This window comes from Spermophilus citellus (genome assembly GCF_964194105.1).
Source record: "Spermophilus citellus genome assembly, chromosome: 9".
Taxonomy (NCBI): Eukaryota; Metazoa; Chordata; class Mammalia; order Rodentia; family Sciuridae; genus Spermophilus; species Spermophilus citellus.
Window position 1 is genome coordinate 106,579,442 of NC_138191.1, and position 112,320 is coordinate 106,691,761.

General features: G+C 46.7%; 6 protein-coding genes across 17 annotated transcripts; 2 read left to right on the plus strand and 4 right to left on the minus strand.

Moving 5' to 3' along the window:
- The first annotated feature begins 10,851 nt into the window (after positions 1-10,851).
- ELOVL1 (ELOVL fatty acid elongase 1) lies at positions 10,852-15,864 on the plus strand. 2 transcript variants are annotated; one of them, XM_081306899.1, is made up of 8 exons: positions 10,852-11,234; positions 13,724-13,781; positions 13,965-14,155; positions 14,321-14,401; positions 14,527-14,583; positions 14,667-14,772; positions 14,856-14,992; positions 15,119-15,864. In XM_081306899.1, exons 2-8 carry the CDS (start codon positions 13,736-13,738, stop codon positions 15,338-15,340), a joined length of 840 nt encoding a protein of 279 aa, XP_081163025.1. In that variant the 5' UTR covers positions 10,852-11,234; positions 13,724-13,735; the 3' UTR covers positions 15,341-15,864. The 2 variants fall into 2 exon arrangements, with proteins under 2 accessions (XP_081163025.1, XP_081163026.1); XM_081306900.1 differs by lacking the exon at positions 10,852-11,234 and adding an exon at positions 12,920-13,072.
- A 102-nt stretch (positions 15,865-15,966) lies between these two features.
- CDC20 (cell division cycle 20) lies at positions 15,967-20,862 on the minus strand. Its single transcript, XM_081306898.1, has 11 exons — positions 20,104-20,862; positions 19,717-19,949; positions 19,457-19,605; positions 19,274-19,370; positions 18,999-19,127; positions 18,704-18,900; positions 18,493-18,587; positions 18,124-18,352; positions 17,838-17,963; positions 16,522-16,639; positions 15,967-16,207 (listed from the first exon to the last, which is right to left on the minus strand). Exons 1-11 carry the CDS (start codon positions 20,232-20,234, stop codon positions 16,029-16,031), a joined length of 1,683 nt encoding a protein of 560 aa, XP_081163024.1. The 5' UTR covers positions 20,235-20,862; the 3' UTR covers positions 15,967-16,028.
- Positions 20,863-24,008: 3,146 nt separating this feature from the next.
- MPL (MPL proto-oncogene, thrombopoietin receptor) lies at positions 24,009-36,356 on the minus strand. 3 transcript variants are annotated; one of them, XM_081307722.1, is made up of 12 exons: positions 36,063-36,356; positions 35,772-35,904; positions 35,292-35,470; positions 34,438-34,556; positions 33,891-34,053; positions 33,502-33,628; positions 29,536-29,720; positions 29,234-29,376; positions 28,101-28,260; positions 27,765-27,861; positions 25,281-25,368; positions 24,035-25,067 (listed from the first exon to the last, which is right to left on the minus strand). In XM_081307722.1, the coding sequence occupies exons 1-12, from the start codon at positions 36,139-36,141 to the stop codon at positions 24,774-24,776; spliced, it is 1,767 nt and encodes a 588-aa protein (XP_081163848.1). In that variant the 5' UTR covers positions 36,142-36,356; the 3' UTR covers positions 24,035-24,773. The 3 variants fall into 3 exon arrangements, 2 of the variants coding, with proteins under 2 accessions (XP_081163848.1, XP_081163847.1); XM_081307721.1 differs by having other exon boundaries at positions 34,438-34,736; XR_014023742.1 differs by lacking the exons at positions 24,035-25,067; positions 28,101-28,260; positions 29,234-29,376; ... (5 more) ...; positions 35,772-35,904; positions 36,063-36,356 and adding an exon at positions 24,009-24,027 and having other exon boundaries at positions 27,765-28,071.
- On the plus strand, positions 27,192-93,685 carry LOC308656534 (type III endosome membrane protein TEMP). Of its 6 annotated transcripts, none has more exons than XM_081307724.1 (5): positions 27,192-27,348; positions 71,890-72,088; positions 72,366-72,468; positions 92,636-92,712; positions 92,833-93,685. In XM_081307724.1, exons 4-5 carry the CDS (start codon positions 92,676-92,678, stop codon positions 93,153-93,155), a joined length of 360 nt encoding a protein of 119 aa, XP_081163850.1. In that variant the 5' UTR covers positions 27,192-27,348; positions 71,890-72,088; positions 72,366-72,468; positions 92,636-92,675; the 3' UTR covers positions 93,156-93,685. The 6 variants fall into 6 exon arrangements, with proteins under 6 accessions (XP_081163850.1, XP_081163854.1, XP_081163851.1 ...); XM_081307728.1 differs by having other exon boundaries at positions 71,915-72,088; XM_081307725.1 differs by lacking the exon at positions 72,366-72,468.
- Positions 51,425-71,135, minus strand: TIE1 (tyrosine kinase with immunoglobulin like and EGF like domains 1). 4 transcript variants are annotated; one of them, XM_081307717.1, is made up of 23 exons: positions 70,959-71,134; positions 67,609-67,926; positions 67,426-67,536; positions 66,084-66,239; positions 65,793-65,924; positions 65,511-65,651; positions 65,188-65,316; positions 64,200-64,345; positions 63,805-63,949; positions 61,169-61,327; positions 60,864-61,001; positions 60,373-60,669; positions 59,618-59,908; positions 59,126-59,316; positions 56,281-56,491; positions 56,032-56,142; positions 55,654-55,844; positions 54,669-54,782; positions 54,483-54,553; positions 53,374-53,414; positions 53,198-53,294; positions 53,016-53,115; positions 51,425-51,865 (listed from the first exon to the last, which is right to left on the minus strand). In XM_081307717.1, exons 1-23 carry the CDS (start codon positions 71,014-71,016, stop codon positions 51,794-51,796), a joined length of 3,420 nt encoding a protein of 1,139 aa, XP_081163843.1. In that variant the 5' UTR covers positions 71,017-71,134; the 3' UTR covers positions 51,425-51,793. The 4 variants fall into 4 exon arrangements, with proteins under 4 accessions (XP_081163843.1, XP_081163845.1, XP_081163844.1 ...); XM_081307719.1 differs by having other exon boundaries at positions 60,373-60,414; positions 70,959-71,133; XM_081307718.1 differs by lacking the exon at positions 60,864-61,001 and having other exon boundaries at positions 70,959-71,135.
- A 9,838-nt stretch (positions 93,686-103,523) lies between the features above and the next one.
- On the minus strand, positions 103,524-104,180 carry TMEM125 (transmembrane protein 125; the record flags this gene model as incomplete). Its single annotated transcript, XM_081307994.1, has 1 exon — positions 103,524-104,180. One exon carries the CDS (start codon positions 104,178-104,180, stop codon positions 103,524-103,526), a length of 657 nt encoding a protein of 218 aa, XP_081164120.1.
- Positions 104,181-112,320: the final 8,140 nt, after the last annotated feature.

Here is a 112,320-nt window from a genome sequence, read left to right on the forward strand (position 1 = left end):
CTCTCTTTTCCAACCCACCTCCCCACCCCACCCCCTGCCTGAGGTACATGCTTTCATTTCCACCTTCCACCTCTGGGTTCACAAAGCTGTCACATCTCCCACTTGGGGGCCCATACAACCCAGAATCCAGAATGGAGAGAATGTATCTCTCCTAGCAGTCCCTAAGGAGGGATTGTATATGAAGTTTCCTTTGAAGAAGAAAACATGATCTGCTTACCTGCTCAGATTTAAGATTTGCAAAAGCTGACCGGTGGCCTACTCTGGTAGTTTCTCTGTTTCTTACTGTCCTGTTTTGCTCAGGGATTGTACTTTCTCCTACCCTTGGGGCCCAGGGAGAAAGGGATTAGGCCTTGTTTCCCAGGTTGTTTCTGGGATGGAGAAAGAAGCAACAGCTGTGAAACCTCAAGTACCACAGCAGAGTTCATCCCACAAAAGATGGAGGCTTATTGAATTAATGTCAGCCTAATGCCCATTGCTTAGAACCTCTCCAGTTCTACCTTGAGGCTGGGATTCGGTCATTGCTGAATCTCCTTTTCTTCATTGCCCAGGTTGTGGTGTTCTCTTCCCTTCCCTGTGTGTATTGCTTCTCTATTTAGCTGGCTTACCTTACTCAGCCATGAGCTTTTTTGGGAAACGGCTAAGATAGGTTGTAGCCAAGTACTCCTTCCCACTCCATAATGGGTCCCACCATTGGGCCTGAGCTGGAAGGGATGTTATAGCCCACCTCCTGTCATGCTGCTGGAGAAAAGAAGCTGAACTCTGCAGGAATGCCCCAGTGCAAAGCTGGGCCCCTTTCCTACCCCCTTTCCACCTCCCCCAAGCAGCTGGAAACAACCTCTCCCTTTGTCTGAGTTTCTTGTACAGAATAATCCTCCTTATGGACAATGTATTCTCTGTGTCCCATGGACACAGGAGCCGTGTGAGCTGATCCCAGCACCAGGCAGGACGGAGGCTGAATCCTTCCAAACGCCCACCCTGGGTCAGCTCCTAGAGGAACTACTAAAGGGTGAATATTTTCTTCTGTCTGCCTCAGATTTGGGGGGATAGCCTATTGCAGTTTAGCATTGGCCAGGACCAGAGTTTTCCTTTTTTGCTCAGCCTTGAGAGTCCACAGTGCCAATTTAAGGATGTTTGATGTGGTTTTTGCCTGAAAGTCTCAAATGCATAGGGGCACGGGGCTTGGTGGTGCGCTCTTGTAATCTCAGCGACTTGAGAGGCTGAGGCAGGAGGATCCCAAGTTCGAGGCCAGCCTCAGCAACTTAGTGAGACCCTATCTTAAAAAATTAAAAAAGGGCTGGGGATGTGTGGCTCAGTAGTTAAATACCTCTGGGTTCAATCCTGTTACCAAAAAAAAAAAAAAAAAGAATAGCTAGCACTTGGAAGGGGTTTGCAGACAGTACTTTCTGATTAGAACAGAAGGCAAACTCTACCACCGATCAGGACCATGATGCTTTATCACTTTGACATGTCCCTCAGGACAAACTTTCTCTCTTCTTGTTTTTGAGCTCCCATGTATCACTGAGGCAGATCATGGGTTCTTTATGTGGTCTCTTGATAAGTTATATACTCTCAGGATATCAGCTACCATTTGCACATGGCAACTTCCCTGGGCACAGCATGGAAAAAGCTTCTGAATTCCTGGAACTTAATTTTCTTGCCTGAGTGATCCCAGAGATCTTTCTAGCTTATCAGGCTCTGACAGTAATTCTCAAGCCTCTGGTCCCCAGGAATATTTTTGTTTTCTTCACTGTAGGACCATGATACTTAGATAGGCCACTATTTTCCTAAATTTACCCCTAAGTCTCTCAGACTGCTATAAACTGCTCTATAGTTTATAGAGCTCCAAAGTTCCCTCTCTGTTGCCTACAACTTTATATATCATCATCCTTCTAGATCATTTTCCTGGCCCTGTTTTCTAGCTTTCATATCATTCTCTGGTGAAGATCCATCAAAGAGGTGGTTAAGTTACCGAAGAGGTACAGGTATGACAGTGGTCACCTTCCCATTCTGACATCTCTCTTTTTTCTGGGAAAGAGATTTGTAAAGAGAGACTCCTTTGGTATAGGCAAGAAATTTTACTTTTTAATGACAGTAACTTTTTTTATATATATATTTTTTAGTTGTTGATGGGCCTTTATTTTATTTATACGCGGTGCTGAGATTCAAACCCAGGGCCTCACATATGCCAGGCAAGCACTCTACCACTGAGCCACGATCCCAGCCCCGACAGTAACCTTCTTTACTAGATGAAATATAAAATTTTCTGGGCCTTTTCCTCCTCTCTCTGCTACTACACGGCCTTTTCTCACTCTCACCCTAATTTCCTAGTTTGTGCTCCATTTGATTCTTCATCGTGTTAGCCCACACCCCAGATGTAGACCATCCTTTGTTCTTTTTGCTAATTTTCCTGGGCAAAGCCTATTGTCATGGACCTAGTTAATGTTGTTTTAGTTAGTATCTCTTCCATATTAAAAATCCTTCTTGACCCTGTATACTCTCTCACTAGTCTATCTTCCTATGTTTCAGCCCCTGTAGTTGGGCTTCTGCTTCCACCATTTTTCTGAAACAATATAAAAGACTGTTGTTGATCTAATGGCTAAATAATGAGTTTTCCCCAATTCTTATATTAATATCTCCATTGCATTTAACAATGCTAACTATTTCCTTTACGTCTCTCTCTCCCTATTTGGCTTGTATGGCATACGTTGTCCTTGTTCTTCCACCTCTTTATACATTCCTCCTCTGCAGTTTTTGGACTTCTATACTTCTGCTTGCTTCTTGAATGTGGCTATTCTCTGGAACTTGTTCTCAACCTTCTTTTCTTCTTATGTTACCCACTTTCTCTGTGACCACCATTTTTATGTGCATAAGTCAAACTAAGTTTTACTTTTAGTCCAAACCTCTTTGCTAAGCTGCAGATTCTAGTTGGGCATCTCTACTCACAGATCCACAGGTACCTCAGGTTATAGATGTCTAAATCCAGTCATCTTTTTCCTCTGTATCTGTTTCTCTTCTAGTTTTTCTGGGTGTTACCAAAGCCAGGAATATGGAAGCCATTCTAAACTATTCTCCTTCCATGTTCCCAGCTAGTCCCCCTTTATAGCAAATCAGATACCAAACCCTATCAAATTCTCTCTTCAATATCCATCCATCCTGTCCCTCTGAGTCTCTCCATAAAATTATTATTCAGACTCCCTATCTCCAGATCTTAACAAATCTCATCCCATACTCCCTTGATTAAAATCCTTTTGATAGTTCAGGCCCCCCATTTCTCAAACTGGAGTCCACATAACCTGGCAGATTAATAGGCATACTGAAAGTCACAGGATAAAATTATCCTAAAATTTTCATTTGAGGGTAAATAATTTAAAGTGGAATGGAAATTTAGCATGCATGCACTAGTAAGAAAAAATAGATGTCAAAGAATTCCTGCTAGTCTGAAGGGCTTCAAGCTAAGACACCACATTCCCTGGGGATTTTTTTTTTTTTTTTTTTTTTTGAGTCAGGGACATAACATTCATTCAATGGAAAAGTTTTAAAAGTAACTCACATTTCCTGGAAAGACAAGTAAGATTCTGTGATCTAACCCCCTGCCTCCTCCTGACTTATCCTCTACATTGTCTTGCTCTCCACTTAATTCCAAAAACCATACAAACTGCTTACAGTTTCCTGAATGTAATAGGCTCTTTCAAATCTCTATTCCTTTATCCACACTGTTCCTCTGCTTTGCTCTTTTGTTCTGTCTGACTAATACCCAATTATCTTTCACAATTCATCTCACAAGTCACCCCCCAGTGAAGCTTTCCACCGTCCCAGTCTGTTCATAACTCAACACCACTCTCACCAGGAAAGGTCAGTTACCTCCTGTTTTATGCTCCTTTTTTGTACCTTGTACACTGCATATTCTGGCTCCTGCTGCACTTTATTGTCCCTCAAGTTTAAGCACACTGAACTGTTAGAGTTTGAATCAGTTCTCCCACCTGAGAACTGACTGATCTTTGGCAAGATAATGTGTGTGTCTGGTATACTATAGCATCTGGCCCATCATAAACACTACCAGTGTTAGTGCCACTACAATTATTTCTGTTATGATTTGACTTCAGAGAGGTAGTCTAAAATAACATTTTGGTTGAAAGAGCAGGTTCTAGTGCCAGTATTGCCTGGGTTCATGTCTTACCCCAGCCACTACTAACTGTAACCTTGGGCAAGTTAATTTATCTATGACTCTTATTTTCTTATTTCTGTGAATAATAATAATAGTGGCTATTTCATGGGGTTGCTGCAAGGTTTAAGTGAGTTAAATGCTTAGAATGGTGCCTGGGAATAGGAGGAATTCAGTGTACATTAGCTGTCCCCAGTATAGCAGCTAGAAATTTGCTCTCAGTAATTGTTGCTTGAATAAATGATTGACCAATCCCTCTAAGAGGTTGTAACCTCTCCCTCTGCACTCCCTGTGCTGATGCTTCAGGAACTGTCCTCAGGAGACACCTTTTGTGCAGAATTCATTCCCTATGATAACTCCCTAGCAACTAGTGCAGAGGGGATATGAGGATATTTTTACATTGGATTGCCTGACATGATGAATCAATTTTTAATCTAATTTCTCCCACTTATTTGTTGTCTGTGTTTTTCTCTTAAGTCCCAGTTTGGTATTAAATTGTGTTATTTCAGTTTGAGCACAAATTACAAGCTCCCTCACCATTTTTCATCATTTCTGAATAGTATTTCCTCGCTGTTCAAACCAGTTAAAGGCTCAGTTCCAGTCCTCCTATATTCTCTCCCAGAGGGACCCTTCATCACTCACAGTTTCTCTCTCTGCAGTTGTGATGAGTCCCTGCCTCCCTTGTCTGGGCTTGCCAGTTGGGGCTCAAGTCTTCCTGATTGGCCATGTGTAATTCACTGGATCAGAACCAGAGTTCCATGCTTGCTTCTCTTCCCCTCAAACTCATTACCAGTCCTTCAGACTGAATTTTATGGCATCTTCCACCATTCTCTCTCTTTTTTTTTTTTAATATTTTTAGTTGTACATGGACACAATACCTTTATCCCTGAGCTATAACCCCAGCCCCTTCTACCATTCTTACCACTTTGCTTTTAAGTGCTCTCTGTTACAGTCATAAGAAAATAAATATCCACAGGCTATATGCTGCCTCACCCCTCCGTGACTTGACATGTTGTACCCACTTGGAATGTCTGCCTTCTCTTTCCTGCTTCTACCTGGTGGAAAATTCATCCTTCCAGTTCGAGTGTCACCTGCTCCTGTAAAATCTTCATAACCTCTTCCCTGTATACTTGATCATTCTTCAACTACCTCTCCTGTACCTCTACACACTTCTTTATAGCACTCAAAATTCTATGGTAATTTATTTTTTATAAGTTCAATTCCTGGCCTGGATACTTACCCACATATGACCTTAGGCAAGTTGCTTTACTTCCAAGAACCTTAGTTGCCACCTCTGTAAAATAGGATTATAGTACTGACCTCAAAAGTATAGAGCATATTTCAAATAAAATTCAAACCTCTAAGTACTCTTAATTTTCTATAGGATTAAATCCAAGCTTCTCAGAAGGGCATACAAGGGCCTTCCAGCAAACTGTCAATGCTATTACTCTATTCTCTCTCCTGAGAAATCATTTTTGTCTGGTGATATATTGGACTGTTCTGATTGTGACACATTACAATTAAATTAGTTTAACCAAAAAAAAAAAAAAAAAGACCCAATCATATTTGGGTTATGCAAATGATTTTAGATGGGCTCAGGGGCTCAAATGTCTGAGCTCTGTCTCTGTATTTCTCCATTCCACATCATTATATCTTGTCTCATGGAAAAACTTTGGGTTTGCCAGGGTTAAATGCCATTTAGATTGGATTAATGGGGGCATGGGGAAGGACACTAGGATTAATGAACTAGAGAAGTCTAGGAGGAAAACCTTAAATGAAAGCGGAGATGGGAGAGTGAATACAGCCTTCACAGTATGCTTTGTATGTTTTCATCTATTCAGAGAATCCTGAGATTTCTATTTTTTCTCCTGTCCCTTCCTTTCTCCTGAACTTAAAATTACTGTTTCTGTTGTCTGCTAAAATGCGCCATCTCACCTCAAACTCAGGATAACCCAGATTGCTTTCTTTTTCTCCATTTGCTCCATGTAAGTTATCCAACTTGCCAGTCTTGGTTAGTTTGGGATCCTCTCTCTGCTCTTCCCCCACTTTCCACTGTTGGTCTAGGTCAGGCCTTATTGTGTCAGGGCAGTTCCGCTGTGGGGATCCCCAGCTGGTCTCTTGATAATAAACCTACAGTCACCAGGTTTGTCTTTCAAAACCTAACCAGGGTCATATCAGCCTCCTACTCAATCTTCAGGGACATTCCCTGTACGAATTAAATTCTTCACTTTTTATCCAAAACACTTCATGATTTCAAGCTAACCTACCTTTAACCTTCTATCATAGGAAGTTCTTTCATTCACCGCATCTTTTAGACACACTGAGTCCCTTCCGTTACAGTGTGCCTGTCCTTGCTTTCCTGAGTTGGTTTCTTTGTCCCTGTATTTTCCTCAGCCAGAAATACTTGTGTTGCTTCCACCTTGCTTGCTATGTGATCTTGAGCAAACCCCTCAACCTCTCTGATTCTATTATTCTGCTAAGAGGCAATAATTGCATTGACCTTATAGGAGTCAAGAGCATATGGAAAGCAGTTGGCTGCATGATTTTCAGAGAATGTACTCTTGGCCCTTCTCACAAATATTCTGGGTCTTTCTAGCTCCTTCATCCTGATAACCTGCCCTGGTTGTTTCCTAACAAAAAGCCTCCCCTCTTCTCTCTCCAGAGCTTTTCCTGCAAGTTTTGTCTCATTCCGTCCTTCTTCCTGAGTTTCTTCAGTTCAAGGAACACGAAATGATATCTACAATGTGTGGCACTGGCTATCCACTGATGGATCAGACCTTTCCCTGACTTTTTAGGGGTCCAGGCATGCCTTCAAATACCAAATGATGAGTGTTACATATAGTCTCTCCCTTCTGGCCAGATGTCTTTCCAGACCCAATCCCTTCAGCCAAGATCTCAGGCAGAGGACGCCAGTTAGCTGACTGAGGCACAGGGATGCACAGAATGATTAACTGGTGAACCCTTTCCCCTCATCTTTGCTCCCTATCCTCATGGGCTTACCCTCCCCTCAGCTTCTCTGTGTGGGTACTATGTAGGAAATGCTCCTTGTCTTTTACAGGATGGGGATGGGAGAAGTTTGAAGGCTGCTTTCATTCCCACCTGTACTTCTATGGTCCTCACCAAAAACCCTCAGGTCCTGTTGTTCTTAGCCGACTGCCTGTGAATCCCATTTACTATTCCTTCCACTGTTCCACCCACTCACTCATGAAAATGCAGGAATGGTTTTTTCCATTTCTTCCTGTCATTTCTACTTCTCTGACCCTTTTAATTTTTGTGCTAATACAGAGCCTCAAACAATCATGGGAGCAGAGTTGATAGAGTTCGTACAGGTGATATTTTTCAGGCTGGACCCTTGGAGAAACTCCACTGGTTTACCTTCTGGGAAAAGTAAACAGAAGGGCCCCTTCAAGAGAAGTGAATGGAGAGTGAGTCACACAGGGTGGAACTTTGAAGTCATCACTTCACTTCCCATGAGTCAGGAAGACTCTAGGAAGGATGTGGAATTTTAGCTGTTGGACTGAGTATTCTTTCCCCATATCGTGGGCCTTCATCCTTATCAAACCTGTGGATTCAGTTTCCCTAGCTCATTAGCCCACTGTGGTTTGGTTTTCCTTGTATCCAGGTGGAAGAAAGCATGGCCTTGAACCTAGTTTTCCTGCAGATTCCAAAGAGTCCCATTTCTGCTGTCCTGCCTCCCATTTCCTGAGCTGGGTTGGGGAGCATCCTCTTCACAGTCTCCCATCTAGAGAGGCCAGTATCTCTGCCCAGTGCTTGCCATCAACTGCACCAGACTTTTACCATTTTTCAGAAACTCCTCATCCTATAATCCTGTTCAGTGAATGCCTCACCTTCTGACAAAAGAGAAAATAGACTCCTTCAAATAAAAACTCCCTCGGTCTCCTTCCAACCCACTGACAGATACTCTTCTCTTCCACATATTTTAATCTGCAAGGTATTCTTAGCCAAAGTCCAATCCCGCCATGTGTGTTGGAGCTCAATGCCTTGTTCTACACAGCATATAAACATGCTCCAGCCTCTTCCTATTGGAAACAACCCTTAGGATCAATCTGGGGTTGAGAACCACATGCTGATATTTTAAAAGTTCCCCAGCCGTTGCTGAAAATATAAACAATAAAATCCAAACGTCTTACCAGGGCTACAAGGCTCTTCATAAACTAACTCCTGCCTACATTTCCTACCTTTACCAATGTGCACTCTGAGCTGGAGTGCTACCAAACTACTTACAGAGTTGCCCAAACCTGCCATATTTTTTGCTTCTCTTTGTGTGTGTGTGTCCTTCTGCTTGGAAAGCATTTCCCTGCCATCTAGAAAGTGCTCTAATGTTCAACTTTAGTGTCATTTCTTTGAAGTCTTCGAAAGTAACCTTCATGCTGTGTGAAGGCGCCCCCCCCTTCCCCAATGGGTTTATCTCTTACCACATAAAACTCTATGGATATGCTCATCTTGGATATGCTCATCTTCCCCACTGGATGGTGAGTGTTTGTAGGAACTACAGAGCAATGGAAATGCCACTTGGTAGACTTGAGTCTATTAGATATTGGAAGATGCTTTCTCTCAGGAGCAGGACAAGGCTGAATAAAGTATCTTTGAGTACATTCATTCATATAGGCACTCAACATTTACTGAGGACTTGCCATGGTCATTTACCAATGTAATCCAGGTGAATAAATCTATAGATGAAGAAGTATCCTGTCACTACTTTGTCTGGCCTCTGGAACAGTCTCATCATCTATAATAGTCTGCTTTATCTATCTATAGTGGACTCTCATGACAGACACTTAAAACCCCTCAGTAGTTTTTCAGAACAGTTCTTTGCACACAGTAAGTGTTTAGGAAATATTTTAAATGATTTAGGAAATATTTTAAATGATTGCTCACAAATCCATATACAAATATGTACCTTCTTCATATATGGGCTTCTTTCCCATATATGCCAGTTAAATGTTGAGACAGAAACAATGCTACATATTTCACATGGGTTATCTCCTTTAATCTGCACAATAATTCTATGAAATAGGTATTGTTATGGTTCCCATTTTATTGAGGTTTCAAAATTTACCTAAGGTCATATAAGTACCAATTGAAACATTAAAACTTAGGACTTTGGAGTCAGGTGTGACCTCAAAGCCACTAGAATATATCTGGAAGACATTAGGACTTCAATAAATATGTATTGGCTCCATGAATACTGCTTTCAAGTGGAGGGAAGTGGAAAGGTTTTTGAATTATTTCCCTTCCTACTAGATTCTGGGTCCCATTCACTCTAACATCCACTCAGAAAACATTATAAAGGTTCAGCTGAGTGGGTCAGATGATAGATTGTATTGATACTTGAGATGACTCAAGTATTGCCCCTGTTGAGAGGAGCTTGTAGTTGGGGTTGAAAATTACATTAGAGTAAAATCATGGGAGGAAGAGAGAGTGACTTACTGGCTGGGAGACTGGACTGTGCTTTTGTGCTGAGCCAGTGGGTAAGACTCGAGGGTAAGGGAGTATGAAAGACATCTTGGGGGATGGTAAAGCACTGGTATGACTCAGGAGGGTGACAGAGGTAGAATAAGAAGACTAGGTAGGGACTAGATCAGGTTGAACCCTAGCATACAATGCTAAGGAGTATGAGTTCTTTGAATACTTGGATTCTTTTGCCATTTTCTTAAAAGTGCAGGTACTAATGGGTTGGGTTAGATCTGTACTTTAGCTTTTACTTCTTATCTAAAGTCTAGGATGAAAATCCCATGTGGCTACATCCCATCATTTATGAACATAGTATTCCTCCCAGCTACCATCTTTCCTGAGTCCTCTCAATTCTGTCCATATTTACAGCATCCAATTTTACAAGCAGTTATTGGATCACTGTATGCAAAGCACTGGCCAGGAGCTGCTGGAGGTATAGGTTTCATGAAACATGGTTCTTGGCCAGAATAGTTAAGTCTAGTTGATGAATGTGAGAGGATCAGGCCAGGTAGTATAGAGCTGACAATTAAATACGGAGAGATATAGTACCTCTTGAGAAGTTTCCACATAGACAACGTGTTTCCTCCAATTTTATCAGGTTCTTCCCAGGTCCTGCTGTTGTCTTTCACTTGGTCTCTCTTCCTTACCCTCCCTGGTCACCTAGACTATAAACCCTGAGTCCAGGGACACTGTCAACAGAACCTAACATGGTCTTACACATTGTAGGTAGTCAATGTATATTTGATGAATGATTGACACAAACCTGATAATAGTCTTGAAATCTTCAATTTCTCCTCTGCTTCTAGAATAAAAATCAGACTGCCCCTTTGGTCTTCAAGACCTTCTAGGTTATGTCACAGCCAACTTCACTTCCTTTTTCCCCTTTCACCACCTTGAAGGCCAGTTTAGCCAGTGATTCACAATTCTTGCCCGGGGCCACTTGTATTCTCCCACCTCCATTCCAGGAAATCCTCTTGGCGGCTCCTAATGCTAGGATTCATCCAAGTTTATAGGATCGGTGAGAAGGCATCGGTAGCCAGTTGCTCCCTCCCGCTAAGCCCTCCCAGCCACCCCAATAAACCCCTAGCCCGCCTGGCCAGCCGGGCCCCCTTCGAGAACAGGGCTGAATCCTAGAACTTCCTCCCAGAGTCCTAGCAGGGCCTGCCCTCAGACGGCGGGTGTTTGTTGGTGGACTGGTCAGAGGGCCGAGGATGGGACCCGTCGGGTGCTGGACGTCAGAAGAAGCAGGGTGCTCTCAAGGTGGACCAGGCCGCAGGCACCAGCCGCGGCGGGCTGGGAGATGCGATGCGAGGGAAGGGGTGGGGAGCCGGGCTGGGTGTGCTTCCTGCCCCGGGATCTGGCGGCCCGCCTCTGCCCCCGCCCCTGCGGCCCAGCCGGCGCTGGACGGCCCCTCCTGCCTGGGCTGGTCGCCCAATCAGCAGGCGCCCCCCGCCCGGTCCGCCCCCTCCCCCTCTGGTGACAGAAAGTCGGCCCAGCAGATGAGGAAGTGGCAGGCAGGATAGCCCTGGGGACTGCTCTCTGGCCCTGCTCCCCCCACCCCCCGAGTACTCCACCGCTGTCCGCCTGGCCCCCACTGGTGAGTCTGGACCTTCCACAGCTCCCCACGTGCCGGCGCCCCCTGCCTGGCAGGCCCGGCTAGCCTTGCCCTGCCCTGCCCTGCCCAGGGTATGGGCGAGGCTGTTCCTGGGGCGAGTGGGTGGGAGGTCCCAGCTCCTGGGGCCGGGCTTCACCAGCTCCCTCCCTCCCCCCCCCCCCCCGGCCCCCCCCCGGCCCCCCCCCCGTTTGCTCACACCTAGGCCTTTCTCCACCACCTTTTGGTCTTGGCCCTCTCCCTCCCCTCCTCTCTTCCCTTCCCCTTCCCCTTCCTTTGCCGTATCCTTTTCCCTTCCATCCATCTTAAGGGAAGGAAGGAAGGAACCAGCTAAGCTCCCCTGTGAGGGACACACCCAGATTTTCCTCAAGCTTGTGGAGAGATCCTTCCCAGAGGCCTGGAGTCCCTCCTGACCTCCAGGGTGCCTGTTCGAGTGCGTTGGGGTGAACTTGAGGCTGGTGGTTGAGGGAGATAAGGAGCTCGCATGTGCCAGAGAGGAGCTGTGTGAGAGCACACGCCTAAGGCTTAGGCCCTGCCACAGCATAGGCCACCAACAGAGTCACTGTGCATGAAGAAATGAGGAGTGTCGCCAGCCAAAACATCCGTGTATGAGGGAGGTGCATGTCTGCGTATGGTGAGAGTGGTCAGATGTTCTCTCACCTCCTAGTAGCTCAGCCATGTGTGAGTAACTTCAGCGCCTGAGCCTGAGCCTGAGCCAGAGCCAGTGAGCATATGCTTTTGCACACAGTGCCCTGGGGCTGCAGGGTGGTATGTGAGTGCCAGTACCAGTGCAGTCTGGAGCAGGCGTGAGAGTGCATGTCATAGTCCACGGAGGCCTGTTGGGGTGGTGTGTGAGGCAGGGCATTTGTGGCCAGTAGGAGGTGTGTAGGTCGTGTGGATGTGTGCTAGTCCTTGGAGCTGGGCGCATGTTGTAAGAGTGTGTATGTAGAAGGCAGGGCTTGGAGACTGACCATGGTGGGTGTGCAGAAGGGTGGGATGACCTGCAGGTTTGGAGAATCCCTGTGAGATTTGTGTGTGAGAGGGGCTCACGCAGCCTCTGTTGGATATCAGAATGTGTATGTCTTCACGGAGCACTGTACAAGTTGTCCTCTGGATGGAGGAAACTGGGAGCACCTGCTGCCCTGGCTTTTGAGAGATTGCCTGGTCCCTCTGGGACAGTCTTATAGAGTCCCAGACTCTCCTGGGTCTAGACAGAAGTTTTTGTGTCCCTATGAGCCCTCCCCCGACATTCCTTTGGCCTTTGAGGGGGAGGGGGCCTAGCCCATTGGGATCCCTCCCAGAGGGAGGGGAAGATTCCTGAGACCTCCTCCACTCCCCACCTCCTCACATGCCACTGGCTTCCTTGCCCCTCCCTGGAAAGGAAAGGTTCTTGTACCCATTCTGAAGTAGGACAAACTGAGAATTCATGGCTTTTTTGGGAGAGGATGCTGGGTGTGGATTTTTAGCAATCCTTGGGCCAAGGCTGGGACCAGGGCCAGGAGAAGTTTCTGGAGAACCTAGGACCTTAGCTTATTTAGCTGGTCCAGAGTGGTGGGTGGTGAGTTTGGGGCTTTACTTGACTTTCCCAATCCTGGTGGTTCCTGCTCCCCTAGGCACTGACCTGTGGCCTGGATCCACCCGAAATCCCATGCCCAATACAGCGGGGGCGGGCAGAGGGCGGGGCTGCTGCCAGATCTAGTCAGACAGGTGGAGCCACTGGGGCAGGAGTCTCACAAGAGCCAGGCTGCCAGAGAGGAAGGGCTCTGCAAGAGAAGAGAGCCCAGCAAGCCTACAAGGAGAGGGGAGGAGAAGAGAGGCTAGAGGTGAGAGCCCTGGAAGGCAGAGGGGAGACCTAGGGAGAGGAAGAACCACAGACCAGTGAGGTTCTGGAAGGGACTGGGGAGGTGAGAATCTTGGCAGGGGAGAGGAGGGACCCTGGGGAGATGAGAGATCCAGAAGGGACTGGACTGGAGGGGAGGATAGATTGAAAGGGAGAATCCCTGGAGAGAAGAATTTCCTCTTATAGCTGGGGAAGTGAGAGACTTTGACAAAGAAGGGTGAAGAGGTTCACTGGTTCACTGGTTCACTGGAGTTGAACTCTCTGTTGGTGAGAAGGGAGGGCTCCAGAAAGGGACCTGGAGGAGGGAAGGAGGGAAGGCCAGGAAGTAAAACTGTCTGAAGAGGCACCGAGAGGAGAGTAAGGTCTGGAGAGGAGAGGACTAGTGGAATAGCTCTCCCCCAGGCAGGCAGGATGTGTGGGAGCAGATGCCCTCACCAAACTGCCTCCTCTTCCCTCAGACCCCAACAATTCCTTTTACTGTGATTCTGTCCTTTTCTCAATGAGGCATCAGAATTGTTCTGTGTCTTTAGCCTGTTGTCTGGTTCTGTGTCTTATCTTCGTGGGTCAGGTGTGGGATGGGGATACAGACAGGATGTGTGCCTGTCTGACGTCCATCCTCCATCCCTCCCTACAGTCCCTAGCCAGGATGGAGGCTATTGTGAACTTGTACCACGAGATGATGAAGTGTGCAGGTGAGATGCTATCCAGCAGCCCTTCCCTCCCTTCTTTCCAGGGATCCTGGGATTTAGGGCTTTGTCTTAATGGAGAGTCCCTATGAATCCCTTGACCCTTTGTGACCTGACCTGAAAGGTATAGATCTGGTGAGGTTCCTTTGAACCCGTGACCCTTTCTGACTCCTTGACATTCATTCACAGATCCCCGGGTCCAGGGTTACCCTCTGATGGAGTCCCCCCTGCTAATGACCTCCATCCTCTTGACATACGTGTACTTTGTCCTCTCACTTGGACCTCGCATCATGGCCAACCGGAAGCCCTTTCAACTCCGAGGTTTCATGATTGCCTACAACTTCTCATTGGTGGCACTCTCCCTCTACATTGTCTATGAGGTGGGCCTGGATGTCTAGGCTTTAATTCCTGCCAGCAGGATAAGGGGTGGGCCAGAGGAGCAGAGCATCTCTCCTTTCCAGAGATTCAGATTCATTTCTTCAGCTAGAGATGGGAGGGATTGCTGGGAGAGGGAACTCTGGTGGTCTAATTCACACTCTTCATAGTTCCTGATGTCTGGCTGGCTGAGTACCTACACCTGGCGCTGTGATCCTGTGGATTATTCCAACAGCCCTGAGGCTATTAGGGTAAGTAAACAGGGGCTGGGATTAGGTCTTAATCAATGACTTGAGCCCATGGCCTAGTCTAGAGAGGCTCTTGAAACAGTAGGGGGTGGGGGGATCCTAAGGCTGCCTTGATTGACTTTTTGCAGATGGTTCGAGTGGCCTGGCTCTTCTTATTCTCCAAGTTCATTGAGCTAATAGACACGGTAAGTAGTTATGAGATCTATGAACTGGGGAGGTGGGGAAGAAAAGCCCCTGGCTCTGAACACCTCCCTGAACTCTTTTTCAGGTGATCTTTATTCTCCGGAAGAAAGATGGGCAGGTGACCTTCTTGCATGTTTTTCATCACTCAGTGCTTCCCTGGAGCTGGTGGTGGGGGGTAAAGATTGCCCCAGGTAAGTATTCAAGACCATTGGAGGAGTGAGCACTGGGAACCAGAAGCTCAACTCTCCTAACCCTGTTTTACTCTCTCCCACAGGTGGAATGGGGTCTTTCCATGCCATGGTAAACTCCTCTGTGCATGTTATCATGTACCTATACTACGGATTATCTGCCCTTGGCCCTGTGGCTCAACCTTACCTTTGGTGGAAAAAACACATGACAGCCATTCAGCTGGTAAGGGGTCTGCTGGCCTATAACCATCTCAACATTCCTAGTCTAGATCCTACCTTTTTGTGTAACCTATCTCACCTTTGACCCTATCCCTCCAGTCCTTACTTAACCCATGCCTTTCTGTCCTAGATCCAGTTTGTCCTGGTCTCGCTGCACATCTCCCAGTACTACTTCTTGCCCAGCTGCAACTACCAGTACCCAGTCATTATCCACCTCATCTGGATGTATGGCACCATCTTCTTCATTCTGTTCTCCAATTTCTGGTATCACTCTTATACCAAAGGCAAGCGCCTGCCCCGTGCACCTCAGCAAAATGGAGTTCCCAGTATTGCCAAGGTCAAGGCTAACTGAGAAGTGTGGCCTAGATAGATGCCCACCTAAGTGCCTCAGGACTGCACCTTGGGCAGCATCCTTCAGTGTCCTCCCCACCTACACCTGTGACCAGGGCTCAGGAGGTCAGGACTGAACAGGGGACTGGCCCTGCCCCCTGCCCACAGCTGGTCTACAAGGGCCACTGCTTCCATTCCTCACACTTCTGGCGGACAGCTCCAGGGATGTGGCCTCATTGCCCTCTGGCATTTCAGAGTTGGGGGCTGAAAGGGCTGGACATTTACTTCCCCCTCTCTGCTTTAAACTTGGGAGAGGAACACTCAGGGCTGGCCCCCACCAGGGTCTTGTGGCCTTTTTCCTCACACTGAAGAGGTCAGCAATAATCTGTCACTATGGACCCAGGCTCCCTCCCTCCACCCCACACTGAAGCAGGAGCTTCTGGGCCAAAGGTCAGGGTATGTGGGGTGGGGGGGATGCTGGGAATGTAGCCTGGAGGCTACTTACTCACTTGTGTCTTAATTAAAGTGACAGAGGAAACCACCAAGGCTTTGTGTGTACATGTGAGTGGAACTACAAACAGGAGGTTTCTCACAGGAGAGAGGAGCCCCTGGGAAGGCTACTGGGACCTAGGTCTTACAAGGAAAATAAAGGAAGACATGACTTTATTAGAAAAATAAAAAAAAAACTGAGGTGATGGGTTGGTCTGTCATTAACGGATGCCTTGATGGATGAGGCTGCTTTTAGCTGCACTGGCCTTCTCCCGTTCCCGTCGTCGTGCAGGGTCCAACTCAAAGCAGCGCCACAGCCGCAGGGTCTCATCTGCTGCTGCTGATGCCACTGTGGCCCCATCTGGGCTCATGGTCAGACTCAGGACCCGTGCTGTGTGACCTAGGGCAAATTAAGAGTAATTTATGTGAACACTGACATATACATAGTCCTCTAATTTTGACAGCCCCCTTGAAATGTGTAGTACACCATAAGATTAATTAAGATATACAATTCAGTGGTTTTCAGTGTATTCAAAGTTGTGCAACCATTGTAACTATTTAATCTCAAAATATTTTCATCATTCCCATTACCTTCTCCCCTAGGCCCCAATAATCTGTTTTGTCTCTGCATTTACTTGATCTGGATGTTTCATATACATGGAGTCATACAATATGTGGCTTTTTGTCTCTGCCTTATTTCATTTTGCCACCTACCTTTGAGCTCAGCCACTTTGGCCATGGTTGGGTATTTCCAAATAACCAGCTGATTCTGGGCAAAGCCATGGCCTGAGATAAGCTCCTTATAGTGGGGAGACCAGAGGATAGAGCACACCTGAGGAGAGAAGCTGGTGTAGGTATGAAATACAGCTAAGGATACTCAAATCAGAACTGAGTCCATTCTAACATAAGGCACCCTGCTAGGTACTACAAACTCACTTGAATGGTCATAGTCCTTAAAAAGCCCTTTTAGAGACAATTTTCCATTTTATAGATAATCAGAAAGAAGTTTGATAAATTGCATGCAAGTTGTTAGGTGACAGAGCCAGAATCTGAACTTAAGCCATCTGGCTCTAGAGTCCATTTCTAGAGTAAAGGCTACATGTTGGGGGAATGAAAGGAGAGGAAGCCAGAGTGGCTGCAAGGAGGCCTACCCTCAAGACCTCAAATATCCTAATGGATTTGGATTGTATGCTGTAGGTGATGGGAAGCCAGTATAGGTTTAAGGAGGATAGTAGAGACCACTCAGATCAGAGAGCAAAAGGACAGATTGGAGGAGATGAAGAATGTTTAGAGGTAGGCATGGTGGTACACAGCTGAATTTCAGCTATTCAGGAAGCTGAGGCAGGAGGATCACAAATTCAAGGTCAGCCTCCACTACTCAGTGGGACCCTGTCTCAAAATAGAAAAGAACTGGGCAGGCCTGGAGTTGTAGCTCAGTGGTAGAGGCACTTGCCTGGTATGTGTGGTGCCCTTAGCACCACATATAAATAAATAAAAGATCCACTGACAACTAAAAAATAAAATTATAAAAAAGGGTTGGGCGCCTAGTTCAGTGGTAAAGCTCTTTTGGATTCAATCCCTTGTATGGTAAAAAAAAAAAAAATGCTTGGAGATCAGTGAGGAAACCTTATTGTGCCTTTCCTGGAAAGGATGAGGCGAAGTGGAGAGGACAGATGTGAATGATATTCTAAGGTAAAACTGATAAGATTCTGGTGAGGATAAAAAATTCTAGTATACCTCTCAGACTTCTGAGCACGTTCTGTCATTCTGAAGCAATATAAGAGGAAGAGGAGGAAGAACACATTTCAGGGAGATGGGACATTAAGGAGGTGGGAGTGCCTAGAGGACATAACAGCCAGAGATAAGTCAGACTGTTATCTGACTTACGGAGCTAATGAATAAGTACTAAGTCAGAAGTTTGGAAATCTAAGGTATAGAGTTGGTGAAGACATTGGAGTAGACATGGTTGCCTAGGCGGACCACAGAGAGTAATAATACTTCAGGACAGGCTGGAATACGTAAAAGACTACCTGGGAATGGGCATCTACAGCACTCAGACAGGCTCCAGAGCAGACATTCCAGATGCGAATGTGTCGGTCACTGGTGCCCCCTCCTGTTGCTAGGATATTGGACTGCCAGGGACACCATGCTACAGCCTAGATGGGATAAAGGCAAGGTCAGTGGGTACTAGAGATAAACAAGAGGCTATCAAGGTTATAAGATGAACCCAATCCAATCTCAACCTCCCATCTCCCCTTAATAGTCCCCAGGTTATAGCTCTGGAATTGTAGAGACCTAGCCCAGCCCCTATCTCACCTTAACAGCACCTTGATGCTGGGTGAATGTTTGCAGGGGAACCCAGCCACTCTCTCCTGGAGCACTAGGCCACACGTTGACCAAGTTGTCATTGCCACCACTAGCCAAATGTCGTCCATCTGGGGCCCAACGCAGTCCACACACTTCCTGGCTGTGGCCACTCAGTGTGGCCACATGGTGGTCTGCTACCCGAACATCATGGTGGTGGATGTGGCCAGAGCGTGAGCCACTGAGGGAAGAATTAAGAAATTCAGGTTCTACAGCAGCCCCAGATGCAAGCCAGAGCTGCTTTAGTTTAGAGGTATTCAGTCAGAGGCATGGGGAGGCAGAAATCAGACTGATTTTGCCAGTCTAGCAAAAACCACTGACCTGGACAGGATATAGCTATTCCAACTTAGGGAGCTCACTCGGGCAGAGTGACTAGTCATGTTTCGAAGTCGTTTCTGCTGTTGTACATCCCATAGCTAGAGAGAGAACACCACTAAGATCAGAAATTGAGGTTTGGCAATAAATATCCTCTAGCTAGACAAGTCCCTGGGGTCTGATGTCAATAGAACTGCAGTGTAGGTACCAGTCTCACCTGCACCTCTGCATTGCTGGTGCCTACAGCCAGGTAGTTGCCCTCTTTAATCCAGGCCACAGAGGATACATAGTCTCCAGGCTGCTCCATTTGCAACAACTGCAGGATGTCACCAGAACTTGCACTCCACAAATATACACTGTTGTCCAGTGCCACAGCCAATACATTTCCAGAGCTCCAATCCACAAGGTTTAGGTCTAGCAGAGGTAGAAAGGGAAGAGCATGAAATTCCTTGTTTGCCTGGTCCCCAAGTCCTTTTTTCTCCATTGATGGGCAACAATAAAACTGCACTTACAATAGTCATTTCGGATTTCAGGAGCATCCAGGATCCGATCTGGCAGGGAAGGAATGTAACGGCAGGTCTTCCGGCTGGAGCCAGGAGTGGCCTTCTGGCTATAGAGTACTTTCAGTCTGTTCTGGTAGCCTGTGGCAACGGAGTGGGTCTAGACCATGGGAAAACTGACACCTCCCTTGCCCTCAGCCTTAGGTGAGAAGAGCAAACAGCATCTCCCTCAGTCCCTGGGAGTGGACTGACACCAACCTCCAAGAACCAAGAACTTCAGGTCTTACCTTCTGGGGCATTCTGTGGTTTTCCACTGAGCCGGAGGATCTTGGCTTCTTCCACATCAAAACCGTTCAGGTTCAAAGCCCAGGCTTTCTGATGCTCCTAGCATATAAGAGTGATGGTGAGGCAGGGTGGGATCCAGAGGCCACAGTCAGATCCCATGCCTTGCTCCTCTCTGAGAAACATACCTTTTTGGTGGGCGTCTGGCTGTTTTCAGGCTGGTTCTCCTTGCTCAGGAGGAAGCTAGCCACCTCCATCTGGGAAGCACTGCGATGGGGGATATAGCGGTCACCGCCAGGTTTGCTAGGGGTGGTCTGAACCTTGGAATTAGATTTGCCTGGGACCGGGAAAGAAAAGCCATACAGTCTGTCCAGGTTCCTGGAGGGAACACGAAGCCTTCTCTGGGCCAACCCCTCTCCTTCCTAGTGTCCCGTCGCATGCCACTAACCAGGAGTTCGGCCTGGGGTCCTGCCAGCGCTGTGGGATCGGTTGGCTGCCCGCATGGGCGAGGGGGCCGGCCCCGCTGCTTCTTTGGCTTTGCGCTGCCAGCGCGCGAGGGGTGCATTGGGGATGGGTGCGTCCAGCTGAAGCAGGGAGTGCAGGTCGCTCTCGAACACGAACTGCGCCATGGGAGCGCCCGGAAGGGAAAGGGGTCCTGAGAGTTGGTGCCCACTGTGAGCCCTGGAAGAAGAGGCGACCAGGCTCAGGGAAGGCTTGAGACTCCTTCGTTCCCGGCCGGCTTCACTATCAGGCCGCCCTCGGCTGCAGCCCCTCCCGGCCTAGCAGCTCCCCCACCCCCCGGCGAATCCCTCGGTTCGGCCCAGCAGCCCCTCACCGTGCGTTCCGGAGCAGGTTCCAATCCCGGACCAGCTTCTGCACTACTGAGCAGTACCTCTTAAACTCTCCGCTCCGAGCGCTCATTGGCTCCTTCAAAACCCAACCGTCGCAACCGTTGTTCTCGCCCATTGGCCTCTATGGTATAGAGGGCGGGTCTTCCGGTACAAGACAGGTCTCACGAGAGTGCAGTAAAGGAGCGTGATTTGAATGAAGGGTGGGAGAGAGGTCTGAAGCCGGTGTCCCTGGGAGAAGGAGTCTGAAAGTGGTAGGGGCAGGCGCGGCGCGCGTAGGGCGGGGCCTGCGTTGCTTCCGCGTTCCCGAGTCGCTTCCATTCATTCTTCAGGGTTCCCTCACCCGCAGCGGGGATCGGCCTCGTTCGCTTGAGGGTCAGAGATCCCGAGGAAGTGCTCACGTAACGCCTACCAGTGGATCATATTTATGGTACCTACTCGCAGGACTCGGTGGAATGACCCGAAGCACTTGAGCCCTTCACAGAAGGGAAAGGCGAGCCTGCGGGTGGCCGACAAGCAGGGGTGGGGACACGAAGAAGACCGGAGCTAGTTAGGGTGCTACCCGCTAGCCAGGAACCCTGCTAGGAGGAACACGTGTGTTTGTTTTATTTTGCTTCTCGTTTTACAGACAAGGAAAATGACGCTGAAAGAGAAGTGAATGGAAAATAAGTTTAGACTGCCCTATGGGAGACACTGTTGCTTACTCTCTGGGGCTTTAGAGGTGTCAGGAACAATAGAGATCCTATCTCACCTGTGCTTGTGCACCCTTCTTATGGGCAACACATTCATATTTTATAGATAAGGAAAACAAGGCCCAGGGAAGGAATTTGCCCAAGGTTATTCAAAGAAGTTGGTAGGAATCCAAGTTCAGTTCAATCTAATGCTCTAATGATGACTTTAATGAATTATGTCATTATAATTCACGCTGTCACTCAGAAGTGAAGCAGCAGTAATAGAAATAATGGGCACCATTTATTGACTGTCTGCTAACTACTATGTTAAAACAGTTACATTCATTTTTTTAGTTAAATCCTCGAACCGACAAGGCAAATATTTGCATTTCACAGAAAAAGAAACTGGGTCAGAATGAGGTTAGAAACTTGAGCAAAGGCACACAACCAGTATTAAGTAGTGGAGCCAGGATTCAAAGTATTGAAGTAACTTCTGCAATCCTAACAATATGTTATACTGTTTAGGAACGGCTGACAAGTTAGGTTTTCAATCATTAGCCAGAGATCAACCCTGATGAGAAAAAACTATGGCTGTTAGTCCAAACTTAATATTGTTATCTTCAACTTTGAAGAATTCATTTTTTCTGTTTCCAATTCACTTGGAAAACAAGAGGGTTAATGTCTTAGGGTTATAAGTGGGGAGTTCCTGAACCCCAAAAAACTTAGAAAAGGCAGTCTAGTGTCAGGGTTAAGTGTTAAGCTAAGGAGTTTGGATATTATCTATCAGGTACTGTGAAGCCATTGGGGCTTTCTGTGTAGAGAAGGACCAAACAAAACATATCTGAGGTGGAAAACTGGCCAAAAATTGCAACTTCTGGACTCAGGATAATTAGAGAAGAAGGATGAGAATACAACCTCAGAGAATCTGTACATTTCAAAGTAAAGGCATGAAAGATATTATATGGACATGGATCTCACAGTGGGAGGGCCTGGAATGTGATAGAAAGTGGTCAAACTGAATGATGACAGTAGAGGTCAACTCTGACCATGGAGAAATAAATCACTGGTGACTTTGGAGAGGACATGATCAGAAAAGTGGTGCTGGAGACCTATTTAAAAGGAGTTGTGCAGGGTTCGGTGGCCCATGCCTATAATTCCAGTGGCTTGGAAGGCTGAGGCAGGAGGATTATGAGTTCAAAGCCAGCCTCAGCAAAAGTGAGGCACTAAGGAACTTAGTGAGACCCTGTCTCTAAATAAAATACAAAATAGGGCTGGAGATGTGGCTCAGTGGTTGAGTGCCCCTGGTACCAAAAAAATAAAAATTTAAAAAAGGTTGCAGCCAGGCATGGTGGTGCACACTGCTAATCCCAGTGACTCAGAAAGTGGAGGCAAGAAGATTGCAAGTTGAAGGCCTGCTTCAGCAACTAAGTAAGACCCTGTTTCAAAGTAAATAAATAAATAAATAAACCGGGGTTGGGGTTGTGGCTCAGTGGTAGAGTGCTCACTTAAAGCAGATGAGGCACTGGGTTTGATCCTCAGCATCACATAAAAATAAAGGCATTGTGTCCACCTACAACTAAAATAATAAAATAAAATAAATTTAAAAAATAAAATAAAAACTGGAGATGAAGCTCAGTGGTAAAGCACTCCTGGGTTTAATCCCCAGTATCAAAATAAACAAAAGGGGTTGCAGAAAGAATGGGATAGGGAGAATGTGGTGTGGAGCCTGCAATCATGGGCTACTTCTATAGCCCAGCCTCTGATCTCTGTAAGTTTGCTAGGACTACTGTAACAAATTATAAACTGGGCCACTTAAATGAGAAAAATCTGTCTCACAGTTCTGGGGACTAGAAGTAACAGGTCAAAATGTCAGTAGGTTTAGTTCTTTCTGAGGCTGTGAGGAAGAATCTGTTCTATTCCTCTCCCCTAGCTTCTGGGGTTTCCTGGCAATCTTTTTCCTGGCAATACTTATAGAAGTATTCCCCTGATCTCTGCCTTCATCTCCACTTGGCTTTCTTCCTGTGTTGATTGATCTATGTCCAAATTTCCCTTTGTATAAGAGTACCATTCATATTGGATTAGGGCCTAGGACCTCATCTTAACTAATTTTTTATGCAATAACCCTATTTCCAAATAAGGTCATATTTGAGGTACTTGGGTTAAGACTTCAACATAAGAATTTGGGAAGGGGATACGATTAAACCCATAATATCCCATTAATGGAACCAAAAAAAAAACAACCAAAGGCCAAGAAAACCCACTACTTCAGGCCATATGAATCAGCCTTGCAGAGAATAGGGCAGGGTAGAAAAAGATAGAGTGGATCTGGATAGGGCAAATGGATGACATACAGCATATCCATTACCATAATTCACCCCCCACCCCAAGCCATGTTAAAAGTTCTGACTCTACTCCTAAGGACTCAAGGTGGGGGGAGCATGAGCTTGAGCTGTTTATTCCCCTGGCTTCCTCCTGGCCACATCCCCAGAGATTGACTGCATGACCCTACCAAAGGCCACAACACCTGTCAGGAAGCCCTCTCTCCAGGTCTGGTAACCACTCCCTCTCCTTACTCCTGATGTTTAGGGTTGATGCCAGCTTCCTGATTTTTGTTAGCCTTGGGGATACTGCATTGTTCTTTGATGGTTTTCCCAAATCTTGCCCTCATCTTTTGCCCTTTATTAAACTCTCAACAAATTACCCAGTTTGTACCATTGGTTCCTTCCAAGACCCTTATTTAAAACAGGGGGTATATTTGGAGCTGGCAAACAAACAAAAATCATTTGTTTGAGAATTAGAATGGGTTAGGGGAATCCATAACCTGAGTTGTTTAAGCATATTTATTGCTGCTCATGAATGGCTTAGAACACGAAGGAAGTTAGTATGAGGTTAAGGTAACATTGTCCAGAAAGATTTTATTCATTTATAAAACATTTATTGAAGGCCTAGCATCATGCACCACGTAATATTCTAGGTGCTAGAGGAAAAGGACAAATAAATCATGGTCCTTGCCCTCTGCAAAGAACTCACAATATAGTAGCAGGAGGCAGACATGTAAACAGTTACTTGCATAAAGTATAACAATACTAAAGAAGTCTGGGTTGGATCTAAGAACTTTGAAATTGTCAACATATAGTAAAGTCCATGAGAACACACAGGCTGGAGATTAAGAATGGAGCTGGGGATGTAGATCAGTGGCCAAAAGCACACCTAGCAAGGTTCTGGATTCCATCCCCAGTACTGCCAGAAGAAAAACAAGTAATGGAATCTTACAATAGTTAAAGAATCAAAGAAATTCTGGAATAAGTGAAGAAGGAATAATTATAACAGTAGTTCAGATATATTAAGCGTTTACTATATCCTAGGCACTTTTGTTTTACCTAGGTTGTCTCACTAATTCTTTTCATGACACCAGTGGCGTTTTATTGATGCAAAAACTAAGGATCAAAGACATTCTGTTTTTTGCCTTAGGGTGCACAGCTAGCAAGTATGAAAGACAGAAACTGAACCTATGTCTGGCTCCACAGTTTATCTCTAACAGTATACTTAGGCAGGAGCAGAATCCAAAGAGGTGCCAGTGTGGAAGCCAAGGTAGGAAAGAATTTAAAGGAGAAATTAGTCAACTATAACAAATGCCACAGAGAGATCAAATAAATTGATGATTAACAAGATCCTATGGGCCTTTATAACTAGAAGATTTGAACTGAACTTTGCCTGAGCAGTTTCATTAGCAAAGTGGTAGAAGGGGAACTAATAGAAGTATTCTGGAGTCAATGAGAGGTGGAATTTGGTGTTCAAGGGGACAGAGGGTAAAAGTCAGAGAAATTAGTCTGGCTGTGGAGAAAGGGGCCCAGATCTGGCAGCAGCAGCATGAAAGATCAATTCTATGAGGTTGAGCTAGGTGGGCAGGCAAAGGGGGAATGAAAGTGAGATCTGAGGTGTTGGTGTTGGAGGGTAGAATAGGGTAGAGTGGTTCACAGAGAGGTCTAGATCTGTCCAGAGTACTGGGAGTGAGGAGCCAGCCTGCAAGGCTGCTGCCAACAGCTTAGTGGTAGGTAGGAATGGTTGGCAATGTGGGTAGTGCAGCAGGACCCTGACTCAGCCATGGGTGGGCATGCAGAGAGGGGCATGGTTCCCAGGCAAGAAGGCTGCAATCCTCGGTAGTCCATCTGGGCTTGGGAGGGACACAGGGGCAAGGGAATCCTCTCTGAAGACTTAGGTAAGATTTCAAGGAGGCTGGGTTCCACTTCTTCATAGGTATCTGTGACTGTGGCCTTGGGCTGGAGAGATATGAAAGGAGTGGATTAGAGCAGATGGTGTGTTGGGTGGGTGGGTGGGGGTGGGATTGGATTGTGTGGAAAGGAGCATTGGGCTGGGGTTAGTTCCTGGGGGTGGGTATGCTGCTAGGCAAGGACCTTGAACAAGTTACACTGTGGGGTCAAGGATCGTTGGTGATGGGGAAAGGTGTAGGGAAGGAAGAAGAGTGCACTCACCGGACTCAGGGCCGCACTATCCCTAAGGTACTGGCCTAGGACCCGGTGAAGGTCTGGAAGTGAGGGCCACAGGGCATGCCTCAGTCTCCTAGAGAACAAGGAAGAAAAGGAGAATGAATCTTGGGAGTGAATTGGGAGGGATAAGGAAAGCACTGAAGTGGGGCAGTGGGGGAGGCAGTGAGGCTGAGGGCTAAGCCTCAGAGAGACAGGAGCATAGCTAAGGCTATAAAGTAAGGGAGAGGAGTAGAGGTGGGAAGAAAACCTCAGGTGGGAGAGAGAAGCTGGTGTATAAAGTGTAGCACAGAGCTTTCTCAAACATTCCTATCTCAGGGCATTTGCCCTTCTTCCTGCCTGGACACAATTTATTCCCTCACTTCATTTAAGTCTCTCCTAAATCTTAACAGAGACATCATCCCTGACTACCTTAAAACTCTAACATCTCCTTTCCCCATCACTCTTATTTCCTGCTATATTTTCCTTTATAGCACTTATTGCATATTTATTACATTGTTACATTCATTTGTTTTTAGCTGTCTTACCCCACTATAGCACAAGCTCTTTGAGAGAAAAAGTTTATTTTTTCACTCCTAAATCTCCAGTGTCTGGCCGATAATAGGTGCTCAAGAAATTATTAGAACCAGTGGAGCTTATTACTAAATTCTAGGGAGAGTGGTCTATGTGGGAAGAGCATGGGTTAAGCTGTGTTGGGACCTCCAATTTTTGCTTTGTTTTGGTGCTGGGAGTCAAACCCAGGGCCTCACACAAGAGGCAAATCTGTCCATTCTCCCTTCCTTCATTCATTTATTTTTGGTTCTAGAGACTGAACTCAGGGGTTCTTTACCACTGAGCCACATCCCCGGCCCTTTTTATTTTATTTTATTTTTTTATTTTGAGATAGGGCCTTGATAAGTTGCATAGGGCCTCACTAATTTGCCAAAGCTAGTTTCAAACTTACAATCCTCCTTAAGCAAAAACTTTTAACATTTAGCTACAGCCTCAGCCCTATCCTTCAGTTTCTTTAGCCTCACATTTTCATGTGGAAAGACTTTAGCTGGGCATTTCTGGCCTCTTCCACTACTTCACTCCCATTTCCTTAGGAGTGGTTGGGGAAAAAGAACTGAGAATGCCTAGTTCAGAAGCTCCCTCTCCCGCTTCTCTGCAAATGTGTTTTTGTCATTACCTTCTACCTTCATAGAGGCTACATTCCAGTCTGTTCATACACATAGGCAGGTTGAAAGTTCAGAGAAAGGACTGGGGTGTAGCTCAGTGGGAGAACACTTGCCAAGGATGTGCAAAGCCTTGGACTCAATCCCCAGCACCAATAAAACAAACAAACAAAAAACATAAAAAAGTTCAGAGAGTGACATGTTTAAAGATGGAAGCCTCCAACACATTGCCTGGAGCACCTGACTTCTGAGCTAAGACTGTAAGAACGAGCTGATATTACCAGTTGAAGGGTTGAGGTGGAATGGATTCTATCCTTCGTGTTTATAATTTCCAGTGACATTTCTCCTCAGCCTCCACATATGTGAGTCACTCATTACTAACATTTATTTAAGGGCCTGCTACTTGGCAGGCATAGTGCTAAGAACTTAAAAATGACCAAGTAAGGTCTAATATAGGCATACAAAGAAAGAAATACAGGGCTGGGGGTATAGCTCAGTAGCAGAGCATGTGCTTAGCAAGGTCCTAGGTTCAATCTCCAGTACTCAAAAACAGAAAAATATATAAATGCTGTAAAATGCTATTGGTACCATATTGGGGCACAAAAGAGCAGCCAATAAGGGAGGGTCAGGGAGGTTTCTTAAGAGCTGGTGGAGAAAGAAAGCTATTTAAAGATGAATGGGTATTAGCCAGCCAGGAAGGATATTCCAGGCAGAAGGGACATGATGTGCAGATACTGACAAGTAAGACAGCCTGACTTGTGGAGGAAATCAACACTTTGGCAAGGCTGATGCGCAGGGTAGAAGATGGTGGATGTGCTGGCAGGAAACAGATTTTGCAGAGCCTTGCCTGTCATTCTACACATTCTGGATTCTCTCCTGGGGAGCTACTGAAAAGATTTAAGGTGGGGAAAGATAGGCTCATGTGTGCGTTTTAAAAAGATTATTCTGATGGCTGTGTGAAGCTAGATTGAAAAGAACAGGCTCCGTTTCAGTGAGTCAGATTGTGTCTGTCGGGCTACAAAAAGGGAGCCATTGTTTGAGCTAGGTTTTAGGAGGTGAAATGACCAGACCTGATGGCCACTGGATGGGGTGGGGGTGGGGAGGGAGAAGCATAAGTGCCTGAGCTTGCGCCAAAGGTGGGCAGTAGCCAGGAGGTAGGGCTGTTGGAGGACAACGGTAGAGTGGGCAAGTTAAGAGGGTGTCACTGCCGGAAGCGGCTGAAGCCATAGGTGTAGGCGTGCGGTGGTCCGAGAGCAAGTGTCATGGAGTGACCCCAGGATGCTGGTTTAGAAACCTCTGCCCCTGGAGGAGGTGGTACCTGTAGCGCGCAGGAAACTGCCACCTCAGCAGCAGCAGGCCCAGGAGGGCGCTGACGCCCAGCAACAGGAGCAGAGCGGTCACCAAGGAGATCCAGGCTAGGGACAAAACCCGTCAGATCTCGGCCGACTCTTGGCCCGCCCGGCTGGCGCGCCAGATCCTGCCGCGTCTCCGCCCCTCAAGCCACCCTTGGTCACCCCAGGTCATCCCTGGGTACCGAACGCACAGCACATCCACGCAGCCTCAGACCGGTGCGCTCAGGACCCCGCCCTGTGACCAGCGTCCCGCCCCTCGCGCAGCCGTAGAAAGGCTTTGGCCACGCCCGGCCCGGGCTCACCGGTCTCCGAGGCGGTCTCTACTCTCGTTGGGTCTGACCAGGCGCTCCACGGGCCTTGGTAGGTGGGGCCGTTGAGCCTGGCGCGCAGCTGTAAGTGGTAACGAGATCTCGGGCGCAGCTCCAAGGTCCCTCCCCGGGCCCCGAGAGGTGGCTCCAATATCTGCGCAGAGATCTCACATTCATACTGACCCCGAGATATGTAGACCCCTTCCGGGTTCTTTTATTACTATTCCTGGTCGGGCATAGCCGCTCAGACCTACACTCAGATACTCAGCCACACGGACCATGGACGAGTACCACTCATGCTGCAAATGATGCCAGATTTGCCATAGGTGCTGGAAGGTACAAGTATCATGTGCACGAGCAGTGAGACTTAATCACTTAGCAAACCGTTATGAATTGCTTGAGAAATGCCAAACATTGCACTAGGCACTGTAGAAAAAGATAAATAAATAGAACCGTCTCTCACATATCTAATGATGGAGACTTCCAAACAAGTAAATAATCACAACAATTAATTAGTAGGGGGTACCATGAGAGCACAAAGAAACGTGAGTGCTGCCTGTGCTGCTAGGTTGGGGGTCACAGAATAGTTCAGTATGCTGAAAGCACAAGTGGGAAGGATGGATGGGTAAAGAGAAGGCAAAAGCAGTCGTAGTAGGAGGCTGAGGAGTGTTTGTACATTATTCAACTTGTTAATAAGTAAGGAGAAGAAGGGGTAAGGAGAAAGAAAGAGTGCCAGTGTCGGACAGAAGAGAGCTTAACGAAGAAATTCTGGATGGTTTTATTTTACAAATTTATAGTCGAAGGAATCCATGGTTGCATCAGGATAGTGATTACTTTTGATGGGAAGGTGACTGTAGAGGGCATAAGGAGTGCTGGAAATAATTTATGTCTTGATCTTGGTAATAGTTGCATGGGTGTATACCCAAAGAAGATTAACTATACGTTTAAAGTTTGTATACTTCATATAAAATATACCTTGGTAAAAACAAAATACATTCAGGAAGAAAGATGAATTCAGTTTTGAATACATTGAGTTTGAACTCAACACAGTCCTTCTGATAAGAAACATAATAAACCCTAGGAACACACAGTATCAAGCTCTGCAGGCATTTGTCACTTGACCATACCTTCCAATCCTGATGGTCTTCTCCCGTGTATCGCAGCTGATAGCAGGTCTCTTGGGCTGCCCAAGGTGATGGGTGCTGCCATTCCAATTCCAGCTGCCCACTGGAGATCTCCCTCCAAAGCAGGTTTGGGGTGGGGATGAGCACTACAGGGATTTTAGCAGGACTAGTTTAAGCCCTTCTGTGTGTGAGACATCATGCTAACAGGGTCATGGAGCAGAAGTGCCAGAGTTGGGAATCCTGGACATAGGGTCGGATTTGGGGAGGGAAGGCTGTGTGGTTGGAATGAGGAAGAAAGTTCTTACCAACTTGGTGGATCCAAAAAGGAGAACCCAGGTAGCTGTAAACAGCACCCTTGGCTGTGGTCACCTCTACAAGGATGTGAATAACGCTGTCATTTTGTGACTTGAAGTGGCATCGAGAGAACCGAGGGGGCTGTAATCCTGGATTTGTTTCCTCCTCCTCTTCACACTTCTCCCACATGGGGTCCCTAAGAACCAGTCCCACAGAGTCATTAAATCAGGCCTGCCCCAGAAACTAATCCCCATCCTCACCATGATACAGGACTATGGTCTGTATGGATTATAATCTAACTTCTCCCTTGGATAGCCCTTCAGAGCTTTCCCTTTATCTCTCTCTTGATACCCAGCCTCTTCCCCTTAAGGAAAGAGCTAGCATGATATATGAAAATAGTATAGTCAATAGAGTTCAGGTCTTGGCCTACTAGTGTATAATGATGGGCAAAATATTTATTTCTGCTTTAATTTCCTTCCTTTTATAAAATAGGTTGACACCTACCTCACAGGATTGTTTCAAAGATTAAAGAGTCTTCATCTTTTTGGAGGGAAATATCTTTAGAGTTTTAAATTTATTCTCATAAGCAGCCCTCTTATTTGGTTATTTGCCATTAGTTTATTACAACCATCTTCTAACTGGTTTTTCTACTGCTGTTTTCACCATTATCTTCAGTTAGTTCTCCACATGGCTACCAGATTTTGTTTTCAAAAATATTGCTCTGGTAATGTCCAGAATATATCACAAATCTGTTTATTTTGATCTTTACCACTGCCACATAAGGTGAAACCACCATTATCTCTTGTCTGGATGAAGGCAAATTTTTTAACTGCTGACCTTGCTCCCACTCTTATTTATGATTCCACAGAGAAACATCTTTTAAAATTTTAAGTCAGGTTATTTTTCTGTTTAAAATCCTTCAATGATCCTTATCTCATTATGATTTGATGCCTCATTATCTCACCATATTCATCTCTGACTCTCATGCCAATTTAACACCCTTCATCTCCATGGGCCTTCTTTCTGTGCCACAAATGTGCCAAATGCACCGTCTTTGCATTTTGTCTTTGCCCTGAATTGCTTTGACTTTAGGTCTAGACAGGATTCATTCTGTTTGCTATGTAGATATCAGCTCACCTGTTTCTGGCGAGCCTTTTCCTGAGCATTCAGTCTAAATTAACACCTCCCCCACCTTCTACAAGCACTCTACCGCTAAGCTACATCCTCAGCCCAAGAACCTTTTCTATTTTATTTGTCACTCTGTTTCCAGTACCTGGCACATAATCTTCTCAATAATAATTGTTTATTGAGTAAATGAATCATATCTCCTTCTTGATTATATTCCCAAAGTAACTCTACATCCATTAAAATTATCACTCTGAGTATTTATATATTTATTCATTTATTCAACAAATAATTGATACCCATGTACAAAGGCCTTATGCTATCCTATGAGTACATAGAGGAATAATTGTCAAGGAGCTCTCATTTCAGTGGGAGAGACAGAAAAACAAACAGATGCTATTTTTTCTGGGATGTGCAGACTGGCTTTAAATCATCTAGGGGGAGCATCTGACATACTGGGAGGTGTTTAGACTGAATCTTGGACTATAAATAGGCTGAGCAAAGGGAATAATTGGGCATCCCAGGCACAGACTCATGCATAAATAGAAGAGTGTGCTTTGGAGAAGTTTCCAAGTGGTATGGAATGATTTTAGGATTGAGGGCTTGGTGGCAAATGGTAAATGTAGAACATGTCATGGATATGCCCTTGTGGCCTCTCTAAAGAGCTTGAACTTAAATCTTATAGTGATTATTGAAAACATTTAAGGATTTTAAACAGAGAAATGTCATAATTACCTTTGTACTTCTGGAAGATCACTTTAACTACAGTTTGTAGGAAGGATTTTTGAGGGGAGAGTAGAAACAGAGAAATTCATTAGGACAGTGTGGTGGTTTTTTTTTTTTTTAATGTGCAAAGTGGTAAGGGCTTGAAAATAGGGTGGTAGCAGCAGGGATAGAGTGAAAGATATGATCCAAGAAATATTAAAGAGGCAGGAGCAATAAGACTGGAGGGATGGAGCAAATCCAGGGCAATTTGTATATTTCAGGCTTGGAAAACCGAGTATATAGAAGGATGGAGGACATTAAAGAGAAGGGGCAGGTTTTGGTAGAAGAAATGATGACTTCAGTTTTGTCAATCCTTAATCCTTGCATGGCACCTCTATATTATTGGAAATCTGTGTAGTTATTAAAAATGAACGAGTTAACGCTTTTTGTAATGAGCTCCAAGATATATATATATATATATATATATATATATATATATATATATATTTAAGTAAAAAGGTGAGTTAACCATGTGGGGCTGGTAGCTCAGTAGTAGAGTGCTTGCCCAGCATGCGCAAGGCCCAGGGTTTCAAACAAAAAGCAAATTATATATAAATGTGATCCAATATATATTTTTAAATGTATGTAGACATATATAAATGCATAGAAAAAACTAAAGAACACATTAAAACTGTTAATAGTGGATTTTTCATTATTCATTCATTGGAACAATTTTTAACTGAGTACCTACTGGCACTGTGGTAGGAGAGAATATATTGGTGAGTAACAATGTTTGTTGACTTTGCCCTAATGGGTCATGTATAGTCAAGATCAGCCTTTCTCAACTGGAATTCTAAGATAATTTTTAAAATCAACTGAATAGTCATATTAAGTATAAATGTTAAATTGTAACTGTGGTGAATACATAAGAAGAAGTACGTGGTACAATAAGAGTGTATAATCATGCCATTGGATCTAATAAGGAAGAACTGTAATAAAGGAGGGTTTCCTGAGATTTTGAAGGAAAAGTAGTAGTAAAGATGGAAGAGCTGGAAAACAACACGTGCGTAGATAAAGATGTAGAGGAAATAGAGGGAACCAGGGAAGGCTAGTACTGGGACAGAGAAAGCAAAGGGGCTAGGATAAGATGAAGCTGAAAGCATATGTAGGGGCTGGGTCTTTTAGAATTTTATAAGGCTTCAGTACATTCTAACACCAGTGAAAAGCTATCAAGGACTTTAACTTTTTATTTTTTATTTTTTTGGTAATGGGGAACCCAGGGCCTTGTGCATGCTAGGCAAGAGCTTTACCACTGAGCTACATCCCTAGCCCACTATCAAAAGATTTTAAAGTAGGGAGTGTTTTGTTCATCTTTTGAACTTTTTCTTCCCTCTCTCTCTTCTTTCCTTTTTTCTTTTTCTCTTTAATGCTGGGGATTGAACCCAGGACCTTGCACATGCTAGGCAAACGCTCTACACCCCAGCCCTCATTTTTACACTTTTGAAAGATCAGTCAAGCTTCTATGAAGAGAATGACTTGGTGATTAATTAATAGGTCTTAGGTCTTTTCAGTAGCCCAAGTGAGAGATGATGATGGCTTGTACCAGGGCAATGGCAGAGATAAAGTGTACATATTCTAAAGATATTTTATAGATAAAATTAACAAAACTTGGTAATAAATTTGGAGAGGATTAAGGATCAGTGAGGTGTTTGGTTGAAGTCCTTGAAGGCCAGGCTAACTTTTGTATGGATTTAACAGATCTCAAATCATGGGAAATTGAAATACATACCTATGTATGGAAAGGCCATGCAAAGTTACAGTTTTACAAAGATCGTGCAATATTTGATGTTAACAAAGGTCACTTAGTCCACAGCATGGAGAATAAATTGGAGGTGAATGAGACTATAGGTTTTGTAATGGTCCAGATGACATAAATAAGGCTGACATAAACCAAGGCATTACCAGTGAGAATGGAAAAAGGTTGAGAAGATAAAGCTCTCAGTGGAAATGGGAGAATAGGTACTGGAGGCTGTTCAGTTTGGAGACAAGGTAGGAGAGTGAAAAGGATCAAGAGTACTCTCTTCCCTCTTTCTGCAGATTTGTCTTTTTCTCATAACATCAGATTCAACCAATAGTGTAACTCTTACCTATCTCTGGGGCAGCATCGTGTCCTGCTGTGATAAAAGAAGCCTTGAGAGTTAGTATGGTCCTGTTGCTGCCACTGACAGGTAACATTCTTCAGGTCCAAGGTAAAGCACTGCAGTCCAATTGCCACTGAAGTCAAAGAAGTAAGTCCTATCAGGTCCATGTGCCCCTACTCTTTAGAGTATCTGTATCATTTTTATGCACACAATATAGAACATTTATTCTTATTCTCTCTTCTCTCTCTGACCAGAGTTCATCCTGTGCAAAGGCTAGTTTGAGGTCATCAGGAAGGACATGATTCCTAAAGTCTCCATATCCAGCCCAATCCTCCCTAGAGATCTTTTTTACTTTTTAATCTTCTCCCCATCTACCAATTTCTTTGTTGACCCACCTGCATTCCTGGGCAAGTCCACAGTCACAGGAGAGGACCAGGAGCCCCAGGATCCCCGGAGGGAGACCCCATCAGGTTGGCTGCGTAGCTGGATCCAGTAGGAGTTGCCAGGCTGGAGGCCAGAGATGAGGCAGCTTCTTCGCATCACTGTCAGAGATGGATCCTTGGGAGAAGAATCCAAGTGTCAGAATCTAGGCCTGCCTCTCATCCAAGACAGCCTCTGTCCCTTATACTGGAAGCCCTACAGTACCCCTGGGCAGACCTCAGCTCCTTATTGAATAGATATGCACTCAGATTGGGGGCCAGGTTGTTGGGTTTCAGGTGATGTTCAGGGATTTTTAGGGAAATTTACTTTACTTTGGAGGTCTAACAGCCCTGAATTTTGTCAGTGTGGATGACTCAAAGGGGGAAACCCCTAAATAAATCCCGAGGGCTAATAACTCCCCAAGAACCAGTCCAGTCTTGAGTCCCCAAAGTATGTTTACTGTGGCAAAACTGAGGATAGAGGATAGGATGTAGGAGGTGAAGCAGAAGAAGGTTAGAATACTTCTCCAGTTGGGGAGGTTTGTGTTGGTCCATCCTGTTGGGGTGCTATGGACTGAACACATGGAGGTTGGTCTAGAGAGGAGGCTGCATTCAGCCTCCACCGAGTTGGGCAGCAGGTTTCTGTGGAGAGTAGCTGTATCACTGTGGGGCTGCTGGAGTTCCTGGGATCCTTCGGGCAATAACGGAGTTCATGCCTCAGGAAATCACTGATTTCAGGAGCTGGGGCCTCCCAGTGGATCTGAAGTTCTCCTGGCTGGCTCCCGCCCACAGCCTTGATGATATTAGGGGGAGATGGCAGGCCTGAGGGCAAAACAGGGCATATCAGAACTTTGAACACCATGTTCTTTGGTTCAATCCATGGACTATAGAAAGGGGTACTAAATTGAAGGTAGCCATTGGGTTAAAAAAAAAAGATCACAGATTGTCACTCTTTTGGGGAGATGGCAGGGTAGGAAGGCTCTTTATCCTCTCCTGCTTTCCTCATGAGAACAGAGACATCACTGCGATGTAATAGTTTGTTAGACTGCTCCTTGAACTTCTTTTCATGTTTGTATCCTTGTCATCTAGCATACTACTTGGCATACAGTAGGTATTATGTAACTGTAGAATGAGTGACTCAATGAATATATTAATGATGAGGGGACTGGGATGTCCTTGGTGTGAAATGGTTTTTGAGACAAATCTAGATTTGGATGCCAAGATTGGGAGGGATGATCACAGGATCTTGAGATGCCTCTGGAAATCTGGTAATGGGGGCGCATCCGCGTTGTCTCAAAAGGCTGCAGGCAAGTCTGATTCTAGGAGCTGGAATGCAGGCAACAAATGGGGGCGCCAGGGTGCTAGGGGTGCCCTTACCCACATTTTCCACAAAGAGTACCCGATGGGTCAAAGTCTGATTCAGGAACATGTCCTTCACCCAGAGGTGCAGTGGAAAAAAGAGGCGTACTTCATCCTGGGCTGGAAACTGGCACATATATCGGGTTCCAAAGGGGGGTATACTCCGGGAACTCAGGGGGCAGGCACGGGGCTTCTCTCTGTTGGTATAGGAGAAGTCTCCCAACATAATTGCCTTACTCAACCCTGAGGACCCAGGCCTTGGCCCATTCCCAACATCTGTTTTCATTGCTGCCATTTTTCTTTTCACTGCTAGAGATAGTTGGGATTTGGAATTATATAGGGGCTTGAGCTGAGCTGTTCATAAGGTGACTACTTAACACGTATTCTTAGAGTAAGTCCTCCAGTAGGGCCCCAAACAGGGAAGCTCTTAGAGTGGGACTCAGGAGAGCTAACCACAGGGACAAATATATGGGGAGTGAGGTACAACCCAGCACCTACCCTGGGTAGGCATACAGCAGCTGGTATGTCCCATTGGGCGCTGCCTCTTCCTCATTCCAGAAGCAAGTGAGGTCCTCAAATGTTTGGGAGAAACACCTCAGGGGCTCTGAGTCCAAGGCCAGCAAGGATACATCTGAGGAACAGCTGGTAAGTTGGGTTCTGGGTCCTACCAGGTGTGAGTAGGGGACCAGTGGGAACCTCTTACCCTACATCCCTTCCAAGGACTCTGCATCCCCTCCCAGGGGTCCCTCTTCCTGGGCATAGGTGATCTCCACCCTCTACCCACCTCACCTTGGCTGGTGACTTGTGCCAGGTTTTGTGGGACCAGGAGGAGGCAGGAGGTGACCATGAAGAGGGCCCAAAAGGGCATCTTCTCCGGCACTGTGTGCCTACTCTAGCCCATCCTCCCTTCAGGAAGCTGGGCCCCAATCCCCTCCCAGGCCAGCCCCTCAGGTTCCTGTCAGATACAGCCCCACGTCCTGTCCCTGTCCCTGCCCTGCTGGGGCCCATCCAGACCACACTGGGGCCAGGGGCCAGAGGAGGGGGAGTAGGCAGGAGGGTAAGAAAATTTTGAAAAAAAATGACATAGGCCTTTTGGTGGGAGGTATATATTCATACACAAAAAATAAAATAAGCCTGAGTGTGTGTCTATGTGTGAGTCTGTTATAGAAGGGCATACTGTCATCAAGAATGGCAACATTTACTGAGCACCTAAGCGGCACCTAACTAAAATCTATTGACTCATTTCATCTTCACAATAGTCTTATTATTCCCATTATAAAAGATGAGGAAATGGAGAGACAGAGACGATTTGCCTATGATCACATACTCCTCAGAGGTAAATTGCAGAAGGTCAACATTCAGAACCCAAGTGCTTAACAGCCATGTAATGCTTCTGGCAGATGTAATTAGTCAAGAAATAACTATCTGGCTCACAACCATGACAGATGGTGGGTATTTGCATTTTAATAGGTTCTGGACTTTATGCATAAATAATCACATTCCCCTGGATCTAGGCATGCCATCTCCATTGTGGATGGCCTCCACAGAAGCCTCTGGTCACTCTACTCAAAGTGGTCTATAGACAGTAGCAACAACAGAACTGGGAGTTTTATAAAATGCGAAATTCTAGGCCCTGCCCCAGACCTGCTAAAACAGAACTTGCATTCACCAAAATCCCCAGACAATTTGATAAAGTTTGTGAAGAGATGATCTTCAGTATTTCCATCTGGCTTGCTCAGAATCAGGGATGTTTAGTCTCAAACCTAGCTTGTGTTGGTCTTCGTGTTAGTACCAGAGTAGTAGTTATGATCTCTTCACGGAGGCCAAGGCCTCCTGGGCACACTGGTGGTTCCTATTCTGACTCTGGGAGTTCAGATGCTGGCTTAGGCAGAGAAGGGCAGTATGCATAGCCATGTTAACTCCTACATTTAACCCCTTGACCTCAACTGGGGCTTCCATTGCTGGCTCCTGCAGACCAGGTGTCCTCACATCTTTCTGTCTTCCTCCTTCTGAATTAATTTTACTAATCAGGAATTTCAATAGGGGAGGGGTGGGTAGAGGGAAGTGTTTCCGCCCTCCTATGAAGTCTTAGTTTCTCTGGCACCATTTTTCGGCAAGTTGTCCCTGATCCAGGTTTGTCATAAGCCCTGTCAGCCTTCAAATTACAAAGACCAATGGTAATAACTTTGGATGCCTCCCTCTGCCCCAGTCTCCAATCAAGGGCTACCCAACTTCTATCAGATCAAGGAAGAGAGGAAACACAACTTTAATGTTCATGCAGTCCACAGCTTTGGATGCTAAGTGAATACTCCTCTGGGCCCCAGATTTAGTGGCCAACTGCTTACTTGGCTTCTCCATTTGTGTGTCTAATAAACATCTTACAATTATGATGGCCAAGCTAGGTGTGGTAGTATGTGCCTTTAGTCACAACTACTCAGGAGGCCCAGGGAGGATCCTTGAGCCCACAGGTTCAAGACCAGCTTGGGCAACAGAATAAGATCCCATCTCAAAAAAAAAAAAAAAAAAAAAAGGCAAAAGAAAACTTTTGATTCTGGTTCTCACTTCCAAAACTTTGTTTTCCTACTTTTTTTTTTTCTTTTTGTAGTGCTGGGGATCGAACCCAGGGCCTTGTGCATGCGAGGCAAGTACTCTACCAACTGAGATATATCCCCAGTCCCCCCCCCATTTTTTATACTGTGTTTTTAAAATTTTGTTCTAATTAGTTATACATGATAGTAGAATGCACTTTGATATATCATACATAGATGGAGTATAATTTTTCATTCTTCTGGTTGTACATGATGTAGAATGCCATCGGATGCATAGTTTATATATATACATAAGGTAATAATTTTTGATTCAATCTACTATCCTTCCTACCCCTATTTTCCTAACTCTTGCCTATCTCTGTAAATAACAACTCCATCTACTGAGTTGATCAAACCCAAAAGCTCATTACTCCTTAATTCCTATCTTTCTCTTAACCTACATCCAATTAATTAGTAGGTCCTGCACTTCCTTCCAAGTGTGCACTGAACCTGAACATTTTTTTACCCCTTCTCCTCCCATCCTGGTCCATGTGAGTGTTACCGCAGTAGCTTTCTAACTGGTGTCCCTGCCTCCGCTCTTACTCCTTCCATCCATCTTCCATACAATAGTCTGATGTTTAAAACACACATCCAGGGCTGGGGCTGTGGCTCAGAGGCAGAGCGCTCACCTGGCATGAGTGAGGCACTGGGTTCGATCCTCAGCACCACTTAAAATTTTAAAAAGTTATTGTGTCCACCTAATTAAAAAAAAAACACACACATCTAATATCTTCACTCCCCTCTTAAAATCCCCCAAAGACTTCCCATTGCACTTAGAATATAATTCACCTGCCTGCTAATGGCACACAAGGCCCTATCTGACCTGGCCCCTGCCTGCTTGAACCTCATCTTCTATGACTTTCTTCTTCATCCTCCACCAGCCACAATAAACATTGTGTCTCTCATCTTCATCTTCATTGAACTCAAATTTTCTGCAACATTCAGTATTCTTCCCCTTAGGTTGTACAATGTCACATTCTCTTGGCTTCTTCCCACCTACTATAACATTCCCTCTCAGTTTATTTCTGTGGTTTCTCTTTCTTTTAAATATTGCTGTTCCCCAGGTGTTCTTACTTAGTCCTGAGTGATCGCATGACTTCAATTTGTTGTATACACCAGAAAGTCCTAATCACTCTCTTGAAATTCAGTTCTCAAATTACTTTTTTGGAAATCTCTATTTGTTGTTCCATGGGCACTTCAAACCCACCAAGTGCTAAACAAAACTATTACTAATTTTCACATGCCCTTTTGGATCTTTTTTCCTATGTTCTGCATCTCATATAGGCTACCCAGCCATCTAAGTCTGAAACCAGAGAGTGATTATCAAATCTTTATTTTCCTTCTGCTCTTGCATCCAAGTCCTTTCCAAGTCCTATGACTTCTATAGGGAAACAGTATAATAGTGATTAAGGGTGCAGAGCCCATATGGGGCTTGTCTGTGACTGTCAAAGAGTTGACATTAGGAATGTTCCTCCTCCATGGGATGAGGCCCAGCTACCTGTCCTTGTCATTTTCCCATTCCCTCCTACTTTCACATAGCTAGAAAAAGCTGCCTTCCCCAGTCCTTTGCTTTTTTAGAAAATCAAGCAGGAACTGGGTTAGGCCTAGGAAAAAGGAGGCCATGTGGATCTCCCACTTTGGCTAAAAAGTTGAAGACTCTTTAAGGTTCAGCCCAGTTTATCAGGCCTAGCCTTTTCTTTTGGAATATAAGGCCAAAGTCCTGGTTTTTGAAAGCTGGCATTTGATCTCTGGGTAGCCATTGTTCAGTAACTTTAGGGGTTGCTGGATGAGGACAGGCTCAGTAGAGTGCTGTGAAACTGGCTCTCAGAGAGGAGGGAGTCCTGTTTTGTAGGCTTTGCTGCTTTTTGTGGTGTTACATACTTCATAGGCAGTTTCAAGCTGCTAACGTGATGCCACTAGATGGTGAGTTGGGAAAAGAACTGGCTCTTGGGAGCACCTACCTGGGTCTTTGCCTTTCATCTTTGTCATTCCAGATTTCCTAACACCAGACATTTTATCCAATCAGGAAGCCTGAGTTCAGGTAGCTCTAGGCACCAGGATTCTGTATCTCTTCATCTCTTTTCCAACATTGCCAAACTTCTCTCTGAGACAAGGGTCTATTTATACCCCTACAGTGTACAGAGCACTGTACTTCCCCTTCCCTTTGTCAACATTAAGTTTGCCACTCTAGTCTACAAATGTTATCTTCTTACACAATATTTTCTGAGGCTTAAATTTGCTTTTATTTTTTCCCTACTCTAAACTCCTTTCATGGCTCCACATAATCCTCTGGATCAAGACTTCTCCCTAGATTCTGGGACATGGACTCTTCCCATCTAATTGCTCTCTTGAAATTTGAATTCTCAATTATTTGTTGGACATCTCTAGTTGTTGTTCCATAGGCACTTCAAACTCACCAAGCCCCCAACAGAACTATCACTTTTACATACCCTTTTGGAGACCAACTTTTACATACCCTTACCCTTCCCACCTTTGTGCCTTCCCATTCTTAGAATCTCTGTTTCATGATGTGCCATTCACTATCATTAAGCTCAACTCCTCCTCCTTTGCTCCACCTCCCCCAGGGTCTAACCAGGTACAGAACCTTTCCAACTTAATAGCCTGTTGGATCTTTCTTTATGATTTCAGACCTATCCCCAAGTCACTAGTTCTTAGGAGTCATTTCTTACTTTCCAACTATATGTAATGAGGCAAAATTCTAATTTAAAAAGAGAAATGCAATTTACACTCTTTTCAGAAGCCCATAGCTCTCTTGTGATCAGAAACAACTTGATAGACTTGGACTTTATTTATTTATTTTAATGAGGGCTTTGGGCATGATCTTGATAGGAAGCAAAGAGCTAAATTTACTGAATATGGAATAACTTCAGAGAAAAAGGAGAGGGGCCAGTAAGGGAAAGATGGCAACCTGGAGGGGCTAACCAGAGAGAAAAACTTCTTGAGGAGTATTTCAAAACAGTGATGCTCAATACTCATTTTAAATTTGTTCCCTATCCTGTGAATATTTAGCTTTCCTCCATCTTGCCCATCCAGTGAAAGATTTCCTGTGCTTGAAGCTCATATTCATGGTGCTTTAGGAACAAAGAGAAAGAGGCAATTACATCTGCGGAGTTGAGAGAGGAATGGTGTCCATAGAAAATGAGCAGCGCAATAATCAAGAATTAGCAAGAACAAGGATTCAGATTGAGGGGTGATGATGAGGACTAAACCTTGAGGAATCCTGGTAGAAGAGAAGGGGGCAAGGACTTCTCAGAGGATGAGGAATAAGGATGGAGCTACCCTAATTAGATGTAAATGGAAAAGGAAGCCACAAGGACCTGCAAGCTTTGAGGACATCTGGGTTGCACACACATTAATCTTTCCTTCTTCTATGTCCCCACAAAATCTTGCACTTCTTTTGGGGCATTTTTGTATGAAAATAGTCATGCCATGCTCCTCCACTAACTAGATGAGATGTGAACACCAAAGAAGAGACTTCAGCTCCCCTCGGGTGAGAACTGGGCAAGAGTGGCCTCCTCCTACTGACTCCCTCCCTTATTACTATTCTGTCTGTTACTGAAATCAACCGTGCTATTGTTTACCAGTGTGATGCTTGTGCTTTGTCTCCTTTCATCCTACAATAACTATTTAGCACTAAGTCCTCGATTTTCAGAAGAGGAAACTGAGGCTTTGAAGGAGTAAATGAGTTGTCCAAAGTTACTATTAAAGAATAGATCTGAGATTCAGGTCTGTTTGACTCTGAAACTTGTTTTCTTTTTTTTTTTTTAATGCTAATTCCTATATTGCCTAGGCTTGTCTTAAGTTCCTGGGCTCATGCAATCCTGCTGCCTCAGCCTCCCAAGTAGCTGGGATTGCAGGTGTGTGCCACCATGTCCAGCTAAATCTTGTGGGTTTTTTAAAGTTTTATTTTATTTACTTTTTATTTTTCAGTTGTAGTTAGACACAATTCATTTATTTTATCTATTTTATATGGTGCTGAGGATCGAACCCAGGGCTTTGAATGTGCTAGGCAAATGCTCTACTGCCGAACCACAACCCTAGCCCCAAGCCTGTGTTTTTAACCCCTCCATGGACACCTTTGACTAGGGCCACATTAGAGCTGTTTCCTCTGTTTTGTTCACTTATTTAATATTAAGTGTCTGGCACTGGGCTTAATGTGAGTCTCTCCCACAGTGTGAGGCTGAGTCCAAAGCAGGCATCTGGAGGGGTAGGATACTAATCTATGGGAAAAGGACCAGTAAAAAAGCTACAGGGGCCCATCTGGTTAATCCTGTGCCTGTACTCCATGCAGCATCCTGACTCCTGAGCTGCCCTTACTTTGGCTGCTGGCCTCTCTCTGATCTCTGGATTCAAGGCCTGCTGAAGAAAGAGGAGGGCCAGCCCCACCATTGCCAGCTTCTGCTTTGCCCCAGGAGAGGGCCTGGGGTGAGATAAGAGGATACACAGCCCATGGGAGGAGCCTGAGCTGCCCAGAGGGCCCTGCAGGAAACCACTCTTTCCTTGGGGGTGAGAAGGGAATGAATGACTCAGGACTGACTGGTGGGAGTTCCGTTTTTTGTGGTCAGGATGGGCAGCCAGGAGGCCCCTCAGACGAAGTGCCCACCAGGTTCGCCTTTCCTGATGCCTGTCTAATGAAGCTTTTCCTTTTGCCTTTTCCATCATTTCTCTGGAAACAAGTTTGTGTTGCTGGGCTAATCTCTTGCTCCAACCCCTGCCCAACCCAGGCCATCTCCCATGGGAACCGGGCGGTAGAGTGAGCAGGTGAGAAATGAAGCTAGAACTGGGTGGGGCAGGTGAGGTGGAGAATTTATGACCATGCTGTGTGCTTGCAGTTTCCAGTGGGGCCTTGGGTCCTTATGGTGCCACAACAGGAACGTGGGGTTCTTCTGTGTGGGGAGGGTGCCTTTGGAACTACCATCTTAGGGTGGAGTATGTGATCAATGTATTTGTGATGGGCTTGGAAGTGTGCTATACCCAAATCTGGCTCTTTCCCATAGTGTCAGAGGCAGCTCAGTGTTATGGCTAAGAAAGCAACTCTGGAGCCAGAGGTTAGAATTCCAGCCCTGCCACCCACTAGCTGTCAGACTTTAGCTAAGTTATTTAACCTCTCTGAGCCTTAAAATGAGGATAATAATAATGGTATCTACCTAATAGGTTGTTGAAGATTAAATGAATTAATATGTGCAAAGTGCTTGGCATTTAAGCATCATACAAGTGTTAGCTGTTTTTATCCTTTTAGTGGCTGACAATCCAGTTGTATCAGCAGAAGTTTGGCAGTAATCTTAGACTGTTCCCTCTCCAGATCCAATCCCTGCCCATTCTTTCTCCTAGGTATTTCTTCAGCTCACTAGTGCCACACTGTCATGTCACCTGCACTCTTGGAGTAGTCGTGCATTGATTTTTTTTTTTTTTTTTTTTTTTTTTGTTTTGGAGGAGGGTATTGGGAATTGAACTCAGGGGCACTCAACTGCTGAGCCACATCCCAGCCCTATTTTGTATTTTTTTAAAAAGTACTTTTAGGTTTAGATGGACAACATATCTTTATTTTGTTTTATTTTTTTTTTATGTGGTGCTGGGGATAGAACCCAGTGCCTCATATGTGGTAGGCAAGCACTCTACCACTAAGCCACAACTCCATCCCCTACTTTATATTTTATTTAGAGACAGGGTCTCACTGCTTAGTGCTTCGCTTTTGCTGAGGCTGGCTTTGAACTCGTGATCCTCCTGCCTCAGCCTCCCAAGCTGGCATGTGCCATGGTGCCTGGCTTGCACTGATTATTTTTTACTCCATTATTTTTCTTCTTTTTAAATAGTTTTATTGAAATATAATCACATATCATATAATCCACCCATGTAAGATGCACAATTCAGTGGTTTTTACTGTATTCACACATGTGTATAAGCACAATCAATTTCTTTTTTTTTTAATTTTTAAATATTTATTTATTTATTTATTTTTAGTTTTTCCGCAGACACAACATCTTTGTTTGTATGTGGTGCTGAGGATCGAACCCGGGCTGCACGCATGCCGGGCAAGTCGCTACTGCTTGAGCCACATCCCCAGCCCCCACAGTCAATTTCTATTACTTCAAAAAGAAACCCTGTACCTTTTTGCTCTCATGTTTATCCTCCACAACTTCTTCCCAATCCTAAGCAGCCACATTTCTAGCACTTTTATATAAATAAAATTCAAATTTGGTCTTTTTTGACTGCCTTCTTTTACTTATGGTATTTTTAATGTCCATGATACACTGTGTATTAGTACTTCATTCCTCCCTCTTTTTGGGGGGAGGGGTACCAAGGATTGAACCCAGGGGTGCTTACCTATGGAGTCACATCTACAGCCCTTTTTAGTTTTTATTTGGAAACAGGGTCACACTAAGGGCTGGGGATGTGGCTCAAGCGGTAGTGTGTTCGTCTGGCATGCGTGCAGCCCGGGTTGGATCCTCAGCACTATATACAAATAAAATAAAGATGTTGTGTCCACTGAAAACTGAAAAATAAATATTAAAAACTCTCCCTCTCTCTCTCTCTCTCTCTCTTAAAAAAGAAAAAAACAAGAAACAGGGTGTCACTAAGTTGCTAAGGGCCTTACTTACTGCTGAGGCAATTGATTGAACTTATAATTGTCCTGCCTTAGGCTCCTCAGCCATTGGAATTACAGCCACTCATCAGGGTGCCTGGCTTCATTTCCTTTTAATGGCTGAATCATGTTCCATTGTTTGGATACACCATATTTAATTTATCCATTCATCAGTTGATGGATATTGGGCTGTTTCCACATTTTGGCTATTATGAATCACGTTGGTATAAACATCTGTGTACAAGTTTTTGTGTGGACATTTTATTTCTCTTGGGTATATATGTAGGAGTGGAATTTATGTTTCTTATGAGAACTCTATGTTTAATTGTTTAAGAAACTGCCAGAATGTTTTCCAATGATGCTGCACAATTTTATATTCCCACTGGTAGTATATGAGAGTTCTGATTTCTCCTTGCCAATACCATGATTTTTTAAAAATTACAATTGTTTTTCTTGGTGGGTATGAAGTAGTATTTCACTATGATTTTGATTTTCATTTCCTGATAACCAAATCATGTTGTGTGTGGTTTTTTTTGTCCGTTGTATATCTTATTTGGAAATGTCTATTCCGATCCTTTGCCCTTTTGAAAAAATTAGGTTATCTGCCTCTTTGTTATTGAGTTGTAAGACTTCCTTATGTATCATTAGTCAGCTTTTTCATTGCTGAGACCAAAATACCTGACAAGAATAACTCTGAGGAGGAAAGATTTATTTTGGCTCATGAACATCAGAACATCACAGTGGATGGCTCAGCTCAGGGCAGCCAGGAAACCTGGGGGTAAGGGGAGTAGGGGGGAGGGAGGGAGGGGGGGGAGAGGGAGAGAGAGAGAGAGAGAGAGAGAGAGAGAGAGAGAGAGAGAGAGAGAGAGAGAGAAGAGAAATAAAGGGGCAGGAGAAAAGATAAAGCCTTCCAGGGAACAACCCTAGTGACCCACATCCTCTAACCAGGTTCTACCTCCCTGTAGTCCATTCATTGATCAATGGATTGATCCCCTGCTGAGGTCAGAGCTCTCACGATCATTGCCAAAATGATCTACCTCTGAATCTTGCAGTATTGGAAACCATTCTTTCAACAAAAGACTTTGGGGGACATTTTGGATCCAAATGACAACATAAATTCTAGATATGATTCTCTTATAAGAGAAATAATTTACAAATATTTTCTCTCGTTTTGTGGTTGTCTCTCCTCCTCCTCCTCCTCCTTCTCCTCCTCCTCCTCCTTCTCCTTCTTTGTGCTGGGGATGGAACCCAGGGGCATTTAACCACTGAGCCACATTCTCAGCCCTTTTGTTTTTCTTTGTATTTTATTTAAAGACGGGGTCTCACCAACTTGCTTAGGGCCTTGCTAAGTTGCTGAGGCTAGCTTTGAACTCTTGATCTTCCTGCCTCAGCCTCCGGAGCCACCACTGGGATTACAGGCATGTGCCATTGCACCTGGCTTCTTTTCATCTTTATATATATATATATGGTTAGTTAGTTAGTTGTAGTTGGATACAATACCTTTACATTATTTATTTATTTTTAGTTGAGGATCAAACCCAGTGCCTTGAACATGCTAGGCAAGTGCCCTACTGCTGAGCCACACCCCCAGCCCTCTTTTCACCTTCTTGATAGTGTCCTTTAATACACAGACATTTTCAGTTTTGATGAAATGTAATTTATTTATTTTTAATTTCATTACTTGTATATTTACTGTCCTACCTAAGAATCCATTGCCAAATCTAAAGTCATTTGATGTAAACCTATGCTTTTTTTCTAAGGGTTTTATAATTTTGTATTTAATACTTAGACCTTTGATCCATTTTGAGCAAATTTTTATATATAGTCCAACTTTACTCTTTTCCGTGTGGACATCTAGTTGTCCCAGTATCATTTGTTGAAGAGAATGTTGTTTATTTATTGAATGGCTTTGTCAATTGACAACAGACACATGGGTTTAATTCTGGACTTTCATTTCTGTTCCATTTCTAGTATCATCCTGTCTTGATTATTTTTGAAGGGGGTACTGGGGATTGAACTCAGGGGCACTCGACCACTGAGCCACATCCCCAGCCCTACTTTGTATTTTGTTTAGAGACAGGCTCTCACTGAATTGCTTTGCACCTTGCTTTTCCTGAGGCTGGCTTGGAACTCACAATTCTCCTGCCTCAGCCTCCCAAGCGGCTGGGATTACAGGTATGTGCACCCCTGCGCCCAGCCTGTCTTAATTTTTTTGTTGCTTTGTAATATGTTTTGAAATATGGAAGTGTGAGCCTCCCGACGTTTTTTTTTTTTTTTTTCTTTCAGTATTTGGGATTGAACTAAGGGGTAGTCTACCAGGGAACTATGTTCCCAGCCCTTTTATTTTAAGATTTTTGTTAAATTTTCCAGGCTGGCCTCAAACTTGTGATCCTTCTGCCTCAGCCTCCTGAGTCAGTGTGATTACAGGTGTGCACCATTGTGCCCTGCTCTTCCAACTTTTTCAAGATTGTTTTGACTATTCTCATCCTTTGCAATTTCATATGGATTTTGGAATCAGTTTGTCACTTTCTATAAAGAAGCCATCTGTGGGGCTGGGGATGTGGCTCAAGCGGTAGCGCGCTCGCCTGGCATGCGTGCGGCCCGGGTTCGATCCTCAGCACCACATACAAACAAAGATGTTGTGTCCGCCAATAACTAAAAAAAAAAAAAAAAAAAAAAGAAAAATTCTCTCTCTCTCTCAAAAAAAAAATTAAAAAAAGAAGCCATTTGATATTGTGATAGAGATTGTGTTGAATATATGGATCAATTTGGAAAACGTAATCATGTTCCAATCTGTGAACATGAGATACTTTGCTATGTATTTAGATTGTTTTTTCCTGCAGTGGATGTTGAACTCAGGGCCTCACACATGCTAGGTAAGTGTTCTAGCACTAAGCTGCAGCCCCAGTATAGAGCTCCTGTAATTTCTTGATTATTAATTCAATTTCTTTTCTTGCTGTGACTAAAAAACACCACCACAACAATTGTAGAGGAGGAAAAGTTTATTTGGGGCTCATGGTTTCAGAGGTCTCAGTCCACAGACCTCTCTATGTTCCTTGGGGCTGGAGGTGAGGTAGAATACCATGATGGAAGTGTATCGTGGAAGGAAGTAGCTTATATGATGATCAGGCAGCAGAGAGAGAGACTCCCAAAATATATACCCCAAAGGCATGGCACCAATGCCCATCTCCTCCAACCACACCCTACCTGCCTTCAGCTTCTGCTCAGTTAAGCCCATCAGGAATCAATTCACTGATTGAGTTAAGGCTTTCATGATCCAATCATCTCTCCTCTAAACCTTGCATTGTCTCGCACATGAGCTTTTGGGAGACACCTCACATCCAAACCATAACGCTTTCTTTCTTTCGTTTTTTTTTTTTTTTTTTTATTCAGTATAATGGATTGAACCTGGGGCACTCTGCCACTTTACCAGCACTTTTTAAAAATTTTTGAGAGAGTCTTACTAAATATCTGGGGATGGCCTCAAACTTGCAATCCTCCTGCCTCAGCATCCTGAGTTAAATTCAATTTCTTTACTTGCTATAAGTTTATTAGATTGTCTATCCTTCTTGACTCAGTTTTGGTGGTTTTTAATCTTCCTAGGAATTCATCTATTTCATCTAAGGTATCTAATTTATAAACATGTTTCTCACCTTTTCTCTTTTCCCCCATATAATCCATTCTCTACAGGGTAGCCAAGTGATGTTTTAAAAAAATGTAAACCTGATTGTGACTACCTGCTTTCATACCTGCTCTTCTATGGCTGTTCTTTGCTTCTAGAGTAAAAGCCTATATCATTTTTTAAAATTATTGTTTAAAAATTTTATTGGTACATTATAATTATACATAATAGTGGGATTCATTATGCCATATTTGTATATGCACATAACAAAATCGGTCCCCTTCCCCAGTACCTCCCATTTTCTGCCTTCCTCCCTCCCCCATTGCTTGATCTACACTTCAAAACGTATTATTGATATTTTAATTATATATACATATGTATATGTGTATATATATACATACACATACATGCATATGATTCATTGTGGTGTATTCATAGTGGACATGGTATAACTTGATAGATTTAATTCCCCAGCACTTCCTGTGCCCTTCCCTCCTCCCTCCCTCTCAATCCCCTGTTACTGAGTATTACTTCTCATTAGAAATGAAAATACTATTCAGCTATGCTTAAAATTTCCTTCTTTAAAAAGTAATTATTTTTTTTGGTCATACTGGGAATTGAACCACATTCTACCACTGAGTTACATCAGTTATATCCCCTGCCCTTTTTATTTTAAGACAAGGTCTTGCTAAATTGCCCAAACTGGCCTCTCACTTGTGATCCTCCTGCCTCAGCCTCCTGAGCAGGTGGGATTACAGGGGTGTGCCACTGAGCCTGGTTTTCCTCAGTTATTGAGAATAGTTGCAATTATTAAGGATAGTTGCAAATGCCAGGCTACTTTCTGCTCTGAACCAAAATATTGGTACTCCGTGTGCATTATGAGGGGAACTGTGGAGCAATGCTTGCTTCTGCACATCCTCACCAACATCTAGTGTTAGCAGACTTTACAATTGGATTTGAAATAACTCCAAATGGGCTTAATTTGTATGTCTCTGATTATTCATAAGGTCTTTTTATGGGTTTATTCATGAGCAGATCTTTTCATATGTTTTTCTTTTTTATATTTAAAAATTTTTAGTTTTGATTTCTTTGATTGCTAAGTTTCTTAAACATTCTTCCCATTTATTTGTCAAATGTTATTACCACTCTAAGAATTACCTATTATCTCTGGGGTTGTCACTCTTTTTATAAGTGATTAATTTTTTTTTGTTTTATTTATTTACTTGTATTGGTTCTTTTTAGTCATACATGACAGTAGAATCCATTTTGACATATTATAAAAGCATGGAATATATCTTGTTCTAATTCAGTCCCCAGTACCTCCACTCCCCCTCCCTTCCCCCCATTCCCTTCTTTCTCCCCACTGCTCTACTGATCTTTCTGCCATTTAAGACCTATATCTGGGCTGGGGATGTGGCTCAAGCGGTAGCGCGCTCGCCTGGCATGCGTGCGGCCCAGCTTCAATCCTCAGCACCACATACAAACAAAGACGTTGTGTCCGCCGAAAACTAAAATAAATAAATAAATAAATAAACATTAAAAAAAAATAAGACCTATATCCTTTTTTTTTTTTTAATTTTTAATATTTATTTATTTTTTTAATTCTCGGCGGCGGACACAACATCTTTGTTGGTATGTGGTGCTGAGGATCAAACCCGGGCCGCACGCATGCCAGGCCAGCGCGCTACCGCTTGAGCCACATCCCCAGCCCAAGACCTTAATGGTGCCTCTCAGGCCCAGCATGGGCTGGTCTCTGTCACCTCTCTAGGTGCTTGACCCTCAGAGTTGTGTTTTCCCTTTGTTCCAGCCACATGCAACTATTTGCTGCTCCTGAACACAGCATATGTCATAGATGCCTAAGTTTCCTATGCCAGAATCTCTTCCTCTGGGAATGTCTACTTCCTCTCTGAAGTGCAGATTAAAATGTCACTTTCTATGGAAAAGCTTTCTTGACTCCAACTCCTGTTTCAGTGTTGCCCAGGTCCCCTTCCTCTCTTACAGCATATGACACTGTATTTTAATGTTTGTTTACATATCTGCCACCCACAGGGGCATCCTTGTTTTTTTCCATATCAGTCCCCATCTGGGACAACTTTCAGTGCCCATACCCTGGATCACATCCCTGCAGTGAATGCAGATCTGAAATGAAGTTACATTCTAGTGAATCCCATCTCCCCCCATCCTATATAACTTCTCATTACTCCAATTAATTTCTTCCTGAATTCATCCCCATACTCCAGCCATTCAAGTCTGTTTGACTGCAGTTCTGATACCCCCCAACTTCCTGCATTGTATATAATGTGATCAACTGACATTTATTGAGCTCTTACATGATATCTGACCCAGGGTTGTGGAAGACAAGCCTGTGAGATCTCATTTGACACTAACACAACAAAGTGCTCTAATTAACCCCATTTTTTTCACTGGAGAAAACAGAAACTCAGAGAGGTGAAGTGACTTGACCAAGGCCACACAGATAGTAAGTGGTATAGAAGGAATTGGACACAGGTCTGTGTGAATCTGGGATCTGTGCTCAGCATGTGCTTTACTGAGCTACATTCCCAGTCCCAGGATCTGTGTTCTTAACCACAATGCCTCACTGTGCTATGCCTTCTTTGATTTCATTTGGTTCACTGGAAAAAAAAATGTATGAAGTATGACCAGTGTTATTTCCTAAGGACTGATGGGAGGGAAATCTGAGGTTGACTTTCAAAGCATAAGCAAGCCAGAGGCCCCACGGCATGGGGTAGAGTGAGACTAACTTTCAGAAGTGAGAGCAAGAGCCCAGTCAAGGAACACTGCCCAGAACACTGAGACCCAGAAAAAGGTGAAGGAATCCAACTCTGGCTGGCTCAAATTGGGGGTGGCCTCTGTCTTCCTCCTTTTACACCCACCAGCTGGGCAGTAAGGGAAAGGCTGTCTGGAGGGATAAGGAAAAGGATAGGAGCAGGAGGAACTTGAGACAGGCCAGAATCTGGGGTTGAGTGTCAGTTTGAGCTGAGGCTGGGCTCCAGCCAATCCTGGCACGGACTGTGCATGGTCAGAGTGAAGAATCCTAGGCTGACCGCTACCCAGAGATACTGGGAGACATGTTTGTGAGGAGGCTGGAGAGCAGGGAGGAGACCAGGGGAAGATAGATTTGTGTTTAGGACAGAGGTAGGGATTAAAGGTGTCAAATGGGTCTTCCAAAATGTCTCCCAGCATGGAGAGGCAATCTCTACAGGGCCTTGGGCCTCAGGCAGTACATGTAGGATGGTGCTCCTTTTCCTGGAAGTCCAGTTTCCCTCTCCCAACTCCTGCCCTGGGATGGACTAAGTAGTAAAAGGTACACATTGGATGGCGTTTCTCAGAGCATTTATTTATTCTGAGTACAAGGCAGGGGGTGGGGAGCAGATGAATGGGGAATGCATGTGGCTTGGCAGAGGAGCTGGAATAGGGGCTTGAGAGTGGGGAGCAGTAGAATGGGGAGCACATATGTGAAGCAGCTGAAGAAAAGGAAGGATGTGAAAGGTAGCCATTAAGAGCTGCAAAGGATGGGGCTCCATTCTCCTAGGCCACCCCCTCCATGGATTCCCTCTTTCCCCTCTTAAGTTAAAAAAAAAATTCATTGGGGAGGCTCAGGTGAGAGGCTAGAAGGGTCAGAAGTGCAGGTTGGTGAGCAGAGTTTGCTCTGGCCAGCAGAGCCAGGTTCTGGTGTGTCGGCGGCTCAGGCCTCCTCAGCTGTGGCGTCAATGCCCGCGTAAGTGAAATTCTCAAACAGCGACATGTTCACGTAGGCCTGGATGGGCAAAATAAGCTTTAGTGGAGGCCAGAGATGGTGGCACATCTGTCCTCCTGTGTAGTTGGGGCATTTAAACAGACACTGATTTGTGCCGACGCTCCATTACGCCCCCATGGCCAAGGTTGGTCTTCACCGGCCCAGAGCAGTAAGAGCATAAGACCACCGCTGGGGGTCTCAGGTGAGAGGCAGACACAAAGGAGAACTTTTTCTTCTTTTTGTTTTGCTTTTCCTTGTCTTTATGGATGCATTATAATTATGCATAATGGCAGGATTCATTGTTACATATTCATTCATGCACATGATATAACAATATAATTTGGCCAGTATTATTGCCCACTATTCCCCTTTCCCCCTCCCCCTCTTTCTTCCCTGATCTGTTTCCTCTACTTTACTGGTCTTTTCTTGATTTTCTTAAGGTCCTAGGAGCTCTTTTTTTCATGTATTCATTAGATGAATTGCTCATTCATTTATTAATTCATTTGCTTATTCACCTATTCTTAAGGCTATTATTGAGTCCCCATTTATATGGTTATTTCATATTCAATCCTTCTTAAGATAATTAAGTAATCACAAATTCATATAAACAACTATTTTAAAGTTTACTTATTTTAATATATTTCTTCATTATATTTATTTGATAATTCATTTATTCATTTATTCATTTATAGAGTCAATTATTGAATTGTGCATGCATGTAATTATCGTATCATCCACCCACTAATTCCTCTTATTTAAGCCTTTCCTGTACCATTCATTCACCCATCCAGCTTGGGTTAGTGGACCATTCATGCATTCTGCTCTGGCTCTGCCAGGTGAGGACAGGTAGTCTCATCAGCCTGGACTGATGGCCTCCGCAGTGGAGGACAGGCAAGCAGTCTGGGACCAGGGACTGCGGGGAGGACTTTGCTGTTGTGGCTGAACAACAGCAATCCTGGAAGTGTGTGGAATGACCTTGTGTCTAATCCAGCAAGGGCCACAAAGGGAGTCTGCATGCTGGGGCCCCGGGATGATGATAGTTCTGGCTGAGGGAGTTTGGGTGGCCAGGGGTGGTGGGATAGGGGACATAGTGGCTGTGCTCTCTGGCATCTAGGAGAGAGCACTCCTGTGAGCCTGGGGAGCCCCAGCTCCATCACCTCACTCTCCTCACCTTCCTGGCCTCCAGCATGCGGCCCAGCTGCAGAGCGATCTGGGCAAAGGGCGGGCGTTCATGTGGACGGTCCCGCCAGCACTGGCGCATCAGCTCGTACCTGCGGGTGGGGCATTTTGAGGAAAGGGGTTAGGGCCGGCTGGGGTGATGGGGCCACAGAGCTCAAGGGTGAGGTGACTCACACTTCATCATCACAGTTTCGAGGCTGCTCCATGCGGTAGCCCTGAGGCAGCTTCTCATAGAGCTCCGCACAGGTCATGCCGCAGTAGGGTGTGCCTCCTGCAGGAGGAGACGGGGCTCCCTCAGACCAGGGACCCCTCATAAAGGGGTGCTCTGGGGAACAGCGGTGGGTACTCACCAAGGCTCACTATCTCCCAGAGGAGGACCCCAAAGGACCAACTGAAATGAGAAGGATGTACTTAGTTGCCTTCTAGGCCCTGGCACCCCGTAGTCTACCTATTCACGATGCGTGGCCTCTCCCAGACCTGAATGTGTCTGCTCTACAAGTGTCTGGCTTGGCCCGCTGATCTCTCTGCTTCACTGAAGCTCCTTCATACCTCTAACCCTTGGTTCAACATAATTATAGCTAAGATTTTTATTGAATACTGACTACAGTCCAGGCACTGATATATATTAACTCTCACACCAGCCCTAAGATATGGGCCTATTATTATCCCCCATTTTACAGAGGAGGACACTGAGGCCCTGAGAGCTTGCCCAATGTCACACAGCTAATAAGTGGCAAAGCAGGAATTCAAACACAGGCAGTCTAGCTCCAAAGTCCTTGTACTTAACTGCATCTCACACTGCAATAACCTCCATGTAGGTATGTATCAGACCATCTGGGGGAGGGAATCTAGGGAGTCTTATGGTAGAGCAGGAAGTAAGCATATAGTGGACAGAGGGGTGGTCAGCAAGCAGGCAGGCCAGGCCAAAGGGCTCAGGGCCAAAGCAGAACAACTCAGAAGACAGGGCTGAAACATTGGGTAGGTCAGGTTCAGACTGAGATGGACGATCCTGGAGAGAGGGTGAAGAGTGCCAAGATGGCTATCTGAGGATGAGGAGTACAGAGAAGGAGTTGTGAGGATTGTGTGATGGTTAGCCATGCCCCTGCCTTCCTGACAGGAAGGTGAGAGCACGTCCCCAACGCCTGCCTTAGAGATTATCCATACCATTCCCCAATCTCTCCAAGGCATTGCCCATCTGATACACAAATAAAATTTTCAGCTACCCTTACCCAAGTCCTACCCCTAAAATACCTTCCAAGACAAAACTTCCTTCTAGCTAGTCCCCTACCTTCCCATTCAGGTGATGGGCACTGCCAAATGCTCAAGACACGCCAGTTTCACACCCAGCAGTACCCAAGTCATGCCTTGGATTATCAGATGTTGCTGAGGTGTGTCTAGGTTATGCCTGCCTGATCTTTGGGCATCAAGGCCTCCTGCCCCTTCCCACCCTCACACTCACACGTCACTCTTGGTGGTATAGACACTGTAGTTCAGAGACTCGATGGCCATCCAGCGCACAGGGAGACGCCCCTGGGAGAGAATGGGTTTGAGGGTTTGGGTGTGGAGGAAGGGCCTGTCTGGAGGCTTTGGGGGACCAGGCCCAGCCAGGCACAGACCCTGCAGGGGAGGGTTGACTGAGACTCACCATTGTCTTCTTCACATACACTTCTTCCCCCCGAGAAAGGCCAAAGTCTGCGATTTTGGAAGCAAGGTTCTCTCCAACCAGCACGTTTCGGGCTGCCAAGTCCCTGTGGATGAACTGCAGGCAAGGCCAGAAGTCAGGGGGAGTGGGAGGAGGGCGACTGGGTTAGCAGGGCCAGGGAGGGGCACCCTCAGGCTTTCAGGAGCCCCTTCCTCTTCTTCCCACCCACATAGGCCTCAACCTTGTGTCAGCCAATGTCTGTCTGAGAGAAATCAGTGCTGGCTCTGCTCCTCTCCTTCCTGAGACCTGGGCCTTGGCCAAGTTCTGGCTCATCCCTCTTCCTGAGACAGCGGTGGCCACATTGCGTCTTCCCTTCTTCCCATGCTCCCCATCCTCTTTCTCCCACTCTCTCCTCATTGGTGAAAGACCCTAAGCAACCCTCCCCGCTGAGTTCCAGTGTCTCCCCTTGGTCCTCCACCTTCCTCAGAGACTTCTCTTCATCACCCCCCTCCCCCTGTGTTGGCCCCTGCTCCTCTGTTTTCAAGATTCTCAAACTTGACCACCTGTAAAATGCCTTCCCTCAGTCCCATGTCCCCCTCCAGAGGCTTGCTGCTCCCTCCTCCCTTTCAGGCAGGGTTTTCTCAGATTTGGCTCAGGCCCCCCCCCCCCTTCACCGTTGCTGGTAGATCTACTCACTCACTCACCGCTAGTCACCATGTTGGGGTGCCAGCTCTCTCCTGAGTGCTGGACTGGCCTCTACAAGTGCCCACCCCACACTTGCCCCAGGATTTCCCTCAGACACTCCAATCGCAGCACCTTCTCCAGACTCGCCTGAGCTTCTACTCATCATTACTTGGGTTAGGCACCCTGGGCCATGTCCTTCCCTCTCACTGTCCCTCAGTTCCCACACCCAATTAAAGCCTGCTGATCTTATCTCCTGAGGTTGGCCCGCGGCCCCTCCTCAGTCACCCACTGTGCTCACACAGACCTGCTTCTCACTCAGGTACTGCATCCCATTGGCAGCGTCACTGGCAAAACGCAGCAGCTGCCGGGAGCTGAGGGTGGAGGCTGTTCCATGTTCTCGGGCAAAAGCTGGGTCAGTCTCTAGCACCCGACTCTTCCGCAGAAAATCTAGCAGGTTCCCATAGGGGGCATATTCAATGGCGATATACAAGTAACCTGGGAGTTGAGGAGATACAGGGGGATGATTTAGATGCAGCCCACCTAGAGTGAGAGCAGGTACCCCAGGGTAAGAGCTTACAGCATGCAGGAAATGTGATGAAGGTGACCTGCAGCTCCCAGCAAGCCACTGATATGGTAGGGGCAGTGGCCAATGATGGGGGTGGGAGAAGGACAGGGGCCTCACCTCGGTTCTCACAGGCCCCCAGGAGGTTGATGATGTTGGGGTGATGCCCCAGTTTGCACAGGACCTCCAGTTCTCCAGCAAAGTCACGATGGTCATTTTCAGAGGCATACTCTGTAAAGAATCCAGTGTCACCCTTGCCAGAAATAACTAGAGAAAGGGCATGGACTGGTGAGGGCTGGGGTCAATGCTGGAGGGGTCTAGGTGAGGCTTGGGGTCTATGAAACAAGATAGAGGGCCAGGGCTGAGGACCTTTTAGCATCTTGATGGCTGCATTCATCTTGAGCCCATCCTTCTTGATCATGGCCCGGATGACTTGGCCGAAGTTCCCCTCTCCAATGAGGTCCTCAAAGGTGATGTCCTCCCACTCCAGCACTGGGTAATTCAGGGGTTCCGGCTGTGGTTTTGGCCGCCGAGTTAGTGTCAAGGTCCCTGAGCTGAACTGCAGGATGGTTTCCTCACCCTTCACAGGATGGAACAAATGAGCAGGCAGTCCACGCAAGAGACACGGGGAGGGGGCAGAAGGAGGCGCAAATATCATGCAAAGAGGTCAGTGGTTAGAAAAACGGACAAAGAGCCAGACAGAGGGCCCCCGAGTGGTCAGGCAGGGACACACTTACAGACAGAGGACGTATACTGAGACAGAATCATAGGTGACAGAGCCACAGGGGGGTCACTGGGTGGACTGATGTCCAAGAAGAGAAATGCAGAAGCTATAGCATGCAGGTTTAGTAGGGTTAGTGTGGGGCTGTGGAAGGCAGAACAGGGCTTGTGGGTAATTTTCTAAATGCTATGATGTGAGTCAATGGAAAGATGATTTTCACATTTAAAACAGAAAAGAATTGGGATGAGCTGTGATGGGAAGCAGGGGGCTTCCTGTTATTGTGCTAATCCCACAACTAGGCTTTTTTTTTTTTTTTTTTTTTTTTTTTTTTTGCCAGAGTGCTCTGGAGAGGAATCCAGCCTTAGGTATATTTACTGAGCACCAACTACATGCAAAGCCCTGAAATACTGAGAGTCAATGGAGGGGTTTTCTTTTCCATAGTAGCAGAAGAAGAGAGACGACTCCTGTCCACCCACTTGGTGTCTAGCCATAGCTCTAGAACCAGGCCAGCACCCAAAGATACTAAGACCCTAAAAAAGAGGAATGTTCACTTCCCTCTATTGAGTAGGAGGTTCACCTGGACAGGATTGATGGCAGGAAAAAGGAGTAGCTAGCTGTACAGGATCAAGGGAACTGCCAATATCAGACCTGGAAACAGGATTAAGATAGATCTTGTGGAGCCTGGGGTTGTGGCTCAGCAGTAGTGTTCACCTAGCATGTTCGAGGCCCTGGGTTCGATTCTCAGCACCACATAAAAATAAATAAAATAAAAGTATTGTGTCTAACTACAACTAAAAAAAAAATAAATATTTTTAAAAAAAGACAGACCTTGGGCTGGGTTTGGTGGTGCATACCTGTAATCCCAGTGGCTCAGGAGGCCAAGGCAGGATGATTGCAAGTTCAAAGCCAACCTCAATAATTTAGCGAGGTCCTAAGAAACTCAGTAAGATACTGTCTCTAAATAAAATATTAAAAGGGCTGGGGATGCGGTTTAGTGGTTAAGTGCCCCTGGGTTCAATCCCTAGTACCAAATAAACAAACAATGGGATGGGGGTTCCTAAGTAAGCTGAAGCCTAGCTTCATGGGCGGGGACTGAGGACATGGGTCACATGGATTTACATGAAGCATGAATAGTTGCAGGCTTATACCAGAATGCATGCATCCATGCAGAGGTTCAGAGGCACACGAGGGCCTGGAGCTACACAGGCACAGGGATACACGTGCATCAGGAACACTTATATACATGGGAGGACTCATAGAGGATGCATACTTGGACACAGCACATGAATTATATCTGTGGGCAGACACAGGTAGCAGGGACACATCTTGATATGCATTATGATAATATGAACGCTAAAGGCTGCTTTCTGTGCCACCTTCTCTCTGCATCTGTGCCCAACACCCTCCCTCACTAGGCAGTGATGGCTGGCTGTGTGCCCTGACCTCAGAGGGAGAGCCCAGACAAAGACACCAATTGAATCCCTGGATGGAATTTTTTAAAGGCATAGTAGACACTAGACTTGGACATTGGACTTTCTATTACAAGAGTCAGCCCTTGAGAGATAAAAAGGGTTTGTGTGCTTTTTGTTGTTTTGTTTTAAATACTAAAGCTTGGCTCTAGTTATCAAGTGCTCAGGCCTGGAGGGCCAAGGGCCCTCAAATCCTAAGTGACAACAGTGGGGAGAGTCTCAGAAAAAACATGACTGGTGGGATGGGCAGATGTGACAAAATGAGGTGATGCCAGGTCCCTGAAGAGGAGCTAGCACCCCTCCCCCATCCCATCTAAATGTTAACTCTGAGGCCAGAGGGATGTAGAATACAGGAGGACTGAGAATCCAGGCAGGTTTGCAGGGAAGCCTGGAAGAGTGGAGGTGACTACTTCTCTTCTCAAGGGGTGCGGGTGAGGTTGCAGGCCAGACTCAATTCTAGAGGGGTTGAGCCACAGAACATGCTGCCCTCTGCAGGGTACAGGCAAAGCAAGAATTCGAAAGGATGGAGGCTGAGAAGAGGAGCTCACAGCCTGAGTGGCCTGTTGGCAAGAAGCCACAGTAGTGCTGAGGACATCAGTCACAGATGTGTGCAGATGGAGGCTGGCTCCCAAGTCGGGAGGGCCTGCAAGGACAAAGGCTAATATGGACTCCAGGTACCAAGAGCAATCCCAGGAAGAAGGCAAAGATTGGGCAAGATAATCTCAAACTGACCCCATTCAAGCCTGGAATTGGCCCTGGTGAAATATGGACAAAACTGAATTCTTTTGAACTAGGAATACTAAATATTTCCCTCTAGTAGAATTGGGCTCATGAGCTGAATTCAGTTCTAGAGAAATAGAAAAGGATTATATTTTGTACCCTTAAGTGTGGTTCAATGTAGTCTTATACTTGTGACATAAACACATGTACACGCACACGGTGTATAAGTACTTGTGTTTATGCAGACAGAGATGCATGCACACTGGGGACAGCGCTTGTGCACCTGGGGGTGTGGTTCACTGACCGATCCTGACTGGTAGGTGAAGGTGCGCCTCCGACGCACACAGCTCCTGCGGATGCACACCAGGGCTAAGAGGGCAGCCAGGGTGGTGAGGCAGGTGGCAGAGATGGAGCCCACCACAGCCAGGACCAGCTGCTGATCCAGGCCCTCTTCAGCTGCCCGGCTCTCTTGGACTGGGCCTTGGCTCTGTAGCCCTGGACACAATGAAGGACAGATGATGGGGACTCCCAGGTCAAGGAACCCAGAGGTCACCATAGAGTTCCACAGAGGAAAAGTCTGAAGATCTCAGTAATAGGATACGGGGAGGTACTGTGGGGCCAGGGGTGTCACAGGACAAGTGTGATTACCCAAGTACTAGGATCATGAAATGGGCAAGGTGGGGGCTTGTGTCACTTGTTGGGAGGGCCCCAACTCCAAGGTAGCTAGTGAGATGGATGGAGTGCATGCTGAGACCAGCCCCAGGGCCCAGGTGTCCTGTGGGCTCTTCCCTCTCACCGTTGCCTAGAGTGGCCTCTTCTACCATGTTGCTCCAGTCACCAAGACCTTGAACGCTGGCCCGCACACGAAAGAGGTAGCGCGTGCTGGCATTGAGGCCACGGACGATGGTATTTGTCTCCTCAGGTCTGTCCACGTCCATCCACAGTGGGTCTCCTGAACCCCCAGCCACCTGCACCTCCACAATGTACTTGGATATAGGCCCAGATGGAGCTTCTGGCCGCTGCCACGTTAGCTGGATCTCAGAGTCTGAGAGGGCCTGGGCATGGAGATGTCGGGGGGCTGGAGGCCCTGGGGGGAGAGGGGGAACAGGAAGGCAGGGCTCAGACAGGACCAGACCATATGGTCATGGGTCAGTTACATAAGTTACTGTGGACTCCAGAATGAGAGCCACTCTGCCACCTGCCCCCTCTCCCAGTTGGATTCCTCTCCATCCTAAGGCCACATTCACCCACAAGCTTCTGCTAACCCTCTTTTTTCCATGTAGTCCAAGTCTTCCCTATGTCCCCCATACCTTATGGTTCTCCAAGTTTCATGTCCTCCAATGACCCTTATTTTCCACACGAACCATGAACTCCTCTGTCCACATACTCATGGTGACCTTTGTTCTGGTAGCCTCTACCTTCCCCATGTCCCTGGTTCCCGAATGTGTCCCGTGCTATCTCTATGTCCTCTTCTGTGTCTCTTGTGTCTCACGTATCCCCACGTGCCCTGTACTCTCTTCATCCCCCACTCATCACCCATTCCAGGCATACCACTGAGAGGCAGCAGCACGTGTGCAGGGGGCGATGCAGGACCTAGGAGGGTGCAGTGATAGAGCCGCACATTCAGCTGGTAGTGGGTGCCAGGCGTGAGTCCAGTCAGGAGGGCAGTGCGGGCCTGGGGGGATGAGACATTCTCCCGCCGCTCCTGTCCCCGTGCCCCGTCCCATAGGCGCAGCAGGAAACCATCACCCACCAGCGGCCCAGGCACCGAGGGTAAGGACCAGCTCACTCGAAGCCGGTCAGGGCCTTCCACATGCCAGCCCTCCAGCCATGGCTGCAACAAGGGCTCTGGGGCCAAAGGTCAGGGGTCAGAACTGTCCAATGGGTCTTCAGGGCTGGGTGGGACAATGATCCCTAGTGAACAGGTAAGAACCTCCAATGGGAAAGTCAGGGGCCCCTGGATGGATAAAATATGACAACCTGAATGGACAGGTCAGTAATCCTAGGGGCAGGGCAGGAAGGGATGACTCTTGGCCTCTCACCAGGACAGTCTGTGGTCATGAGGGTGGTAGGTCCCCAGGTCCCCTCTCCCCCTTCCCCTGGACGGCTCAGCTGCACACGGACACTGTATCTTGTCTTCGGCTTCAGATTCATTAATGTCACATTCTCACTGGGGTCCACTGAGGGTGGGTATGGCACACATATCATTTAATGCCAACCATTCCTGAATCCACCTGCTCCCTTCATTCCCCCCTATTATACAATCTTCCTTCCCTTTCCATTCTCACCTCATCCCCTCACTATTACCCAACACCCCTGTCCTTCCCCCAGCTCTCTCCCCACTCACCCACAATGGTGGACCAGCGCATGGTGCTGTCCTGGGGCCGGTAGTACAGGCGGACAGAGGAGATGGGTCCATCCCCAGAATACGAGACCAATGGGGAGATCACAAGCTGGCGGCTCTGCTTGGCCAGGAGCCGAGGTGCAGTCAGGGGCACTGGGGGCACTGCCAGGAGACTAGGGGTAAGGCACTGCCCATAGGGCCTATCCTGTCCTCAGAAAAAGGGGAACACTGTGCTTTGCATCTTTATTTGGATCTGGGGACCCTCTGGACTGGGTGCAAGTAGACCAAGTTCAATAGAAGATCAGAGTGGCCAGGGCCCAAGTGGACACAGTTCTGGTCCTTGGGTGGCTTAAGATACAAGGATTCAATGACAAGGACATTGGTATCTCAAAAGATGTGAAGCAAGGGAATGACATGGTCAGCTGGGCTGGGGAAGAGCACCTTGTCCTGAAGTGTAATGTAGACACAAGGGGCTGGAACACAAGGCGAAGGCGGGGAGACAGCCTGGGTGTCGTCTCTTCTCTGCCCCTCCCCTCATTGTTCACTATTCTCTCTCTTTTCACCACTCTCTTAATTAAAGCAAGGTGCCAGTGAGAAGTCCCTGCTCCACCCTTGATGCTTCATATGCATGACCTTTAATTCTCACAACTACCTTTCAGATGGAGCTCATTACCCCTGAGTCATGAATGAAGAAACTGGGGCTCAGACATTGAATAACTTGCCTAAAGACTCACAGATAGGAGGAGAGGGTTCAAACTAAATGTGTCTGACCAGGTCACTTCAAGTCAATGGATTCTACCCTGAAATTGCTTTTATGTTCTTGCCCAGCTTCCTTACTCTGTGGTCACTGCCCCTATTCTGGCCTCAGCTTTTCTCTCCAGTTTATTGCATTATATGCCTTAAGAGGTTCCCCTGCTTCTTCCACATATTTACTAGATGTGACTTGGAAGAGAGGGAGGGAAAGAGGGAGGAGGGAAGGAAAGGAAGGAAGACTGCTCAGGGAAGATGCAGGGTTGTGAGCTGAAGGAGCATCCGACAGCAACGAGCACATCAGCAGGAGATGCAGGTTTGTGAGGAGAAGAGGTCCAGCTTGGATACTGAGGAGCCCCTGCTGGTGTCTGCAGCTTATACAGAGGATCAGACACGCAGGCTGGATATAAAACAGGCCCTTGAATCATACACCAGTTAACTTTCACACCAATTTCAGAACCAGACCTCACAGAAGATGCCTCACTTCATGGAGGTCCTACCAATAAGTTTGGGGCCAGAAGGATCTGACTACAGATCACATGAGGGCATTACCAGACAAGGGTTGACACTTTTGGGACTAGATGTCATTTTAAAAGTATCAATTGTCAACATATACTGAACACATACTCTGTATGAACTGCTTAAAGCATCATCTAGTTTAATCTTTTTTTAAAAAAGATCTTTATTTTATTTATTTATTCTTATGTGGTGCTGAGGATCGAACCCAGTGCCTCATGCATGTGAGGCAAGTGCTCAACCACTGAGCTACAACCCCGGCCCCTAGTTTAATCTTTGTAACAACCCTATCGGGTGTGTGCTAATGTCCTCATTTCACACGCAGACAAACTAAGAGAGGTTAAGTTACTTGCTTAAGGTAATGGGACTAGGAATGTTTTAAATTATTTATTTTATTTAGTACTGGGGATTGAACCTAGGAGCACTCTACCACTGAGCTATATCCCTAGCCTCTATTATTATTATTATTATTATTATTATTATTATTATTATTATTATTATTTTTGAGACAGTGTCTCACTAAGTTGCCCAGGCTGGCCTTGAACTTATGATCCTCTTGCCTCAACTTCTCTAGTAGCTGTGATTACAAATGTGAGCCACTGTAACCAGCAGAACTTGGCACTTACATAGAGAGGATTTGAACCCAGGGTTCTGGGTCTGAAGACTTGGGAAGACTGAGAAGAGAAAGGCTGAAGGTGGAGCCTTGTGGAGGAGGGGGTGATGAGAGGACATGGTGAGGAACCTGGAAGCAGAGTGTGACAGTGAAAAAGAAGAAGGTGAGAGAGAGCTCATGTAGAGGAGGAGGTCAGAGGGAAAGTGGTGGGGTCTGGGGGTGGCAGGGCCCAGGAGTGTGACCTGCCCATGATATGGTGCTGAGAAGGTACAGGGATACCTAATTTGGGGAGGGGGCCTCTTCTCTGAGCACTCCTGAATGCTGGGAGTTAGCCCCTTGTTCACCTGGCAGACTTCTATGCAGATCACCCTTGAGTTCCATAGATCCTGTGCTCCCCAGTCCCAGCACCGAGTGCCTATGCAGGGAGACTCAGACACAGGGAGCAGTGTCCTAGAGGCAGAGTCAAAGGCACAGGGTGTGTGGGGGTGGGGGTGGGGAGGCATGGCTAAGCAGGAGGTAGGGAGAGATTGGAGGGCATCCCCCATTTCTGGGGTGTGGAATGTCCTTTCCAGATGGGACCAAGCTGTGCTCCAGCCTTGACACTGCCCAGCCCAGACCTTTGGCTGACCACAAACCCTCTTTGCCGGATGCTGGCCTGACAGATTGGATGCCCTTGCCCTTTCTGCTGGGATCCCCAGTCTGAGCATTAGGTAGATATCTGCCCACTGTCCATCCTCCATGGTCCTAAGACATTACTGACCTTTGACATTGACCTTAAAGCGCCGGCTGTCTTGACCACCAGATGTGTACACACGACACTCCCAGAACCCACTGTCCCCAAGGGCCAAGTGGGGTACCTCGAACTCAGCTGTGGTTCTATCTGGCTCCACAATGGCTTTGGTGGACTAAGATAGACAAAGAGAGGGGACAGACCACAGAGATTGTGCACCTATGAGGCATATATGCAAATATGTTTGGACTATTGATGGGAGAGGGGCCCAGCAGCAGCCCCTCACCAATCAGCCTGACCCTATTAGAGCCATGCCCAGGCTAGTGGGTAGAGTTTGCAGAAAGTTCTGAGGGGATGGGGTTCTGAGGAATCAACTAGGAAAGTGGAAGGACAGGGGACAAAGGGTTAGGGTCACTGGGACTGACCAGGAGTACAGTGCCATCTGGTTTGCGAAGCTCCATGCTGCCCCTTACTGGGAAGGGGTTCCCTGAGGCTGCACAGTTGATCCGGGGCATCGTCTCTAAGTTGAACTCCAGTTCTGAGGCCACATTGAGGATCTGGGGGATCTGGTCTGGGGAGAGAGAAGACTAGTGCTGGGACTCCCATGGGGCAAACATGTGACCATAATCACGAAAGTGCCCCTTGTCCCTTGCTCTGCATCTCAGTAGAGACACCACCATCTCACTCAAATTTGAAGGCCAGCAAAGTCCTATATGACTCCTCCAGGGTCCTCGTGCCCCATATCTGATTAGCCACAGGGTCTACCTCCTCCTCCCCCTCTCTACAGCACTCTTCCTCATTCCTCCATTATCCATGGACAGGCCCCTCACTATCCTCACAGCCAGCACACTGTTTGGGCCTCATTGGTTTCTGGTCCCCAACCACAGACTCCTTGGAGTTTCCAGCTTCCGCACTCTATACAGCAGTGAGAGGTCCTTTCTGAAAAGAGTCCGACTGCCTCAGGCCCCTTCAACAAGTCTCCCTTACCCCTATCATACCAAGTGCAAACCTTTGACCTGATATTCAGAGGCCCCATGACTTGACCCCTTTGGACATTCTCCCTGCCCCTTACCTCATTGTCCTGATATCCAAGCCTGAGTTCCAACCCTCAGGCTTTCTCCACACTCCTTCCCTGTCATCTCTCCTCTGTCCTCCCTATCTAATCTCAGATCTCACCTCTTCCCAGAAGCCTTCCCGAACTTTCTCTCTCTCTCATGCTGGCCAGGAGCCTCCTGTGGGCTCCAGTGCCCTCTGGGCTGTCACCCTTCAATTTATGGGCGGTTGAATGGTGAGAACTCCTGCCAGACTATGCGGTCCCTTGGGTTGTTAGCAGAGAAAGGAAGGGCAAGGCTCCTCTGTGCAGACATGTTCAGTGGGGGCTGACTGGTCTTGACGAGTCTCTAATGCTCATACCTGACTTCTCACAGTGGACTCCATGCCACCCAGAGGGGCAGACACAGCCGCTGAACCGGTCACATGTGCCACCATTCTGACACTGGCACTGGAGGCGGCAGTCAGCCCCAAAATGACCAGGGGCACAGGCTGGGAACAAAGCAAGTATAGTTAGGAGGCTTGGTTGGGGGCCATGAGGGCACAGATGGGGCATGTGTTGTACAACAGGCTGAATGTAGAGGGGGCACAGGTCAGGGGACTGTAGAGGGCTTGGTGTGTAAGTCAGGGTCGGAGTGAAGGGTCCAGGCCAAGCCTGTGGCTGTGGAGGGTAGGTTAGTTCATACCTTCCTGGCACTGGCTTCCTTTCCATCCAGATCCACAAGAACAGCCATAGGGGTCTGGGAGGCAGAAAGTGAGACCCCGGCAGCCTGATGTGCTTGGGCACTGCTCCTGGCAGCTCTGTCCAAAACGGCCCTCTCTGCAGGCTAGAAAGAAGATATGTGGTATATGGGTCTCTGTTGGGTGCAGAGTCCAGGACTGAATCAGTACCCTCACCCTCCAGGTTCTGAGTCTTACTCCAGTCAGGTATCCTCTCTTGTCTGGGTCTTAGCGCCCCTCCTCCTTACCCTGCTCACAGCGGGTACCAGTGAATCCAGGGGGACAAACACATTCGCCGTCATGGTCGTGGCAGACACCTCCATGTAGGCAGCCTGGGCATTCCTTGGCACAGCCTGGCCCCCAGCGGCCAGCCTCACAGCCTGGAGGAAAGTGTCTTCAGTAACTAACCTTCACTCACCTACCCATGGCCACTGAGGACTGGGGAAGCTTCAGGGACTTTGGGAATCTCTAGGACCTACGGGAAGTATAGAGCTTTCAGGCTCCCACAACACCCATAACCCCTGCCCTTTGCTCCTGACCCCGCACAATGAGCCGAAAGAAGGCACTGCCCAGGGGGCTGGCTTCAAGGTAGGTAGCACTGTAGATGCCGCTTGATGGTGGCTGCACATTTGAAAGCTGCACTGAGAACCGTCCATCCCGGGCCTCCTGCCGGTCCAAGATATTGAAGTAGGATCCTGGGGGCGACATGAAGGGATCAGGGGTCTCAACACCGTCATATATGGGCTAGTGTCATCTCCCTTTGCCCAGGTCACATCACTGTGCCCTAGCACCAACCACCCAGTAAATCACTAAGTCCGGTTCAGTCCATCTCCTCCTCATCTGTGAAGTTTCCTATGCAGGTTCTCTGCCTCCAGCCTGGCTCTTCCCACCATCCTCCACTTCATTTAGCAGCCAGTGAGATTCTTCTACAACAGATTCTTCACCAGTTTGTTTTCATCAGTTTGGCTCCTGCTGAGCCCTCTAGCTCTAAACCTCCCCACTCCCTGCCCTGCCCTGCCAGACTCTGAACATTCCTGAATTGTTTGTTTCCCTTCTGGAAACATCTGGTATTTCAGAAGGTCCAGCCTTTGCTCTTGTCAGTCCAGCCTCCTGGAATGCTCTCCCTTCATCTTTGTCTGGCTCCTGCTTCTTCCCACTTCTTTTGGGTACACTTTCCATCTACTTTGGGTCTCACTCTTGCCTCTCAGCATAGAGACTCTATACTCTATGTCTATAAGTCTCCCTGCCTCCTCCTGCATCTCCTGTCAGTTCAGATGGCCTGGAGCTCAGGGTACAGAACCCTGGGCCCAGGAAGGATCCCAGAGATGCAAGAGTCATTCAAAGGATTGTGTATCTGAGGGCTGAGGCAGGAATCTTTGGAGCCATATAGGAAAACAGTGTTTTCCTATGGGGTAGCCAAAAGACAGAAAGGATCAGGATGGAGGGCAGACCTGGGGCTGAGATTCACAGGTGTGCCCGGATGGCTCTTGTGTACATTTGGGCTGGACAAGACTTTGACAAAGGCTGGACTTTCTTGGTCCTGTGTTGGACACATTGTTCCCAGTTCTCTTCTTCCAGTTGGGGACAGCTGCTCTTTCCAGGTGACACACCTGCCAGTTCCCAGTTAAGGATGAATACTTAACATAGTGCTTAAAGGGTAGCTGGCCACTGGCTCCTGGTCCTCTGAGTATAGTAAGAGGGGGCCCAGAGCTAGAATGGAGATGAATTCAAGTATGTTCAGGTCAAGGAGTAGCCCTGAAGGGTGGCCACGGGGACAACAGGTGTATCTGGATGATGGGGCCCAAACTGAGAATTCTGAGGATGGAGGTGCTGGGGCATCAGAATTGTGGGTCCATCTGCCCAACCAAATGCCCCTCTCACCATTGCTCTTCCAGATCACATCAGTCTGCTTCTCCTTGTGCACACGTGCAGAAAGCACCACAGTGTCACCCTTGTTCACTGTATGTGTGACCTTGTCTGGGAACAGATGGGCTGTGGAGTGGAGGGAGGGTGGGGTCAGTGATCCAGGACAGTGCCCACCCCCCCCCCAAGGCCAGAACTCACCCCCTGGGCTGTTGTGCACATAGATGACACGAGTGCGCCGCGACCCAGCACCACCCACGCAGGAGAAGACACCCACGAGGTCTGAGGGCTTGGAGAAGCCTCGCAGCGTGACCTGGTGTGAGCCATTGCGGGCCAGGTGCAGAGGCTGTCCGGGTGGAAGGGTGCGCACGATGCGGTCGTCCTTCTCCAGCAGCAGGGGCGGGTCCCAGGCATCCGAGCCCCTCCCCGCCCCAGCCTCCCCGGAAACGCAGGTCAGGAAGAAACGCTGAGGGTCCGTGAGGCGCAGGTTGGCCAGCAGCGTCAGGTCCACAGCCGCCCCTGGGCCAGGACAGCAGTGACTCCATCATAGCCCCAGTGAACCCTTCCTTGTACCCCAGAACCCCCTATCCCAGTCCTCTTATCTTACTGTTCTACCGCACCCTCTGAAGAGGGTCCCCCTCTTCCCACCCTCTTTCCTTCCCTTTTGGGACCCGCAGAGCCTACAGGCACTTCATTTTATCAGGTACTTCCATCCCCCTCCTTTCCCCTTCCATGTGCACTGGTCCTTTGCCCTCAAGTCTCTTCATCCTAAAAGAACAAAAACAAAAACACAAACCCTTCTCTGGCTGGACATTCCCCGCCTTCTCCTGCCACATGGCTTTCCATTACAGCCCAGCTGTCAGAAGTAATGATCTCTGCTCCCTGTCTCATCTCCTCACTTTATTCTCCGTCAGGCCCCTTTCCCAGTTCCTCTCCAAAACTGGTTCATCAAGGTTGCCTCAAGTCACTTCTCTCTGCCCCCATCCAGACCAAAAGCATCTTTTAGGGCCCCCTCTCCTTGTTACCACAGAAATCATGAAATATTTGATGTGTTGGGATTTAACTTGGGTGTGTAGCAGAAATGAAGCCAGTTCTGCCTGGCTTAGAGACAGAGGGCAGGTCCAGCACGGGCCTGGGGCCTAGATGGATGCAGACACAGGTGGGTCTTGGTGTTTGCTTTCCAAATAGTTTACTGTCTGGTTGGAGAGGCAGACAGGGACATAGCTGTCAGATGCAGGGTTCTGTGAGAGGGAGCAGAGAGAGGGGCACCTAACCCAGCCTGGGGGTGGCAGGAAGGTGAGGAGGTGCTTCCTGGGAGATATAACTTGAGGACTTTCAAAGCTCAAGCAGATCACAACGGGTGAGGAGAATGGGGAGGGAGACAGGTCAGGGTGGGAAATGGGCATTCTAGATAGGGGGAAAAGCTACGGAAAGACATGGAAGGAAAACATGTTATGGTGTGGGGAATGGGGCTGTCCAAGTTTGGTGTGACAAGAGCATGAAACATGTGGTCACATGTGGGCAGAGACCAGATAGAGCCAGAGTCCAGACCAGATCCAGGAGAGCCCGCTTGCCTGCCTCAGTTCCATGATTAATTAATTTAATTAATTAATTAAATTAACTTAAATGCCACTTAGCTTATCATTTAATGTTCTTTGAAAGCTTGATATGAGTAAACAAAGCTGGCATTTACTGACCATGCACCAGGTATCAAGCACCCTTTTCCTATTTATCCTGGAAGCCTCCAGTGAAGTTGATATTCTTTCCACTTACAAAGGAGGCAATAATAATTTTTATAGAGGCTTCTTTGAGCAAGCTCCCTTTAACTATCACCTCTGAGTCAATAACTCTGGGATGGCCTTTCAGCTCAGCGCTTCATTTCCATCAGCCTTCCCAAACCTGCTCCTCTCTCCTGCTCCCTGACTCAGCATACAGCACCTGCCAGCTGAGGCAGTAACTATGGAGTCATCTCATCCTCCCACTGCCATAACAATTAATGTTTATTGGATGTCAATTATATTCAGGACACTATACCAGCCACTCTACTGATGTTCTCTCATTTTATCATCCTGACTGTCCTGGGAGGTGGGTGTTATTACCCCTGTTTTATAGGCAGGGAAAAGACTCTGAGAAGTTAAGTAACTTGCCCAAGGTCACACAATTAGTAATGAGAAAAGCTAGGTTGTTTGATTTTAAAAAACACACCATTAAGCTTTGTGCCAACTACCCCAACCAATCACAAAATTCTGCAAATTGCTTCCTAAAAGCTTCCTGACTTTATCCCAAAAACCTTTGTTCAGCCCTTATCCCTAGTGACCCGGAACATTCCAAGAAACCACATCTACCTCCCCGCCTCCTCTTTCTTTCTCTTTCTCTCTCTGTGAGATATTCCCCTCTCCATGCTGGAGATCAAAACCAGAGCCTCATGAATGCTAAGCAAGTGTTCTACCACTGAGATATCACCACTAGCCCCTTGTAACGCTCTTGCTTGTAACTTCCATGGCTTCCCATTTCCTGTAGGACAGTGTGCACGCTCCTGAGCCCCTTGCTATACACACTCTGCCTCTCTGTCTGCTTTCCCTATTAGGACCCTTTTCTCCTGTGCTATTCCATGCTTCTGAGACTTGCATTGATTCTTCTGACTGCCAACTTTCTTAGTGAAATCTTTCCTGACTCTGTTCTTGTCCATTACTCTGACTCCTCCTCAGTGCTCCCCTAGAGCTCCTCATGCCTATCTCTGATTAGCTCATCCCATGTGCTATGTTCCTCACTATACCACGAGCCACTCAAAGGCAGCTTCTATGTTCTAATCCTCCTACCAGGAGACTGAAGGACTAAGATTATTTAGAAATCCTTACCAAGTGCCAGGCTTTGTGCCAAGCAGGCTATGTACATCATCTCATTTAAACCCCATAACAGCCATAGGAGGTCAGCAATGTTGAGTCTCATTGTATAGGTCTGGAGGTTGCCAGCCTCGAAACTGATGGAATATTGTCCAGTGATTACCGGAATGAGCCCAATACACTGACTCTATAAGCATCCACTGAAAACATCAGTGAGTCTATAGGCCCTGTTGCTCCCACAGATCCTGAGATCCAACAGTCAATGGATGTTCTCCTTCCCTCCCCAGTCCCAGCATGCAGTGATTTCTAGTATCTGCCTAAGTTTTCCTGACCCTAATCTTTGCTTTCTGGCGGGTCAAAATCATGACAGTGATGATAGAGTTTCTATTTTTCCCCCAATTTTTTTTTAATGTGGCAAAATACATATAACCTAGAATTTACCATCTTAACCATTTGGGAGCATACACTTGAGTGTTATTAAATACATTTGTAATGTTGTACAAACTTTACCACTAGCCATTTCCATAACTCTTTTCATTTTGTAAATCATAAACTCTATACCCATTAAACAATAATTCCCATTCCCCTTCCCCAGCCCATGGCAGCCATTATTCTCCTGTCTATTTCTATGACATGATAGGATTTCTTTGGGGGAAAATCAGGACCTTGGGGCCTAGTAATGGGATGGGGGACTCGTGAAAGACTTACCAACGTGAGAAGCCAGGAAGAGAACAGGGAGCAGGAAAGGGGGCTCCAGCCAGACCATACTCCAGAGGCTGACCCAGGCCAGCCAGGACAAGCTGGGCCTGGGGTCAGTTGTGGGTCTGAGTACTCCGCCTGTGCCGGTCAGTAGGCCCCAGTGTTGGGGAGGAAGAGGAAATGAGGTGGCTCTGGTGGGAGGGGTGGCAGGGGAGAGGATGGGAGGACTTATCCTGCTTCTCAGTCTCTAGATCACCCAGTCTGGCCACCACAAAGCTGGGGATGGGTGTGGCCTGGAAGGCCCTGGAAGGGGGGCTATTTAGGTGGAGGTCGGGGAGGGTTATGGTAGAGAGAGACCTGGGAATGTTTGGGCTAATTTTCTATCCCTTCTCTGCCTTCAGTCCACAGTCTTGCTGGCATACAGGAGGCAGGAAATAGAGGAAGTCAGTGGCTTCCGCCTATTGAGGAGCTTTGGAGGGATGGCATTGTTCTGGGGTCTCCCCTCCTCCCAGCACACACACAAGTGTGGCCCACATGATGCCTCACACATGTGCTTCAAGATGCAGACAGTTACATGGGCTCCTAGAGAGGAGTTCTCATGTAGCACAAGGATTTTTGGGACCTGAGAATGAACACACTCAAAAGAATATGGGTTCAGGGCCACAAAGAGTCTTTGAATCTATCTTGTGTACTTGTTTTACAGATGGGAAAGCTGAGGCCTGCAGTGCTTGAAGGCATGCTGAGGTTGGGGCAATGTGGGGATTGGAACTTCTGACTTGGTGCTTGGTTACTCGATGCTGATTACTCTACAAGTGCACATGTTAAACAGACCCAGGGGAACCCATGGGCAGCGTGGAATGTGACATAGGTGCTCTCAGCTGAAGCTGCTGATAGAATGAAGCCTCAGCTCATTGTCCGCCTGCTGTCATTCATTTTGCAGCAAACCCATGTCTATCCCTATGCAGCCAGGGAGATGCACCTACTCTGGAAGGCTTGGAGCAGACCTGGGAGCAGACTCAGCCCCTTGGCCACGGCTTCAGAGCACTGTGGATATTGGATCTGCTGTACTCTCAGCACACTAGCACCCATGCTCACCTCTAGCCACCACCGGCAGTTCCCAGACAGAACATGACCTGTAGGTACAGAATGCCCATGGGAAGGTCCTTCCAGGGAACAGCAAGAGGAGCCATCAGGTAGCCAGGGCTCACTGGTTAAATCTGTGGCCCCCACTGCCTGCCTTGGATGGAAATGGTTGGGGTGGGCTGAGACCTGGTGCTAGCTTAAGTGACTTGGAAACCCAAACCCTCCCTCTGGGGCGGGGACATCTTTCCATTCTTTGTTCTGAATAAAGACTTGATTCTACTCTGGATCCCCCATACTCAAAATTTCTTTCCGATGGAAACTGGATCCCTGCAGGTGGTTCAGTTGGGTTACGTCCCTCTTCTGAAAATCTCAGGAAGGATTTTGACTCCTGGAGTATCATGAAAAAGGACCAGAGAAAAATCTGCCCACCTCACAGGTACTCCCCTTCCCAGGTCTGAAGCAGAGATGAGCTTTTTCTGCAGGGGCACTGGGTGGGAGTGGGAGTCAAAGAGTGATTGATGCCTTAGACTTCAGCTCATTTTGGGGCCAAGATCTTTGATTTTGGGATGAGAAAGGAGCTGGAAAATTCTGGGGGCATTTGTGTGGCAGGACTGTGGGCAGAGTACACTTGTGTGGAACTTTCACTGGTTCTGGGAAAACCTGGTGGAGTTGATGTCATTTTGCAGTTGTAGTACGAGCAATGGGGCAGAATTTGTTCTAGAAAATGTTACAGATATTGGCAAAATTTTTTTTTTTTTCTGAATGGGGAAGTTTGAGATACTGTGACTGGCACATGCAAAAACTCTGGGCCCATCTGTCTTCACCGCTTTCAACTAGGAAACAAAACTCAGTTAATGATCTGTAGATAAATGAAAGGCAAATATTGCAGAGTTTGCATACAAGAATTTGTATTATAAAACAATGTCCTATAAGTGTAAAGCTATTTTTACATGTATCACGTTTATATTGCAAGTAATTTAAATAGCATTAGTTTATACACAGCATATGCCAAATGAAATATCACAGCACAAGCAAATGTAGAGTGGGTTGTGTATACATCTGCAGTTACAATAGGAATATTTAAGCTACCATGCAGATCTTGAAGTCTCAGTCACTGGAAAATTATAGGCCAAAAATACTTTTTAATGCTGTTCTATGCATTGGAAGGTTAACCCACAGCCCAAACAAACCAAATTGATAATGTTAGAGCTAAAGTAAAGGTAATTTGTTAAAAAAACAACAACCAAAAAAGACTAGCAGCATGATCAACTCCTCATAAGGCTGATAATTCACTGCGAACAAAGCCACTGTCTTAAAAGTGATGGGAATTCCAGCTGTGAGTACGTGGACAGCATGCAGGGCTTTTCCAGGTTACCAGGGGTCCAGGGTAGCCAAGCTTCCTGGTGAACACTGAAGTTGAGCTTTTAGTAAGCTCTATATGCCAGTTTTAGTTTCCAAATGCTAAATTTTAATGACTTTCATTTAGAATTAGTTAAATAGTTGTAGTTGAACCTAAAAAGAAAAGCTAATCAAGTTAGTTATAATTTACCTTTATCAACTGAAAAGAGGACTTGTATTTTTGGACCCATCCAAGCCCTGTCAGGTGCTCATGACCCCCAGTGGGCTGTAGAGCTAAGTAGGTCTGTGTTTGCATGGCAGCAATCATTCTGAGTCATCATGAAAACTGTTGTATATTTTTCATAAGCATCCTGTAGATTTGGGGCTGCTGCATTTGGAGTAGTCCTTCTGTAGGACCAGGTTAATGAAAATAAGGTTGAAGACAGTGATACAGCTTCACAGAAATCCACTCACATGTGCATGTGTTTACTGATCCATTCTCCATGTGCCAGACCCTGTGAAGGATGGGCGCCATGCCATGGAATATGATCTAACAATAAGAAGAGATTATTTCATGGCAGAAACCTGAAGACTTGAAGGTTCAAGGCACTTGTCCAAAGAATAGAGACCAACTTACTTTTTGTGGGGGCAAAAGACCTTATTTTACTGTATTCTTGCTTTCTTCCCTCCGTCCCTTCCTTTCCAGTACTGGGGATTGAACCCAGGGTTATTCAACTACTGAGATACGTCCTCAGCTCTTTTATGAGACAGGGCATCTCACTAAGATGCCCTGGCTGGCCTTGAACCTGGTGATCCTCCTCAGCCTCCCAAGACTTGGGATTATAGGTATGTACCATCATGCCTAGCTGTTGTGTTTGTTTTTATGCTGGGGATTGAACCCACGCCCTTGCAAATGACAGGCGAGCACTCTACCACTGAGCCACATCCTCATCCCTGAGTTTATGATTTAGCAAATCTCATGATAATGTCTGACCCATATTGAGCTTCCTTAGGAGTGGTGTTTCTTTTTTGGGTATAAGTTCCAGAATAACAGCTTCAGAGGCATAGGGAAGTACCAAAAGGATCTGATATGGCCATAAGGAGGCACAACTCTGTACTATTTTTATTTCTGAATGTGATAATGATGTGCTGAAGCCTTTGTCCTTGGCTGATGGTGCTCTTGGGAGGCGGTGAGACTTTAGGAGGTGGGACCTAATTGGAGGAAGTAGATTGGGGGTATGTCCTTAAAGTATACAAAGGGACCCCAACCCCCCAACTTTTGCTTTCTGGCTTCCGTGAGATGAGCAGTTTTGCTCCACCCATGCTCTCTGTCATGAGGTTCTGCCTCATTATAAGCCCAGAATAATGGAGCCAAATGACCTTGGACTAAAACCTCTGAAAGTGTGAGCCAAAATAAATCTTCCCTCCTTATAAGTGATTATCTCAGGTATTTTGTCATAGCAACAGAAAGTTGACTAACACATCCAGGCTAAGAAAAAATGTTAGAATCACAGAAGCTGTGCTTCTAAGGGAAACTCTACCTCCTCCAGGGACCTCTCCATTACACCACTCCCATCTGCCCACCTCCACACAATGCCCAGCTGCACCATGTGTTACATCTTCAGTGAGGTTTACACTCTTTTATGGCTTCCTGTACCTCTCCTTTATGTTCATAAATAACCTTCAACTTCCTTGTAAGGTCCATCCAATGTTTCCTTTTGAATTGAGAACTCCATGTGGGCAAGGACCACAACTGCAAATGATTGACATCACTGGCAACAATTGTCTCTCAATGAATATTTGGTAAAAATAATAATAATAATAATAACTGTGTGTTTGTTATGTTCTATTATAACAGGGAAAGGCATGGATCTTCTTTGAAGGGAATTTTGTTTCCATGATCCCAGAGAAAGGACCCTTTCCCACTCTGAAGAGCAACAGCCTGAATTAGAAGGGGATTCATTCTAGATTGAAATAAATGGTGTAAACATTCATGGAGGTGCTCTCTGGTGATTTAGGTTGGGAAGGACATAAAAGTCTGGATTCAGAAGTATTTCTCTTGGAGAGGGGTTGCTTTTCCTGGATTGGGAGGAGTAAGAAACACCAGCTTCAAGGTTGAAGCTAGGAGTGGTAGAAGGGCCATTTAATGCATGTTCTCAATTTACATTGACCAACATTACATTACATTACATTGACTTATGTACTATCTGCACATTGTCTATGACAATATATAAGACTCTTAAACTCTCTCAAGGTGGAAGTGCATCTTTCCTAGAGAGTGGTTTCTAGCTTTTTTTTGAGGTGGTGATGGGAAAGACAGGCCTCCTCTAAAATCATGATGGTGTTAGGGAGGTGGTACTGGCCTTCTTTGCCTGCTATGACCAGTGTGAGTCCCATTTGATTCCAGCACTTGGAAAGGCTCCAAACTATGCTTACTTATGTGGGGATAGAGCTGCTTTTCTCCATGTTGGACTGTTCCCCACCTTTCCTCTGATCTCTGTCACTGTCCTTCCTCAGTGAATGGAGGGTGGGGAGAATGTGGGGGAAAGAGGGAAAAGCAGACCATGCTGGGGAATGGGTAGGAGGCTAGGTGGGAGCTCACTATGGAGGGACAAGGATTGACTGGCTAAGGCCCACTGAGTTTGTATTTCTAATAGTGGGGGTACTATTAAATAAGGAAGTACTTAAACTTTCACCCTGACTCTGTATAGGTGTCATGGATATGGCTGATAGTGCCCGGCTCGGCTTCTTCAGTGTTGACAACAGAACACTGGGAGAAGAGGCAATGGCTGGCATGGCCCATGGCCACAGCCATAGGCTCCTGTGAATTTTGTTCTCTTGAACTGAAGGTGCTTTTTAAAAAATTAAATAGACTTTATTTTTAAAATACTTTTAAATTTACAGAAAAATTGAGAAGATAATATAGAGAGTTCCACGGTATCCCACACCCAGGTTCTCCTGTTATTAACATCTTACCTTATAGTGTGGCAAATTTGCTACAATTAATGAACCAATATTATTATTAACTAATAATTATTATTAATAACTAAAGTCACTTGTTTAGTAGATTTTTTCAGTTTTTCCCTGCTTCTTTTCTGTTCCAACATCCCATTCATGGATATCATGTTAAATTTAGTTATCATGTCTCCTTAGATTCTTCTTGGCTTTGAGTTTCACAGGATTTCCTTGCTTTGATGACCTGACAGTTTTAAGGAGCACTAGTCAAATATTTTATAGGATGACCTTCTACTGGAATTTTCCTCATGATTAGACTGATGGGAGGAAGAACATAGAGGCAAAGTGCCATTTTCATCCCATAATATGAAAGGCACAGAGTAGCAACCCAGTGTTGATGTTGACCTTGGTCACTTGGCTAAGGTAGTAGTGGTCAGGTTTCTCCACTGTAAAATTACTTTTTTTCTCCCTCCTTTTCCATACTGTACTTTTGGGAGAAAGTCACCTTATACAACCACACTTAAGGACTGGGATTTATGCTTCCCTCTCTTGAAGGTGAAGTAGCTCCATAAATTATTCATTTCTTCTGAAAGCCAGATTTATCTCTCTTTTCACCCACTTGTTTATTTAGTTTATTATTTATTTATATCACTGCAGGCTCACAGATATTTATTTCATACTTTGGGTTATAATCCAAAGCTAGTTTATTTTGTTGCTCAAATTGTTCCAGTTCTGTTAATTCAGTTGGCTCTTGTGTCCCTTTGACATCCCCTTCCCTACAAATATAGTTTGTTGTTCTTGTTTATTCTTTAGCACTTCCTTACTTCTTGGCATTAATAAGATACTCCAGACTCATCTTGCATATTTCCCATTCTAGTCCTGGGAATCAGCCGTCTTTCCAAGGAGCCCTGGTTTCCTTCATTTGAGAATGGTACTAGAAACCAAACTCTGGGCTTCTGCTGTGCTCATTGATACTGGAGTGTCATTGCTTCTAGGTTCTCTCAGTTGACAAGTCAAGGAAATACACGTGTGTATACTAATACACATATACACATATCTATAAATATTTCTATGTGTAATTATTTGTATTTATATAAGCTGAACATGAGTTCATAAGGACATCTCCAACTTTAATCCATTACCACATGGATCAGGGACAAGGCTTTTTTTATCTACCTTCTCCCCCCCTCCACTAAATACATACAACATTCATGCCTATTGTTTGATTTAACACACACACACACACACACACACACACACACATTTTCAGAAATGAATCACATATGGGAACTGGTAGGTATGGCTCAGTGGTAGAGCGAGTGCTTACTATGGATGGGCGCCTGGGTTTAAACCCCAGTACAAAGAAAAGAAGGTAAAGAAAAAAGTAAGAACTTATCCATACTTAGAGCTAAATGTATATTATGAAAATGATAAAACATTAGCACATGATTATAAGTGAACTCACTTCAAGTGTAAGCTTTCTAATTTGAAAGCAGAGTTTTCTTCTGGCAAAAAATAGCCAGGACGAGGTCAATTACTGGTGCTCTATCCCTATCAGAAAATAAATTGTGTTGGACCATAGTTTTCCAAATTGGCCACAACACTCTCACAACCTGGAGCTGCCATGTAAAAGGTCTGACTTCTCTAAAGCTGCCGTGCTGCGGGGAAGCTCAAAATAGCTATGTTTTGAACAACCAACAATAAAATAATTAAAAAAAAATAGCTTATGCAGAGAGACCACACTAAAAAGCCTCGAGGCATGAAGAGAAAGAGAAGCTTGGTTAACTCCAGCTGCTCCAGCTCCTCTCTTGTCCCCTCCAAGTAATTGTTCCACTTTCAGTTACTCTCTGACAATAATGGTCAAATAATACTGGTTCTGAATGAGCCAGAACCACCCAGATGAGACTTCCAAATTCCTCAAAAAGACAGCAAGGTATAACTTTTTTTTTTTTTTTTTGCTTTAAAGGACTAGGTTATGAAACATTTTATTCTATCACAATATTTTCAGAAACATCAAACATATCTAAAATATCAATAATTAAAACCATGTAATGCTGGCACACAAAAGACCAAGAGAATAGAAGAGAAAATCCAGAAATGAAACTAAACACATGCAGGAATTTAGTAAAAAGTAATATGTCAAACCAGTGGGAAAAGTTGGGCTTTTTAACAAATGGTGTTGCAACAACTGGGTAACCATGTGTAAAATAAATAATGTTTACATCGCTTATCAAGACTAACTCCTCAAGTGTTGAAGATTTAACATAACAAAACCCACAAAAGAACTAGAAAATAACAAGAGCACATTGCTTTACAACTTTAGGGTAGGTGGACCTTCCTAAAACTAAAAATTAACAGATCTGAACAGAAACTATTAATCAAATTTAGTTCAAATAAAAAAATCTGAATGGTAAAAACTGGGAGATAAACACACACAAAAAATTTGTAACTCAGATTGCAGATTAGAAATCTAAACCACCTAAAATCCAATAGATAAATGGGCAGATTTTGAAAAAGTAAAAGTTGTAATTCTGAAAAGTTTATAGAAAAGTAAATATAGATGACCCTTTAACACATGAAAATATGCTCAACCTCACCTATAGGAAGTGTAATACAAAATGAAACTTCCTAATTATAATTTTTACCTATCAATTGCAAAAACACTCTGTCTTGGCAAGGCATGTTGGTACAACTTCCCAGGAGAGCAATTTGGAAATATCTGTCAAAATGTCAAATATGGATTGTGGTTGTGACTCAAAGGTAGAGCAATCTCCTAGCATGCATGAGGCACTGGGTTCGATCCTCAGAACCACATAAAAATAAAATAAAGAGGGGCTGGGGATGTGGCTCAAGCGGTAGCGCGCTCGCCTGGCATGCATGCGGCCCAGGTTCGATCCTCAGCACCACATACCAACAAAGATGTTGTGTCCGCCACGAACTAAAAAATAAATATTAAAAATTCTCTCTCTCTCTCTCCTCTCTCACTCTCTCTTTTAAAAAAAATAAATAAAATAAAGATGTTGTGGCCACCTATAACTAAAAGATAAATATTAAAAAATTTTCAAATATGAGTTCCCTTTGACTTACGGTCCTATTTTGGGGAATTTTTCCTACAGATACCATTGCACAGTAAAAAAATGTCATGGTTACTCACTGTGGCGTTACATGTACATTGGAATAAATCCATGTGTCAATCAATTGGAGACTGATTAAATAAACTGTGATGTAGCTATACAAATGAAATATTCTGTGTTTTTAAAATGGTTGAAGAAACTCTCCAAGTCTATGTACTGATTTTTAAAGTTCCCTAAGACACACTAATTAGTAAGTGAAAAACAACAATAACAACAAAACAATATGCGGAACAGTGTATATAGTATGTTTTTGTCCCAGAAAGAAAAAAAATAAGCATATATATTCACTACTTGTATTTGCATAAAGAAAATTGAGAAAGATATACCATAAGGGAATAAAAGTACTTACCTGGGGTGAGAGGAAGGAAGCGGGGGTGGGGTGGGGGAGCATCGGGGTGGGAGTGAAAATTTTCACCATATATCTTTTATATTTTTTTCGGTTCTCTGACCCATATTACATAGTTGAGAATAAGATAAAATTAACTTGAAGATAATTCAGCTTTTCACATTTATTTTCTCATTTTGACAAAAGGCAAGAAATGTCCCACTTTACATGAGAAAATTTGGCAGCATGGTTATCAATTGTAGTATTAAATTCTATTCTAGAAGGAGTGCTCAGCTGGAAAGCAAAGCATTATTTTCTTGAATTGTCTTTCATTTTAGGAAAGTAAAGGCCCGTGGTTTGGGTGCACTGTTTTCCAAGTGACCCTCAGGTTCCAGAGGGACAGAAAAACCTGATAGCTCAATTTCCACTGGTTTTCCTGAAGAGGTGGCTCAGAATGCAAACTGATGATATCTTCCTCTTACAACATTCTTTTTTGTGTGTGTGTGCAATGTCTTAAACTGATCTTAGGGTTTTAGAACACATGTCAACATTCGTGAGAACATTGGGGGAACTATTGCAAATGCCCAAGAATTTGACTTAATTGTCTATGTAGATGAGGTCCTTAACCTTCTTGTGGAAATGGTGATGCAGTTGAGGTCCATTTGGGTGAAACTGCCATACAAATTATGCACACACACAAAAAAAGCTGGTCAAATTTCTGGTTGGATCAAGAAGCTGTCTGAGGAAAAGACTGAATCTCTATGAGTTGCCTTTTTAAATTGGTATCAAGAGGGCTGAGGTTGTAGCTCAGTAGAAGAGTGCCTGCCTACCATAGGGTGAGGCTCTGGGTTCAATCCCCAAAATAAATCAAAACTGCCATCCAGACCATCTGAATCAGTGTCAAATTGGTCCTCTTCTAAGTAACAGAGACTCCTCCCAAGAAAACCTGCCAGACTGAGGTGGATCACCTGAGTGTCCATGCAATTATTTTTCTAAATAAACGACATGAGAGTCCCATCTTTGCTTCTTGGATTTGAGCGAAGCTATTGTGTATAAACAATGTAAAGTCAGTAAGTGAAGTTGAATGCTGCTTTGTTTGTTCAGTGATTTTTAAAGGAAATGGGTAGTTCCAATATGACTTCCCCCCTCCCAAATTACATTCCTGTCTTCTCCTAAAGTGTGCCCTTGTGTCTTGCCTTCTAGAATATTTTTTAAAGTATTTGAGCTATTCCTTTATTATATGCAACACCCAATGCTGGTGTCTTTGTATATTCTATCAGGGCCTTCACTCTCCTTGCTGTTGGGCGCAATTACTTTGTGAAGGACCCAGTAAATATTGCCCAGACAACATTATGAAGTGGACTTTTGGTTAAAATAAGCAACATGTTGATGGGCTTCCTGAGTTCTACCTTTGCGGAAATCAACTTTACCAATAAATCACTTCCGGTGTTGATCAGCCAAGAAAGGAAAAATGTCTTTTTGTGGGCGGGGGGGGGGGGGGGGGCCCACAAAAAGATATTTTTTTTTCTTTAAAAAGAAAAAAAGTAATTTCTAAAGCTTTTTTAGATTACTAATTGGTAGCAATGGCATTTTCACTTAACTTCAGCAGTAACCAAAGCCATATTGTCGATTAAGAACAACTTTTGCTGCTCTTCCAGGAAATAACTGTGTAGTGAGAGGAAGTTTGTCAGCAAATGCTTTTGGAACATCAGGCTGAGGCTGTGCCCTGAAGTTAGCAAGGTAGTGAGCGTGTGTCTGTTTTCACTCTGGTCTGAAAAGATGTGCCAGGTGTTTGTGACAAGCTGTGATGAGGACTGTAGATTACTTGGAATCCATTGTGTTCTTTTCCTTGTTAGAAAAAGAAGACTTCTAAAAACAAGCCTTTATTTAAAGGAAGCCCCAGTTAATTCAACAAGGCTCTGAATGAAGTCCCTTTATACAAACTGTTTGACAAAGGCCATTTGGTTCCGAGGAGTCTTGTGGGGCCAGAAGTTGAAATCAACACCCCACACAGGGTTCAGGCAGTTTGAAGCTCAGGACTTACTTAAAGCATAACAAAGACTTTGATCAGGATAAAATTTACCCAGAAAGGTAAACAGTCTTATGCTAGAGTACTAACAAATCTCCATTCCTTTGGTGAACAGTGATTGAACATTTACAGGTGTAAAGAAAAGTTGAAGGCCACACCTCAGGGTCTCTCAGGCTTCTGAGACAGTTTTCATTATTATCCCTACTTCTCAGATTAAGAAACCGATGCATCCTCAGATTAGTTAAGAGTTAGAGCTCAACTTTGACTCCAGATAGTTCAAGCCATAGCCAGAGAGCTCGGCTGAGTACTAGGCTCATTACACGGTACTACCCAGGTAAGAAGCAGGTTGAAAGTTACTGCCAGCAACTACAGGAAGGCTGTTAGCTTCTGTATACACCACCTCCCAAAAAATGATCTAAGAAAACCCACCTTTATGTACTCAGGCAGCATTAGAGAGTTTATTCTGGAAAAAAAACACACACACATGAGTTTAGTGCTGTACTGGGTTCTGATGGAACAGGGCCTTGTAAAAGGCACCCGCAGATCAGGAGAGATGGGTTGGCATGAATTTTAAGGGCATCTTGCCTTTAAGTTACACCAGGTCACTCTGAAATTCTAGAACCAATTGCACACTCAGTGTCTGAGATCACAAGTGACTCATTGTCTTTCTGCCTCAAACAACAGCAAGCCTACTTAGCATACAAAGCACATGTTATGAGAGAAATCTGTCTCCATGGCCACAGTCACACACATTCCTTACAGGACCTGCACATGTGGATTGCTTTTTGGTTGTTCAGTATTACTGGCACTCCACTAGCACTCACCATCATGGCCCAGGGGTGACAGGGAAAGGTTTGAAGGTAGCACTCTCACTCCACCCTTTTCTTACCCCCTTTTTCCTGACTGCATAATGGTGCTCTAGAGTTCAGCCCTTGCCCCCACCCTGAGGAGGGGATACTTGTTCTGACGGGGGAACTGGAGTGTGAGCTATTGCAACCACATGCAGGTGTGGGCCTCTCACCCCCCACAGGGAGATGGTCTCCTTCCAGGCTTAAGTGGTGCCTGCCACCAGAGGACTTCTGCATGAGAACTGCTTCAACACCCCTGGGGTCTCTGGTGGACACCAAATTCCTAGTCCTCTCCCTTTCCTAACAGGGCTGCCATGAAAAAGCAGGAATGTAGTAGGGATGACTGACTATTCCTACCGCAGAGAGCCCAGGAGGCAGGGCTGGGAGGGGACACCAGGGTGGGCAGCTCTGCCCAGCTGAACTACTGCCTCTGGCCACTTGCATGGACCTGGTGTCCCTAAGGAAAGGGGGTCCCAGGCCTGCTCAGCTCTGTTCCCCTATGCCTGGCTACCCCAGAGATTGTCAACCCTGGGGTTCGCTAAATTGCTGTATCGCTACCCTGTGCATGGGTGATGTTTAATTATTTTTATACATCAGATGTGGTAAGGGAAAGCTGGTGACTTGGGGAAAAGTTGCCCATGAGCTTGGATATTGGGTCTGATGTGGCAACTGTATGAGGTAATTTTATTGAGTTTCAGGGTGGTGTGTTTGGAGGTGTAGGAGGCTTGGTGTAAGCTCATCTTCAGGGCCGCACGGAACATTGTGGCTCTAGATGGGCTCATTTGTCTTGAAGAAGTGAGGAAGCCCTAGAAGTTGAAGTCTTGAAACATTGCCCTGGTCTCAGGTCTCCTGGGAGGCTCCACTGAGGACATACCCTTTTGAGCTTATCTCACAAACTAACTTAGTGATAATTGGATTGGAGGGCTGGTTTCCATCAAACTTCAAGCCTAGTTGTTAAGAGTCTTCAGAGAGGCTCTGAATACTGGGATATGTCCAGGAGGCAGATCAGAAAAAAGGCCAGCCTCCTTGGAAGGTGAAGGTTGAAAGGAGGCCAGGCGCAGTGGTGTACACCTGTAATCCCAGAGACTTAGGAGGCTGAGGCAGCAGGACTGTGAGTTCAAAGCCATCCTCCGCAATTTAGCAAGGCCCCTAAGCAACTTAGCAAGACCCTGTCTCTAAAGAAAATATAAAAAGAGTCTGGGGATGTGGCTCAGTGGTTAAACACCTCTGGGTTCAATCCCCAGTATCAAAGGAAAAACAGTTGAAAGGAGAAGGCAAAGTTCTGTGTCCTCCTAAACATGCTTCTAAGTGCCAGGGAGGGGCTGACTCCTTTCTGAGAGGCAGGAAGAGATTGGAAGCATGGGAAATGGGTGGCTTCCCTCCAGAGGCTTGCAAAGAAAGCAGCATAGACATAAATACCTTAGAACAGAGGACCTTGCACACAGAGTGGACAGGGTTAGTACCAGTTCTGAACCTGAAGCAAGCAAGTGAATGCCTTGGAATTCTAACCATGAATTTATCCAACAATTTACATTGAGCATCTGGTAGAGCTAGGCCTGTATACGTATTCCTGACTGCGGGTAAACACGCATTTCCTGCTTTCATGGCTTTTCAGAGGGGCTCTGCAACTACCCCAAACCTAAGACCCCTGGGTGAGAAGTTCTGTCTGTCTCAGGGAGGAGTTGAGTCTGATGGAGAAGGTGATTGGTGGGTGTTGGGGTGGGGGAATTAGAGCTCCTCAGGCTTTTGCTTGCTCAGCATCTGTTCCCTGTTCAGCTAGCAGAATCCTGTGTTTTCTTTGGGGGGCATAAAATCACATCATTGAAGGGAAGAGATTCTTATCTGTCACTCCAAATGACTGAGGAATTGAACTACTCATCAGAGTGGAGACACAGCTGCTGCAAAGGGGCCGTACTTGGAGTCAGAGGCCTGGGTTTGAACTCTCGCTCTGTTATTTATTAATAGAGTTTTTAGAATGTTTTCCTTAGACCTCTGATTCAGAAGGTTAGCCACATGCCTCAGATAAGAGTAACCCAACATTGGTCTGCCAGCCCTGCCCCAAGACCACACCACGGTTCATTTCTTAGGACTTGTCCTTATCAAGAATTGCATCCCCAGCTGGGTGGTGGCACATGCCTGTAATCTCAGCGACTTGGGAGGCTAAGACAGAAGGATAGCAAGCTCCAAATGTGGAGAGCCATCCATGGACTATACGTGGACAGGTCGGCATGGAAGCTGATTGAATAGGAAAATCTGGTATTTGGAAACTTCCGATGGCAATCAATCCTACTGGTTAAGACCAGATACATGTGAATTTCTATTCGGCTCTGCCAGGTCCCACATAGCACCAGAGATGGGGTGACCTACTGCAGCCACACAGCTTCTCAGAGATTGGTGTAGCCTGCCAAGATGCCAATCAGCCTGTTGACTGCAAGACAGCATGAAGCAAGACTCCATCCCTGAAACCTTATCCCTGCCTTTGATGTACCTCCTTAAATAAAACCACCAGAGCCATTTTCTAATTGTTCAGCTCCAGCTCCTGTGTGGGCTGGACCTATCGGGCGCTCTGCATTTAAAACTATTTTTCTGATTTTGTCTTTCATTTCTTCACTAACTGTTTCAGACTTTATTTTCTCAGTGGCTTGTCCCCTTCTGTGTAGGAAAAATCACCCTGGCGAGGCACTGGCTGCCTCGAGATACTCCAGGACAGCCTCCGCAATTTAGTGAGACCCTGTCTCAAAAAAATAAATAAATAAATAAATAAAAAAGGGCTAGAGATGTAGCTCAATGGTAAAGTGCCTCTGGGGTTAAACCCCCCAGTACCATGGGAAGAAAAAAAAGAACTGCATTTCCTGGGTGACTTTAGTTTCCACCTGCCACCATCTGCCCTCCCACCCCATCTTTTTACTTGCCCTCTCTAGTACACCAACAGTCTCCCTAAAATTCATGGATCCTGGGGCTGGGGTTGTGGCTCAGTGGTAGCGTGCTCGCCTTGCATGCATGAGGCACTGGGTTCGATCCTCAGCACCACATTAAAAAAAATAATAAAGACAATAAAGTCCATCAACAACTAAAAAAAAAAAAAAATCATGGATCCTGCCACCTTTGCTCTGTGATAATGAACTGAATCCTCACCTTCTCTTCTCTCAGCCAATCTCAGGGCCTCCTTCCTACTTTTCAAATCTCAGCTGGGGACATCATATCCTCTTTACTCTGGAAAAACAGAAGCCACTAGAAGAAAACTTCCTCAGGTTCTCCCCACAGACCTGCTGTATTTTACCTGTACAGGCTGCCTTCCCTCGGTGACTCAGAGGGACTCTGTTGCACCCGTCCAAGGCCAACCCTGTGCACCTGACCCCACCCTCCTGATTTCTCAAGGACTCAGTCTTGCACTGTCCCTTCCCTCTCTCCTCTGCATCATCAAGTTCCTGTCTTTCCTGGATTCTGATCAGCAGAATGCATGTTCTAATAGTTCTTAGCCTTAAAAAAAAAAAAGAAAAAACAAACCAACAAAAACCAAACTCCTCCTTTGATCCGCACCCCTCTCTAGTGTCTGCCCCATTTCTCTGCTCCCTTTATAGCAGAATTCCTTGGAAGAGTGGTCTCTGCTTCCTCCATTCCTCTGCTTGTGTTCTCAAGCTCTCCTCCAGCCAGGATTTGTCCTCAACTAGCGAAACTGCTCTTGTCAAGGTCACCATTGTAAGACTGGAAGACGCTGCACCACACGACACAGATCACCAAAGAGGTTCCGCTTTATTACAAAAGGCTGTGGGTTTATATAGGTCTAAGGAGAGGTAGCAGGGCTGCGGTAGATAACAGGTCGCCCGTTTATTGGCAAGCTCTTCCATATGTCAGTTCCGGAGCCCAAGAAGTTAATTCTTATTGGGGCTAGGGTTTCCCACCAGCAGGGTTTGAACATTGGCGCCAGCGGGAACGTTTCACACCAGTGAAAGGAAAAAAAAGGAGAGAGAAGGTCGTTAGGCGCCATGTTGGAGTTTTTCTCTGGGGTGCTGCCGCCGTTGTATGTTTTCCCAACAACCATGACTTTCACTCTGCCAATTTAAAGATTGATTCTCAGCCCGCATGTTAATTGACCTATCTGCAGCATTGACATGGATAACCAATCCCTTGCCCTTGCAGTGCTTGCTTCTCTGGACTGGACGCCTCTTACTGTACCGGCCATTCCCTAAGCTTCTTTCCAGCTTTTCCTCCCCACCGTGACCTCTCTTCCTGGCCTATTCCAGAGCGCCTCTCTCTCCTCTCCACCTCTCTCCTCACCCAGATGCCTGACTTGAAAAATCATGTACATTTTGCTGGTTCTCTTACTCCAGAGGGTGGTGTATCCAGGCTAGTTCATGTTACACCTACTTGGTGTGCTACTGGGATGTCTCGCAGGTTCTGCTTTCCCTCCAGATCCTGTCCCTGCTTTAGTAAACCACAGTTCCAGCCTTCCAGTTGTTCAGCCCAAAATTCTTGGTTTTTTTTTTCTTTCTTTTTAACTCCAATCCACATCCAGTCAACGAGTCTTATCAGCTTCACCTTTAAATATATCTGCGACCTGAGGATTTCTCCCACAGCCAGGCCCCTTGTCTTCCTCTCCCTGGATGACTGCACCAGCTCTCTAGCTTGCCTCTCTGCTCTATCCTGGCCTGCTGGAGGCAAACCAGCAGTGAATGAGGTCCACGGGGGACGAGGACTCTCCCCCAGCCACTTTCCTGCACTCCACTCCTAGGCTCCTTTCTGTCCACTTGAACCAGCCAGTCATGCTCCCACCTCTTAGTGTCTTCCTGTGTGTTCCCTCTGCCCGGAATGCTCTTTCTCCAGACTTTGGTGTAGTTGCTATCTTACTCTTATCTAGATCCCGGTTCAAAGGTTCCCTCATAAATGAGTCCCCTCTTTAGATGATCTTAAGTGAGATCATCTAAAGTAGCAATCTCTTCTCATGTTCACATGAAGCTATTTTCTTCATAACACTCACCATCATCTGAAATAGTCTTATTTGTTTCTTTAATTGTGTACTGTCCATCTTCTCCATTAGAATAAAAGCTTTACAATGACACTAACTCTAATCCTAGTAGCTTGCTCAGAGCGACCACATGGTTGCCAGGGCTGTCATGGAAGCTGCTCACTGCATCAGAGCTCCTGGCTGAAGAGCCAGCAGAAGTTGATATCCAGCCTTCTCTCCGTTCTCCAGGTTACGGGGGCATCCAGCAGATTGCCTTCTGCTGTTTTACAATGTGAGCAGGATGGACCGGATGTGGATCTCTCCTGGGCATTCAAGAAATTTTCTTTCACTTATGGATTGACAGGTGGATGTGTGGACCTTTTGCTTATTTTCTTCTTCTCCAGGACTTAAGGCCAATTGCCTTCTCACAGCCTCATTTTCTGCACCTGTTAAAGGGATAATTAACATCTATCTCATAGCCTGATTATGAGGATCGAATGAGACAGTCCATTAAATAATCACAATGTGATTGCATCGATGTGACATATCCAAAATGGGCAAATCCATAGAGACTGACAGCAGATTAGTAGTTGCTAGAAGCTGGAGGAGGGGGAAGGGGATACTTTTGGTGTGAGGAGAGTGTTTTAGAGATAGAGCTATGGTTGCCCAGTGCCACCAACATACTGCTATAAATGATATGCTTTAAAAAGTGTGAATTTTATAGTATGTGAATAGGGCATGTTATATCTCTTTTTTGAACAATGCAGTGGCAGGGGCATGCAGGTGTTCTGTGGATATCTGTTGAATCCTATGATTTTTTTTCCAGTACTGAACCCAGGGTCACTTTATTACTGGAGCTACGCTCCCGGACCTTTTTATTTTTCCTTTTGAGACAGGGTCTTGCTAGTTCCCCAGGCTTGTCTTGAACTTGAGACCCTCCTTTCTCAGCCTCCAGAGTTGTAAGGATTATATGCGGGTGCCATCAGGCCCCTCTGAATCCTATGATTTCTTTGTTTCAAAAATAAAGTAAACCCCCACCTTTCTTGGCGCCTCTTGCCCCATTTGGGTTAATATTGACTTTCCTCTCATTCATTTCATAAGTATTTATTATTGCCATTTTGGAGTTGGTGATATGATGAGAATTAAGATAGACACAGACCCCACATCCAAAGATCACAGGCTTATGGGAGAAAGTAAAAAGAAAATCACCACACTAGGTGGTTGGTGGTCAGGGTTGTGAGGAGAAGGGCTGAGGTCTGCTGGCATGGGGCATGGAATGGGGCACGGAGAAGGGCACGTCACCCAGACAAGGGAACGTCAGGGAAGGCTTCTAGATAAATGAGGCTTGGTAGCTGGAACCAGCAAGGTAAGGAGGCCTGGTCAGAATAATTCAGCAGTTACAAGATGCAGATGTCGGGGAGGGGTCGGAGATGCCATTGGAGTAGGGAGGGGCTCAGGAAAAGAGCAGAACACACAAATCCAGGGAGCGGAAGTGTGGGAAGGCATTGCAGGTGTAAGCCAGATCAGGGAGAAGTCGGAAGGGGCTCCTGGCAGTGAGTTGAGACTCCATCCCAAGACATTCCAGGCCTCTGCTCTCCAGCACAGTTGTCCCTGTTGAATATGACTCACAAGACTGTGAGATCTTGGCGAGGAAAGGTGAGCCATTACCAGGCTTGCCAGAATGGACTTGTCTTGGGACAAGCTGATGCAGCCCCCACCAGCAAGGACCAGTAGTGGTTGGGAAAATGCCAGAGTACTTTATTATGAAAATCTAAGGAAGGCAGCCTGGTTGTTCACACCAGACCCATACTGGCTATAGATGAGAGGGGTGGGATCATACCCCATGGCCAGACAAGGCTTCGGGACAGGGAGGCAGTCATGGTGGAGAAGCAACCTGTAAGTAGGACACAGCGGCACTCAAGGGTTTAACTGAACTCAAGAAGGTAAAAACACACTTTGGTTCTTGTGGCCTGTAGCTCATTTCTGATCTAACTTCCCCATCTGGCCTCCCTTTCATTCCCAGCCCTGTGGAGTTAAAGTGAGGGCATCTCAGAGTTTTTTTCTTAACGCGGCCTTGGCAACCATCCTCCGCAGCCCTTGCTCCAGATGTGTCCTGCTTCCTGTCTGTCCCAGTGGATCCTGGCCCATTTGTGCCTGAGCCCAGGTAATTGGTCTTCCCCAAGAGCCTGCCTCACCTCAGGCCCTGTGCTGGGTGTTGGGAACCCAGGGACTCCCAAGAGACTGCCTCCCACCCTGGGAGAGCTCCCATGCTAATCGGGAAGCCGCACAAAGAGAAGTACAAGCTGGTGGGAGAAATGCTGTGAGGGTGCTCCGGGCACGCCACAGGTGGCCTTACCAGGCTCAAGGGCTCAGGGAAGGTGACTCCTGAACTGGATCTTGAAGGAGGCACCAGGCCCAGGGATGAGGTGCAAGGCAAGAAGGAGCAGCCCCGGAGAGGCCCAGAATCTGTTTGGTGGGGTCACAGGGAACCTTGAGATCCAGATGAAGGCCCAAGTTGGGTAAACACACACACTTGCAGGAAATTTTAGTGTCTGGTCCATCTCGCTTTGCCTAGGAAGGTCACCCTCCCCCTCCTACTGCAGTTCCGGCCCACCTCCTTCTCTGGCCTGCAAAGCTCCCTTCAACTCTGGACTTTGTACCCATCATAGGAAATTTACTTGTTTATCAGTCTGAGTAGCTGCCTGCTGAGGTCTGCTTCTATTAGGGCCTTCTGGACCCTCCTCCAGATTCTAGCTGTACACTCACCTCCCAATATTGGGGATGAGGGTGAGCCTGCCCCCCTGAAAACTTGGGAAGATGTAGGATGAGACTACCCTGCGGGAGGCGCTGCTAGCCGCCCTGCTCTGCCCTGGCCTCCCCTACCCTCCCCTTCCTTCTCCCGCTGCTTCCGCCCCACCCACCGCCTCCCCAGGTGAGTCAAGTGGTAACTCTGTCCCGCCCACCTGTCCAAGTTCTGCCGGCCCAGCCGGAAGCCACCTCCACGGACTCTGCCCAGTTCCTGAAGGTGGGAGCAGAGGGTGGGGGGACATTGGGGGGCATGGGCGAGGGTGCACAGACTCTCTGTAGATTCCCAGGGGCTCCAGAGAGCAACAAGGAAACTACAGATCAGGGTGGGGGTGTGTCTGTGCAGATCAGAGGGGTGTGTGATTATCTGACCTGAGGGGGCAGGGCGTGTGTGTGTCCGTCCTTGGGAAGGATTCATAGAAACAGGCAGAGAGGAGAGGAATTGGAGTAAAATCTTAGGAAAGTCAAATTGAATTCAAATCATTTCACTATAACAATCTCTTATTTGGGGGGACTTAATGCCTGGGGAGAGATACGCAGCAGGCAGCCAAGAAATGCTTGCAAATGAATGAATGAACTGTGTACCTCGCCTTTCTGATGCGTCCTTCCCACCTCCCCCATAAGTTCACTCTCTCCTTCCTTCCCTGCCCGCAGCCCCCATTCCCCATTCATTTCATTAACTTGCTGAGCCGCCAAAGGCCAGCTCTGCCTGCATGCACCTTGACGCTGATCAGCCAGCCAAGTCCTTGTTCCCAGAGAGCTGCTTGGCTGGAAATAGGCAGTTCTAACTTGTGACTGCCTGAGCAGGACAGGACTGGGGCCACTTCGGGGGAATCCTTGGAAAACCTCAGGGGCAGGATGATCTGATTTGGCCTTGAGGGATGGAGATTCCAAAAACTGTGGAGAGGGTGCCTAGAGGTAGAGGGTGGGTGGGTGGGTGTGTGTCTGAGTGTGGATAGGGACCTGTGGCAAAGAGGTAGGAGAGTTTGTTTGCCCTGAGGACCCCACGCTGGATTGAGGCCTGGGAAGACCATCAGCCCGCAGACCTAAGAGGCTTGGAGCTTTTGAAGGGCTTTTAAGTAGGTGATAGGGTCAGTGTTGGCTCTGTGGAGTGGACTAGAGGCAGGGAAAGATCATTTAGGAGGTCGTGGTGGAAAGATCATGGCAAAAGGTGCAAGGAAAAGGTGGCTTGGGTACAGCAGTGGCTGTCAGGGGAGGGGAGGAACAGGTCACTCTGAGACATTTAGAGGAAGAACTGATGGGGCTTGATGGCAGTTTGGATGTGAGGGGTGAGGGTGTCACTCGGTTATCTGTATTAAAGAATATAACAGAATACTTCCCTACACCAAGTCCTTATAGGTACTTCCCTAGCCTGGCTACTCTGTCCAGGGACTCCTCTGATTCAGGTGCTCCACCTGCAGATGCTGCCCAGCCCAGGTACTTCCTGGGCTGTCTCTCCCCAGGTACTTCCCAACTTTGGAGTTCTTCCTCGAGCTCTGCTGCAGGTCCAGGTGGGCCTCCCCACATGCCTTTGATTCAGGTGCTCCTCCAGCTATTCCCCTCACCTGGGTGCTCCTCTGGCAGGTTGCCTGCCCAGGTGGCCCTCATCCGGAACTTTTCCTGACTCAGGAGGTCCTTGCTGGAATAGTCTCTGGCATGATCCTCCCTCTGGGGGCGGTGTGGGCCTTCTGTGGGTGGAGATGAGTAGATGGGGTTTGCTGGAAAGCTTGAGGGCAGAGATGTGGCAGCAGTGGTACGGGGAGCAGAGGTTCAGGGCTGCCCTGGCTGTGTCTGGGGCCCCTAACCTGGGTAGGTAGTGGGGCATTGGCCTTCTCATGTGGTCTGCCCTGTGTCTAGGTAGCTGCAAACAACTGCTCTTGTCCAGCCTTTGGGAGCCACGAACAGCCTCTGCCTCCATGTCCCATCCTTAGCCAAACAGCATAGCAGACTGGGCTGTGGTGTCAGAGACCTGGGTTCAAATTCTAGGGCTTTGATTGAGTTAGTTTTTGGACCTCAGCATCCTCTTCTGTAAGGTGGAGATGATGTTCATACCTTTAGGAAAGTACAGCCAGTTTCTGCATACTCGGCTTGTTTCTTCTGTGGACAAGTGATGTGGTGAGTTGTCCAGGCCCCAGCATTTGTGCCATGCCCTAACACGGCTGTGTGACCTGGAATATATGCTCTCTGTCTATCCTTGACACCCACACCTCTTTGTATTTTCCAGGACAGAGGCATAGGCCTCTGGCAGAGGTTGAGGCTCACTGATGTCATCAGGCCCTTCCATGAATGGGACAAGCCAAAGTGAGTGATAGCACACGGTGGATAAGGAGAGGGTGGGTTCTCTTAGCTGCTGAGATTGGGGGAGGACCCTGCCCACCCTCCTTTCAGTTTCCCACCTATAATGCTTCTCTTTCTCTGCAGCCCCTGTGGAGCCCTCGAAGCTCCCCGCAATAATATCCACGACCCCTGGACTGGGCACTGGGGGCCGGGCGTGGCCTGTGCTGGTAGGGGTTGTTCTGGGGGCTGTGGTCTTCTCTGTGCTCCTTGCACTTGCTGCCAAATTCCATGTCTGCCGCCGCTACTATGCCAGCTACCGACACCGCCCACTGCCCAGAACAGGAAATAGGAACCGCCCAGAGGTGGGTGAAGATGAGGATGATGATGGTTTCATTGAGGACAATTACATTCAGCCTGGGGCCGGTGAGCTGGAGACAGAGGGGAGCAGGGACCGCTTCTCCCTCTGAGCCCTGATCTTTGGATCCTCTCTTCCCTCCATGCCTGGCAATTTTAAGGACAGCTGATGCTAAATAGGAGCCTCAAGCCTCAGGGACAGAGGGAACAATGACTTAAATGTTGACCAAGAGTAGCGCAATTCTCTCCTTCCTGACACTAGCCACCAAATGACAATGACCTTCTCTTGCTCAATAACTCTAAGTGACTCCCTGCTGTACCTGGAAAAAGCCTAACAACCCTATGAGTATGGAGAAAAGGCCCTCTGTGACTGGCCTACGTGGACTTCTTGTTTCCTCTTTTACCTTCCCCTACTTTACTCCCTTCTTAATTAGGTGAAGTTTTTGCTCAGGTTGTTCCTTAGCCTGGGCTGCCATACCCTTCTCTAAGTCCCCTCTGATAGTGCTGAAAATTCTAGCCCACAGGCCCTCTATGGCCTGCTTGCCTACCTGCCAGCATTGCAGATGTGCCCAGATGGTGCATTTGAGCAGGTGAAATCAGTGCCAAGTTTCCTAATGAATATCTTTCTTATTAATAAAGTGGGTGATCTGGTTGTAATACATTGTTTTTCACAGGAATTAATAAATCGATTTTCATTTTGGATAAACATAAAAAGTCATCATTCATTTATATTTTTCCTGAAAGATACATATCATTCACAGCTGGAAGACACTGCTTCAAGATCCCCTGCACCAGGATACCCTCCATGAGCACCTCCCTCAATCACACCCTGAGAATTTCTCCATGTTTTATTTTAATCTCCATGACAATTGATATCACCCTTCACCATGCCTTTCCCTACAGCTAGACTGTGAGTTCTCTCAGTCCCCAGGTTGTATCTTATTCTCTAGTCTTGTTACTGGAGTCCTAGGCCAGAGGCCTAGCTGGGGAGGTCTCAACAAATCAGATCCTGCCACGCACCCCAAAAACCAAATAGAAAGGTAATGATGAAAAGCAGGAAAGTAATCTTAATCAATATAGCCATATTGGGAAGGCAAAGTGAGGACAAGCATCTCAGCTCTGTCTTTGAGGGTCTGACAATGACTTTGAAGTTTTACAAGAAGACAAATGAGGGTAAGGGTTGGACATTTTCATGGCTGGCGGGTTTGCACAGCTGGCAAAGCATTGATCTTGGTCAGGTGTGGTCTGTTCCATCATATGTCAGGATTAGTCAATTAGAGCTTACCCTAAGAAAGTTATTACTGCCTGTGGAGGGGGTGGTTTCCTCTATCATAAGATGTTTATCGATAAGATCTGTTGTTTCTGGAATCTAAGGTGCCTCAGAGCAAGGGAGATAGAAGTAAAATGGAGGCAGAGATGCCAAGTTTTTAATCCTGTTTTTAATTAACCATTGGACATTTGCAGGCAAATGTGAAGCCTCTTAAGTCCTTGTTTCAGTTTTAGATTCTCTCATGACATGGATGCTAAATAGATACCACCAGATCTCCATATCCACAGGTTCCGCATCCTTGGATTCAACCAACCATGGGTTGAAACTATTTGGGAAAAAAAGATTGTAGAAATATCCAAAAAGTAAAATGTGGATTTGACATTTAACAAGTATTATGATGAGTCCATGGGGATGAGCTGATGTGCAGGCATTGTATTAGGTACTGTAGGTAGTCTAGGGATGATTTAAATTATGAAGTAGGATGTGCATAGGTTATATGCAAACATGATGCTGTTTTATTTAAAGGACTTGAGCATTTGTGGATTTTGGTATCTGCTGGAACCAACCCCTTGTAATACTAGATTCCGAGGGAGAGTTGTATTGTTGAATTACTATGGGCTGAGGAGTGAATGGATGAGAGGTGAGGAAGTAGACAGATGTGGAAGATTTTACCAAGAATCTTGGCAGAAGAGGAGATGGAGAGGGTCATGATTTTGGAGGGGAAATTTAAGAGCAAGGAGGGCAGTTTTAAGATGGGAGAGACCTGAGTTAAGCTTCTCTAATTGCAAATAATAGAAAGGAGTTTGGAGAAGAATTCTGGCTGTTGTGTGGAATCAAAGGGTCAGCTGATAGGAAAAAGGAAAAGAAAGGTGGGGGCGAATCTCATGAAAATCAAAGGGAGATCAGTAGAGGAAAGGGAGGGGTAAACTGCCAGGGTGTGATATTGGCCAAATTATATTGTTATATTGTATGAAAGTATGAATATGTAATAAAAAAAATAAAAATGTACATCATTATGTACAACAATAATGTACCAATATAGAATGTGGGAAAGTAAATAAATGGAGAGATAAACACTGTTCATGGATGACAATAAGAAAATAAAAGGATGACTTGGATGTAGGTGGTCTTAGTGGTTGGAGCTCAGGCATTGTAATCTGTGCTTGTCACTTAGGGGCATTGATGAGAGAGACTCGCTTTGCTTAGGACTTTCAAATTCTTGAATCCAAATTTCAAGTTCTTGAGCAAGAGAACCTGGCCAATTTGGGTCAAGTATTCACTGCTGGGCCAATCCACTATGACTAGGAAGCAGGGTCCTATAGCATTCACATTATTTGGGTGGTCCACGTCTTTTTTTCCAGATCATTCCCAGACAAGGGGCAGTTCTCACAAGCCAGGTGGCTACCTTTCCATGTGTCCACCAGGATGCAGTGTCAGTATTTGAGGGAAAGAAGGAAAATGTTAGTGTGTTTTACACAGGGAGGGGCTTGAGACAGGCAGAAGGTTAAGGAGGACTTGAGTCTAGTGTCTGGGGGTGCCCATGGCAGCCATGAAGCTTGAGAGGATTCATTAGAGCTTTGGAAGTTGAGATGCAAAGCTCACAGTTCAGCCTGAGAGCAACTGAGGCTCAACTGTGACTTTGTGTGTATGTGTGTGTGTGTTATATAATCATGATAGAAAAATCATCTTGTTGTGCAGAGACAGAAATTCAAAGACCACCTAAGGTGTGGCTAGGGGAACAGAGAGACTCCAGAGACGAGGAGGCATAGCTGACGGAACTTGTTGATTTGGGATATGGGGAACAGAAGGTATTGATACAGTTGCCCTGTTTTCTGGCTCAGTAACTGGGTGCAATGAAGAAGAGTAGGTTGGGGAATTGGTGGTTGGTTTAATGTTGAATGCAGGATTTCCAGGGGGAGATGCCAGGGACAACTGGGCTCATGGGGAGAAAAGTCCAGTCTCTGGACATGGGTTTGTGGATAATCAGCACTGTGGTCATTGAAAGCAGGAACAGATGAGATGGCCAGGGAGGGGCAGAGTAAGAGGAGGTGCTGGAATGGAGTGGGGACCTTATCTCCGGGATTGTCAGCAGCGGAAGGCCTGGAAGGGAAGGCTAGAAGGAAGCAGCAAGCTCATGCAGCCCACCTACCAATTGCTGCTGAGTCCAGAGGTTTGACCCTCAAAGGCTTGGGAGAAGCAGAGGCTGCTCTAGCCTGAGACTCACAGGGAAGGCCCCGAACAGTTGGCCTAGGAGATGGAGGGCTCCTTTCCTCTGAGGGAGGTGTTGCTGCAAACGCAGTTGAGCCTGTCCCATGCATTTGAGTTTCTTTGATTCCCACCATAGAGGAGCTGCCCTACATGCAGTTCTGTAACAGAATAACTCTGCTGTTCCTATTTTCACATACTTTTTGACATCTGGGTCAGTACCTCTAGGGGTCCAGGAGAAGGTAAGGTCTCTATTCCAGATTAGCAGTTGCTTTCCCTGAGCCCCAAACCCACAAGGTTCCACTAGCCAGGATTTCTCTTAGAACCTGCCAAACTGGGCTGAGCAGGATCCTGGAGTTACAGGAATCTTGAATCCTGTTTATCTAGGCCTCATTGGATTCCTTGGAAGACTCTGTTCCCATTGCTTTTCACATGCCTGGCCCCAGACACAGAGGGTGCTTGAACTGGATCTGCAGGCTCAGAGGGCCAGAGCTGCTAGAACTGTTGGGAGGCTAGGCACTCACCAGGGCTTCTCTGTCTGGTCTGGCATCAGATCCTGGTCCTCACCTGCCTGTGTCCCTAACCCTGTACATTGTCTTTCACTCCTTAGCACCTGCCACTACCTGTTATGCCCCGTGAACCTCAGCATGTCTTTGGAGGACAACCCAGCTTCCTGGCTGCTTCCAAAGGCAGGGCCACACATCCCTTATCTTGTGTGGTGGTCAAAGACAGTGGGGGTGGGGGGAAGAGGAAGGTGTCACAAAAGCCACAGCCACAAAGTGTAAGAAACTCCAGCTGCATTCTAGCTCAGTAGCAAAGTGATTTGGGAGCACAGGTTACCTGGATTCAAAATCCCAGAGCACAGGTTACCTGGATTCAAAATCCCAGATCTGCTATTTACATGCTGTGTGATCTTGGCAAATTACTCAAACCCTGAGTTCCCTAACTTTATCTCAGTAAAGTGGGGATCATAAGTATTTGCTTCACATGGCTGTTAGCTGGACTAAAAGAATTCTAAACATAAAGTAGAACAAGTGTTCTAGCTGTATCCTGACCCGCACCCCCAGGGCACTGGCTCCTCACAAAGGGAGCTAGCCTTAATCCCAAGGGTGGGGAGTTTGCCAAACCACCACCCTCCTCATTCACTTTCTGCTGGAAACTTGAATTTTTCTGTCTTCCAGGACTCAGATAGGAAGACCTGTTCAGAACAACAAAGGATTTAGATTAAAACCTCTAACACTGTAAAAATAATATTAACACGAGGAACAATGACCATATTGATGTTGTACCTGTACTTATCTTATAATAGCTCTGCTGGGCAGGCAACCTTGCTTTCTAGACTGAATGTTGAAGCTAAATCATTTTCACATGCCTGGCCCCAGGCTTTCACCACCTTACCCAACTCATCAGCATCTTCTTATCTTTTCACCCAGTGACAGCTTAAATTTTGAGGTTTGTTATGCCACTGTCTCTTGCCTGTATCCCAGCAATTGTAATTGTAACTTGCCTGTTCACCCAGCAATAGCAAGCACTGTCTCACCTTTTAGTAAGGATAAAACAGACTCACAGCAGGAATGTCCTAGGTGTAGACCCACCACCACCTTGCCTGGCTGGCTCCCCTATCACCCCCATCCCAGCAAACGGGGGCCCAGCAATTTCAGAGTACAAGCTCCAGGTTTGGGAGAGCAGGCTGTGAAGGTGGAACTGGTCTGCTTCATCCTTGCCAAGCCTGGCCTTTGGCATCTGTGGTCCTTCAGATTCCGGAGGTGACTTCTAAGGCTATGTCCAGAGGAGTCTCACAGGTCCTGGAGAAGAGTCAAGAAGGCATCCCCTGTCCTTGTGAAGGATGCTAAGCACGAGGGGGTATGTGCAGGTCCCTTGGGCCCTGGAGGAAGTTTCTCTAGGGAAAACCCGTGTTTTCAGAAGGCCTGAGGCCTCATATGGGATGTGACTGGATATGGTATGAGAACCACCTGAACTGGGCCATATTTGGCAGTTTCTTGAACATATTCTTCCAGTATCCAGATATTCAAGCATCATGATTGAGTTTTCCAGGTAAGCCAAGGGGGAATCTTATGGTTTGGGTCTGGAATGTCCCACAAAGTCTCATGTTTGAAGACTTGGTCCCCAGTGCAACAATATTCCAAGGTGGATTTTTAAGGGAATGATTGAATCATGAGGGCTGTAACCTCACTGATGGATTAATCCATTTGATGGATAAATAACTTGAATGGCCTTCAGAGAGGCAGGTGGGGTATGGTCAGAGGAAGCAGGTCACTAAGGGTGTGCCCTTGGGGACTCTATCTTGTCCTCTCCCCATGCCCTTCCACCATGATGTTTTTGCCTTGAAGCTAGCTGACCATGAACTGAATCCTATGAAACTAAGCACCCAAACAAATCTTTCCTCCTCTTAGTTGTTTTTCTCAGGTATTTACAGCAGTGGGAAGCTGAATAACACAAGGGACATGTGTCAAGTTTCTCTCTCTGTCTCTCTGCACCTCATCTGTCACCTGATGAGAGCTTCTAAGTCCAGACTACCCTTCTCTGCTTCTATCAGCATCTTCTTCTTTGAACCAGTGGTTCTATTGCTAAGCTACATCCCTAGTTCTTTTTATTTTATTTATTATTTTGAGACAGGGTCTGGCAATTTGTCCAGGTTGATCTTGAACTTGTAATTCTCCTGCAGCCTCCTGAATCGCTGGAATTACAGGCTTTCACCACCTTACCCAACTCATCAGCATCTTCTTGTCTTTTCACCCAGTGCCAGCTTAAATTTTGAGGTTCGTTATGCCACTGTCTTTTGCCTGTATCCCCAACTTACCTGTCCATGGTCTCAGCATTGCATACTCTTGGCGACACTCTCACCTGGGGTCAGCTGCTCCCTGCGCCTGCAACTTGGCTTCTGTTGATGCCTGGTCCCCAGCCTCAGGAAGGCTCTCAAAACTTCCACGAATCTTGCTGTTTTCTTGGTCAGATCCTTCCCCCTTCTCCATAGCAATTCTTTAACACTGTTTTCGCCTTGCAGAGAATAGCTGTTGGTCAAGGCCTCTCTCGATTTTCTGTTTTCAAAATCCATATCCTTTCTTATTAAAATGGAGCTGCAAGTCCAATTCTCTATCTTGTGGCTCCATCCACCTTCCCCTGCTCAGGGACTTTGTTCTAAGACTGACTTCCTACCATGTGTCTTCACCCTTTCTTTTTATCAACATTTAACTCATAGTATCCCTCCCATCTCAAAAAAGCTTTACTAGCTAGTCACAAAGACCTGTCAGTCCCACCTTCTGAACATCCATTGAATCTGTTCTCCTTGAACTCTATCCCAGCAGCCACTCCCCAGTCTAAGCCCCACTACCACACACCTGCATTAATTCCCTAGCTGGTTTCCTTGCCTCCATTTTGGCCCCTTCCAATTAATTTTCTATACTGTGGGCAGAGTGATCATACACAATTCTAACCGGGCCATTTCTCTGCCTGACACTCTCCACTGGTTTCCTCTTGTCCCTGAAAACTAGCCCGCCTGCTAAGGGGATTCTGAAGCCCTGGAACTGGCCCATAGCACTCTCTGGCCCCACCCCTTGCCTCTTCCAGCCTGGCCAACCCACCCTGGTACCTCCAAGGAGCCAAGGTCCTCTGGCCTCTGGGCCCTTCTTCTTGCTATTCCTTCTTTCTAGGATTCTCTCCTCAACCTCTATTGCTTGGTCAGTTGCTTCTCCTCCCTCAGGGCCAGCAGAGACAGTACTTCTCTGGGCTGTTTGGCCACTTCTTCTTTTCTTCCCAAGGCCAAGCCCCAGTGCCATACAGCAGCCATCACAGCCTAAATCCTATCCTGGCCACACTACTCCCTGATTACAATCCCTTTATGCTTCTCAGTGCCCTGAGGACAAAGTTCAAATTCCTCTATTGGCCTGACAAAGCCATTCCTCTGACCATCAGGAGCAGGAGAGGAGGGATCCCATCACATACTCTCCTATTCTGATGGATTGGGAGGTGGAGTCATCTGTGAAGAACTTTGGGGGCCACAGAATCTTAACTAAAGGACAAGGGAGGTGCAGACAGCAAGTGGGGGTGGGTGTGTAGGCCCCCCCCCCCCGGCCCTTGCAAGCGAGCAGAGAGGCTATTAGACAGCTGGTGGCAGAGTGGACTGGGCATAAGTTCAGCTAAGTGATTCGAACCCCTGCAGCTGAAGGCCGGGGTGGTGGCAGGCCTGTGTTAGTGATCAAGGGACCTTGGTACAGTTCTCACCATCTTTTGTCTGGTGTTAAGTTTGGATGGAGAGGTGCTGACTTCCACTATCCCGTGGAGTAGGCCCTCTGGGGGCACAGGCCACAGTCTCCATCTGGTGTCCTTTCAGAGAAACCTGACATTGGCCTTGCTGATGCTCAGTCAGATATTTAAACTGTGTGGCCCTGCCCTCTCCCCATTTTCTAAGCCTCTTTGTTTCTGCTTTCCTTTAGTTTCTTTCTTTCTCTGTCTTTTTTTGGAACTGGAGGTCGAACCTAGGGCTTTGTGAATGCAAGGCAGATGCTTTGCCACAGAGCTATATCCCAGCCCTCCTTTAGTTTCTTAAAAGGAATATTGGGAGGGTCTAACTTTTCTCAGATGAAAGGAAAAGGTACTTCTCCCTGTATTATGGGACAGGAGCATTCTGTGGTCCTCCCACAGTCCAGGAGTTGGCATACGGGTAGATCCCTCTTGAGAAGTTAGGAAGAGTGAAGAAGGATTCAGGGTCAAGTGCCCAGTAGCCTAACTTCCCTATCCTTCCCAGCTAAAGGTGGGTCTCCCTGCCCCTTGCATACACATTGTCATCTGCCCAAGCCACAGTCCTTCATCCATCCCACAAAACCACTACCATGTGTCAGGCCCATGCTGGGAACTAGGGATATACAGGTGAGCGAGACCAAGGAGGAGCTCATCACCTAGTTGAGGTGACAAGTACACAAAGAAAGAATTGCAGCTACTGTCTGCATTTGGGGGCTCTACGGGCATAGAAAAGGACAAGTCACTAGTTTCAGGGGAGAGAACCAGAGAAGATTCCCAGAGACTGTGACACCCCAGAGAGCCAGGGTCTTGAAGAACAAGAAGGCAAAGAAAATAGAACATATAAAGACTGGACAAGTGGATTCATTTTGTGGAAATAGTTGGATGTGGCTGGTTTTGGGGGGTCTTTGAGGGGAGAATGAGATCATATGATGTTAGGAAGGGTGTGAGAAGTGAGCCATGGAAAGATTTTAAGGTAGGTTCCCATCTTAGTTTCAGGATGATCACTCTGACTTAAGTGTTTATGGGAGCATGTGGCAGGGGGAGGTGGATTTAAGAGGCAAAAAGAGAAGAGGTCGGGAGCGAGTAGTAAGGAGGCAGTTCAATTCGGGCAAAGACAAAAGGAGTTCCTGCTAGGTAGGGTACAGATGTTGACTAGCAGGCAGATATCTATGAGGGGAATCAGAGCAGTTGGTGATTTATTGATGGAACTGGGGGAAGAGACTGTGAAGGTACCACCATTTAGCACCACTCTGAGATCTCTGACCTGAATGCTAGGTGACTGGTGGCACTTCCAGGTGAGACAGAGGAGCTCCTTCAAGGTAGCAGAAAATTCCATTTTGCGTGTGTGGAGCATGACTAGGTGTTCTTGGACATCCCTGGCTTTCCCTCTGGGCTGCCCGTGTTGCCCCGTCCCTATAGCCCTCTTCTCCTTGACCATCAGCCCTGTGTTTTTCCAGAAGACAGGCCTGCCCTTGCCTGCTGAAAGCAATTTTCTCACGTGAGGGCCTCTAGTGTAATGTTTCTTAGGAGACAATTCTCTTTCCCTGACTCTCTGGCACCTTCCATCTGTACCTTGCACAGCAGGATGTGAAGCAGCAGTAAGCAGCCTCCCTGTGGGCTGATTCCAGTGGGGCTGTCTTGCTACCACCCAGGAAGTGTCAGCACACCACAGAAGGGCAGGTTCCTTCCAGGGCAGGAAGTGACTCTTAGCACCCCAGAATTCCAAACTCCTCTCCTATGCCCAGGAACCCACAAGCGGGCCAGCTGCTGTAGTGACTAAATGGATGTTCTGGTTTCCAAGGTGGGGTAGGGAGATTCAGCCTCCCAGTCACCCTCAGGGAGTCAGCTGAAGGGAGACAGTGTAAAGGAGGTGCAGTCTCCAGAGAAACCAGCTGAGAACACCCCAAGGCTTCTGACCTCCCCTTGAATCAGCAAGTGAACAAACGTGAAGGACTCTTCAGGTTCTCCACCCTTTTTCTGGAACCACAAAATCCCAGGCCTGGCCCAGGCCACCTTCAAGGCTCCCTTTATGAACTGACATGGGAGGGAAGAGCTGGCCTTGGGAGGAGTGGTGTGTGCGCTAGGGAGGAGGGTCTCCCAGGTGAGATGGTGAGGTGAAGATGACAATGAAAACAGCAGCCACCACTTTATTGCACATCTCTCCCGAGCCCAGTCCTTCCATTCATGACAACATTTAATTCTCAGAAACAGTGGCAACCTGACCTCTAGAAAAGGCCAGAGAGACTAAGTTGCTTGCTGAATCTCCCAGCTATTAGGTGCCTGGGTTGGGGGTTGTAAGGATTTCAATCCAGGCTTGTCTTATTCTGGAGCCCCTGTTCCTTCTGCTTTGCCACCAGTCATTCTTCTTGATGAGCGGTCACTGGTGCAGTCTCTGGGGTGGACAACAGTCACCCTGTGGAAACCCTTGACGGGTATTGCCGGGCAAGGCTAGAGATGAGGGGTGTTGGAAACAGGGATCCCAGATGTTTCTCTCCCTAGAGAACTCAGACCCAGATAGGCAGAGTGACAGTCATCAGACACAAACATGCAGTTCCAAGGAGGCACACATTAACCTGTAATGTGGAATGTGAGTACATGTGGGCTCCTAATCACAAGTCACATACCCAGAGAAGGGCTGATGTGGCCCTGAAACATACACACGTTCACACATAAGCATACACATGCATGTCCTGGCACAGTTCTGGAGACGCTGAGACAGGTCCTGGGAAGGAGGGTTCTGGTTCTATCAGATGAGGCTGGCGATGCTGGAGGTGGTTTCATGACGCTGGCCAGAAGACAACTGTCCTGAGATGCTGAAGATGCTGCTATTGCCACCGTGGCCACTATGGGTTGAGGGAGCAGCTGCACGGGTAGCAGGGCAGTGTCCACTCACGCCCACCTGATATAACAGCAAGCCCAGCAGCAAGAGCGAGCCCAAGGCAGCCAGGGCAATCCCCACAGACAGCATGGTGGCCAGTGGCCGAGCAGGAGCCGGGGCGGCAGCCAGTCCAGCCAGGGTTAGGCCGGTGACCAGCAGCACAAGACCACTGAGCAGCACCACCAGGGCATCAGCCCCTCCACCGCTGCGCAGCAGGGCCACGTGGTGGGCCTGGCGTATACAGTTCATGTCCTGCACAGCTGAGCTCATCAGCTGCTTCACCAGAACCAGCAGGGCCAGTAGGCAGAGCACAGTGCCTGTTGCTAGGCGCCACTCACCAGAGCGGCTGCTGGTGGAGGACAGCAGGGCCACACCACCTGCCCCACAGCCTGCCACAAGGCCCACAGCGACGCTGAAGCACAGCAAGGAGCGTCTTGGCTGCTGGGACCACCACAGTTCCACCTGCTCTGCCAGCATGTCGGGGGGCAGCCCCCGGCCCAAAGGGGCTTGAGCTTGTTCAGACATGGCTTAGTGAGGCAGGTCAGGGCAGAAGGTCGGCGTCGGGGATCAGGGGATACAGATCATGGCCTGGTGCCCCTACCACCTGCTTGGCAGTCGCAGGCCCAGAGTCTTGTTCCTCTCTCAGCCCAGGCTATGGTCATCATCACCTGCAGGGGAAGGATCTCGATGTTACCTCCCATCCACCCAGCTCTCATGGTCTCACCTGAGTATCCTCCCCTGTGTCCTCTAGAATCCCCTTTGGGAAAGCCCCCTCCCCAGCACTGCCCCTTGGGGAAGCCTCTACAGTGACCCCAGGAGAGTTCCCCCTCCTCCTAGGATACCCCCACACCCTTCCAGGAAATCCCCTTGCCCAGCCCCTGACCTCTCCGGCTCTGGCTCTCTCAGTCGCCTGTCCCATCCTGGCTGGCCGAGGGAGCTGGTGCCACAATGGACGATGGGACGAACAGCTAGAGATAAAGCCTCATTCAGGATCCAGACTCACATGGCCTCAGCTGTCACCGCTGGTTCCTGGGGGGGGGGGGTTGTGGGGAGGGGGGCTGATGACTTAACTCTTCTGGAACCAGCGGCCTGACTCTGTAACTTCTCTCTTATAGAGATGAGTCTCCTCTTTCTCTGTGGGTCAGAATCTGGCCCCTAATACCCTCCTTCCAGGCCTATCTCATCTCACAGCCTGACTGGCAGGAAAAGACTTTGGTTCCCAAATTTCCACCTCCAACCAGGATCTTCCTCCCAAGTCAACTGTCATCATGATGTCCCATTGTCATCTCTGATGCAACAGGTCCCAACCCAAGCTGGTCATCTTACCCCAAACCTGCTTCTCTTCTGTGTTCCCAATTTCAGGATTGCATCACACCTCTCAGCCAGGGGGGCTGGTCTCCCTCTGTCACACCCAGTCCACCAGTCAGGCTGTCTATCTATTCTGTTCCTACAGTAGCCCTCCTGTGCCTGCCTCTTCAGCCCTGACCCCCAATGAGCTTTCTGCTGCCCCACTCTTCTCCACTTTCACCCACACCCCACCCATGTCATCCTCCTTCATGGTTTCTTTAAAGTGCTGAGGAAAAAGAAAGGCTCTGGACTTGAACCCCAGTCCAGCCCTCTCCACCGTGGAAACATGGGGAGGGACCTAACAGTGGTTACTCATTTAACCTGTCCTCTAGAGGACAGCCAGCATGACTCACACAGGGCAAAAATAAAGCAGGTGCAGTCTCTGCCCTCAAGGAGCCCAGTTTGCCACAAACATCAGAAATATCCTGTTGGCATGCTAGGAGTTGGGTGTGCTAGGTCAGACAGGGCCCTCTGCACCCAGGAGAGGAGATGGGGAGAGTCAGGGGGCCCCATGAGCTCGGCTCTTAGAGCTTCAGTCTCCTTATCTAAAAAGCAAGGACAGTGACATTTGTCTTAAGGGATGGAAGGGAGTCATTTGACATCTTCCTTTCAGAATTCCAGTGGGGCCTGGAGTCTGCATAGAGGCTGAAGCATGCTTTTTGGAAAAGTGAACCCGATGTTACCCCTCTGATTCCAGATAGGACGGAGCATATGTTCCAGATATGATAACATGACTGTGCAGGGGTACACCCTGAGGAAGTATGCATGCTCCACGACCCCTCCGCTGGGGCTACCAGGCACGGGGAAGTGGGCGGGGCAGATACTCATGCCCCCAAGGGAGGTGGGGGAGGGGCCGTGGGCGGGGCATGGACTCTGTCCCAGCATTCCCTTGGGTTGTTACTCGCTGGTCTGAAAGTAGAGGCACAGGTGTATCGGGTCAGCGGGCGCCAGGCTGGGGGTGGGGTGGAGGATCTCAGGGCGAGAGCTAGTGGGAGAAGGTGGGGGCGGAGCGGGTGGGGAGACTGTGGGGCACTCACGAGAAGCCTGGACGTGCTGGATCCGATTTGAGCAGGCAGGGCCGGGCAGGTGGGGCGCTCTAGCTCCGTTTCCCGGGAGGCACTTCACCTGCCTAACCTGCACTCAGGTGAGCCTGGAGGGAGGGGGGATTAACAGGTGTTGTTTACAGGGCAGGGCCTAAGCCGATTGGCTGACGTGGCAGCGCTCCTTCTGCTGGGCTGAGGCATTCCTGGGAAGGGAGGGGATTTTGTCGGCTGCTGTTGGGGCTTGGAACACAATTCGCTGCGGGAGGAATGTTGTCCATCTGTCCCAGAGCCTGGGCCGCAACCCAACCCCCACTTCAGATTTAGCTCGGAACCTACCCCCAACTCCAGCTGCACTTGCAAACCCTACCTAGAACCCCCCCACCCCCAGCCTCAGCTCCTTTTCTACACCCAACTGCTCATCTGGCCTGAAACTAACTCCTAATTTCAACCCAGATTCTGAACTTAGATCCCAGACCCCAACCCTACCCTCAGCCCCAACCTTGACTCCTGTTCCTGAATCTAGCTCCCTAAAACTCAACTCCAACCTCAAATTCCAGCATCAGGGTCCCCTAACCCAGCCCAGGACCTCCGTCCCTTGACCCTCCCAGGCTGGACCCCCACAAATCCTCTGCTTATTCTCCTCTAGTCTCAAATGCCAGGCAGAAGTAGGCCTGCTGCACCCAGTCTTTCCTGCTGGGGAGGCCTAGAGGAGGAGTAAAAGCCTTTCAAGTGGGAAAGGGAGATCCCAGAAGAAACATTTGACAATAAATGCCATACCGCCTTCCAGTCAGGATGAGTGTCAGTCAGTTCTGCAGGCTCTGCCCTCCACCCTGCCCTTTGCATTTTGAACTCAAGTTCCTTCCACCTGGAATATTTACCACTCCCCAGACGCAGTCTGGTTTACTCAGATTCTTCAGCTGAGATGTCACCTCCTCCAGGGAGCCCTCCCCAACCTAAGGCTGGCTTAGGTGCATGCATGGCCTCTGTGCTTCCCCACAACTCTCTTACTGCAGTGGGCCTAATGCCCTTTATTTACTTTCCTCTTAATCGCCCCCCCCCCACTAGATATGTGGCCCCTAGGGAGTACAGGGATGGTGCCTGTCTTGCTAACCGTCGTGCCCTAGTAGCCAGCGCTCAGCCTGCACACGGGAAGCAGTCAATATTTGTTGAATGATTGACTGAATAAATAAAGTGTGAACTGACCAGTGTAGAGGTTTTGAGGAGGGAGCATGTGAGGGGAAACTGGAAGGACAAGTTTGGCTCAGGCTTGGTTTGGGACGAGGTCTTTAATTCCAAGGGAGGCATTTGGCCTGGGCAGAGTGCCCATGGAGGGTCTGAAGGGTGACAGGGACATAGTTGATATTCTTTTTCTCCTTCTTTGAATTAAATACAGGGGTACTCTATCACTGAACTATACCTCCAGCCCTTTTTATTTTTTGAGACAGGATCTCACTAAGTTGGTAAGGCTGGCCTCAAACTTGTGATCCTCTTGCTTCAGCCTCTCAAGTCACCAGGATGACAGGCATGTGCCACCACACCTGGCGGGGTTCTACTTCTAATCAGCTAATCTGGCACCACACATCCGTGCTCTGGAGTGGCAAATGGGTGACTGGTTGGGGGGGTGCAGGCTGTTATTTATCTTCGGAACTAGATCTTTTAAGGCCCCTTCTTTCTTTCTGATGTAAATGGAATAGAAAGAAAAACAAAGTCAAAATGATCTTTTCATTATCAGTTTGCAAACTAATTGTACCTGAGCTGTTTGTATTTCTCTTTGCTTTGCTCTGTGGAGATAGCTGGAGGCTGTCATAACTCCAGGACGACACATCTGTAGATGTACACCTTGAGCACCTAAGTAATTAAAATGTTCCCAATAACATGTTTCAAAAGAAACAGGTGTAATTCACACATTAAAATGAATATATTTTAATTCCCAAATATATTTTAATATACAAGTTACAAATGAGCTATTTGACAATCTTTTATTTTGTACAAAGTCTTGAAAATTTTACACCCACAGTGCATCAGTTCAGATTGGCTACATTTCAAATGCCCAATTGCCACGTTAGGCTTGTGGTTATGTCCTCACTGGGGGCCACAGCTCTAGATGTTCGTCTTCTGAAGAAAAGCTTGGGGCAAGCTGAGCACTGTGGGGCAGGCCGGATGTGGGGGCAATGATGTTTTAGGTGTTCATTTTGCCACTTTGCAAAATACTATAAAGTTGTCCCTTTAGAATAAAGGGGCTCATGGGAGCAGAGGGCCTGGCAGGATTTACCAGCTGTGGGTTCCTCTTTTTTGGGAATTGAACCCAGGGCCTTGTCAATGCAAGGCAAGCACTCTACCAACTGAGCTATATCCTCAGCCCTGTGGCCTCCTCTTACACACATCAGACATTTATTTATCATCTGGGTCCCAAGGAGGGTACAGTCCCAGGCGGACCCACTGTCTAGCAGCTCCAGGCAGAGCTGGGGTAGTAGACTGATAAGATTTAACCTCCCTTTCTTCTGGGATTTTGAAGTGGGGGGGGGGTGTAAAAGCTTCCTCAGTTTAAACATTGACCAGGCACATCTTTGTTCTAGTCCTGGGTCTTGTCAAATGACTTGCAGTTAAAGTGGACAGGCAGGTTCTGCACAGGGATGTTGCCCTCAAAGTGGAGGTTGTGGGGACAGCTCAGATGGGCATTAATGAAGATCAGGAGGAGGTGGTGGTGGCAGTGGATGTGCTGGGGAAAGTGTGCATTCCATCTGCCCTCAGGAGCATTAGAAGATGAAGGGTGGGTGGGCTGGGAGGGGAAGGGAGAGCTGGGGGCCATTTCCTGCTTCTGCCTTGTTCCCACCTCACATTCTGCTCACCCTGGAAGCCAGAGTGATCCTGTTGTTAGGTAGAGCAGGTAATGTCACTGCCTCTGACCCTCCAGGTTCTCAAGGCCCTCTCTGACCTAGTTCCTGTTACCTCAGAGTCTCTGCACCGGCTGTTCCCTCTGCCTGGAATGCCTTTCTCCCATGTGGCTCCCTCCCTCAACTTCAGGCCACCCTAAAATTCCAGTTTCCCCCAATATTTCCGATTCCCCCCACCTTGATTTCTTTGTTTCCCCTTTAGCATTCTTTTGTACACTGTATTTTTTTTTTTTTTTTGGTCTGTCTGGAGTATTTTCTGCCTCACTGGGGGCCGCTGCAATCTAAATGTCACGAAAAAAGGATTTTTCTTCATTGGCTACTATATTCTCAGGAATAGAAATAGGAATAGGTCTGGTATATCTTGCATGTGCAATAAATGTTTATTGAATGAATAACTGAGTAGTGGAAAGTATACTGGTTTTGGAACTAGATCGATCTTGAAGATTCCAGTCCCAGCTCTAGATGTTTAACATTAGTAAAGTTGCTTACCCTCTGTGGGTCTCAGTGTCTTCATTTGTAAAATGGGGACATTAGTGTTTAATCTAATCCTAAGGAGGATTAAATACTGTAATTCATCCACTGAGCAAACATTTACTGTACCTCTTGTCTGGGCTAGGTAGAGTGCAGGTGCAGGAGACACAGGAATGGGCTAATAACTCTAGAAGAATAGCACAGGGAAGCCATGTGGCTCACGTAACTGGCTCCAGGTAACTGGGGCTTCAGTGGCTCTAGGTAACTGGCCCCAAACTTTGCAGGCTGATGGTTCCCTGTTATAGACATCTTTTGAGGTATCAGTCCCACTCACAATAATCGTTCTCTTTGCAGGAAAGAACCCTGGCAACCAGGATTATATTTTGTGACTCAGTCTTCTGACTATAGGTGATTAGGTAGAGGTAAGCTCCCAACTCAAGCTAGGTCCCAAAGATTCCCTTGTGGAAATTTAAAGTTGGACTGGGGATTTTGTTTCAGCCTGGGGACTTCTTATCCATTCATCTATTATTCTTCTATTCTCATCCATCTATTGATGAGAGATGCTAAAATACTCTTCTGCCAGTTGAATTGGCAATGGAAAGCTGGTTTGGACAGAGAGGCAAGGACAAGAAAGAGAGAGGGGTTGCACCAATGTTCCAGGTCCTGGCTCAGGTTCTTCTTGAGATTTAGGTGCTACATTGCCAAGAGAGTCCATGACACACCAAGAGCCAAATAATAAATTCTCCTTTTATGCTTAAGTTAGCTAGTTTGTTTCTGTTACTTTTGGCAAAAGAAGGGCACCCATAGCTCCTCTGTTCATTCAGAACTAGAATCTTCTAGTCCTAATTTTAATAATACGTACTACACACAGTATGTGCCTAGAAAGTTGCAGTTTATCCTCACTGCCCCTGCCAAATCCCATCATGTGACACATACTACCTGAGCAATAAATATAAATTCCTATATACTACTGCCATAGTACATGATCAGCAACTGCTGCTGCCCAGCAGGATTATTTCTTTCTAAGTCTGTTCTCCTGCTCAGCTCAACTCAGGTGAGTTGGATTGCCTCTCAGATTTATGTTCATATTCAAACATAAGCAGGCCTTGGAACTCCTGGTAGTCCTGGGACGCTATCCCAACAGAGCTCAGGGAAAAGTGAACCCCACTCCTGGTCCTGAAATGCCATTTCTCTCATTCCAGATTTAGAACAGTGATTTTTCAGAGGGTCCCCCCTGGGTGCACAGATATTCCCAGGTCCTTCATTACTCCTAAGTCACCTCCTGGAAACAGCTGGCCAAGCTTTGCATAAGAAGCAGTGGGGAAACTAGATGTTGATATTCGGCCCTCCCATAGGGTGCGGTCTTTGGTTCTGAGAGAACAGGACTGCACAGAGGCTCATCTGGGCTGCTCACACTGTCTGGCCATAGCTCTGGAGGAGGGGGAGGGGGGTCAAGTGGATCTGAAGGGGGTGGATAGAGAGAGAGAGAAATTCTGGAGGTTTCTGGAGAGAGCTCAAGAATCAACTGCAACTAGATGAGCATGAATGGAGTCCATGTGCTAATATCTAGTCACTTAGGTGACCAGTGGGGCCTGGATGGCTGCTGCAGGAGGGGGTGACTTTTAGATCAACTCCATCAATGAGGGGCTGAAAAGAAGTTGGCCCCAGTGGGGGGAGTGCTTCCAGCCTCCCCATGAAGTCAGGATAGACAAAGTGGAAGGAGGTCTGAGATGCAATATCCAGAAAACCAGGGCCAGTAAGTCAGCTTAGGAAAACTGTAGACAGAATGTAGAAAGCAAAACAAAATTGCACCTCTGGCCCCAGATTCACTAGCAAGACACTGTGTTCATCAGTATGCAGCAAAGAATTCGCCCTGCTGATCTGCTGGCCAAGGTGCCAGGTTCTTCTAGGGTGGGACTCTTCCTTGGCCTGGACTTCCTCCTCCTCCTCCTCCTCCTCTCCAGCTGAAGAGCAGCCAGGTTTAAGTTAGGCTCAGCTTGGTTTTCAGCTCCTTTTCCTTCTGGTTCAGCCTCTCTGGGTGTCACATTCACATCACCTTCACCACCTAGTCTGTAGTGTATTTCTTGGGTGCTTCTCCAGAGCACCGTGTAAGAGCACGAAGCCCTGGAGTCCTCCAGGCAGATGGGACTACTGTCCTGGCTCTGCATGCCTGATCATGTGTAGTAAATTTACTCTTTCTTAGTTTTGATTTCCTCATTCGTGAGCTGAGGTCCATCTTGTGAGTAAAAGGTGAATGTCTTGACTCTTAAGATGTTTTTCAGTTGAAGCATCCATCACTTCATCAATACATCCTAGCCACAGTGGTTTTCCTCTGCATTTTTCTTCTTCCCAGGTCATGCTTCTTCCCCCTCAGCTTGGCCAACTCCCCCAATTCCTTTCGTTAGAAGAGTTCTCTCGTCTGTTTCCCCTCTGCCATCATCTTGGTCCAAGCCACTGGACACCCACAATCTCCTCCTAAATGGCCCCCACCTCCTCTATTGGGTTCTCTTAATCAACCCCACCCAGACACCCAAGTGAATTTTAGATGCAGGCATAGCTCTTGCTCTGGTGGAACTTTCCTAGCAGGAGAGTTTAAATATTAAATGGACAGGGTATTGTGAGGGTCATGAAGGAAAACAATATGATGAGTGTAATTTATATGGGAGGGGTCAAGGACTGACTTTCTTTTCTTTCTTCTTCTTTGGTACCAGGGATTAAAGCCAGGGTGCTTAACTACTGAGTCATATCCCTAACCCTTTTTTTGAGACAGGGTCTCACCAAGATGCTTAGGGCCTTGCTAAGTTGCTGAGGCTGGCCTCACAGTTGTGATCCTCCTGCCTCAGCCTCCTGAGTCACTGGGATTACAGGTGTGCACCACCATACCTAGCAGGGACTGACTTCCTGAGGAAA

Coding starts and splice junctions, on each gene's coding strand:
- ELOVL1 (XM_081306899.1), top strand. CDS start 13,736: ATGGAGGCTATTGTGAACTTGTACCACGAGATGATGAAGTGTGCAG. Junction 13,782..13,964: donor CGAGATGATGAAGTGTGCAG/GTGAGATGCTAT, acceptor ATTCATTCACAG/ATCCCCGGGTCCAGGGTTAC. Junction 14,773..14,855: donor GGGGGTAAAGATTGCCCCAG/GTAAGTATTCAA, acceptor TCTCTCCCACAG/GTGGAATGGGGTCTTTCCAT.
- CDC20 (XM_081306898.1), bottom strand. CDS start 20,234: ATGGGCGAGAACAACGGTTGCGACGGTTGGGTTTTGAAGGAGCCAATG. Junction 19,371..19,456: donor GCCAGACGCCCACCAAAAAG/GTATGTTTCTCA, acceptor CTTATATGCTAG/GAGCATCAGAAAGCCTGGGC. Junction 16,208..16,521: donor CAAAGTGGCTGAGCTCAAAG/GTAGGTGGCAAA, acceptor AATTTGCCCTAG/GTCACACAGCACGGGTCCTG.
- MPL (XM_081307721.1), bottom strand. CDS start 36,141: ATGCCCTTTTGGGCCCTCTTCATGGTCACCTCCTGCCTCCTCCTGGTC. Junction 34,737..35,291: donor ACTCTTTGTGGAAAATGTGG/GTAAGGGCACCC, acceptor TTTTGCCCTCAG/GCCTGCCATCTCCCCCTAAT. Junction 27,862..28,100: donor AGAGACCGCCTCGGAGACCG/GTGAGCCCGGGC, acceptor TTTTGTCCCTAG/CCTGGATCTCCTTGGTGACC.
- TIE1 (XM_081307717.1), bottom strand. CDS start 71,016: ATGGTCTGGCTGGAGCCCCCTTTCCTGCTCCCTGTTCTCTTCCTGGCT. Junction 56,492..59,125: donor TCACCTACCAGTCAGGATCG/GTCAGTGAACCA, acceptor CATCCTGTGAAG/GGTGAGGAAACCATCCTGCA. Junction 53,116..53,197: donor CGAAACTGTGATGATGAAGT/GTGAGTCACCTC, acceptor CCCCACCCGCAG/GTACGAGCTGATGCGCCAGT.
- LOC308656534 (XM_081307724.1), top strand. CDS start 92,676: ATGTCATCAGGCCCTTCCATGAATGGGACAAGCCAAA. Junction 92,713..92,832: donor CATGAATGGGACAAGCCAAA/GTGAGTGATAGC, acceptor CTTTCTCTGCAG/CCCCTGTGGAGCCCTCGAAG.